This window comes from Uloborus diversus, chromosome 3 (assembly GCF_026930045.1).
Source record: "Uloborus diversus isolate 005 chromosome 3, Udiv.v.3.1, whole genome shotgun sequence".
NCBI lineage: Eukaryota > Metazoa > Arthropoda > Arachnida > Araneae > Uloboridae > Uloborus > Uloborus diversus.
This window is the reverse complement of record NC_072733.1, coordinates 168,815,517-168,959,695: the sequence shown is the minus strand read 5'-3', so window position 1 is coordinate 168,959,695 and position 144,179 is coordinate 168,815,517. Positions and strand designations below refer to the sequence as shown.

Below are 144,179 nucleotides of genomic sequence, written 5' to 3'. Positions count from 1 at the left end.
AAATCTTAAATTATCATTAAAAAATTTATCATAAAATATTGCTGTCGTACTTTGATTAATAAGTGAAAGAGCTAATTTAAACTTGCTTTGAATAAGGCTCAGAATTCATTAAATAAAAATAATGTCCCAAAGTTAATCTGTTTAATATTAGTTAATAAAGTTAATATAGTATGTAAATAGCCGGTTTTTATAGAGTCTTATTACCTAAAAATATTTAAGTATTTGAAAAAAAAACTAATGCAGTACTATAGTAATACGGGAATAAAGTAATAGTCGGTAATAATGTTTCGAAATTTTAATCTAACATTGTGTATGTAGTTCTCTATTTTACAGATATTTTTAAAATTGCTCTCAACACCAATAGAATGGTGTTTTTAGTAAGGTGCTGAGCTGTCTTTAGAAAAATGCAAATGTCAACTGCCTGACTAGATTACTGAATTTGAAGTCGTAGACGACTTGTCAAATATTCAATTCATCCAAAATATCTTGGTGGTTTAGAAAAATGCCAAATTGTTCAATCGCTTCTCCTTTTCAGTTAACCTGCTTTTTACTGTAATAATTGTTTTAAGTCATTACGGAATGCATTTTACAAGGTAACTATCTCCAAATAACTAAAATAAAAAATACTAAGACAAATTTGAGTTTAGAAAGCATTAAATAGCTAATAATTTTCTTAAATTATTGGGGGGACTCTGCCCCCTCAAAAATTTTTTTGAGGGGGCTCGGGCCCCCTCAGGCCCCGTGGAGTCGGCGCCACTGCACAGTTAACATCAGTGTTAGGAAAGCCATATTTGTTTCTTCTTAGAATGTGGAAGTCAAAAAAAAATGGACACATTTATTCCTTATATGTTGTAGATGGGCGCCCATATGCAAAACTAAGGGGGGGGGGGGGGGCTCAGATATTTTCCCCATGGTTTAGCAGGATTTTTTCCCTATGGAAAAAGATTTTAGTACATATTGAGAATGATTAAAATATGACATTTTTTATAACTTATTCATTAATGGCTGGAGAAGAAATGTTTTTACATTTTTGCAAAGAAAAAAGTACTAAAAGTAAGGAAGTTCTAATTTCTAGGGGGTGGGTGCTTCCTCCCCCCATAATGACAACCATGACGTTGTACATTGAAATGTACAATTGACGTTGTACATTGAAATGTACAATGCAATGTGAAGAGTATTTTAAACATCTCTCATGAGTGTTAGCCATTTAATTTCTAATATTTTTTAAGTATAGAAATATACAATTAGGCAGTAATGTATTCTTTGTTAAGGAAACTAGAGATCTAGTTAAATTTTCAAAAACACTGATAGAATTTATTCCAGCTAAGAATTCATCTTTAAATCTCACGAGTGTTACTTTTTACAGGTAACATTCATTAGAAGGGAGTAACTCTCATAATAAAAGATATCCAAAAAATGAGTACATCCATAGTTATTGTATTACCTTAACCTCATACCTTTATCAAAGATATATTTTTTCCCACGCACCTACACTATATCACCAAAAGTATTGGGACTGTTTCAAAAATTCACATTTTTATGGATTTCTCGAGAAATAAAAGACCAATTGCTCTAATTTTTTCCACATAAAAGGTATACTCTAAACTCTAACTGCCATTTTCCAACAAAAGTTAAGTCTACAATTCCTTTTAGGGATGAGCAACAAGTTGAAAAAACAAAAAAAAAAAGGTTTTTGATCATTTTTCATTGTAAATAGCTGGGAATAAGCTATAAATTTCAGGAATAAGTTAAAACCCTATCTAGAATTTATTTTTATATTTTTGTGAAAGTATCTCTTATACCCGCAGACATATAAGCATTTCTTTCAAAAATGCAGTTTTTTTTAAACGTTTTCGGCTCATATCACGCAGAGTTTTACGTCAAATGTTACTAAACTTTCAGAATATTTGACAGCATATTAGAGAAACTTAATAATGAAATTTGAAGTTAAAATATTGAAAATTTAGTGAAACATAGGAGTTTAAAGCGATTAATTTTTCAATGCCCATGCACGAAAGATAGCAATTTATAATTTTCATACTTGGAAGCCAAGATATATCCTACAACTCGTAAAAAATTCCACCTAGATATCTTTAAAATGTAAAAAGTTATCATCGATCTAATGAGCCGAATTTTAATGATCCTTGGTTAGAGGACGAATCATGAGGGCTTGTTGGCAAATAATCCGTTCTTATCATGAATCACTCTGCAACAATAACAGGAAAGTGTTTCCAGTTTGCGAACGACACCTTACCATTCGTCTCCTATCCAAGAATTATAGAAATTAGGCTCATTAGATCACAATAATTTTTTTAATTTTAAAGATATTGAGGTGGAATTTTTAGTTGTAGGTTATATCTGAGCTTTGGATTATGAAAGTTATAAATTGCTATCTTTCGCGCCTGCCTTGTGAAAAATTAATTGCTTTAAACGTTCATATTTCATTAAATTTTCAGTAATTTAACTTCAAATTTTATTATTATGTTTCTCTAATATGCTGTCAAATATTCTGAAAGTTTAGTAACGTTTGACGAAAAACTCTGCGTGACATGAGCCGAAAAAAATTCGCATTTTTGAAAGAAATGCTTATATCTCCATGGGTATGAGAGATACTTTCAAGAAAATATAAAAATGAATTTTTAATAGTTTTTTAACTTATTTCTGAAATGTATAGCTTATTCCCAGATATTTATAATGAAAAAAGATCAAAAACCTTTTTTTGTTTCCTCAATTTGTTGCTGGTCTCCTAAATGAATAGTAGAATTAATTTTTATTGCAAAATGACAGCTAGAGTATAACTTTTGTGTGAAAAAATTGCTGAGCAATTGGTCTTTTATTTCTCGAGAAATCCGTAAGAATGTGAATTTTTTTAAAGTGTTTCAATGCTTTTGGTCATATAGCATATAAATTCCCATTTATTAAAAATTGAAGAGTACACTGACACAAAGCTAATGTTTGCAAAAATGAAATTTGCATCCGTTGTTTAGAAAAAACTATCTTAAGATATGGTATTCAAATAACTACATATTTTATAGGAATTACCAGCCAAAACTCTACAAAAAAATTATTTCATGAGTCAATCTCATGAGTGTTACTATTGCTAAAATTCAGCATTTGTATTAATTAACTTTTTTTTTTACTCTGTAATATTTAATTTCAATATTGAAATTTTTTAGCTATTCACGGTAATTGCTATGAAAACATTTATTGTTTAATTTAATATGTTTTTATCACAAACTTTTCCGTTTATTTAGGAAACAAAAGCACCACAATGAGAAAAACAGTTGTACAAATACTTAAAGTTTCTTAAATAAATAAATATTTATACCATTTTGACTCAGTACTGAATATTTAATATAGTTTGATTAAAATTTGGGTACAGATGTGATATACCCCTCCATTTGGCGACATTCGATTTTTTTTGCACAAAATTAAAATATTTTTCTCGCCAATGAGGCGATAATTTTTTATGCATGGCATCCCTGGCCAAACTAACCTGTGTTTAGCAACCCGAAGGCAATCTTACAGATCTATTCAAACTTGTTTCCTTGGGTTGTTTGGGTTTCACGCAGGAGAGATACGTGGTGTTGTTTCGTGCAATATACCTTACAGGAATGCTTATTTTGTGTTTGTTTAAATTCAGTAGTTGTGTTTTGAAGTAAAAACATTAGAAAATGCCAGTTTCTTCAAACTTGAAGGTTAATTAAAAGTTAACTCCAACGTGGTGTGTATCTGTAACGTGCCATTGTCATATGATGTATTGTTTTAGACTGAGTGTGAATATTTATACCATATAAAAAGTTAAGTTCTTTATTTTAGAATTCAAAAAAAAACCTCTCACTTCCAAAATTCTTTGTTTTTACAAATCCTTGAGGGGTTCTTGTAGTTTTTAACTTTATTTTTACTGTATGTAAATTAATTTTACAGAAATAGTACGGTTATTTTGTTCTAAAAGTTAATTCTTATCGATGCCACGAATTATTTAGACATTCTATTAACGTGCCTCCTTTAGGTACTGAATTTTATGTTAACAATTGAAAGTTCTTTCGGTTGTACTCTTAAAAATGCTGAATTTTATTAATAAATCTGCACAATAATGGTGCATATTTCACACTTAAAACTGTGTCATCATTGTACACTGAACGGAAGGAGCCACCCTTGGGTGTCTCCATGAAAATATACATAACTGTGACCATACTCCGACTGTAATGTATATTAACAGTCGGAGGGATAACGGACCGAGCGGAGAGGTCCTGGCGAGCCAGAGGTCTCATAGTACTTTCGTAATGAGACCGAGGGCTCGTATCCCGGAGAAATGATGAAAAAAAAAAATTAATGCATTAATTTCGACTTGTAATTAATACAATAATTTATTTCATTGTATTTTAATATGTTTACAAAAAACCCCGGCCCTGTACATTTTTGAAGCATATATTTGTGATGTTTTTTGTTGTGGTTTTATGTTGTTTTTATATATATTGTGTTCTGAAGTGCTTTGATCATGTTTTTTTATCTGATTTTTTCCTGTTGGCGCTAAAAAAGCATCGCTAAGAACGATGTATGACATATGTCGTCATACATCGTTTTCTTGGCGACGCTTTCTTGGCGCCAACAGGAAAAAGTCGCCAAGGGTGGGATATATCACATCAGTTCCAAGATTTGTTGGATTATTTATTTTTAGAAAAGAAATTACAGAATGTGTTATAAAGGCAACACTTATGAGAAAAAACGGTGACTTGCCCAGAAATTTTTGAAATTTCTAAAATCTGAGCAAATTAACTCACAAATAATAATATTCTATAAATTCTAAGGAATTTATATCTAGGAAAGGTTTAATATTAACAACAAAATTTTTAAAATTGTGTCGAGCCTAATGTCACTCAAAAATGGAACACTAAAAGTATATTGACCTGTGAAATTTTGTAGTTACTGGACCTGTGACTTATTTTTTAAAATTTCTACCTGTCGTCACCGTTTCTACCTGGGTCAGTGAAATCCCATTGCAACAAACTTCAAGGGACCACAAATGTTGCTTGTTCTAATCGGAATTTCGTTGTGGATCGGAATTCAAGCACCCTAATAGAAATTTAATTGGGACTGAAAACTGTTTTTGTTGAAATGGATGTTTCGTTGTATTGGTATTCATTGTAAAGAAATTTCCAGAGGTGCCCACTGGAGGGGATTATGATGCAAGTGCACCATCAAAATTTTTGGGGAGGAGTTTTAAATTTTCTAATTTTATTTAAGTTTATTTATTGATTTATTTTAAATTTAAATTATTTATTTTATTTTATTCTGTTTATATTTTATTTCATTTATTTATTTAATATAGTACGCGTGTGTGTGTATGTCATTGGCGTAGCACAGAACTTTTCTAATCTCTCTCTCTATATATATATATATAAATGGATGTAGGTTTGTGGGTGTATGTGTGTGTATGTTCCTTTTACAAATCCAGTTTGTGTCGTATTTCCTTCAAAATTGGTGCAGGAGTAAATTGATGTTCAGGAATTCATATAGAGGGGTTTTTTGGAATTTTAAAAAGATACAAAGAGGTCTAAATTTACATTTTAAATCAAAAAGTTGCTCTTTTCTACACAAAGGAATTATGGAATGGTTATGAATTTGGTCAGAATGAAAAGTCTGTAAACAACTGCCCCAAATGAAGTTTCTTCAAAGATTAACTGCAATCGTTAAATTTGTGAACCTTGCTTCCAAGCAAATGAAAATGGTTAGCAACTTTTAACCAGCAAGAAATATTTTAAATACAATCAACACAAAAAATCTCTTGAACCATTTATGGTAATGTCGATTACCGACAAGCCTAGAGCATGGATGGCAAGAAAGCTGAATGAAAACGTCATGATGCTATTCGGCGTTGTCTTAAATTGCTTCCTCCGAGGCCACAGGGATGCATTCAGGGCACTTTGGTTAGCTTAACTTGCATTCTTCTTTTAAATAATAATATTTCAATTAAAAGTCTGTAAAAATAAGAGTTGCGTAATATTTTTGATCAGTATTTTCCAAATTAACAGCACAGAAAATACCAGATGTAAGCAAGATATTAATAATGTGTTTATTATCTATGTGCAACCTTCAAAAGTTTTAGAATGAAAATGAGGATACTTAACTATCATTAAAAAGACATCTGGTTCATTCTTGTAACAAAAAATTAGTGTTGTATGATCCTTATGCAAACCAATATGCAATGTGCATATGTTCTTTATACTTTTCTATGATTTACGTCGGGTCTTTACCTAATCCAATTCAATTAAGTTTAGCAGAAGTGGTTCCAGGTTATCAAAGAACAGGGGAAAAAATACCAACAAAGCAAATAAATTGCAAATAATCATAGCACAGCTGGAATTGATTTTTCAAGGAGAAAGGGGATGGTCATGACTTTCCTTACATGTATTTAAAATACCGTACTAGAATTGCCAATATGAGGTAAAATAAAAGGCTTTTGATATGCAAAACCACACGAAAGTTTAGCACAGCGGAAATTACATAGTTCTTGGGAGGGTTGGAGTTTTAAGTTTGAAAAAATACAAAGAAATATTGATTTGTATTTCAACTGTATATGAAACTGAATAAAATTGCTATAACACATTTTTTAATCGCTTTAAATTTTATATTTTCTTCACGCTCGAGCAATAATACACATTGTAAACAATAAAAAAATATAGGTAGTTTATAGCTACCACTAAGCATTTTAATCATCATTGAACAATGTAAGAAAAGAATAATCAGCAATGTAATAGAAGCAACTCTCTTAATAGAGAAGGTAAAAGTTGAAACGTTATGTATCTGTAAACACTAATTCCAATAGAGCTTTCTCAAAACCAGTGAGAGTTGCGTTCTCTATCATGATCAACAAGTCATAAGAGCAGTCGTTAAGGTATTTAATGTATTTAAGATCTATATGGACAACCTTATATTACTTGCTGAAGTTTGGGTACACTGAAAAGTATTTCTTCTTGCTGCTGTGTGGGGGATTAAGAACATTGCTTAGGAGCAAGTTTTGAGTTAATTTATATATTAAAAAATTTTGAATCATTTAACTTTTTAATTTTTTGACTACGGTTCAACCCGTGGAAATACATTTCCTTCGCTTTTAAGCTGTGAATAAAGGGAACAAAATGTGCAGTAAGCTTTTGTTAAATATTTAAAAAAAAAATCTATTATACAGTTGTATATATAAGTACAAACAAGATGTTTTCTTTTTTTTCAATTTCATGGCCAGTAATTTTTTTTTTAAGTTAACGCAGATAGCAACCAAAATGTACACGCCTACTCCTTTCTTTATAACGCAGTTCAACTGACGATTTTTAAGTAGTTCATTCTATAAATGAGTCCATCTACTTCAATTTTTAATGCTTTACATTTTTTAAAATAATAACTGTAAATATCTATGGGCAACTAATATTCAGTGGACTCATTCCCTCCCCTTATGACAATTGTGCCTCTAGAAATTAAAATTTCAATATTTTCAAAGAAGTACGCTAGAGCAACAAACTCAAAAGAGTGTGTTAACAACCTGCAACAGTGTGAGATATCATGAATAACATTAGTAGGTTTTAACAATCTGAAATCGAATTTAAATCTAGACAATTTCCAAATTGTTGCAAGACAGTGATATTACTGTCCAACTGTCCTTTTTTACCTACCTTTGACATAAATATAAGAAAATTAAAGGCAGTTGACTTGCCTCTTTTTATGCAAATTACACTTATCCAGTTTTACTCCATGGCATGCCACTAAATTGCCATAGAAATACTTTCCATTGCAATTTAGTAAGTTTGTAAAAGTATTTATATCAAGCAAACTTTTTCTGCAGAATGTGTTAGCATACAAACACTTACAAAATTACAAGATGAGTCTACCTAACACTTGATACCTTGATACAAAAACACGGTGAACTATCTGTTTAGCCTTTGGACCATTGAGGATGATTTTGAATTAATTTGAAAATATCCTGAGTCCCTAAAGACTTATTGGCATGTATTTGTGCATGATAAAAACCATTGACTTTTACTTTTTAGAAAGCTCACGACTTTTTCTAGGGAGACTGAAATTTTCTGAATAAAATGTATGTGTGGAGTACTATTGCATTTTTTGATGTCTTGGGGTAAGCAAACCCTTCAAAGGAAACACAACGCTTTTCTTATTCGAAGCATCTTACAAAAGGTTGTTTCACAAGATGTACAAAAGAGAATTATTTGTCATTGCATTAAGACAATTTATGCATCGCCCATCTAAAATTTAACTGCAGACAACGTGCCAGTTGACACGACAGAGCCCAGACAACAAGCCTCATGCTTTTTCGCTTTTAGTTGATGCAACTTTTACCACAAATGCTTGGTTTTCTGTGCTATTTAACTTCTTTTGAGCGTTTGAGCTTAGAGAGTGGTGTAAATAGAATTTTTTACACTCATTTAGATAGAATTTAGTGATTTAATAATCTAAATGATAAGTTGCATTGAAAAGCACCCGGGCAACACCGGGTACTAAGCTAGTAAAATAATAATAATAATAATTGAAAATAAATAAATAAATAAAAAATATTTTTTAAAAAATGAAAAAGCTAGCTAAAAAATAAAAAGATGGTTGAGGATTTTTTTTGAGGGGGGGGGGGAATGGACACCCCTGGAGATTTTTCTGTTTATTCCAACCTCAAACTTTGATCTCTACTCAAAAATAAAACAAGTTGCATTTAAGAAGAAAGAAATTTGACTTTTTCTTATGATAGTAACACTAATATATCCTAGGAGTTTAACGAGAATTGAAGACATCAACTATGACACCCTCATTTCATTTTGTCCAGCTTTTTTTTAATCCAACTTAAAGAATGTTTTAGCATTAATAAAATAAATTATTAACATAGAATCTTCATCACTGAGAAAAGAAAAACTACTAAATGAAAAGTGAAGACTGCAAAAATGCATATCACAACCCTTCTCAAATAAGTGAATTGGATGGATGCTAAGAGCTCAAACTATTGTTGCATGATTATTTGCTGATGTTGTTTGTTTTATTTTCAAACATATGACAATATTAAGTAATATTTCTGTTGAAAAGTTTATTTTCTAATTTTATGAAAATTTGATTTTTGTATTTTGTTTGCAATAGCTTTCTTAATACTACACTTTTCAATGTGTTTCAGATGAATTTGGGGTTAAGAAAAACGATTCAGAAGGCTTCGAGTCCCATTGCATCTACAGGAGCTGCCCCTCATTCTAATTCTACTCCACTCAAGGAGAGAAGTTTAGCTGTGTCCCCTGCAACTGTAGAAGTTGTTTCAGTTATAGATGAAAGAAAAAATGTGGCTGTATTTGAAATTGAAGAGTGCAAAAATACTGAAAGTATGCTGATCATATATAAAACTTTAAAACAGCAAATAGTGAACAATGAAGCAAAGTTAAGAAAACTGAAATCAATTGAGAATCACTATTCAAAGGTTAGGCAATACTTATATGTTTTTTCAGTAGAACTTTTACTAAACCGATTATAAGTGATTGAGATTGAATAAAAGAGGGAGTTAGAGAAACTTGAATTTGAAGGGGGAACTCTGGCTCCTTCCAAAATAAATTTAAAACCACCAATTTTTGTGAAAAAAGCTTTTATTTTAAACTTAAATTTATAAATTTGTCATAATATTAGACTTGGAACCCTCACAAAAAATTCCACATAGGCTCCTATTGGCTTAAACATGTGTGAACATTTTCAAAATAGCTACTAAGTGTGATGTTTTAAATTATGCTATTATTATTTTAAACAAAAAAAAAAAGATTAATAAGAGTCATAAAATTCAGAAAATGCAATGCAAGTTTAACAAGCCATATACAAATACAAATACAAAAGTGACGACCAGCAACAGGCTCTGGACCCAGCTAGACTGGTCCTAGTCAATTTACAATCCCCAGTAAAGATCAATGGCCCTCTTAAAACTGTCTACTCCCTTGCTCATTACCACCTCTTCCGGTAAGCTGTTCTAAGGTTCCTCTACCGTGCTAAAATAATAATTTTTCCTAATATCCATGTTAGCCTGAGATTTAAATAGCTTAAAACAATGACCCCTTGTCCTGTTTTCAGTGCTAAACTTCATCCCTGTAACATCTTTCATAAAAACAAATTTAAACAGCTGACACATGTCCCCTCGATCTCTTCTTTGCTCAAGACTACATTTTTAGCCTTCTAAGCCTGGAATCATAATCTAAGTGGGAGAGTCCACTTATTACCCTTGTAGCCTGCCTTCAAACCCTTTCCAATACATTAATGTCTTTCTTAAGATAAGGAGACCAAAACTGAACAGCATACTCCAAATGGGGTCTTACTAAACTTCTATATAAGGGCAGAAGAACTTCTTTCGATTTGTTTGAAATAGATCTTTTGATAAACCCAAGCATCTTATTGGCTTTGTTGCTAGCAATGCTGCACTGTTGGCTAAACTTTAAATCCTGACCTATTAAGACCCCCAGATCAGTAACTTTGTCTGCCTGACTAATGACTGAACCTTGCAAATAATAACTTGTACACTTATTTCCATGCCCTAAATGTAGCACTTGACATTTCCCAACATTAACAGCCCTACCCCATTTATCAACCTACTCCGTAATATGATCTAGATCCTCTTGCAGCTGATTTGCTTGTTCTTCATTTTCTACAGTCCCCATAACTTTGACATCATCAGCAAAACAATTCATGTTCCCAGAAATATTTTTGTGAATATCGTTCATGAAGACAATGAACAAAACAGGCCCTAACACTGATCCTTGAGGAACCCTGCTTAAGACCTCACTCCAATTAGAATAATTTTCCCTTACAACTACCCTTTGTTTCCTTCCGGTCAGAAAGTTTTTTACCCAAATGAAAGTTTTCCCTCCTATTCCTATATCAGCTAATTTGCTAAGTAGAGCAACATGCGGTACCTTATCGAAAGCTTTTTGAAAATCAATGTAAACAACATCTACAGGCTTCTTATTGTCCAAAGCCATGGTAATTTTGTCATAGAAATATAATAAATTAGTTGCACAAGATTTACCTTTCCTGAAACTGTACTGAAAACTAGTCAATAGATTATTAGTGTGTAGAAAATTTACTATCTTAATTTTTATCAATGTTTCAAAAATTTTGCAAACCACCGAAGTTAGACTCACAGGTCTATAATTTCCCGCACTCCCTTTAGACCCTTACTTGAAGAGCGGTGTAATGTTAGCCAGCTTCCAGTCCTCTGGCACTGACCCCGAGTTATAAGAAGCATTGAAAATATTTGCGATTACATCTGCTAATTCCTCCGCACATTCAACTAAAATTTTTGGATAAATATTATCTGGTCCTGGAGACTTAGTCTCTTTAATGTTTTTCAAATGAAGTAAAACGTCATCCCTGGAAAATACAAAGTCCTCAAGCTGTACTATAGCTTGTGTCTTGTTGGTGTCAACTGTTGAGATACAGTTATCGTTAAAAACACTCGAAAAAAAGTTATTAGGAACATTAGCAATATCACTATTGTCCTGAATTAAAATTCCGTTCTCATCAACCAGTGGCCCAATATGACAATTTCGAACTTTCCCCGAATTAGCGTATGCAAAAAACCTTTTGGGATTCCTGTTTATGTTATCTGGCAGTTTTTGCTCCAACTATCTTTTCTGAATCCGTACCAAATACTTAAATTTACGCCTTGCCTTACAATATTGGAGCCTATCTGCACTGTGACCTGTTTCTCTAAACCTATGAAAAGCAGCTTGCTTGTAATTTAGAGCGTCTTTAGTTTCCCTGGAGAACCACATTGGCCAAATTTTAGTGTTGACACCCTTTCTCATAAAGGAAACATAATCCTCAACCGTATTCGCTAGGTTTTCCTTAAACTCTGCCCACTGAAGATTCACATATAAAACAGTAAACTAGAGTCTATATTGTCATATTAATGGTTAACTTTGTTCTTTGACTGTTAACATAAATACATTGTAAATAAATAAATAAAATTGGCAGGATTTTAAAAACTAGAATTATTGACTGTTCCAACATTTACCGACTAAAATTCAAGGAAACTATCGTTAGTTAAATATGGTTCTGGGGAAAAGAATTTTAAATAATCAGGGTTATACTGTACTTTCCTTTGACTAAATATGAAATAATGTTGATATAACAAGGAAATTATTAAGTGTAACAATTTTACACAAAAGAAATCTTGAATTGAATTTTCTCTTTAACAAGTGAACATTACATGTACTTTTATTAAAAAATCACATGAAAGTTCTTTGACTTTTATTGAAAATTTTGAATGAAAAAAAAATAAAACACTTCCATGGCCTAGAAACAGTCTAGTTATGAGCCCAATGGAGAATCCTTGAGCCATTTAGATAAACAATTCAAGATATGTAAGATCACAAACAAGACTGGTCTGTTGGAAAGACTCCAACAGACCAACAGACATCCAAATTTAGCACCATGAGGATGAAATGCAAATCAAAAGCTAAAACTTGCAAAAATGTATGCAAAGACCTATCAGAATAGAAAAGCAAAGGGATGCACATTAAATGTGCCAATCAGGGCTCGAAAATTATATTGCCCGACATGCCCGGGGCATGTAAAAATTCAGATTGGGCGTGAATCTTTTACCCTTACATTCCCGGCTAGGCATGTAATGATATAAATTTTTAAATTGAGTATTGGTGTATTTGATGACGACTTATTATGTTCTATTTATTCTAGTATTTCTGTTTTATATTGAAATAATTCTTGTTTCAGATATAAAGCTGTTGAATTTTTTGTGTGATTAATGCTATACGACAAATTCAAATTTTTGGTTATTATACTATGAAACAACCGAGCATGTAAAATTTATATTCGGGCATGTAGTTTTTTGACAAACATAAACGGCAGGGCATGTAAAATTTTAAAGATTTTTCTTGCCCTGGTGCCAATATTTTTTAAGCAAAGTATTTCTTTAACATGACAAGATTTTATTGCAAATTTCAATTAATCTAATAATTTCATACCTCTGTAAAGTGACCAAATTCTAAAGAACAAAATTCGGGATGCTATATGCATAATTTTTAAAATTATTTTACAAATAAATTATATTGTATAATTATTGTTATTGTGATTGAAATGGTATGTAGGTCAGTATAGGGGAATCCAGTTACAACAAATACCAATACTACCAAGCACCCCTTTCAGCAAAACAAATTTTCAGTTTCAATTTAATGCTCAAATTCCATTACAACAAATAAAATTTTCAGTCTCTTGAAGTTGGTTGTAACAGTATTTCAGTGTTTATCTACCTATCTATCTATATATTGATACATTACAAATAATATATACATAATAAAATCTATATTTTAATTTTCAAACAATGATAAATAATGTTTTAAAATATAAATAGAATAAATCAAAACAGTTTTCATTTTTAAACAAAATCAGATTTTAATACCTTAATAACCTTTCTAAACTATTTTGACGAATTAGCCTTATATTTCTTCAAACTTCATTTTCTTTAATTTTGATCGTACAAAAGCCCGTCCAATTTTCAGCAAAATATGTTTTGCTGATTAACATACTAAGGGTCCACTTGTAGTCCAATGTTTTATAATTTTAAATACTCGCTCAGTTACAGCATCAGCATCACTAGTCGGTAACACTACTATTTTTTGGGACAAATGTTATTATTCAGGACCAAAAAATTAGCTGTATAATATCGGGACAGGGTTAAAAATTCCGACCAATGATGACCTTATTTAAAGTGGTTGTTAATGTATCAGATAATATAATACTGAACTTAGCAGAAAATGTTCCTTGATTTTTAAGGTTATTGTTTAAAATTTCCAGTGTAAGCCTGATGTCCTGGATCAGTTGACTCAACGCTGGAGAATTGCCTGTCAAGAAGCTTTAAGAGACTTACATAGCAAAATGCCTGAACCTAAGCAAGATTTCAACATAATGATGCGGCAGTTGCAAATTGAAAATGAATTAGTGAAATATGATGAAGAAAATGATGTTTTCTATGGGAATCCATAAATTTTGTTCTCGTCTCTTGAAGTTTTTAAGTGTATTAATTTTAATATGCCAACTCAAGTGCTTTACAAAATGCTTTTTCTTTTCTCTATTGTTTATACTTCCAAACACAAATAGTTTTTCTCCTATAAAAATATAATTTTATTTCTTTTTTTCACTCCAAAACAAAAACCCATTACAATGAGATTGGAAAGAAATATTAAAACATGTGTGTTTAATGAGGAGTTAAAAAATGGTTAGCTTTTTTTATTTTCCAAAAAAGTAATAAATTATTTTAAAAGTCTCTTTACTATTGTATTATTACATATTGGTGTTTATACCATGTTGCTTTCAAAGATAATTTTTTCAGTAGTACACGTTACCATGATTGCTTTTCTTATATTTTTACTAATAGAACAATAGATAGAAATAAAAGGTTTTCAAATGACACCACTTTACGTCTGGAAAAAAAGTGTAAAATACAAAAGGATCCTGCTCCAAAAATTCTGCTTACTTTCTTTCCTTAATGACAGGTGATTGAAGTTCAGAAGTTTAAGTCCCCTCCTGAGAGCATATCAAAGAAAAAAATACAAACGAGGTTTCGTTGAAAGTGTCCTTTCTACATGTGTATCTCTGAAATAGTAGTTTTCAATCCTCTAAAAACAATACTGTCTTAGCAAAAAAAAAAAAAATATTTCTTTGCTCAACATTTAAACAATCTTCAAAACGTTTCCTTTTATCTCATGCCCTGCTAATTTTTGTTCAATTTAAATTCTGTTTTTAAAAGTGTAGCTTCTGGGCAGAAATTTCAAGTGTGGTGCTCAAGCGCAGATCCAAAAGGGGTTTTTGATCCCCTTTGACAAGACCAAAAAAGCCAGTAATTGCCTTTTTAGGCTATTCAAAAAATTCCTACATTGGTAAAATAGCATTATTATGATACATAATTTTCAAACAATTTCTGGAAGGGAACCCCTTTCATTGCCTCGTCAAACATCGCTGAAAAAAGCCTAAAAAATGTGGTTTTAGGAGGGAGAGCTCCAGAATATACAGCCTTTTCTCCTAACATTATTAAAGATAGCTTAAAATTGCATTTTCAGAGCATCTATATCAAAACATTTTCTAGGTGAGCCACCCGAACACTCTCTTTTCCTGATGTTACCAAACAAATGATTGTACATTTTTAGGTCTTCAATTTAAAAAAAAATCCAATGGAAAGTACTCTTCCCTGATATAACTAAAAATTAAAATTTTAAAACTTTAATTCAAAAAAAAAAAAAAATGCAGAACCCATTGTCAGGGACCAAACTCTTCTCCTGATATCATCAACGTTACCCTAAAATGCGGTTTTAACACTTTAATTATAAAAAAAAAAACTTCAAGGGAAATTCACACATGCCCCCTCCTGGATATGCCTGAAACCAGGTGTGTATCCAAGTTCTGATTTGGGGATACCTCCCGTTTCCCTAAAACTCAATTATTTCTTTTTTGACCATAGAAAAGGACTAAAGCTCACCATATCAGTGGTGTATCTATGGGGCCTGGGCCCCCTTGAGCCATAGAGATGGGGACCCTCTCCTGCATCATTTCATGGAAGTACAGTAAAATCAATAAGATTAAAAATTCATTGTGGAACATTAATGATGAATGATCTTTAACGAAAGACAAGGTGCCTTTTTAAATTCTGTTATAACAATTTTTTTTTTTTTCAAATTAGCATTAGTTTTGAATTTGTTGCTTAAAATTACTAGAAAAATATTTTCAATAAACATAATCTATGCATTTATTAAAATGTATAAAACCACTTTAAAAGAAATTTTAAAATAATATTTAAAGCATTACAAAGATTTTAATATGATTAGAATATTAAAACAAGTACAAAAAGTAAAACTATTTGGGGCCCTATTCCAGGCAGGATCAAGAGGTAAAAAAAACTGGGTGTGTGTGGGTAGGGGGGATATGAATTTGGCAGCATTTTATTTTTTCTAAAGGTAAAAATAAGTAGATTGTTATAACCATCTAGTTTAGGAGGGCGTCTTTGCAATATCAAAGTATTAGCAATATGAACCTAGTAATTGTAAATTTTATATTCACTCAGAATAGGGGTTTTAACGTAGTTCTAAAAACTGTTTTACATGAGCTTGGTAATATTAGAGGGCAGAGAGATTTGAAGGCCTTCCCCCGGAAATGTTTTTTAATTGGAGATACAAAAAAAGTAATTTTAGCCGTCCTACAATGATGTTTAGGGGGAGAAAGCCCCTCAAGAACTTCTCTCCAAATTTTTTGAAATTGAAGCTTTAGTTTAGGACAATCTTTACTGATGTTGGTGAGGGGAAGTCCTTTAGAAAACTTTCGAAGTTGTAATTCTAAAAAAGTTTGAAGTTGTAGCTTTCTTATTCTATATCCCATTATCTTATTTAAAAAATGTTTTAAAATATTTCTTTTCCCAACGAGAGTTAAAATGCTGCCCTCTTCTTGAAAATAAAGGGATCATCTAGGACCAAGAGCTCTCTACCAACCCTCTTGGATACACCACTTGTGTGTAGAAATAATAAGATGCCCGGTCAGGGGTAAAAATTTTCCTATATATCCCACATTTTCAAAAAAAAAAAATAAATAAATATTAATAATAATAATCATAAGTGTCCTGTATTTCCTATGTTCCCATAGTTTGTCCTATAACTTAAAAAAAAAAAAACTTTAGGTTGCTTGACATACTTTCTCCCAAAGTTTGACAAAAGATAATTCAAGACTGCTTAAAAATGACTGTAAAAAAAAGGAAGTTGATATTTTTGACAGTACAGTATAACCTCAATTTAACGATTGTCCAGAGACTGGAAAAAGTTATTGTTCAATCAAGGATATCGTTAAGTCGAGGTGAATAAACATTTAAGTCCAAACCAGCGAAATGTATTATTAAATTGAAGGAATCATTAAATCTGGTAATGTTAAATCGAAGTTATAATGTATCTGTAAAAATTGGTTTAAAGGAAGCTTTAGTGATCTATATTTCATGACAAGCTCTCCAAACTATTGATGAAAATTATGAGATACTTTGACAGTGAATTGCCACTAGCAACTAAATGTGGGAAGAATTTATATGAAAAAAAACTGGTCCCTTTTAAATATTGAAATGTATGCAACTATGTCAAAGAAAAAAAAAGGATCAACTCTCTCAGATTCAAAATTTTATTTTTCAGCAATTGCAAAAGATTTTTAGATTACAATCCTAGATTTGCAGCAGAATTTACACTTGAAAACTAGGCTTTTCAAAAATTAAAAAAAAAAGTGCATATTCTTGTTAGAAAGGAACCTTCAAAGTTGTATTGACTTCTGAAAGATACATTGCGCCAAGTACTAACCAGGGCTGCAAAGTCGTGAAGTAGGAATCGACTCATTTCGGGGTGAAGGAGTCGAAGGGTTTAAAATTCTAACAGTCGTAGTGGAACATTTTCCCTCCCAGGATTCAAAGTTTAGCCAACAGTGCAGCATTGCTAGTAACAAAGCCAATAAGATGCTTGGGTTTATCAATAGATCTATTTCAAACAAATCTAAAGAAGTTCTTCTGCCCTTATATAGAAATTTGGTAAGACCTCATTTAGAGTATGTTGTTCAGTTTTGGTCTCCTTATCTTAAGAAAGACATTAATGTTTACCGGAAGAGGTGGTAATGAGCAAGGGAGTCGATAGTTTTAAGAGGGCCATTGATCTTCAATGGGGATTGTAAATTGACTAGGACCAGTCTAGCTGGGCCCAGAGCCTGTTGCTGGTCGTCACTTTTGTATTTGTATTTATAAAAATGCAGCCAGTAAGAAAAAAGTCTACCTTTTTCCCTTTAACACATTGCTTTGCTTATCAGCTTGCATGAGGGGGAAAATTTATTTACAATAGTGTTACTTAATGCACACAGTGTTGCAAAACAGCCTGAAAAGCAGCTTAACTTTTTACTGTGGCTGACAGCCTAAGATTTCATTCCTGGCTAAGCTTTGAAAGACTTAAAATTTTGGGAAAAATTGAAAAAATCGGCTTTAATTTTCTGGATGACTCAAATATTTGCGATTTTAGGACTAAAAGATGGTTAAAAGCAATGTGAACTGAAGTAAAGAGAAAAGAAATTGGGCCTATTACAGAAACAGTAGTTAAAACTGCTGTGATTTCATAAACAGCAATGAAAACGAAGCTAAGTAACAAACGAAGGGGATCATTTTGAAGTCTTGGTTGATGTGGACTGTACGGAAATGAAAGATTACTTAAATATTGAGGAAAATTTAACAACTTATGAATTTTATGAAGCAATTGTGCAAGTTGTTTGTTTAGAATCTGCTTGTGCAGATACTGATGAAAAATCTTTATCACCTCGAACTACTCAGCAAGTATTAGATTTTGCAAATATTTTTCTGCAGTCCCTGAAAAATTCCCAAAACTTGGCTAGGTCAAATTGTGTTTGAAACCTTAATGACGTTTTAAGATGGAATAAAAAAAAATGTAAGCAGTCAAAATTAACTTTCTTTTTCAAAGTATCTTAATAAAATTTATTCTCTTAACATATATTTTTTATGAAATACTAATAATTAATATTATCTCAACAATAAGTGTTATAGTCTATCTATTATGCACTATCCCTGAAAAAGAAAGTAAAAATTATTCTTGAGAATGCTGGGAAAGGAACTTCCAATAACTCAAACTACCGATTATCTACCTCGGGACTTCAAGTTATCAAGAATTGACTGTATATATTATGTGTATGTTTATTTTTTTCTAAATCATCGTTAAAAATCAACGAAAATTTCACAGCTATAAAAGTGTAACTTCTAAGTTGTAACACTGAGTGAATTAATTTTTCCCATGAACTAGAACTGCAACATCACTCTTCCACAAAAATCCAAATTAAATAAAACCCTTAACCATGCCCATAACTAGCCATTTAATCTACTTCTGAAAAACAACTATGAAAAGCCATTGATTCCCATATCTTTTTGCTATCCTTAGTCCTTGATCAAAATTTTAGATTAATTTTGTTTCCCAAAACGATGAACTCCTCATAAGATAAACACTGGAGAAAATGAATGATCATTTTAATTGGCATTGGCTTGAATCAACTAGACAGGGTTCGCACGGGGCATGGAAATCCTGGAAAAAGAAAAACAAATTTCTGACCTGGAAACGCGGTCGGACTGGCTTGGTCGGCTAGTTGGGGATCCCCGACTGGGCCAACGGCCGAGTGGGCCACTTCCAAGCCATTTTTTTATTGAACTTAATACATTTAAATTCAATCTTAACATTTTTTAAAGTGGCATAAAAATTTAAAAAAAAAAAACAAGCAATTCGTTTACTCTATGTGAAATAAGTGTTTGGAAACAGGTTTATTTTTTTTTACATCTTAAAGCAGGAACCAAAGTAAATAGCTGAAGTTCACAGGTGCGAATGCTTTCCTCTCATCAACTTTCTCTCTAGTTTTTAAAGCTCTGGGGGCCATGGGCCATGGCTCCCATATTGAGGAAATGGGAGGGGGGCAAAGAAATCGGGGTCCGACGCGGCCTGAAAAAGGGCCCGGGAAGAAAAAAGAGCATTAAAAACTTATATTTGTACATCTATTAACAAAGATTGAAAGGGCCTGCACCATTAGACAAAGCGGCCCTGGCTGTGCTATAAATGAGTGGGCCATGCTTTGGGGTGTTGATACATGAGCAGGTGCATGCACAGGGGGGGGGGGAGAAGGGACACCTGTTTCCAAGCCTGAAGAAGGTCCAAGATTTTTTTAATGAGGGGTGAAATTTATGCAGGGGCGTAGGGGTAAACAAGATACAGGGCCCGTAAAAGTCATTTGTGACGGGCCCCAAAGTTTCTGTGCACGCCCCTGGTATTCACTACTTGTGACAGATTCAACTAAATGCTGTCAGTTGGCAAGATATTTCATTGGTCTATTGTAAATTATAGCTATACGAGTAGTTTTATCAAAAATTTCGACTTAGAAGAGAGAGAGCTTTTGAACATAGGCGTATTTAGGACAGAGTTCCGGGGTGGAGGGGCAATTTTTCTTTTTTTGAGCAACATTAGTTGTAATCAGGCCTAGATTCATACTTAACAGGGTACCTAAGGTATTTCAGGTATGAGGTCCCTTTGTAGTCCTAAAGTCACCAACGATAGTCTAAAATCTACAAAATGAAGAATTAGATGCAAGAACCAGTTCAGTCCTAACTTTTTTTTAAAATCATTTCTGCGTGTGGAGAATATAGAAGTTCCAATTGGTGCAATAACGGGACACGAATGTAATATCAGACCTCTGCTTTCTAGTAAATAATATGAGAAAGATTTTAGCTTTTCTATCGGATACCGGTGTTATTTGTTGGTCTTGCCAAAAATGAGTGAGTCCGGACTAACCTGATTCTTGGTTCTTTCATCAAGGCCCTCAATTGTGTTTTTCAGATTGAAGTATCGAAAAATTGCCCAAATCTTCGAATCTTCGCCATTCCCTCAAAATCATTTAAGATAGCTTAAAATTTCACTTTTGGAAATTTTCGTGGGAGAGCTCATTAACCCTTTTATCTTCACTATAGCCTAAAATTGATTTCAGTTTCAGGAAAAAATGCCTAGATGAAACTCGTGTTTCACACAGATCAAAAAAGGGGCAGTGCGCTTTCAGATAAAAGGGTACGTTTTGAGAGAAGTTTTGTATAACACAAAAGGTGCTTCTTTTAATTTTTGGTTTTCTAGGTACATACAAAGTTCAGGTGTTTTCGATAGTAATTATTTTTAAAATATTGAAAAGCTTTTTGATGATTAGTTTTAAAGGTAATGCAGAAGGGTTGATCAAATGAATGGTCAAAGGTTAGCTTAAAAACGGAAGGGCACAGCACCCTCCTAAAAAATCTTGGGGGAAACCTGTCCCGTTTCCTTTTAATGTTTTCAAACATATTATAAGATTATGTTTTTTAAAATTTCAATGTCGAAAAAATTCCGAAGGAGATTTGCCGGATTCCCTATACTAACTAAATGTAGTTTAAAATTGGGTAGAGTATACTTGTTTTTAAATGCTTCCGAAGGAGATCACTGAGCCTCCTCCTCTCTCAAACATAACCAATGATAGTTTTGCGTTTTTTAATAGTTCAAAGTCAAAAGGTTTTCATAGAGAGCTGACGATGTTTCCCTATCCATTAATTTTACCAAGGGTAACCTAAAATTGCATTTCTAAAACTTCCCATTCCGGAGAATTTCTGGGAAGAGCCCTCAACATTCTGTTGTAAACAAAGATAGACTAAAATAGACTTCAATTTTGAAAGAAAAATAACTTAAAAAAACAAAATCGTGGGGGAACCCATTCTTTTCCCTCTCTTGAACATTACCAAAAATTGTAAAATTGCAATTTTCGACATCAACTTTGAAAATATTTGCTTGGCAGGGAACCAGAACCCTTTCTCCCGATTCTTTTCTCATTATGCCTATATAGAGCAACCAATTTCTAAACATTTCCGGGAGAATTTACCCAATTCCTCCCTTTCCTCGTGTCCTTCCTATGTTGTCTGTATATGAGCCTAAAGATGTGGTTTCTCAGACTTATAACCATTAGTATCTTTCTTTGATGGCACATAAAAAATGTGTCAGTGTTAGCTTTATTTTACGTTTCACAATTTTTCATGAGAAATCATTCGGAAATAATCCATTCTTATCATGAATAATTCTGCAACAATAAGAGAAAAATGCTGCTGGTGTGCGAATGACCACCCTAACCATTCGTTACATATCCAAGAATTATAGAAATTCGGCTCATTAGATTGCTGATAACTTTTTAAGATTTAAAGATATTGAGGTGGAATTTATGACTTGGAGGATCTATCTGAGCTTTGGATTATGAAAGTTATAAATTGCTATCTTTCCCGCATGCGCAGTGAAAAATTAATTGCTTTAAACGTTCATATTTCATCAAATTTTCAATATTTTAACTTCAAATGTTATGTTTCTCTAATATGCTGTCAAATATTCTGAAAGTTTTAGAACATTTGAAGGAAAACTGCATGATATGAGCCAAAAACCTTTAATAAAAAATTGTATTTTTGAAAGAAATGCTTATATCTGTGTGGGTATAAGATATACATTCACATAAATATAAAAATAAATTGTCGATAGTTTTTTGACGTATTTCTGAAATGTATAGTGTTACAAATCCTGTAAATAGTAATTATTGTAGGAACGTAACCTGTAAATAGTTTCCCGTAATGAATATACAACCCCTTTTCATATGGCTAAAGTATACGACCCCTATTTCCTTTTTGTTCATTGATAAAATTTGATAACGGTCTACTACTTTACAGAAGCGTGTGGAATATTTGAGAAATTTCTTTTCGGTGTCTATATAAGCCGTTAGCGATGGATAAACAGGGAGTTTCGATTGATATTTCGAACTGGAGAGCATTTTTGCTCTGTTTATTGCGAGGCATTTCGCTGTGTTGTTTTCGTATTTGGAAGTAAATACGTGTGTAAACGTTGAGTTTTACGGTGTTGTGTGATAGTTGCTTAATTGCTGATGAATAATTTAGCAGTTGTTGACGATCTTTCCTGTACATAGTGTAAATAAATTTCCTGTGCTTTTATCAAGAGCTGTGTCTTCATTTCAAGAAAGTGGAAGTCGCACCGAATCCGTTACCAATTTGGCGCCCAACGTGGGGCTTCTTCTGGACTTTCTTGGAGTAAGTGTGACTTTGGACATTTTCTCATAAAGACTGTTTGTATTTATAGACTTTGTTTTTATGGTGATTACTCGCGCAATGGATGACCAATTAAAAAAACAACTTCTGGAAGCAATTAATGCTGTGAAAAGCGACTTGACTGAAAGTTTGGCGGCTAATCAAGAACAATTAAAAAATGATATGGCGGCTAATCAAGAGCAATTAAAAAAACGATATGGCGGCTAATCAAGAACAATTAAAAAGTGATCTGACTGCAAGTATGTTGGCAAATCAAGACCAGTTAAAAAGCGATTTAACTGTGCTGAAAATGGACTTAACGTCTAACCAAGAAGAAATTAAAAACGACCTTATTTCGGTAAAGACTGTGATGGAAAATAAATTTAATGACATAGAGCATCGAGTTGATGCTATTGAAGAAAAATTTGATACCGTTGAAAGCCGATTCAACGCTGTAGAAAATAAATTTGAAGAAGAAGATAGAAGATTTCATCTACTTAAAGAAGAGATCTTTAAGGACGTAGAAAGGAGATTGGCGACCGCGGAAAGCAGTTCTGTACAGTTTGGCGCTCCCACATCGGTTGCTCGACCGTCCATTAAACTTGCCACATTTGATGGCAAAACTTCGTGGCAGGTTTACAAAACTCAATTCATGATAGTGGCGGAAGCGAACGGAGGGGGACTCTGCTACCAAGGCCTGCCATCTTGCAGCATCCCTGAGAGGTGACGCAGCGGACATTCTTCAGACCCTTCCGGACAGCCAGCGCCTGGATTTCGCCGCCCTCACAGCTGCGTTGGAGCTTCGCTTCGGTGAAAAGTGCCAGAAAGATTTCAGCCGACTCCAGTTGAAGTCCCGTTTCCAGAAAACTGGGGAAACCCCCCTGCAAGAGCTTGCGGCGGACATCGAGAGACTGTCTCATCTTGCTTTTTACGACTGCCCTGCGGATGTTCGAGACAACCTGGCACTCAACTACTACATCGATGGGGTTCGAGATCCGGAAATCCAGAAAGCTCTACGGATGGCGGATGTCAAAGACCTGAATTCTGCTGTTGTGTATGCGATGAGATACGAGGCCGCCCAAGAAGCAACCCGTGTGGATCGCCATCTAATCCGGACTCAGGAAGCTGATGAGTCTGATTCCAGGTCGTCCCATCTCGCTGAACTTGAGAGGACAACTCGGTGACTTGACAAGACATCTGAGCAGCATAACAGCCCAAAAGAAACAAGAGCAGAAGTGCTGGAAATGCGGTAGTGAAGGACACCTGCGAAGGAGTTGTCCGGCTCGCCAAGCTACGCGAGGGAAGGAAATCACCACCACTAGAGCTCTGCAGATTTCCTCTTCTAGTAGTGGCTGTGATGGACTTTTCATTTACGCACATGTAAATGGGAACCCCTGCAGAATGATTGTCGACACTGGAGCCAATGTGACAATCATTAGGACAGATGTCGCTCGTGAATTTGGATTGAAACTGCTGTGGACATCGCCACGCGTAAGTCTCCAGACTGTGACAGGTGACAAGATCGAGATTGACGGTAAAGTGGACTTGGAAATAGTGTTTGGGATGCCACCTCCCATCATACGGCATTCGTCCGCTATATCACGGACCCCTTCATTCTCGGATTGGACTTTTTGAAGAAATATGACTTCACTCTCGACTTCAAGACTAATGAGCTGCACTCGATGAGAGAAGACGTAGCCGTTTTCCCTGCAGAAAGTGATGTAAAATCCGCTCATCAAATAATAGCCCAAAAAGATTTATCGATTCCCTCAAGGTCAGAATCATTAATACCTGGCTCCCTTGAAGAAAGCAATAGTTTTCGATTTGAACTCATTGAATACCCTAACCTAAGCATAGCCTAAAAGGAGTGCTGGTAGCATCTACGCTTGTGGACCTTTCTAAGGATGCAATTCTTGTGAGAGTCGCCAACGTGAGTGAAAGGCCAAGGAATATCCGAAAAGGTGAAGTGTTGGCAACTTGTACTCCAGTAAACTGCATCATTAGAAGAATCAATTCCCCCGAGACTGTGTCTTCGAGTCCTTGACATCGAAGTTAATTGGGAGTGCGCCGTTATCGAAAGATCAAAGAACTGCTGCGGAACAATTGGTGGATGACTTCAAGCATCTGTTTTCATCTACATCGGAGGATGTTGGCCGTACGAATTTAACGCAGCATAGGATTTATACTGGAGAACACCCCCCTATTAAACAGCATCCAAGACGACTACCGTTCGCCAAGAAGGAAGAGGTTGAGACCCTCCTGAAAGAGATGAAGGAGAATGATGTAATCGAACCGTCTTCCAGTCCTTGGGCCTCTCCCATCGTCTTAGTCCGAAAGAAAGATGGCTCCACCAGATTTTGTGTCGATTACCGACGCCTGAATGAAATCACCAAGAAAGACAGTTACCCTCTTCCACGGATAGACGACACCTTGGACACTCTTTCCGGACACAAGTGGTTTTCGACCCTGGACTTGAAGAGCGGCTACTGGCAGGTTGAGATACACCCTGATGACCGAGAGAAGACAGCGTTTACAACTGGACAAGGCTTATGGCAGTTTAAAGTGATGCCCTTCGGCCTCTTCAATGCACCAGCTACGTTTGAGCGTCTTATGGAGACAGTGTTAAGAGACTTTCCTACGAATCCTGTCTGGTCTACTTAGACGATATCATCATCGTGGGACGCAGTTTCGAAGAACATCTGGCAAATCTTAGGAAGGTGCTGCAGAAGCTTAAGGAAGCCAATCTGAAGTTAAGCCCGTCCAAATGTAATTTGTTCCGCCGGGAAGTGAACTACCTTGGTCACATCATCTCTTCTGAGGTGTACAAACCGATCCAGAAAAGGTTTCTTGCAGTCAAGAGTTGGAGTCGTCCCGAAGACATCCATCAGCTGCGAAGTTTCCTGGGGCTCTGCACGTACTACAGGAAGTTTGTAAGGGTTTTTCCAACATTGCACGACCTTTGCATAAGCTGACGGAGAGCAAGCAAAAGTTTGAATGGTCCAAAGAATGCGAAGATGCATTTCTACGACTGAAGGGAGGACTTTACATCAACGCCTATCCTCGCCTATCTCACCAGCCTGAAAAATCCTTCATCCTGGACACTGATGCGAGCAACGAGGGCATCGGAGCTGTTTTATCCCAAGAAATTGACGGAAATGAACATGTCATCGCTTACTGGAGCAAATGCTTATCAAGTCGGAGCGAAATTACTGCGTCACCAGAAAGGAGTTACTGGCCATAGTGAAAAGCTGTAGAACACTTCCATCATTATCTCTACGGCCGAAAATTTCTGCTTCGACAGATCATGCATCGTTAACTTGGCTTTTGAACTTCAAGAACCCAGAAGGCCAGATAGCCAGGTGGGATACAGCGGCTCCAGGAATATGACATGGAGATCAAGCACCGAAAAGGGTTGTCTCACGGTAATGCAGACGCTTTATCAAGGAGACCCTGTCCTGAGAACTGCAATTATTGTTCCCGAATCGAGAAACAGTATGGAACGACTAGCCCTACTGCCTATCAGGTGACAGTGACTCCAACTTCATCAGAACCTGATCCATGGAGTGATGACCAAGTTCGAAAAGATCAACTTGAAGACCCCGACATAAAACCAATTTTGGAGTTCATGGAAAGTGACAGTCGACGCCCTAGCTGGCAGGACGTTTCCATCTTCAGTCCTGCAACAAAAAGATACTGGGCTTTATGGAACTCGCTCCATTTACGGAACGGCGTGCTACACCGAAAATGGGAATCTGACGACTGCAAAACATCTAGGTGGCAGTTACTACTTCCCCGATCAAGGATTTCAGCTGTTCTGAAAGAAATACATAGTAGTGCGACTGGAGGACATTTTGGTGTCTTGAAAACCCCTCAATAAAGTTCGGGAGCGCTTCTTCTGGAGCAAGGCGAAGGATGACGTGGAGAAGTGGTGCCATTCTTGTGACGCCTGTGCTGCTCGTAAAGGACCGAAGAAGAGAAGCAGAGGGAAGCTACATCTGTACAACGTTGGAGCTCCTTTCGAACGAATTGGGATCGACATCCTGGTCCTCTACCAAGAACTGCTGATGGGAACAAATACATTCTTGTTTCCATCGACTTACTTCACCAAATTGGCCGGAAGCATATCCCATTCCAGATCAAGAAGCTACCACCGTAGCAGAGACTCTAGTCCAACATTGGATCTCGAGATACGGAACACCTTTGCAGATTCATTCCGATCAAGGGAGGAATTTCATCTCTGCTGTGTTTAAGGGCCTATGTCAAATTTTCGGAATTGAGAAAACTAGGACAACACCACTACACCCACAATCGGAACGGCATGGTGGAGAGATTTAACCACACAATCTGAATAATCTCTCACTTATGGTCTCCAGAAATCAACAGGATTGGGACAAGAGGCTACCTTTGTTCCTGCTGGCCTACCGCAGTGCTGTCCACAAGACTACCGGATTTGCCCCATCTCAGATGCTTTTCGGACGAGAGCTTCGGCTACCTTGTGATCTCGTCTTCTCGGTCGTCCTCCGGATGCGCCTTCATCGCCTGAGGAGTACATCCAGGATCTCCAGGCCCGGTTGGAAGACGTTCATAACTTCGCACGAGAGCGAATCAACATTGCGGCGGAGAAGATGAAGACCCGATACGACACAAGGTCTACTGGACATGAATTCAACGAAGGCGACAAGGTTTGGTTATGGAATCCCATCCGACGGAAAGGTCTTTCACCCAAATTGCAGTCGCATTGGGATGGGACCCTACAAAGTCCTTAACCGACTGAATGACGTCGTAGTGAGGATCCAAAAATCACCTAATGCAAAACCTAGGGTTGTACATTATGATCGGTTAGCCCCATACTATGGCCATAGTTCATGAGTATTACGTAAACAACCATGGTTGATAACATAAAAGTTGTAGATAATTTTTTTGCTTTTAATGTTTAGTAATATTTCTTGTTATTATTGTGTTTCTATGCATTATTGGTTATTATTTAATGTGTGTATTTGTGAACATGTGATAGAAGTTTGGCACCCCTTTCTGGGGATTGTACTGCCCGGGACGTGCAGTTCTTAGGAAGGGGCAAAGTTACAAATCCTGTAAATAGTAATTATTGTAGGAACGTAACCTGTAAATAGTTTCCCGTAATGAATATACAACCCCCTTTTCATATGGCTAAAGTATACGACCCCTATTTCCTTTTTGTTCATTGATAAAATTTGATAACGGTCTACTACTTTACAGAAGCGTGTGGAATATTTGAGAAATTTCTTTCGGTGTCTATATAAGCCGTTAGCGATGGATAAACAGGGAGTTTCGATTGATATTTCGAACTGAGAGCATTTTTGCTCTGTTTATTGCGAGGCATTTCGCTGTGTTGTTTTCGTATTTGGAAGTAAATACGTGTGTAAACGTTGAGTTTACGGTGTTGTGTGATAGTTGCTTAATTGCTGATGAATAATTTAGGCAGTTGTTGACGATCTTTCCTGTACATAGTGTAAATAAAATTCCTGTGCTTTTATCAAGAGCTGTGTCTTCATTTCAAGAAAGTGGAAGTCGCACCGAATCCGTTACAATAGCTTATTCCCACTATTTATAATGAAAAATGATTAACCCTTTTTCTGATTCCTCAATTTGTTGCTGGTCCTCTAAATGAATAGTAGACTTAATCTTTATTGGAAAATGACAGCTGGTGTATACCTTTTATGAGAAAAAAACTGTGTGGTCTTTTCTCGAGAAATCCGTAAAAATATGAATTTTTGAGTGTCCCAATACTTTTCTGCTGTGTGCAGGTAAAGGGCAGTAACTGCAAATTTTTCATTTTTGTCATCTATTTTACATTATCTTTATTGTACAGGCTCGTTTATTTGGTTTATGCTGAAAAAAAGGCGCGAAAAACACGTGTAATTCCAACCTTTCCCCATAGTTAGTATTGAATCCAAAACGCGTTTCTTCAAATATCTCGAAAACTCATTTCTGCAGATACTGCCGTTTACCTGCACATGGCAGTTTTGGTTATATAGTGTAGATAGGCACTAGGTTACATCAGGTAAAAGTATCTAGCTTTCTTATCTCTTTCAGTTTTATCTGCCCCCTGCCCCTCAGTCACTAAAGAGCGTTGTTCCCACACATCTTCACGAATTAACTTTATCTTGTCCCACCCCTTTCAACTTTTTCATTTTGACATTAAACTACTCAGTTATGAAAGCTTTCATTCTTTACCCCCATTTCTGCTTAACCTGCAATTGGCATCCCATGCTGACTTCAGTGAACAAGTTTACTTCAAAATTCTGCATCATTGTAATCATTTGCTCTGTTTTGAAAAGATTTCGAAAGCAGTCATGAGCACAAAAAATTCTAATTTTAGTGTTTCAGAATAAAAATCGATCTGCAAAGAACCATGGATAGCTGCACTCAGAAGGAAAGTACATGCTTTCACACATATTTTCATGAAAACATGCACTTGTGCAAGATTGGGAAACCTCATTAAACCGCCAACCTCGACTTCCGACAATTTTTGGCCCATCACTAAGGTTGGCGGTTTAACAAGGTTCGACTGTAATTATTAGACCATTTAAACATCAGTATATTGTATTTATTACATTTTACTTAATTGCTACGATAAAGATAAATAGTTTTTGCAGTATTCACTGATTTTTTTTTTTCAATCATAAGTAAGTGTTTTGATGAGGAAGTGGCATTCGTGTAAAAGTTTTGCTAATGCATTTTTTCTGAAAATTGGAAGTTTGGTGTCAAATTGTACATGTAACAATTTCATGGAATTCTTTATGAAGTCATATATTCTTAATAAAAGTCATGGAATTTTTTTATTTGAATAGAGTATGAAGCCTAACTTGAATGTAACTGAATTGAAATTGTTGAGAGGGCATGAAAAAATGAGGAGTGTTCAAATCCTCCACATCAGAATATGAAAACTAAGAAAGGCTAAATATATTGTTAAACCAGTGGAGTACATGGCACAGGTGACACCTGGGGCAGTAATTGTGCCATTCCCCCCCCCACTCCCTACAAAAGCAAAAGAAAAAAAAATTTAATGTTTTCTATGTAAACATGAAATTCATACTATTTTCAGAAGCAACCATATTACTTGTATCATAACGTAACGGAATTTTAATTAGGCTAATGTGCTAATGTCACCCCCAGAAGGATATCAGCCGGTGCAATTCCCCCCCCCCCCCCCCCCGTAGTTATGCTACTCTGTTCAATAGATAAAAATTTTTCCCAGCACAAGAACTCCCCCTCGGGGTAATGCAACTGCATGTGATAACGTAAGTTTGAAATATTGGGAGAAAGTTTCTGAATTTAAGTATTTATGTTTTACAAAAAACTTGTAAGTCACCCCCCAAAACGGAGGAACCCCCGGGGTGGCCTCCCTCCAGTAGCGACGCCACTGGTTAAACACAATATTATTCATGTTCAAGAGGGATAGTCACATAGCAAACAAAAAAAGGACAGTCTTATACACATGAATGCAATTGGATTTTGTGTAAAAGATTGAGGCTGAAGTTTAAAAGTGTAAAAAGCCAAAATTAGTAGATTTTACACCTAACCTGTAAAAATTTGCTAGTATGTCATGGTTGAAAATTTTACTTTTCCAACATACAAAATAATTTAACTAAAAAAAAAAACTAAAAATGTTGAAAATTTTAAACAAGTGAATCCAAGAAAAATCTAGTGGAGAGGCAAATTCGAGTAAAAGCGAGAAAAGTCATGCCTGCTTTCTTTTTTTTAGGGGGATGAGAAGGTAGCAGCGAATAGTCATTATTTCAAGAAGAATAACAAACTGTGATGCATACAGTCCGTTTCAGAAGTTTAAACACTATACATATTTTCACATCATGAATAAAACTGGGTTTTATTTTCTGTGAAAATGCATCAAATGAAATATCTACTAATTAAGTATTTGAATGCTATTGATAAGGTGGAAAAAACATAGTGGGGGTTTAATCATAAAAAATCTGTTGTCTCATAAATACAGACACAAATCTGCATTTGTGCAAATTTACTGAAATCTGAAAGTGATATTTTAAGTCAAGCAACGTGTTATGATGATGTGTGAAAGAGATATATTTTAACAATTAAAGCTTTCTTTCTTCAGTTTTCGAAATGCCATAAGTTTCTCAATTAATGTTTAGTGAAACAGGGTTCATACCCTTTAGGCAGAAAAAAATTCAAGCACTTTTCAAGTACTTTTCAAGGTAAAAAATTTTGTTTTCAAGGCAATATCATAAATTTGTACTAAAAATATTGTATGCAGATTTCATTTACTACAAACACATGGAAATAAGGCAATAATACAAAAAAGTATAGGAAAACAAAATTGCTTTTTCTACAACGAGAGACACTTTGATGAAAGATCTACTGTGTTGAAAGTTTTTCTGAAAATGTTTGAAAAGTTTGGTCATAAAGAGAAGCAGATACCAAGAGGTTTAATTTTGAGGTTTTTCAAAGCTTGCAACAGTCAGAGGTTTGTATATTTTCTATAATCAGCAAATTAAAAAAACCTTTCATAACTGCTTTTAACTTTTATGGGAAGAAACTAAAATACCCAAGTTCAATGGCATTGCCAGAGAGGAGTTTTTGAAGTCACTCCCCCCCCCCCGGTTTCAACATTTATTTCCAATATCTATACAGTGGTTTATTACAATATAAGGGCGTTTAGGACAAAAACACTACCCAGAAAGTTATTTCAGTTTGTACTATTAAGTTCTAAAAATATTAGGTTTGCAAATCATTTATAGGTATGCAAATCAATTATTCGTATGTATTTATTAGCTGTTCAGCCAATAAGGCATTTCAACTGTCCTCGAGTAAGTTTAAAAATTAGGAAGTAAGAAAAGTTTATGAAGTCCGCAGTCCAGTCTCTACACCTCAAAATATACAAAAGCAGCTTAAGCAGTGATAAATACTTTGAATGCAAACTTGAGTCTATTCAGCTTTCATTGATTAACTTGCAATAGAGAATAAATATGCAAGTTCAGATTTATAGAGCCATATTTCGAAATTGAAAAGATTCACAAGAAGTTGACATATATTATGACAAAAATAGCTTTATTTTGGGAAAAAATGGGTTATTGTTGAAATTAGAATTTAAATTTAGAAAGCCAATAATATTCAGGTTCATTACCTGAAAGTTTCAAAGAGCAAAATGGGGCGAGGGGGGGGGGATCATTTTTAAAACTAAGACCCCTATTACTTGAATATACATATGTACAACAATAACTTTTGCTATGCATACAATTCATAAAACAGTTTATTAAGTCAAAATATTCTGCATAGAAATACCATGCCCAGTGCCTGTTGATAACCAGCAACAGGCACTGGGCCTAGCTAGGCTGGTACTGGTCAATTTATTATATCCAAATGAAGATGAATGACCCTCCTTAAGCTATCTACCCCTTTGCTGATTAAAGCCTCTTTCAGTAAGCTCCAAGTACCCACAATCTTAATAAAGTAGTAATTTTGAACATTTGAGGAAAAGGGGAAAATTGGAGATATAGGGAGGTAAAAGCATAAAAACGAACACTACTGGATTTCAAGTGAATAATCATAACACAACCACCCCTGTTATACACCTTATTTATTTTAGCAGACATAAAAAAATGATGTACTTATAAATAAAATTATATAAATCAACTTTATATTTAAAATACAAACTTAAGTTAACTTGTTAGGTGCTCAACTGCTGAAATTAAAATTTTTTTTTTAAAAATCTGTTATGACCAAAATTTAGGTAAAGATAATGATTCAAAATTGCAAAAATAAATAAGCAAATAATTAAACAAGACCAAGGTAATAAATTCTTTAACTCTTTAGTTCTTAAAATAAAAAATAAAACAAGCTAATCTGATGTAGCAGTGTCAAAATAACTACTAATTGCCAAAAATATAAAAATATTTACAAAATGCAAAAGGATTGAAATCTCAAACAAGGGAAGCAAATTTTCGCGAATTAAGTTTAATGTTGTCATGTTTCCCATAAAATAAACTTATATTTTACCGAAATTAAACATAAAATATGCTAATCTATGGTAGCAAATATGAAAATAACATCCTATTAGTGAATATATTTAAATATTTGCAAGATGCAAAAAGATTGAAATTTCAAACACGAGAAGCAAATTTTCGCAAAGTCTGAGTTTGTTCGACGTGGCATGTTTCCCATGAAATAAATTTATTTGTTTTTTATTAAAATTAAACAAAAAATATACTAATCTAAGGTAGCATATGCGAAACTAACATTTGATTAGCCAAAATATTTAAATATTTGCAAGATGCAAAAAGATTGAAATTTCAAACACAAGAGCAATTTTCCGCGAAACCCGAGTAAGTTCAATGTTGTCATGGTTTCCAAATTAATTTCTTTGTTGATTAATGAAATCAAACAAAAATAAACTAATCTAAGGTACCATATGTCAAAATATCTTTCGGTTGTAAAAAACATCAAAATGTTTACAGGATGCAAAAGGATTGAAATCCCAAACACGGAAGCAATTTTTCGCGATGTTGCATACTGAACACATGTTCAGAAAATTGCATTGGTGAAATACTTTTTTAAAACTTCTAAGCACAATTCGTTGATTTTTGAGAGAATTTAAGCACTAAGAAACTTTTTCAAGGTTTTCAAGCACTTTTCAAGGTTTTTCAAGGGCGTACGAACCCTGTGAAAAGTGCATTGCATGGCAAATGAAAGCTAAATGCTTGAGTATAACTGATATTGCAGAGCATTTGAATAGATCTAAGAGAAGCATTTATAGAATTCCTGCAAGTAAAAATAAAATGCAAAGGAAAAAATTGAGCTAAAAAGTATCTTTCAACAAACAAACAAGATGACAGACGTTTACTTCAAATGGCATCTCGCGAGGATCTCTCTTTGTGCAATATAAAGTAATGTCTGGACTCCAAGTTTCAAAAGACACGATCCACTGAATAATTAGAAATTGTCTTCATCTTATTTTGAAAAAGATGGTTAGGAAACCAACTTTGAAAGATCATCATAAAATCAAATTATTAGAATGGGCAAAGATTTGCGAAGATATGTCATTCGGAAGGAAGTGGCTTTCTGTCATATTTTCTGATGAGAACAAGGGGAATTTAGATGGCCCAGACGGGTGGACTTATTATTGGCATGATTTGCAAAAAGAGCCAAGAACATTTTTCAGCAGACAACAAGGTGAAAAATCTGTGATGATGTCGGGCTCATTTGGGTTCAATGGTCAAACATCATTAACAATTTTAAGTGTAAAATAAACATCAAGAAACTATCAGGAAACATTGAAAATCAATTATATGCCATTTTGTAACATCATAGGAGGACCATACTACTGCATATTTCAGCATGATAGTTCCATGCATACATCAAATTCCACAAAAGCATGGCTCGATCAACAAAACTTTCATGTTATACACTGGTCTGCTTTAAGTCCTAATTTAAATCCAACTGAAAATGTTTTGGGAGTTTTAAGCTGGGGGTTAATGCAAATTTGAATCAGTATATCTCTGCCGAGGAACTGAAAACTGCCATAAAGAGAGAATGGTACAATATTGATAATAAAATGCCACAAAAACTTGTTGAATTGATGGAAAAAGTTTATATTCTTATTTCATGCAATGGAAGCATGATTATGCATTAAAATTATAATTATTGAACATATTTCAACAGTTTTTCTAATAGTGGCTAAACTTATAAGACATGAAATTTCTATGATGTTGAATACTTTTAATTTTTTGTGCAAAAAACAAATGCGATTTCTTTTTATATTCATTTTGTTTTTTGTGCTTATAAAAAGTAAATGATGAAGCATTTAATAACCAGTTTTTAGTTTTTAAATGAACTTTTTGTAAAGTAACTTAACTTTTGAGATGGACTGTAGTATTCAGTTATTATTTGGAGTTCTGAGTAAAGAGAACTGATTTTATGAACAATTTTCTTTTGTTTTCTATAGTGTAGTCACAAAATATCATCGATTTGAGCTTTGCAGAATGAATTTGCTGCAACAAAAATATGTTTAAAAGATCAAATGGTTAACAAATAAGATGTACAAACCAAGTAATTTAAAAACTTTTAATGAAATCACAGAAAAATACTGCATTACAAATATGATTAACTTTAACAGGGTAATAAATTTTTAGTACAAGAAAATCCAAGGTTTTTCAAAACTTGGAACATTTCAAAGAAGATCTTGCTTTTTGCCTGTGTATGTAACACATCTGATATTAAGGGGAATGTGGAGTAAAGTGAAATGATAAAATACTTTAAGTTTGCAGCGCCACCTATACAGCAATATTTTAATATGTTTTAAACACAGTTGATTCCATTGAAAAAATAAATAGCTCTAAAGATCAAGGAAAATAATAACACAAGTATTTCAAAAATTTGATACACAATTTGTAATTAACATTTCAAGTATTGATTGAGAGTAACTGATGTTCAGTCTTGTACTTATTTAGATAATATTAAGCACGATTTGATTCAAAATGTTCAATACAATTTGTTAAAAGTGAATGGGGCAAAGTGAAATATTCCATTTCATTCACGATCCGTTTATGAAATCACTTACGTATTCATTCATTAATCAAATCATTTGTATACCTTCATTATTTTATTTACATTTTTTTTCAGTTATTAATTCACTATCTCATAATCTTTTTTATTATATGTTAACTTATTTGTTTATTGTTTTATTATTTGTTAAATTTATTCGCTCATTCAATTAGTTACTCATTCATATTTGATCAAAAGTATTTTCAATAATCAAACAGAATATAATTCTGCCAAAAATTAAAAATAATGTTTCAATGCAAGTTCTATCAGAACATATTGTTCTTTTTTTATGCATTGTATTTTTCAAAACAAATTTTCAATTTGTTATTTCTGAAAAAGGTTAAGTTAACTTTGAATTTGCCACCACATTCCCCTACTACTTGTTAACAAGAAGCAATTTTAGCAATTTTTAAACAAAATAAGAATATAACAGATTATTTTAAATCCAACATTTAAAAAAAAAAAAGTAGATATAAAATTTACCTTCCAAAAACAACAATATATTTTTACTTTAAAATTAAAGATGTAAAAAATTAACTTATCGAGCATTTCAAACTGAAAACAATTGCATATTTTTGTGGTGTAACAGATTTAAATCTTGTTAAACCAATGGTTTTATAATTCAATATGGCACTATCAAAGTACCAACAATACAATACAACAGAATTTCAGCAATTTATTATTTGAAATTAAAGAAATGAAACAATAAATAACCTTATGTTAGGTGAATATATTTACATCACAAGGCACAGTCTAAGTAGTTATCAAAGAAAACAGTATCACACACTCCTATAAAAAAATTCATGTATCAAATTTTAAATATATTACATTTAAATAGAGCACAAAAAGCCATGTCTAATAACAAAATTATTCAACATAAAACAATTTCAACTAAACTCAAAAAAATTAACATCAAATGAAACAAAAGATTTGGCAACATACTGGACTTAATTTATAATTCACACAATAAGGCTTGAAGAAAAACAATATTTTAGAAATTAAGACAAAAGGATTGTTATCTATAGCAAAGAGGTACAATAGAAAAACCTAAGTATATATTTTTCAAGCAGTACCATTAACTACTGAAGATTCATTTAAGACAGAAAGTTCAACTTTGTTAGGAGGGGCATTATTAGACCTAGGATGATCACGCGGAGGTTTAGCAGAATGTGGGCTACCATTTTTTAAACTGCTGTCTTCACCATTTGTACAAGGAGTTGAAGTATTTTTAAAACTATTTACTGATCTCTCAGAAGACGTTAATGTAGATTGCTCAGAGAAGCCAGAACTTCTATAATGATCATCATTAACATTTGTATCTCCATGGTAACGATTTTTCTTCTTCTTTCTTCGTCTACGATTTTTTGAACCTTCAACTGATGAAATACTCTCTGAAAATTTACAGAAAAGAATTAAGATTTATTTCACAGCAGCATAACTCACAAAAATGCCAGAAAAGTACAATTGAACTTTGTTAAACAGCCACATGTAGTGAAAGTCAAGGGTGGTGGTTTAACAAAGCTAACCTTCACCAATTCTTCTTTAAATGAATATTTTAAGGAAAATGCATTTGAAAGCATGTACAGTGAAGCAGTTTACACGTTTCTCTCTTATACATTTTTTAAATTGGTTCCTGCAGAGATTTTGATGTAATATCATATAAGAGTAGGCTTTTTGTGTAGATTACACACCGCAAAATATCATTTTAATAATAAACTATATTTTAAAGCTATATACCTCCTTTGAATTTGACCAATATAGCGTCAAAATGAATTACATCCTAATGCTCTGTACTTTGAGGAAACTTATTGGAAATTATTATTATTAAAACTTTGCTTTCATATTAATTCTTACATATAGAAAAAATAAGTAATAAAAGCATTTTATATCTAGTAAAAAAAAATTCTCCACTTAGCCTATAACTTTGACTCAAAATGTAAAATTTATCTATGATAGAGAACAAAGGTTACGCATAAAAAACTAAGTATAAATGTAGCTTGCGATGGCCCATAAAGTCACACCTCGAAACAAAAGAAGTTGCTAAACAAATTTTAATGGCTTTTTGAGCCCTCAAACTGTAACCACGTTGGTTATTTTAAAAAAAAAACGTTTGGCTTGCGAGTTCAGCTATTTGATTTCTCTTCATTTTTGGTCTTTGTGTTATATTGTGGCGTAATATTTCTGGTTTCTAATCCGACTCTAATAAATCCATCCCTCTTGGTAAGACAACAAACTATAGCTGAAGCTTCTTTTTCTTATTTTACCTATTATCTCACTGCTTTAGTATGACATGTGAGGTTTTAAACACCATACAACTCAGTAGGTACTCTATTAAGCACCATTTCTTTCAAAGTTTTATCTGAAATTCTTTTTGAAAGAGGGAACCAAGTTTTCCCACTTCTGCTTATCAATGAGCTCATGGTAGTCTATAAGCTTTAAAATTGAAATCAGGAATTAAATTTTCAATGACCAGTCAAGTTTATTGAACTGGTCATCGTAATCTGTCGCAAAACAAGTTCTCTGATGACGGTCATCTGCAATCCCTGGTGATATATTTTTTATTCTCAAAGTAACCAGTGTGCTACAACAGTATTGCTGATGATCGAAACATCATTAGAGAAGTTTGTTTCCATCGAAGTAGGATGGCAAGTTTGAAGAATTTGATTGGATAGCAAAAATTTACAATTCCAGATCTCAATTTCGATACTGAGAGACTACCACGAGTTCTCTGATAGGTGGGAGCGGGAAAACTCGAATCCTCCCCTTAAAAAAAGAATTTCAGACAAAAATATTAAAGAAATGGTGCTTCATGGCATACCTACTGAATTATATGATTTCCAAAACCTCATGTAACCTAACCTAAACTAGTCAGACATGCGCAAAAGTAGACCAAGAAGCGACCACCACACTTTGTTGTCTAACCAAGAGAGATAGATTTCTTAGAGCTAGATTCAGATTAGAATCCAGAAATCTTATCCTGCTATATATCACTAAAGCCAAATACTGTCAGGAGTTAAGATAATAGTGCAACTCACCAGTCAAACTATGTTCTATGTATGAAATGTGGTTTGTTTGAGGGCTCAAAAATCATTAAAATTTATTTAACAACTTCTTTTGTTTTGAGGTGTGACTAACGTGGGTTGTTGCAAGCTACATATTTATTTTAAAACTTATATACTTAACATACGTTCTGTATCACATGTAAATTTTACATTTTGGGCCAAAGTTATACGCTAAGTGGAAAATACTTTTTTTGTTCTCCTATGCAAAAAATGCATTTATTACTTACTTTTTCGGTATCTCAGTAAGGATTAATTAATCAGAGAGCAAAGTTTTGCAAATAATAACTTCTGATACTTTTTATCAAAGTACGGAGCCTTACAATGTTTGGCAATTTTGACACTATAGTGGTTAAATTCAAAGTATGTGTGGAACTTGAAAATACAGTTTATTATTAAAATGATCTTACGCGGTGCGTAATCTATACAAAAAGCAGACTCTTAAGTGATATAACATCAAATTTATATTTTGGATGAAATTATTGTAACTTTTTCCAGTTTTTATGCAATAATGGTCAAATTCAAGGTGCAAGCGGCACCTCAAGATATTTTTGCTGTCAAAATCCTTTTGCGTGACCAAATACCTCTACCAAAGACAACTTTTCTGCAACATTACTTAGCGGTTATCAGATTTTGATTTTTTCACTCCACCCTACTAATACATATTAACATATACCTATTACACATTTTTTTCATTTCTATGTTTTTTTCATATAGTCCTTTCAAAAAAATATAAACTTTATTTCACTGTATTTTAATTTCTGAATTAACTTTGAATAATAATAACTTGCTGGCTTGTGGTTTAGTTTTGCTTCTTAAACTTGAAAATTAGATTTTTTTTGTGCATGCTTAAGATTGTTTTGACATCTTTCTAGCACAAAGTCAAAGAACACAATTTTACAGAATTCTCGGGGTTCATACACTTGTGGTTTAAAAAAATTCTCTGACTTTTAAAGGTTTTTTACTTTTTTTTACAAAAAAAAGGAAGTATTGTATACACGAAAAAATTTTCACTCAAAATTCAGCCTTAATTTCCATTTTGCTCACCCCCAAATTAATGTTGAGTTTTTTTCAACTCGACCACACGTGGATTAGTGCCTAAGAACGTATAAACACCCGAAATATCCATTTTGACATTGCCCGAGTTAATTACACAAACTTTTCTCATGACGTCCGTATGTATGTGCATGTGTATGTTGCATAACTCAAGAATGGTATGTCCTAGAAAGTTGAAATTTGGTACATAGACTCCTAGTGGGGTCAAGTTGCTCATCTCTCCTTTTGGTTGCATTCGGGTGTTTCTAAAGTGGTCTTTCACCCGCTTTTGTGGGGAAATCATTGTTAATTTTGATGCATACACAAGTGGTGTTATAATTTGGCAGACACTTGGCGATATATCGCAAGTTTTTTGGTCGCCAAGTTTTGTTGCTAATTTGGCAACAAATTTGGCGATTTTTTTAAAATATTTTTTTTAAAATTTGGTTTCAATTTGGCCACTGGAGACGATATTTAGAGAGTAAACAATTGAATCACATTAAAATTTCTAATAATAGGAAAAGGACATTAAAATTGGAGTAAAAGGCAGTCATGTGATGCACACATCAGGACGTTTTTCAACCTGACCACGCGCGGATAAGTGCCTAAGAACGTATTGACACTCGAAATATTTATGCAATGCTCAGGTTAAGAATTCCGAGAGATATTTTGGAAACATAGCGGCATATTAGGGCAATGGCAAACCTCCTTCATAACTAAATGGCATTCCCCAGAACGAGAGCCATTCAAAATGGGATCAAAAACTCTGAGCAGCCTCTAAAAATTTCTATGGAACAGGTTGTTGCATAAAGCCCCCCCCCCCCCAGTGGGCACCACTGCTTACCTAGTGGCTAATGTAGGTGCAGTTATGACAAGAATAGTGGCAGGTTATTGTTAGGTATTCATGACTTTTTTCTGGAAATGGTTGTTTGCATGGTGGCTTAAAGTAGTAATACTATCCTACTGCGCAGTATCCATTGGAAATCAATGGCGATCCGCGGACAACAAAGAGACAGTTTTAATGAGGGAATCTGTATATCACTTTTATATGGGATACATAAAAATATTAGAATAAAATTTAGATTGGTTCAAAAGAATAGAATATTTTATTTTATGCAAAAATATTACATTACAATTATAAAGTAAATGGTAGTTAGTATTCAATAGCATCCCCTTTAGCTTTATTAACAGCATATAATCGATCTGGCATACTATATAAATGGTGTTTGCAAATATTTTGATCAATATTAGCCCAAATATACTTTGTGGAAACTACTAACTCAGTTTTACTCGAAAGAGGATTTTCTCCGAGTTTTTCTTCATCATATGCCGTACGTTTGCAATGAGATTAATGTCTAATGAGTTCAGTGACCAAGGAAATAACTTGATGTAGCATTGGCAGAACCAATTCTTAGTGAACACAGAGGTATGTGGTCATGCTAAATTGTGTTCAAAGATGAATCATCTTCAAATAAATTTTCTGACAATGGAATTATGAAACATTGTAATACAGTCAAACCTCCCAATAGCGGACACCATCAGGACCAAAGTTTTTGTCCGTTAATAGAGAGTGCCCGCTATTGGGGAGTCTGAATTTACGATGGCATTTTAATTTGTATTTTAAACCTATACATACAGTGTATAGTTCTAAATTAAATTAATGAGTATTGCTTATATAAGTGAACTTAACTAATAAGTAAATAATTTGCTGAATCTTTTGGGAAAATAAAATAGGAAGGCATTTGTGTAAATTGTTTCCTCTAGCAGAACAAAACCAGTCAAGCACAATGAAATCAATGTCGTTGATTTTCAGCACCTTTTTTGTTTTAGATTGTGGCAAAATGTAGCGCAATCGGCTACTTTTCACTTAATCTTCTCACTAAATTCAGGAATACCACACACACGATAAGATAAAAGAGGAAACACGCAGCAAAAAGAATACTGATTTTAAATAAAATCTTTTGCATTTAATAAATGATGCAATCAGTTATGAATGGGTGGTAATTAAAGGAGAAATAATGTGAAAAATTCTAATATTTTGAACCATTTGGATAAATATTCTAATATTTTGACTTTTCAAAATATTTTTTTTTATTAATCTCTTCAAATACATAAATTTTATGGAAATAAATAAGTTTCATAAACTATTAGTCCTTAATAAAATTCATTTGCATTAAAAGTCATTACATTACAATCAAATTTTGAATCTGTACAAAAAAAAATAGTCGTCCCTCGCTACTTCGCTCTTTGACTATCATCGCGATTTTCCCCTCTTCAAATTTATTCATTAGCTTTTATAATTGTCTCAGTTTTAGCTCTTCCGTTAAAAAATAAATAAATAAAAGAAATAATTTAAAAAAAAAAACATTGATTTCAAATAAGGCAAGTTCTTAGTAGTCAGTTGAGGAGGAGGAGAGTGGATTTATAAAGATGCTGCAGAAAAAGCCAAGTATTGCTATCTGCTTTCAATAGTTAAAGACTTACTGGGAAGTGTATATATCACTATTATTGAAAGAAGATAAATGTATTTGTAATATCTTCAACTTCTTGCTTTTCAAACAGTAAGCATTACTTTCAATAGGGAAATAAAGCAGTTGCCAGGCGGGGGAAATTATGTCACTCATTTGCACTTATTTCATCATCAAACATGTTGCACTATTTTAAGATTAGAGATAGCATGTAAGAATTCTCTGAGTATGCACACACACATAGTTCAATTCACTTTACTAACACTATGATATTTAGAATAAAGTATAAAAAGGTATTATTTTTAGATATTTTGTGTTATACATTGGATAATATGAGTGTAATGGTGGTTAAAGAATATTATTTCATGTCTATAAGGCTCTACTTGTTTAAAAAAAAAAAAAAAGAAGAAAAAACCACGGTTATAAATTAGTTTTCTATGCATTAATTAGGGAAGCATTCACTTTATAAATAAAGAAATCTATTTTGGGGAAATTTACCTATCACCGTAAAAGCTGGAACGGATTGACTGTAATCAATGAGGTTTACTGTATTCTAATATTTTGAACATGAGCTGTATGTATAACATGAGTCGAAAATAATTATTTACATAAATTTATTAATCACTAAGCATTAGAATGGCATAGTAGATGAAAATAAGCGAGTGTTAAAGCCCCCCATCCAGGGCTAAAACGGGGAAGATTTTTTTTTATAACTTTCTTGCTTGAAAAGATTAAAGAGAAACGGTATAGTTACTGACCCTTTATCTAAACTAAACTGAGATAATAAAAATTGCTACTCAGATGAGTAATGTATAGATTTTAATAAATGAAATTAAGAACATAACACTATTTTTAAAAAATGGTAATGATATTGTATATAAACAGAAGTACAGTGAAATATCTTTAACATCAAAACACTTAACATTGAAAATGGGTTAAGACAAAGCGATGTAGCTGTCTGGATTGCAAAAAATACACATCTTTTACCCTGGAGCTTTCTAACTGGAAAAATCATTTCAGACCCCTCAATTTAGTGTTAAATGTTTTTCACTGTACTTATTACAATCTTTTACCTTGATCCATGCTAGCAATACTGGAGACTTCATGGCTATCTAAAACGGATTCATCTTCATCAGTTACTCGACGCCTGTCATTTCTACCTCTTTGTCGAGGAGGTAAATCTGAATTCTTGTCATCTCGATCTAACACATCACGACGATGACCTAAAAAGATTTTAGTTTCATTTAAAGTTACATAAAATAAGCATAAGAGAAAAATATACCAAAAATAAGGCCTTACGAAGTGATTTTACATTTGATGTTGCCCATATTTTTTTTTTGATACACCAGAATTTTTAATGAATATTAGAAAAGTAACAACATAGGATTTGCATGCCAATTTGCAAAGTTTATGATCTTAGAAAGTTTTGTTAAAAAAAAAAAAGAAAAATAAAAGAAATGTAAAAACAATAGAATGATTGGGTCAAATGCTAGGACAGGGTGGCGACAGGAACTGGAAAAAAAAAGTTCCCCGACTTTTCCCTGATTTCGTTCACTAAATTTCCCTGATTTACGTTACCAATAATAATGGTTTCCGTTCTTCGCCCTACTTGAAAAGCATTGCATATTAAATAAAATGCAGTGTTTAGCACAGTTTAAGCTATAAATTAAAAATATATTTTGAAAAGATGCTCCTTTTTTTGGTAAAAATAGTATATTAAATTATCGACAGAGAAATATCGTAATAAATCTAAAATACTTTGCTTCCAGAACCAGTTAACATTAAGAATTCTAAGAAATTATTAAAACCACTCTTAAAGACATATCTAATCATGATAAAACTAAGAAATTTAAATGGAAATAATACTGAATTGAATTTATAAGCAGTATAATAGTTGCTGCAAGAATAACAAATGACAGAGTTAAAGTATAGAAGCAAGGTAGTTTTACTTACGTAAAAAATACTGCCGTGTGCAGGTAAACGGCAGAAATACGTTTTCGAGATATTTGAAGAAATGTGGTGGACTCAGTACTAACAATAGGAAAATGTTGGAATTAGATGGTTTTTTTTGTCAAACTTTTTCAGCGGAAACCAAATAAGCGAGTAGGCGTAATAAGGATAACGTACAACAGATGATAAAAATGCAAGAAAAATGAAAAATGTGCAGTTACTGCCCTTTACTTACACAGGGCAGAGTAGACATTTATGTAAAACAAATTGAAATCTTTCAACAAAATAATAATAATATTTACTTTCTTACATACAATACTCAATTTCAAATGATTTCATTAGTTGTCGAAAAAAATCTTAGATAACTTTAGTAACAAACAACATTGAAAATCAAAAACAATTATTAATTTCGAAATGTATATGCATATGGTTTTAAAATAAAAGAGTTTCAAAATCTGAAGAAAAAAAAACCCTTTGTGTAATCTGAAGTGACAGCGAATAATACCATGGGAAAAAAATAAATTTGATTTTCAGTAAAATTCAATTTTAGCAATTAAATTAAAAACGCCAAATGATAACTTTTAAGACATTTTCAGTATTAATTTAAAAAATAAAGATTTTTTTTTCTTGAAATCGTGATAACAGTATGCTAATTGCTTCAAGACAATGAGTAAAGGCAAGGGAGCAAAGTCATTAATGACGGCTTCTTTGCCTGTAGGGTTGTTTATTTTACGTAGCTTGGAATGCTTGGAAGGAAAATTCAAGTAAGGTAAAATAAACAACTTTACAGACACAGAAGCAATCTTAGGAAGCTCATAAAAAGATTGAATACTTTGACCTTGAGGAAAAAAGATGCACAAATATGCGGTACTGTATAATCGCAACTCACTAATTTTACTTTTTTAAAACAAATAATTGGCGGAAAATTCGTAGGGAATCTAAGTACGTCATTTTACAAGGAAAAAAAAAATTTTTTTTCTTCATTTTATCACTTTTCCCTGAATTTGTTATTTTTTCAAAATTCCCTGATATTTCCCTGATTTTTCCCTGAGTGATAAAGCTCCCTGACTTTTCCCTGATCTCCCCTGATCTGTCGCCACCCTGTAGGATTCATATGAATTTTTGAAATTAAGCAGATGCTTTTTAGGGGAAAAAATAAACATCAGTATCTTATATATTGTATACAATATACAGTGCATACATGTTTTTGAAAGTCAAAACAAACGGGTTTCTCTAGACTTTTTATGGAACCTCAAAGAAGTTTTGATGGCTCACCCTGACATCTTACTGACTATTACATAAGACATTAATTTTGATCATTCATGAATTGGATTATTATTCCAATCTGATAAACTGGGGGGGGGGGGGGGACTTTGTCAATACATAAAAGCACAGGATGAAAAATTAAAATATTCAATTAGTCATGAGGAAAATATTACTCCACTTGAATGGTTCAATAAAACTCATGTTATTCGTTTTAAAAGTATATACTTTTACATCCGTAATTGTGAATTTTTGTATCATGAACAATTTTAAGAGAAACTAAATTATGAATAAAAGATTTAGACGTTTTTGTACATAAAATTTTTAATTCACCTGTATTATTAGAAAATCTATTGTCAGAACCACTCCATCTTCGATTGGAATTCATTCCGCCACCTCGACCTCTACCACGAGGGAGAGTATTCCTTCCACGTCCACCTTCAGTATCAGAATAGTTTCTATCAAACCCACCTCTCCTTATAACAGGATAGCTTGGAACAGAACCTACTTGATTCCGAAGTTGTTGGTCAATTTCTAGTTTCTCTTGCCGTAACTTTTCTACTTCCTAAAAAACAAATTATTTACATTAATAATTTACAAATAATCAAATCATTAATGTGTCTAAATAGTTTATAAATGTTAAAACAAATTATTAATTGTATTTTGAATACTTTTTCTTTTTCATCAAAAACCATATTTTATCATCATTAAATTGCCTTCAAAACAAGCAGTGTAAAAAAAGAGCTTAGCCAAATTTCCATTTCAAACAAGCACAGAAATGTGGCTCAAAAAATTTCCCCGTATATTGTAAATGGTACTGAGTCATTCGCTACTTTATAAGATAGAACTTTAATTCTGATTTGAGGAGAAACATGATAGTTACACACATGTGAGCCACAGTCCTAGAAGAAATTCTTTTAGCAGTTTGAGCAACAAATAAACCCAAAAATAGTCTGCAAGGTAAATCAGCATTAGATTACTCATAACACTTACAGGGGTCTGTCCAGGATTTTTCAGGGTCCGTTTTTTGTGAAAAACCAAATAATTTAGTGAAAAATGAATTAATTTTGTGAAAAATCAAATAATTTCAAAAAAAAAAAAAAATCTTGTTAAAACAAAATTTTACAATTTAGAGATGGCACAAACTGTCTCATTTAAACTTAAAGTTGAGAGTTTCCCTATTCTATGTTAAGAATATCATTCTGGGGTGTTTTTCTAGTATTTGGCAGGAGAGGGGGGGGGGCACATCGCTCTCTCCAGAATCAATATTTATCTACCATTCTACATTATGTTAAATTATACTAGAAATATTTCTATACGGTACTTAAAATAATTGTAACAAAAAAAAATAAATAAATAAAATTATGACAAGGATGTTCAGCATTTAACTTTTTGACCCAAGACACTCTTAAAAAGCACAGAATTTCGTTTTAAACTTTCATATTCCATGATTTTAACAAGAATAAAAAGAGATTTTATTTGTTTACCTCTTAACAAAGTGTTCTAAACATCAAAAATTCGAAAAATCGGATTTCCATAGCAGATGCAAAGAGATTGCAATTCTCAAAGTGAAGGCATCAAAAGTATAAAAACGACTTGTAAAAGAAATATTTTTGATAAAATTATTTTTAAATTGCATTTTAGAGTTCTATGATAAACATATCATTAATATCTGCAGACACAGTTGAAGCAAAAAAAAAAAAAAAAAAAAAAAAAAAAAAAAAAAAAACAACCATCGATTCAGCATTTTAATTTTTGACTCATACAAGAAAATGCAATTTTGCTTTAAAAACTTGAAATGAGCGTTCTAACAAAAATAAAGAGACTTTTCATTTATTTGCATCGTAATAAAGCAAAATTAGCTTGAAAAAAGAACAAAATATGATTCTCATATCGGATGTTAAAAGATTGCATTTTTCAAAATGTAGACATCTAAAGAAAAAAAACTGTAAGTAAAAGAGCTTATTTAAAGTTAGTCATCTTTGTTAGCATCGAAAAATCAAACCCATATAATTTTCTCCCAAAATAACTGTTAAAGCAAATATTGACAAGCTGGTAAAATAATGAAAATATTTTCTAATCAAGTCATTATAAAGTTTAAACGCCAGACGCTAAGTGGTGATAATTTTTGAAGTTGGTAACCCGATCATATTTTTCCCCACCCTTACTATCCCTTTGCAATTCTAAGTTCATTTCACTATCCCTTAGCAATTCTAAGTTCATTTCACTATCCCTTTGCAGTTCTAAGTTCATTTCGCTGACATATATTATTATTATAATTGTTTATTAAATCATGAACAAGGAGAAAAGTGCTTACTAACACCTTTTCAGAAAAGTTTACAACAACACCAAAAGTGCTTACCAACGCCTTTTCAGTAAAGTTTACAAAACTGCTGCTAATTAACTGTGATAAAACAAACAAAATTATTTAAAACCAAACTTATTTTCAGTTGTTAATTTCTTTCCAAGATACAAACAACAAGCATTATATTTATTTGGCAGTAGCAGTTATTTAATGCTTGCAGGAGCATCACAAGAGTACCGATTTTTTTTCTTTGCTAAATTAGCAGATTTTGTATAAGCTGATCCCTCTAATTTGACTTAAAAGGTTCCAAAAATTATCAGTTTTATACACAAAAATATGTATTATTTTGCTTACAGATTTGCTCTTTCAATAAACAATTTGTGAAAGATCCGTTCTTGTTTATTAGAATTTTGTGAAGGGTCCATTTCGGTTGATCGGGATTTTGTGAAAGGTCCGTTTTGGTTGATCAGATTTTTGTGAAGGGTCCGTTAACAGACCCAAATATCCTCTGGCCAGACCCCTGACTTATTATCATAAATCATTACTAACCAGGAGACCACATGATCAAGGAAATTCGAAAAAATTCCAAATTGGAAGCATTTGGACGAGCATGGTAAAATATATTTATGACACAAAAATTATGTGCCCTCTTGGGCCTGTTATCAAAATACGAGATCCTAAAATCTGTCGAAAATTTAAGTAAAGTCGCCAAATTTAGCGAGCACTGTTCAGAAATGGAATGTACGATGCAAATTCAACATCTGCATCTGACTAGACATCTATCTCATGTCCATTTTTGGTCTTTACCAAAGTGCGTGAAAGATGTTTTAAGTAAATACTTTACTCGGGGGTGACTACTGAGGAAGGGAGGGGAAGAGTCGTGGTACAAGACTGCTCCATTAAAATTTTTATGGAGTTGTTTTTAAGGATATTTTTCTCTTGTTAGGGGGTGGCTTTTTTTTGTGGGGCCTTTCAGTTATTGGTGTGGGGGGCACTATCGCTCTTGGAGGAAATCGGCACCCCTGATTTAATTGTGTGTCTCAAAGTTATGATCCAGTATCAAGCTCATCAAGTCGAAAGTTTTTCCAGAGAAACGACAGCTTTAAAACAAGATTAAATTTAAGTTTTATCTTATTATTGGTGATGAAAGCAGGCCGACCAGTTGAGAGGGTCAGGAGGTGGCAGTTGACTCTCCTGATATTCAAAGAAAAAGTATTTACATGTACTTGCAAAAGTGTAGTATGGTTGGGGAGGAGGACGCGGGGGGGGGAACGCCCTCACCTGAAATATATTTTTTTATTGCAAAAACAATGCAAATATAGTGTAAATTGATTTCCAACCACCTTTCTCCCCCCCTCTCTCTCTTGGCGAGTCCCCTAAACCCTAAGGTGAGTTTCAACATACATTTTTTTCAAACTATAGCAATGTGTATGTAGGTGTGATTTTTGTTGTTTTTCGGTATAATAAGCATTTGCCGCGAGGAGGTAAAGTGTGATGTCTGCAAATTTATATATATATATATATATATATATATATATATATATATATATATATGTATTGCATTGCTTTTTTGCCATCTTCTGTGCACCAGCTTCAGTGTACAAGCTTGCTTATTTTGTTTCCGCTGAAAGTTAAGCTAAAAAAGAAAGTTATATTCTAACGTTTATCTTTACGGAATCCGAAAAGCTTTTCTTCAAATCTCACAAATTCATTTTAGTACAGTAAAATTAGGTCAAAAAATGGCCAAACCCAAACATCCAAAAAAAAAAGGTGAAACCTGTTGCAAATTACTTCTTACCCTTCCATCAAGAAGGGGTAAAAAGTCCCAGCACTTTGCGCATCGGGTTTTGGGGGAAAGGGGGGTGGGGATGAAAAAAATCCTCTTTTTAAATAAAAAATAATTTCTATTACTTAAAAAAATGCTCAAAAGTCGCAGAAACCACTCTATAACAGTAAAATAATAAACTCTCATAGAAAAAAATGCTAATTAAAAGGGGTGCATAGGCGGGGGGGCTGGGGGGTGTCCATGGCACAGATTGCGTCATTGGAATTTTTAAGGCAGTTTTTTCATTTTTTCAAGGGGTATTTCTTTCTTTTTTGAGGGCTTTTACTCTGGATGGGTACTCCGTCACACTTCAGGGGTGCACCATCACTTTGGGAGGGGGGGGGGGGACCATGAATTTGCATTTTAAAATCAACGATTGCAGTGAAGTTCATGAAAAAATTTCACCGATTTATAACTTTTCCGAAGTACAAAATACCACACAATGATATAGTAATGTCAGAAGGGTAATTCTAAAAGATCTAAGCAAGCTCAGTAACCAATTTAGTTGTGACTGGAGTTATTAAACTGTTTAGAGCGCTGGCGTGACATCCAAAACAAAATCCCTGTGCAGCATAAAAAATAGTACAAATTGACTGCAGTTTACCTCCTTCTTCTTAATTAATTTATTTCAACTTTTCTTTAATCTTTTGCTATTACCGTAAGGGGGGATAAAGCGAAATTGCCAACAGTGAGACGGGCAATGCTGCAATTCTGCACATTCCAAGTCGGTGGGGGTTCCCGTTTGCAAACACCTAGCCGCCTCTATTTTACACAGCCGGTTATGTGAATTATGCTAAACATGCGAACATATACTTGCAACACTATCTGAAACTTTCGAGTACATTATGCAATTCTTTAAAAAATTGATAAATATGTCACATCAGCTACCCAACGATCCTACGCAGTGACAAATTTAGGTGGTCCAGAACCTGTAGTGATTCAACAATGGAAGAAGTCTTGATGATAGCAATGAGCAATACCACAGTAGAATGCTAAATACTGCTCTTCCCTCTCTTACGGGTATTGACTCAAGTTGGTAGTGGTGTTGCTCGCTGATACTGGTCATGTCGCTGATAATAAGGTGAGTTGTGATGTGGCCTTTAACGTTGCGGTAATAACATAAAAGGATATTGAAGGCAAAAAATTAAGTTGCATTTCTTTGTAAAAGAGGTATGGAGTTATGTCTCTAGCTTCTGTTACGAGTGTAGTTACTATCTGTAGACATGTGTAAGCCCAAACCATCTTTTACACCGAATAGTATGAACAGTAAAAAAGATAGAACAACAAATTGCTAAAAACTTCTAGTACAAGTTGTGCGCTGATCCTCCATCAGTATTCGATGAATCTGGTTTCAGAAGTAAAGAAAACCTGTATGGTTAAGTGTTATTATCCCCCCCCCCTAAAGCAAAATATCCATCCACGCCACCATCACAAAATAAACAGTTGGTGTCATATATGTTATAGATGGAAGATACCTTCTCAATCATGTTTTTTCTTTTTTTATGGTAATTATCTGCAATTCTCAAGGAAATATGCCAGCAATGCAATGTATATGTCACTTGTAAGTATGGGGAAAGCTAGTGCCATATTTGATGGGTACAAAGAAGGAGAAAGCACCACAGAAATATCTGCGTCCTATTACAACAGCCAAGCCTTCTGCTCTAGAAGACTTTCTTCGCCTCATATCTTGTGCTTGCTCAGAGGGATTATTGGAAAAATGAATGTTTGATAAGTCTGAAAGTGGACTGAAGTGCTGAACTATATGTGCAAACTGTGTTAGACATAGACATAGCTGCAACAATAACGATTTTGCCGAGGATCTAGATTTCAAAAGAGATCTTGATAACGAAAACTTTGTTACAAGCTTTGAAAACTCCAATTCTGATGGAGCTTTTATCTCAATCTGATGATGCATTTGAGGCCATGCATGTTATAACGTTAACTAAAAATTCTGCTTTTAAGTACTGTAAAAAAAGCAATATAATAAAAGGGGAAAAAACCAGTTCAGCATAATTTTTCTGACCATTTAATCAAATGTGCCATCAGAGGGGGGGGGGGGGATAATCTTTAAGTATATTATTTAGTTTTGGGAGGTGAGCTACTGTTCTTGTGAGGTGGACAGTCCTGTAATTTACGTGAACTAATACTTCTACTTGAAAATGAAAGGAGAGAAGGGGGATTGGTGTATTATTTTTTTCGAAGGGGGGGGGATTGGCGTAACATTTTTTTTCGGGGGGATGATGTAGCTTTGGGAGGAGGGGCACCATCGTACTTGGAAGATGGACACACTTGATTACTAACTTTAACTTTGCATAAAATAATATTTCCACTTGAAATGCATGGAGGGGGGAACGGGGGTACTGCTTTGTTTTACGGGGATAGGGGGGCTCTAGGTGGGTTGTGTCATCCTTCTTGGGGTAAACGCCTTTGTTTTCATGCTTTTAAATTTAGTATGATATAATATTCCCTCTTGAAATTTACTCTAAAAATTCCGAAAAAATACTCAAAACAGCAATTTTTAGATGTCCCCCATTCCAAAACCCCACGCACAATGGGGTGGGACTTTTTACCTGTTCTTATTGGGAGGGTAATGAACAATTTGCACCAGGTTTAGCTTTTTTTTTGGATGTTTGGGTCCGACCCCTATTTTTACTGTACTATTTCTGCAGATTCTGCGGTTTAACTTCCCATGGCCGAATTGACCCTTTCCCCACTAAAAATTTGAAGAGACGGGCTGAATAAAAGTATATTTTTGCATTTTAAGTAGATTTTACTTTAATACTTAAATTGTTAGTTACAACATTATTGATGTACTACGTTTTAAATATTTCTTATTATAGTTCTTATTATGAGTATTTCTCTTAGTTTCTGTGAAAAGTAAATTTGTATACTTAAAACGATATAAATTTAGAAAAAATCCTCTAATTAAGACATTTTAATTTGCAGATTAATGTTAAATACAAATAAGATATATGGTGAAACCTGTGCCTAACGATACTGTCCATAAGGATAACCTGTCTATAACAATATTTTTTTTTAGCCCCAGCAAAATGTCAGCATGAATAATCAATCTGTCTATAAGGATAACCTATCTATTACGATATTTTTTTTTTGGTCCTAACAATATTGTTGTAGACAGGTTTTACTATATAATAAAATTAAAACAAAAGAAGCCTGTTGAAAGGGGAAAAAATATATTACTGACTCAGGCAAATATGATACTGAACAAAATAATGATTATAAGATAGAAAATTGCGGCACCAGGAACATTTCATCAATTTAAGTCTGGTAGATATTGCAACAGTCTAACTCCTCCGAAAAACAAAATTGCAATGGTGTTTCAAACGGAGGTGGCCAAGTTTGTAATAACCCAGACTTGCAATAGGCAAATTGTATCATGTCCGAGTCTTGTGGTGCACTAATCTGGAAATGAATAAGCGATTGTAGTTTCATTGAAACAAAATGCGTAAAAGTTATTCCAGTGTTTTTCAAAATAAGTAAATAACATGCAATACGTTGCGCATTTACGTTATACCCACTTTTACCTGTAGTGATAGGTTTCGTTCAAACGACAGGGGTTGTTATAACAAATGTCGACTATATTAATAGTTTTTAAGAATAAAATATATGTTTCCCTCTATGCATGATGTAATTTCCGATAGCGATAATTTTTACTTACTATCCGATGTTTTCACTTTAGAATTTTTTTTCCCACTTTAAATTAAAAATTAAATATTTTTTCACACAGTCCTCAGACAATAAAACTTCAGGTATTGATTATCACTTAAAAAAAAGAACTGATACCATAATCCAGGACCATTTTAGTTCAGCACCAAAGACTATCCATTTTAGTATCTATATACTGTATGAGCTCAAATTACCCTGTTTTTTTGTATTTATTCATATTAACTCTTCCAGATTGTTTAGAAATACTTGCAGCATATTTCATTAATAATTCACTTGACACATTTAAAATACAGTAATATTCTGAAATGTTTTATTATCACGAATGAAATTCTAAAATTTATGTTTATTTTCATTGTAAAGTTGACGTTCCTCTGAACATAGCTATCTACTTTTGACTTCATAAGCTTGATGGTGATTCTTTAGTTTAACCCACAGAAGTAAGGTATCAATGCAAAACATCTTTCACTTGATTTGCAGATAACTCAAAATGGAAATGATTGCAAGATGCAGATGATGAAATAGCAGTGTTTTAAATTTCTTGCCAAGTTTTTAAATTTGGCGACTTTTCTTGAGATTTCAGCAGACTTTAACACCCCATATCTTGAAAACCAGGGGATGAAGGCACACAGTTCACGGGTCAAAAAAATGTCTAAATATGCTCTTTCAAATGCGACCATTTTGAACTTTTTTCATGATTACTGAAGTCGTGTGGTTCCCTGGTAAGAATGCTTGAAAATCAAGTGCTAAATTTAAAAACTAAAAGTAAAATGTTCCCTAAAAACTTTCAAATAAAATGGAGAACTGAGGTACGGGTTCAGTAACTTTACTTACAAAATGGTGAAAAATAGTTAAGTCATCTAAAATTCCTTTAGCAGCTATGGCGTTATAGATTTTTGGTTTATCACACGTGCTGAAATCTGTGAAAAATGCTTAAAATATGGAATGCTGTATTTTTCAGTCTAAGCTACTTTAAAATTTCTTTGAATACTTTTCTGGAATGAGGTGGAGAACAATTAAAATTATAAAAGTCCTCTTATCAGCTATGCATTGCATGCACTAATTTTTCTAGTAAACTAGTCAAACATAGCTAGCTGTTTGAACTTGAAAAAAATTTCCTGGTTATGGTTTGCTTATTATTTCATGCATATATAAAATTGATTTTTTATGACATGTCTCAACTGTTCAAATCTTTTGCTGTTCAACAGAAACATATTTTGGAAAATTGTAAAAATCAAAATGCTTTCAAAATGCAGAACTACGAAAGTGCATGTCTAGACGTTGAGAAAAAACTTTCTGAAACGAGGATTAAAATAAGAAAATAATTATGTTTCAATCTGAAATAGTTTTTTTTTCATGAACTTTCATTTCCAGTACAAGATTTTATAAACAACCTACATATTCTATACATTATTTGAAAATAATATAGCACTTGTATACCAGCAACTGCATAAATGCTTTATAAAATGCAAAGTAATCCTACCTTTAAATGAGCCAAATGATATTCTAGAAGAATTTTGGCGTTGCTTATGCTCTCTACAGTGCCAACAAAAACAAAGGGAACCTGTGAACAAAGGGAGAACTATCATGCTTAATGTAGAAGAAACTCAAAAGAATTTCTTTAAATTTTTTTTAAAAATAATTACTTCTTCTCTTGGTGTTTGATTATCACTGTCGCCTTCAATTTTAACCCTAACAACTCCAGACTTATCCACCATTTCTTGAATAATTCTTCCATTTTTGCCAATTACCTTACCTAAAAGGATAAAAATAATTTCAAAATCATTTAGTTTTTAGTCATTTCTTACATTACATAGAACACGTTACATTCTTTATTCCACTTTAGAAGATTAGTGTATAATCATGACAAAGTAATAAAAATTAATAATAATGTACAGATAATACATAGCTACTGAGCTCTGCTAATGAAAATAGTTGCTGCAGTAGCCAGTTATATGAAAAATATTATCCCAAAGTCACTAATTCAGAAAATAGTTTATGCAACAGTCAACCAAAAATTTAAATAATTGTATGATAATTACATAATTCTTGAATTAATAGATACAGACATATCTTGGCAGCATGGCATGCAAGCGGGACCACTCTGTCAAACAAAGTCTGTTCGATTCACATGACTCCCAAAAAAGTTATCATAAGTGTTTTTGCATTGAACTTAGTTAAAACAAAAATACAAATTATACACATAATAGACATAGTAGTGTTCCCGCTAGGACATTTTTTAAGGGGGCAGCACCCTACCCTTTTTCCAGGGGTCTGTCCAGGATTTTTCACAGGGTCCATTTTTTGAAAAAAAATCAAATAATTTTTTGAAAAATGAATAAATTTTGTGAAAAATCAAATAATTTCGCATTTTTTTTTTTTGTTAAAATGAAATTTTTAAATTTAGAGATGGCACAAACTGCATCATTTAAACTTTAAGTTGAGTGTTTTCCTCTTCTATGTTGAGAATAGCATTCTGGGGTGTTTTTCTATTTGGTGGTGGGGGGGGGGGAGGGAGACGGCGGCATCGCTTTCTCAAGTATCAATAATTATCAACCATTCTACATTATGGTAAATTATACTAGAAATATTTCTGTACAGTATTTAAAATAATCGTAATAAAAAAAAAATCAGACAAGGGTTCAGCATTTAACTTTTTGACACAAGACACTCTTAATAAGCACAGAATTTCGTTTAAAACTTACAAATTCCGTGATTTTAACAAAAATAAAGAGAGATTTTATTTGTTTACCTCTTAACAAAGAGTACTAAACATCAAAAATTCGAAAAATAGTATTCCCATAGCGGATGCAAAGAGATTGCACTCTCAAATTGAAGGCATCAAAAGAATTAAAACGGCTTGTAAAAGAAATATTTTTGATAAAATTATTTGAAAATGGCATTTTAGAGTCCTATGATAAACATATTAATATCTGGATACAGTTGAAACAAAAAAAAAATAAATAAATAAATAAACCATCGATTCAGAATTTTAATTTTTGACTCATAAAAGAAAATGGAATTTTGCTTTAAAACTTGAAATGCGAGTTCTAACCAAAATAAAGAGACTTTTCATTTATTTGCATCCTAATAAAGCGAAAGTAGCTTGAAAAAAGAACAAAATTTTATTCTCACATCAGATGTTAAAAGATTGCATTTTTTTCTTTTTTCAAAATGCAGACATCTAAAGAAAAAAACGGTAAGTAAAAGTTTATTTATAGTTAATCATCCTTCTTAGCATCGCGAAAAATCAAACCCATATAATTTTCTCCCAAAATAACAATTAAAGATCGCACCGCACCCTAAAAATGCAAATATTGACAAGCTGGTAAAATGATGAGAATATTTTCTAATCAAGTTATTATAAAGGGTTAAGGTCGCGATAATTTTGAAGTTGGTAACCCTATCTGAAGCAATCATATTTTTTCCCCACCCTTACTATCCCTTTGCAGTTCTAAGTTCATTTCGCTGATATATATTATTATTACTGTTCATTAAATCATGAGCAGGGAGAAAAGTGCTTACCAACTCTTTTTCAGAAACGTTTACAACACCTGTGATAAAACAAACAAAATTATTTAAAACCAAACTTATTTTTTTCCAAGAAACAAACAACAAGCATTATATTTATTTGGCAGTAGCAATTATTTATCTCTTGCAGGAGCATCACAAGAGTGTCGTTTTTTTTCTTTGCAAAATTAGCAAATTTTGTATAAGTTGATCCCTCTAATTTGACTTTAAAAAAGGTTCCAAAAATTATCGGTTTTATACACAGAAATATGCGTTATTTTGCCTTCAGATTTGCTCTTTCAATAAACAATTTGTGAAAGATCCGTTCTTGTTTATCAGAATTTTGTGAAAGATCCATTCTTGTTTATCAGAATTTTGTGAAAGGTCCGTTTTTGTTGATCGGATTTTTGTGAAGGGTCCGTTAAACGAACCCCAATATCCTCTGGCCAGACCAGATCCCTGTTTTTAGTCTGTAAAATGAGCCCTGCCCTTTTCGAAAATAACAAATTGTTCCCTATGTTTTAAAAAGATACCTCGAACATTGTTAGGACCCCCCCCCCCCCCCGACCCAAATATTGGGGCAATTACATCTGTCCATCGATCAGCCACAAAAATGTCCATGTATTGTAACTGTCCCCAGAATTTCACCTTGAAAATGGCCTTAAAAATAAAAGGAGAAGCAAACATCTAGGCAAAAAGAATGGATGAGATTCTCAGAATTCAGACAGGCTTATCAGTTGGGTACAAAACATGTTTTTCCTTCTTCCGGGGGGGGGGCTTAAAAGGGTGTGGCAAGAGGTCTGGTTGTCCCTAAAGGGGGGGAGGGAGAGATTGTTTCATTCAAGCCTTGTCCTTCTGAAAATCAACAATGATAGAGGGGCCGGGGGCTGAATACATTTTAATATTTTCTGCTGTTAAATCACGGGATGCTTATTCCAAGGAAAGTAGAACGGGTACTTATTGGAAAAAGTCTGAGCGCAAATGCAAACAACACATGCCTTCTGCTAAAAGGAAATTGAAAGCTTTGTTAAAAGCATGGAATGCAACAGCAAGTTTTGGTAGTGGCCAACAATTTAGAATTCCATGTTCTACAAATGATGTTATCTTAGTAAAATTATTCAACCTCCTAAACTAATGAAAATATGACTGCTCTCTGTTGAAAATTTCCAAAACAATAACTAGGTATGCATACATTTTAAAATATTTTTAATTTTCCTTTAATCAATTATATGTGATTCAAATTTCTTGTAAAATGTATTTTTCTTTCAAGCAAATAGTTTTCCATATGAACACACATCTTTCTATCACTCTAGTTAGTTCTACAATGATTTTGAATAGGGAAAACTACTTTGGTTCAAAGTAACCCAAAAGCATGGGTAACATTGGCCTAAATAAAAAATAATTAAAAATGGTAACAATACTTAGAAACAAAACAATCACTATTCAAAAACTAAATTAAGAGAATTTAGATGAGTAGATTAAGTTTCCACAGTTTGGAAATATGAGTAGTTATAAAATGATCGAGAAAAGAGTGAGAAGAGTTTCAAAATGAAAATGTGGGCCAAAGTAGCCCGCGTTTACGGTAACCGTAACATTACCTTACAAAAAAAAAAAACCTTACCAAAAAAAAAAGTTTATTTACAGAATGTATGGCTAATGCAATGTTGAAACTGTGCACATTTAATTAGCAATTTTACAGTACAATTAATTTTTGTTCATGGAAAACGCAATCATATGTGTGATTAGTCTGGTCCTTTGTCAGTACAATTATATTGGTAATGATGCAAATTTCATCTTCTTTGATTTACCTCTAAACATTATTCAAATGTGATAAAATTTTGTTCCACTTATTTTCTAATGTATTGAAATCAAATGAGAGGGTAAGACCCAAAAAATATTCACCTTCGAAATTTTGCACCACCCTAATATACATATTTATGAAATTTAAACAATTTTCATAAAAACTTTTTATTTATATTGCAAACAAAAGCTTAAATTAAAAGAAAAGTATAAATTATGAATGCATTTTTAGCAACATTTTCCCTAGACGCCTATGTAAGAATCCCTTCTCTGCAATATTGCGTTCCATTTACAGCTGAAATTTGTTAGATTAAATATGATTTAAGATATATTCACTATCTCTGACCAGATGTCAGTTTTCAAAAGTGCAGACCCAGCTTTGGAGGGTTCATACAGGGCTCAACTTAAAATTCAAAGTAGAGTTTTTAAGGAGTTTTGCAAGAGTTCATTTTACTTTTTAAGAACTAGTTTTTTAGAAGCCTTTTTAAAAACATGCTTCAGAAAAAATGTGCACAACTCTTAAGTTATTAATTTTTGTTTTCATACAATACATTGAGTAAAAAATACATTTACTGTTTCTTGAACTTAAGCCAACTCTGAATCAAATTAAAATACAAGGGGGGGGGGGGTGACTACTGAAATACAGTAGACCCTCGTTTTACGTAGGGGTTACGTTCCACAGAAATGCCGTGTAAATTAAGACTTATTAATCTTAAAATTGGGGTTAGGTTCCATAGATGAAAACAAAAATACTTCATTCTAGTGATAGATAAATATATATACTAAGTTCAATGTGTACTTATTCGGAAACATATGCACAATGTACGTAAAGAAAACATGAATTAACTTGGTGTTTATAAAAATGAGAGGGTTATGATTTTCTTTTGGTAGTCATTAATTATTTTTCTCTGTTTCTCTGTAGTTCTTTGTGGGCCATTAAAGCTTCCATGATCACTCACGTCATTTTCATGACGGGATCTTACTTCACTAACAAATCGTAAAGATCATTTGTCATTGTCAAAGAATTACAAATTTTTCAGCAAGAAAGCTTTTGATTGTGAGTCATCAGTGTCAGTATCCTCGTTGGTTTCGTTCTCCTTTGTCACTTCTAAGAGCTCTTCTACCAGTGAGCTCTGAATTGTGTGAGTTTAATAACTTTACTTCTGGAAAGAGCTCTGGAACCAATGGCCGAAGCTCATTTATTATTACTTCTAACTGCAGTTTATTACATGTTATCTGCAATCTTAGAAGTTTGGATTTTGAAAGATTGGAAAATTTTGTATATATGCAATGCTTCATCTGCGTAAAATCAAAATTTGTCCGCGTAAAATAAAATAAAGGTGTCAAAACTTTAACAGCGTTCGTATAATCAAATCTGCTTAAAATAAACCCATATAAAAAGTGCCTACTGTACATTTTATCTTGAAAACAAATAAAATATTTAGTGAGACTGATTGAAAATTAGTATTTTCTCAAAAACAATTAATAGTTGATTGAAAAGCCAATAAAAAAATGACAAACTCTTTGATCACCACAAGGATCTGATCCCAAATATAGCTCAATTATTGCTGATTTAATGTAGTAGCAGATCACCTCTCTAGCATTGTACACAACATTTGATACAATTTTTTTTTTAATATGCTGGCACACCAGGAATTGTTTGCTAGTGGGCATTTTCAAAGACAACAATGAGACACTTCTGTTTCATACTTGCTGAATTTATTGCTGTAGTAAGATCTGAATGCCAATGCTGAGTTGTATGTTTAAGAATGCACCGCTGTTTCTTGCAGGTACAGTGGAGGGCCACAAATCTGCCGACCTAAAATCTGCCAACATTTGAAATCTACACAATTTTTTTTTTCCAATTTTTTCCTTTTTTTGCGTTACCAATTTATTTCTCATTTTTATCTTATTTTTGTCTGCAATAATCCAAATCGAGATTATGTGTCCAAACAACTGTTTCTACACAGAATTTGCAGATACTACATTCTGTTTAATTATTATGCATATATGCATGTCGAGCTATGTAATCAAATAAAAATATATTAAATTTTAAAAATTTTGTATTTTTGCTTACTATGCTTTATATTGTGTACTACTAAAGAAATAATAAAAAAATATCGTAAACTGAAAGCAGATGTGAAAGATTGCTGCAGAGTTACAGCAAAGTGCTGATATTTCGCTTAACACGAGGCATCAAAGAAACACAAAAATAAGCCAAAAATACGAACGATTCAGCATGTAAGAGCCAAATGTGGACGATTTTGAACATTTCAATTGAAAACAAATAACTTAATATTGAAAATAAATATCAAGCACTTTCAAACTAATGCTGTTTGTTAGGTTTTGTTTTTTTATGGTGGAGGTTGCATCAAGAACAATTATTACTTTTAGATTTAAAAGTTTTTTTAAAAATAGCTGATGTAATTAGTTAGCATACATATGTTTTTTGAATGATTATAAACTGTTCAGTTTTCCTATGAAGTAATTCATAAACATTTTGAAGTTTTTATTGTTTTATTTCTTCAATTTTAAGGTAGAACTTAAAGTTAGATTTTTTATGTCCTGAAATCCGCACAACCACTTCTCCCAAACTGTGCAGATTTTTGATCCTCTACTGTAGTTGAAATCTCTATTACAACATATCTACTTTATCTGTCTGCACTAACATAAGATTCCACAATGGAATCATCATGCCTCCTAGCTCTCTAAGTAATGTCCATGTCACATTTACTAAGCATGCTGACTTTTTACTAAACTGATGATTTACAAATTTGAAAATATCTGTCTCATTTGCCTTGTTATTTACATCAGAATTCTGAGGAATTAAAAGTTAAGATGGAACTGATTTAGTTATCTATGTTTGTGTATCTTATTTCTTGCTGGTATAGCTGTTTTTCTTGTCATTGAATTTTAATCCCAAGAGTTTGTACTTTCATTCCTTAAGGAAAAGAAAAGCCTTCTTTGTTCTGCTATAGGTTTTCCACATTAACAGGCATACATAACATATTTTAAAATGTTAAAACAGCTAGTTCATTTTCCAGTTGTTTCATTTATTTATAGAGTATTCGAAAAAGATTTTGGATTAAGGGCTCTTCATTTTGTAGTTATTAAGGTTTATAATCCTTTCACAGGTGTTTCATTAAATTATCAATAGAACATCAGCTTTTTCATAACATGGCTGCTCTTGTGAAAGAACTTGTAATAAAGGCTCATTTATTAAGTTGCATGGAGATCTTCCACAATATGATACACAATACATTTCAAAAAAACAAATTGTGAAAAGCTTAGAGCCATTTGTTTTTTAATCATCACTGGGTACGTTAGATACAGTCGAACTCAATTATAGTGAGCCCTGTTTTAACAAGAACTCCGATTTAGTGAGCAAATCATAAAGATTTGGTTGGCACAATGTTAAATCCATGGGAACAAAACTCGCTTTTAACAAGCAAGCCCTGCTTAAAGCAAGCTATATTCTTGTAATTCATAAAATATCTGTTGATTTCCTCCTCAGAAAAGATTACTCTATTTTTGGAAAAATTCTAGTAACATTTTGAATTTAGCCAAAAGTTAGGGAAAAAACATGAATCATGAGAACAAGTGATGATACAGTCCTCTTTTTCAAATTCGTGGAGTAGAGAATCATTTAAAAATTATATATTTGTTGAAGAAAATGTTATCATTAATGAGATATACTTCCAATCATACTGTAGCCGAAAGTCAAGAGAGAGAAAAAAAAATAAAAGCGACCATCGTAACGATAAATGTGAAGAATTTGAAGTAAAATAGCCCTTGACATACTTGGCTTCTAAAGTGCAGAAAAACTTCAAACTGTTTGGAAGCCACGGATGCAAATGACGATGTTTTTCGAACCTCACATTTCTCGAAAGCAATAACAAGAAAAATACAATAAGACAGTTTAAATTAAATAAGCAACTTCTTTGGTACTGTACAGAAATATAAAGATAACAAAGCAAGCATGTATAAAGGTTGATGACTTTTTATTTTACAAATCCGTTTTTTACAAGCACTCGGTTATAAGGAACAAATATCGCAGTCCCTTCGGTCTCGTTATAAGCAAGTTCGACTGCACTAAGACTAAAATATTTGAATATAGTCTGATTTCTATAGTGTATTAAAACCAAAACTATTTCTTAAATTTAAGTTAGTGTTTCCAAATCAGAATCTAAACTAGAAAATGAAAATAAAATAACGCACTGAGGATAGTTTCTAAATCTAAATCAAAACTAGAAATAAACGAAACAAAAGGTTTTAAGAAAAAAAATTAACATGAAAAGCAGGAGATTTACTTAGAGTGAAACCCATAAATTTAAATAAACAAGAAATGTACTAATATTAATCAGAGTGTTGCACATGGTTTAAGCAATTTTAACATTGGTGGTAATTGCCAAAAAGTGAGATTTAAAAGCACCACAACAGTATAATTTCTTAATACTTAATGTTTAATACAATGTTAAATAATGTTAAACTTAAATGATCCATAATACACTTCTTATAGGCAATAGAATGTCATGAAATATTTGTTAATAAAAAACATGACACATTTAACTATGAAAAATGCATATTTTTGTCATTTTTGGCTGCAAAGCCAAAGTTTCAATCAATGTTCTTATGGAACCCCAAAATTTGTTATGAAAATGAAAATATTTGGTGCGGAAACTTTTTAAGGGTAATGGAACATTTTTGAACTGGGGACAAAGGGATCAGGTTCTTTTTTTTTTTTTTGGGGGGGGGGGGACAGGGTGATACCTTCTATTGTACAGATTTCCAAAATTTATAAACATCAATTATTAAATGGTTTAAAGTTAGTTGTTGGCTTGGCTCAAATATATCCCACCACAAAGTTGTGTTACAAACCATTTAACGAAGTAGGTGAAAAATACTCACCAACAAGAAAACGTGGAACCTGAACCAATTCTTCTGAGTATTCTAGCATGCTTCTAGCTTTTCTGACAGCTTCTTCAGTCTTCAAAAAGAATACTGGTAAGTCAAATGGCGTTATAATTTATTTTTTATGTTACATATTTGAAACAATAAGCAGATTTGACACTGGAAAAACCCGATATATTTACTACAAAATGATTGATTTTTCTTTTGAAAAAAAAGGCAATAAAACTTTTGAAGGTGATGCTACATATAGAACTAAAAAAAAAGATGCATTTGCAAAATATATGATGAATTACACTATTTTTCTAGAAGTAATTGAACATTTAAAAAAGTTGTTTGCAAAAGAGCACTTTTAAATCAGTGATAAATGTTCAAAATAAGACTTACGTTAGCAAGAATTATCAGAAAAAGTGTATGCAGTTCTGAGAATTTCAGACATCTGCTTTTGGTGAGGGGGGGGGGCTCAACAAAAAATAGTGAGTTTTAATTTTGCAGATCAAAGTAACTTTAGGACGTTTTGATAATCTATCTGAGCATTTGGATCCGATATAGGATTAACAGTTTGGAGAAATACATCTAAAGAATGATAAAAATTATTTTATTTCCAACTGTGAAACATGAACGAAACTTCAAGTCTCAGAGTGCATATCAGCAGCAGTTGTAACACTTAAAACAATTAATCATCTCAAAATAAATGCTGATACAGTAGAACCTTGTGTATTTGGATCAAATTCGTAGCCCTTAAATTTTTTTTTAATGTTTGAATAGATAATTTTCAATTATGATAGAAAAAAGGTAACAGTGAGGAACACTTAACATTTGCTTTTGATTAAATGCACAGCTACAGCATAGCTTGCATGGTAAATTGTGGTAATCTAACAAACCCAACTGCACTGAAATATAATCATAAAGTGTTTGGATGATCGTTCTGTATTCAAGCGTCATATGAGTTTGAACCAAAAGACAGTGGATCAATTCTTTGTTAAGAAATAATGTGAAAAATGGTTTTAATACTTTTTGATGTCTTGTAAGCAATTCTATATAACTTTGTCACAAAATATGACACAAAATATGTCACAAAATATTCTTGTTATAATGATTGGTAAGTCGAATATTTCAAGGATTTGTTTTGCTTATTCTCATGCTACTCAAATTATTCAGATTTTCAATCATCTGGATTACTTTTTGTCCCAATTAGTTCAGATAAAGAAAGTTCCACTGTTTATTGAAAATAAATTTACAACCACAATGAACAGCTGAAATTATTTTAATAAAGGAACCTACTGCTCTTAAAGAAGTTTTGGCAAACTCACAATCATATGAAAGTATTTAAAATCCTACCAAAACCCCCTACTTAAATTACATGGAGCAAATATACAATTATTCACAGTAACAAGTAAAATGCATTCTTTAGATTAGAGGTGCAAGATCAATGACAAAACATTGATGTTTGAAATCATAACATTGATGGCATTGCTACAACAATGTCTTAAAACATTGGGTTTTTTAAAATACTGGTCCTTAATTACATTGAAGGGGGTTGTAGCTGTTTTATGTGACATCCCTTCAATTTGTTTCATCATAAAAATGAATAATTCTTGGAAAATATTTAATCTATAAATATTAATCCATGCTTCTAGCTGCGATTCTCGAACTTTTTTGGCTTGCGGCACTCATCAAAGAAGTAGAATTTTTTCACGATACCCTAGTCTACCTCTATTATATACATCTTAAAATTCCCTCCAGGGTTTGGAAGCCTTATTGAAACAAATATATTACCAATACAGCAACAAGGCTGACTTTACTAGAGAATGAAACTGGTGTTTTGTCTCTGCAATAGACCTTTTGTATAGCAGCAGATATAAAGTCTAAAGTCTAATTTTTGTTTCTCTTGCTATAACATGCCACAATCAGTCTTGGAAAAAGCGGTTATGATCTTTTGGCCTCAATCATGCAAATAACAAGGCCCATGGGGCACAAACTCGCAATCTTTGATGTAACACGATAAAAAAATTCCTTAAAGTTAGGTCCAGAGAGCGTGGTGGCCACAGAAGAAGGTGATTGTTGTCATCAGAATCTCATCAAACTCAATGACTAGGAAGCTCATTATTGAGGAAATGGAGAACATCTATTAGGTAATGGGAGGTGCTCCATCTTGTCAGAAAATGAAGGATCACTGGTTGTGACAAGTTACAGCGAGTGCCTGACACATTAGTCTTAAGACTTGGTATCTGCTGCATTATGAAAGGTGTATATATAGAACATTAGGGAAACAAAATTTAAACAGTTTCTTTCTCCAGTAAAGTCAACGTTGGTGATGCATTGGTAATAAGTTTAGTTAGTAAGCCTTCTAAGCACTGGAGGGAACTGCCACAAAACCCGGACACTTTGCAGCACCCTTCGATAAACTTGTTGCTCCCAGTTTGAGAGCCCCGGCTCTAAGGGGTTCTTTATGATGAAGACATTTTTTTTTTCAAGTCAAAAAACAAGGGAATTATTATTGTAACAAAATTTGATTTTTATAAATTTTAAATTAACCTTGAACTTCAATAAAGGTACTACACTTTCTAACCAAACCTCTATCCCACTAATGCAACTAAATGTTGCGGTATCCGGACGTAATCTCGACAACCAAAATACGGACAAGCCAGAATCCCAAAAAGTCAGGATCCTGATGGGGTCGAAATCCCGACAAACCAAAATCCTGATTATACAATATCCAGGGCTGCGGAGTCGGGTCGGTTTGTGGTGAAGGAGCCCGAGTCGGGAGAGGAAGGTTTTAAATTTCAAAAGTCGGAGTAAGTCATATTCCCTCAAAAGTCGGAGTAAGTCATTTTACCTCAAAGTCTGCAACTCTGCCAGTGGTGGCAGAGTTGATGGCTCTAAAATTCCCGGGGTCGGAGCCGTAGTCGGTCATTTTTCCTCTGACTCCACAGCCCTGCCAATATCCCAACAAGGTCAAAATTCCGACACAGGCGCAATCCCAAAACAGTATGAAAGCTACTTGTGAAGTTTGTATAGCAGTGCACGTTGATCCCACTCCACATTAGACAAGTTTTACCCGAGATAATAGCCTTATCTCTGATTCATAATTTTGCACTTTTTAATATACCCTGTTTCTTAAATCCCAATTTAAAAGTTTTTTTACGTTGTTATGTTTCTGTGTTCTTTCTCCCGTTGTAATGTATCTCAGCGCCAAATTTCCTTGAAACATAGTGAATAGTTTTTCAGTTTTCGCAGATTTTATTGTTTGTGACTAAAATTTTGGACATCAGTGTAGTACAGTAGCTCCTTGTTATACTGCCGATTTGGATATATCGTTCTTTTCTTCTGCCTCTCGAACTATTAAAGTCTAAAATAAGAAAAAAACCTTTGCTTTAAGTTTGAAACCATTTCTGAAAACATATGGTATTGCTCAGAAAAGGTCTCTTCTTTATTTTGTCAATGAATGAAAGGAAGCTATTCTTCTGAATTCACTGGAAAAGCAGCAGCAATTCCTGTCATCCAAATATACATACCTGCACAGTATATTTCAGTTTAAGAGTCTGTAAACTACTTGACATCTTTTGTATTGATACATTGCCTTTACAATGAGCGAGAGACATCCAGCAGGTGTCATACTTGCCAATGTAGAAGAGGACATACGCCCTTCTTTTAGTACAGAAAAGATTTGTGCTTGGTTGCGCAAACCGGGATTTGCATCAAAGAAAAAGAATGATCTGGATCTGGATGGGCAAAAGAGTTTTCTGTAAACAATGTGGTTACTTTTACTTTTCACATCCTTCCTACAGCAAGTTAAATGGATTAGAAAGACTATAGGGAATAAGAGGGTGTTGGAGTGCTCACTCTTATCTCGCGGTAGCTCAGATTCAGAAAGAGCGTCTTCATTCGCCATTTGATGTTTTTAACATTCTGACGGTGAAAATTTACTTAAATTTCAATCTTTTTTAAATTTTAATAGGTGTGATAGTGCATTCGTGAACTACATCGAAACCATTAGAAAATCATGTCAAAAAGAACGAATGCTAATTTACTTGTGTATTAATAACTACAGTAAGCTCTCTGTTTACCAACGCTCTATTTAATGACATTCTCCATTTAACGACTTTTTCACGGTCCCAGATGGTCCAGTATAGAGATAAAAGCATTCTATTTAAGGACACTTTCTACTTAAGGACGATTTTTTGTGGTCCCTTGAAAGTTGTTAAACAGAGAGCCTACTTTATTTTAATGACCTCCGTTATATCGCGCTTTTTTTGTCCCCCGAAAAGCGCGATATAACGAGAGGCTACAGTAATATGTAAACTTTTTTTTAACTAGAAGTTCCTTCAAGAACTAAACGAGCCTACTTTCCCGTATACCAATATGATCTTACTAGTATCTGCTTAACATTCTCAAAATTAGGAAAAATTGCAACTTTGCAAACGCAACTTTTTAGGATTTCAGCTTGATTTCTAGAAATAAAATATACCTTGCTCATCTGAAGAAGTTTTAAAAATAAATAAACAAACAAATAAAGTAGTAGCACTTTTTCTGCATTTTTTCCATTAAAAGATCTTTAATAACTTTCAAAAAGAAAAATAATAATGAAAAGTAATAAGCTCATTAAAGTAAATACATTATATGTCAAATAAAGAATTGTTTTTTTTCACCTGTTGCCAAAATATAATTAAAAAACCTAATAAATGTACTTTTAAAATAAATAAAAAACAAAATTTCAACTTAAATAATTTTTGTTATTAAAAAAGCAAAAAGAAAAAAAATGCTTCAAAGTAAAATCCATGGCTGCAGAGTCGGAGTCGATCTCATTTTGGGGTAAAAGAATCAGATTCGGAAGTCGAATATTTTGAATTCAAAGACTCAGAGTCGGAATCGTCTTTTCCCCTTAAAGTCTGCAACTCTGCCAAATTTTTGCAGAGTCGGACTTATTTTGTAATAAAGAAGTCGTAGTCAGCGTCAAAGACTAAATTTCCAAGAGTCAAAGTCAGTCTTTTCCCCTCCGTGTCTGAATTTTTGCCAAAGCTACGGAGTCAGGGTCCGACTAATATTTGGGTACAAAAGTCGGATTCGGAGTTCGACAGTCCTAAAATTCTAGGAGTTGGAGTGGGGAGTTGGTTGTCAAGAGCGATTTCCAACAAAATTTGTTTGAAGTAAATCTGCCTTTAAGTTCGGGATCTATATCTTGAGTTTCAGTTTTGTCATAGGTGACAATGTTAAGGGATTTGAAATGTTCAAAATTGAACAGAAAATTGTTCCAATCAAAAAGATATTTTTTATATACATGATCTTCTTCAAAAACTTTTTCCTACAAAGACAAAGCTATAGTTTGAAGCAAGATTGCCTTTAAGTTCGGGATTTATAGAGTTTCCCATTAGGTGGTTAATGCTAAGTGTTTTTGAACTGTTCAAAACTGAATGAAAAATTGTTCAAACCAAAAAATGAACTACAGAAATGAGGTGTCCTTGCGGAGATCTTTCAAAGAACAAAATTGTTCGAATCGGGACTATTCACTGAAAAGTTATTACGGGGGGCTGGGGGGGGGGGGGGTTGACAGACTGACAGACATTTTCCCCCATCTCAATTCCTTTCTTTCCACTTTAAAATTTTTTGATATCTGTTCAATTATTTTATGTATTTTTTACTTTTTTTTTTGTTTTCATCGACATCTTAAAGATGCATTAAGCCATCTTTCACGCTTTTTTCTTCTTTCTCTGGCTTTTACTGGGAAAGCAGGCTAAAAACTGATTGTATGGCGAGGATCAGGCACCTATCAAAGGCGGCTAGTACTTAGTTAAAACTAGTATTTTATTAAGCTAAATTGAGTGTTTGTATTTAGATTTTGTCTGTATATTGGCCTTGTTTAGGATTTTGAGCATGCCGGATTCTAACTTGTCGGGATTTTGACTATGTCGGGATTCTGGCTTGTCGGGATTTTGGACAGTCGGGATATCATCTGTTGGGGTTCTGGCTTGTCGGGATTTAGGCTGTCAGGATTTTGACCCAGACCCAAATGTTACAGTCTGTACACCAGCTGCTTTGGTTAGAGATTTAGAGAACACTTAGTAGATGTTTATTTATGAATGAGACACTAATGTGCCATGATTATTTGAATAGAATTTGACATTATGTTTTTTCATTGATGTTATAGAAATCAACTTTTTCGTTGGTTTAAAGAAGAATCAAGGTACTTTTTCCCAGCTCTTCCACCTTTTAAAATAAAGCCTCATGTTGTACCATCTGCTGGCTGGGATCGGAGCATGACGGCAATGTACGTTGAGGTGCTTTTGTACCACCTTTAATGTGTCAGTCTGACAGACTGTGAATGGCCTCAACCTCAACCCAAAAAAAAAAAACATAAACATCGAAATAACATCAAATGCAAAATATCATTGTTGAGCAAAACATTCTTTTATAAATTCAGGTAGAAAACATTAACAATGATGTTGAAACCTTACTTCACTCGATTTTAGAAATTTTTTTTTGTCCAATTTAGCTAAAATCTTTGATGAATTTATGCCCAAAAAGTCCTAATATGTTGCTGCAGCTCATGGAATTGAGCACAGTATTGAAACACTTAATTACTCATTAAATTGTACTTTTCGTTTATTAAATTACAATTTTATGTTAATGTTGAAAGATGTTTTTTTTTATTAACTGCATAATATTTTAAAGCATACATTCACTTTAACAACATTAATTTCTAGGAAATAACTAATTAATAATTTTGGAGAACTTACATCACCATAAATTTTAAAAGTGCATGTTTCTTCTTCTAAATCAATTCCTGTTATTCCTTCAAGTTTTCTAGCATGTTGGATGTTTGCACCATGAGCACCTATTGCTAGACCCATCAAATCTTCACGTACCTGAAATTCTTCAACATGACCAGAACTAGAATGTAGTTTTGTGTTCTGAAAAAAGACAACTATTTGTTATTGGCAGTAAAAGGACATCTTTCATGAGTTTTTCAATAAGAGCAACTATAAATGTTCTGCATTGCAATCTAAATGTGTCTTTGTAGTTCTTGTAAATGTTTATATCTATTTTTGTTTCTGCAAGATATTTTCTAATTGCGAAGACAATCTTGATACTTTGACCACAATTAAAATTTAAAAAAAAAGAAAGAAAATCTTTAAGAAAACTTTTAGTTAAGATAAAAATAATATGAAAAAAAAATACATCCATTCTTTGTAGACCATTGAGAAATTCTTTGAAAGGTAATTCTTTGTAAGGATGCAAAGAGATAAGGAGACTGCAGTTTCTGATGAGACAAAACTGCAGTCTCTAGATAACCAGGCTATCAGTATATTACATGTAGTTATGCCTTAACCCTGGCTTAGAGGTGGTAACTTACTGCTTAATAACCAAGCATTGCCTTCAATTTACGAGTTGAATCACACCATATCTGCAGCGTCTTGCTAGCGAGATAAATTTACTTTATCTACCAGTTCATTGGCACTCGCACCTTCAATATGTTGACATCTGCCTCCAGCATGGTTATTCCCTATTCCAGACTGATGAGTCCATAACAAGGACAAAACAGCAGTCTCTGGATAGAACAATCAGGTTGTTGGTATATTGAATGCTACTTGATTGCATCAAAATAAAATTTCTAACTGTTTAAAAATTTCCACTTTGTACTTCACATTACAACAATATGTCTATCATTTATAAAATTGCAAAGCATATTACATTGCAAGAGTAATTTCAACAACTTCAAAAATATCTTCCTAACAGCAGTTCCAGGTTACTCATGCAATGAGCTGTGTACAATATTGTTTTTTTTTTTTTTGGGGGGGGGGGAATAAACAGCAAAAAGCTAATTTCATAGCCTTGCCAGGTAAGTGCAACACTGAGCCTTTCACTTCTTATCTTTTGAAAGTCAAACACAATAACTAAATAATTTGAAGTAATGTTAAGTTAACTGACATGGTTCTAAGTTACCCTGAATGCCTATACTAAAAGTGTTTTGACAGGGGTCTGTCCAGGATTTTTCACAGGGTCCTTTTTTTGTGAAAAGTTAAATAATTTTGTGAAAAATGAATTAATTTTGTGAAAAATCAAATAAATTCGCAAAAAAAAAAAAAAATGTTAAAACGAAATTTTAGAATTTAGAGATGGCACAAACTGCATCAATTAAACTTAAAGTTGAGTGTTTTTCTCTTCTATGTTGAGAAAATCATTCAGAGGCGTTTCTCTGATATTTGGCGGGGGGGGGGGGGGGCATCGCTCTCTCAAGTATCAATATTTATCTACCATTCTACATTATGTTAAATTATACTAGAAATATTTCTGTGCAGTATTTAAAATAATTGTAACAAAAAATAAATAAATAAAATAAAATTCAGAATAGGGTTCAGTATTTAACTTTTTGACCCAAGACACTCTTAAAAAGCACAGAATTTCGTTTAAAAACTTACAAATTCCGTGATTTTTACAAAAATAAAAAGATATTTTAATTGTTTACCTCTTAATAAAGCGTAATAATCATCAAAAATTCGAAAAATCGGATTCCCATAGCGGATGCAAAGAGATCGCAATTCTCAAAGTGAAGGCACCAAAAGTATAAAAACGGCTTGTAAAAGATATATTTTTGATAAAACTATTTTAAAATTGTATTTTAGAGTCCTACGATAAACATTTCATTAATATTTGTGGACAGTTGACGCAAAAAAAAAAAAAAAATAAATAAATAAATAAATAAATAAAATAAACCATCTATTCAGCATTTTAATTTTTGACTCATAACAGAAAATGGAATTTTGCTTTAAAAACTTGAAAAGAGAGTTCTAACAGAAATAAAGAGAGTTTTTATTTATTTGCATCCTAATAAAGCGAAGCTAGCTTGAAAAAAGAACAAAATATGATTCTCATATCGGATGTTAAAAGATTGCATTTTTCAAAATGTAGACATCTAAAGAAAAAAAAAAGGTAATTAAAAGAGTTTATTTAAAGTTAATCATCCTTGTTAGCATCGAAAAATCAAAACCCATATAATTTTCTCCAAAAATAACAATTAAACATCGCACCGCACCGTAAAAAACGCAAATATTGACAAGCTGGTAAAATGATGAGAATATTTTCTAATCATGTCATTATAAAGGTTCAACGCCAGACGCTAAGTGGTGATAATTTTGAAGTTGGTAACCCTATCTGAAGCAATCATATTTTTTTTCCCCATCCCATATCCCCCCATATCCTCCCTTTTTCCTATCCCTTTGCAGTTCTAAGTTCATTTCGCAGATATATATTATTATTGTTTATTAAATCATGAGCGGAGAGAAAAGTGCTTACCAATGCCTTTTAAGAAAAGTTTACAACAACATCGCTGCTAATTAGATGTGATAAAACAAACAACCATTATATTTATTAGGCAGTAGCAATTATTTATCCCTTGCAAAAGCATCGCAAGAGCGCGGATTTTTTTTTTTTTTTTTCAAAATTAGCCGATTTTGTATAAGCCGATCCCTCTAATTTGACTTACCAAAAAGGTTCCAAAAGTTATCGGTTTATACACAGAAATATGCGTTATTTTTGCTTTCAGATTTGCTCTTTCAATAAACAATTTTTTGAAAGATCCGATCTTGTTTATCAGAATTTTGTGAAGGGTCCGTTTTGTTTGATCAGGATTTTGTGAAAGGTCCGTTTTGGTTGATCGGATTTTTGTGAAGGGTCCGTTAACGGACCCAAATATCCTCTGGCCAGACCCCTGTTTGAGATATACTTTTTACACAAACGCCATTTTAAAATGTAGAAAATATAACTGGATTCTTACTTCTAACTGTCTTGCTGCTTCTTCAGTCCTGCTTAGAAGTAAAACTTTTTGGCGTAGATTGCGAAAATGCATTTCACACAGCATTGTGGCACGCTTTTTTGCAGTATCAGATTTGGACTAAAAAAAATAAAAGTCAATGATTATTTATGTATGATTAAAATATATGCATACATAATATTAACAGTACCTTTTCAATTTTAATTAGTTTAACTGAATTTGAAAAGTTTTTATTTCTTTTACACCAGCTTGTAGTGAAACAAGTCACCATGGAGGTAAAATGGGTCAGGATGGAAAATAGTGCCAATTTGTTACTTTTAATACATTTTAAATATAGAAAATGGTCTAGTTACGGCTCAGTTAAACAAAACGTTCAAATTTTTAAAGTAATATTTCATGTTCATAGTAAACTTGTCTTCTACAACAACTTCTCTCTTTTCTATGGGGTCAATGTCCCCCCAACCCCTTTTTTCTTCAAAAAAATGTAGAAGTTCCTATTCTAGAGTTACAGTAAAACTTCTTTAGAGTGACCACAATTTGTTCCAAAAAAAGTGGTCAATAATGGAGGTCACTTTTAGCGGCTGTTTCTCGAGCATGTAAGAAAAATAACACCAACAGAAATCATTTATGTTCTGCTTAAATGAAACAAAGACCATTATGATAAGAATAGATTCAAACAGAAAAGGTTTTTTTTTTTATTTTTAATTTTTAACATAAAATATACTTTTTTACAATTTTTTTTTTCCTATTTAGAAACTAATCTGCTTTAGGGCTTTCTGAAGTAGCTTTTCTTTAATATATTAGTTTCTATCCATGAAAAAAAATAATTAGTGTCATTTTCATTAGTGCAATTCGAGTATGGATTTTGACCACCTCAAATGACTTGGGTATGCACCGCCTGATTCCATTGGTAAGCAACCTATTCCCACAAAAGGGAACAAAGAAGGAATCTGTTTCAAACCCATAGAAGAACAGATTCTATTCCTTTATTCTGGGGTTTTCTCCATTTTTATAAGCATCTGATGAGTGTAAAAAAAAAAGAAAAAAAAAAAAAAGATTGCTTCTCTTTCATTATCTCTTTTTTGGTTTTCTTTAACCCATAGCTCCTTCAGTTGTTGGTACTGAGTTTTATAATTTGCCTGTTGTAGCAAAAGGTTTCGAAGGTTGCTCCTACAGAATTTTAACATCAAATAGGTAGAGGATGGGGGGGAGGGGAGGGAGGACAGTGCCTTTGAAAACTGGTCATCAATAGAAGAAGTCACTCATAGAAGTTTCACTGTAATTATGAGTTTCACATCTCTGTCACCACCAATCAACAACTGTGATTTGATCCGAGACATTGTTTCATTGATTTTTTTCTCCTTTGTACTTAATTATCACCTATTTTCCAGCTATAAGTTCCAAGTTGATCTTGATAGCAAGAGTATTGAATCCTTCAGTAATTTATTTATTAATTTTATTTAATGTAGAAAATTTTTTTTTTGGCATTGCATAAACATGTAGTGAAGCATTCTTTTACATTAAATTCATTGCATTCAGTGCCTTTTTTAATGATTGTAAATGAACAAACCTTTCTATTACTTTAGCTAGCTAGTAATGGAAATGTCTTTGTCCTGACTAGAGAGTTCATATTAACTTTATATATATTGTACATTTTCAAGCAGTTTTTTTTATTTTTTGTTTATTAAAGAAAGAAGTAATATTTGTTAGTTAAACACAGCTGAAAGTGATTTTACTCAACTGCTCAACTAATATTTTAAAATTTCAATTCAGTTCGTGTCCTTAAGTGTAACTCATGAGTGTTACCCCAAGGAATTAAAAGTTTTTTATGAGCAAAATATTTCTTTATCATAGTTAGCAACAGTGTTAGGGAAGCAATATCTGTTTCTTCTTAGAATGTGTAAGTCTAAAAATGGATATACAGTAAAACCTCAATAAGTAAACTAGATAAGTGGTTACTCCAATTAAGTCGTCAAACAACTTAAACAGAGTGAAACTTCTATGAGTCCTTTGGTCTCGACAAGGTCTCATTCACAGTAATGCAAAATGATCCTTTACTGGTCCTCCGATTTAATTTTACCCCGATTAACTAGTTACTAAAAATTGTTTTCTATTTTTTTTTCCTAATCACATTTTAGAAAGTAGCAAAGCACTTAGTTGAAATGCTGTGTCATAGTAATTTTTGCATGAAATCTCACTCTTCACTTCTGGTCATTTCAACGCATACTTCCTTTGCCTAGTGTCGAGAATATGAATCAAACTCCACCCAGCAAAACAGACAAAATCCAATACCTGCCGAAAGTTTGTCAGTATTTAACATATGTTCAAAGTACAACAGAAACAGAATTTAAAGCTTAAAGTATGTTAGAAGAGAGTTATTTTCAGTAAGCAACAACTTCATCAGTCAACACTGATGGATTTTTTTAATGTACCCTAAGTACATTGAAATAAGCTGTTATTTATATTATGTAATGGTAAGTACAGGGTTCATACACTTATGGCTAAAAAAAAATTCCCTGATTTTTCCAGGTTGTTTTTTAGAAAATTCCAGGTTACTCCCTTCAATCAAAATTAAGTTTAAATAACAATATTTTCAAAATAAGTAAAACTGTTTAAAGTAGCAACACATAAGAACTGAAACTTTGACCCTTAAATTAAAAAAAAATCTTGAGACTTTTTTCTCCCAAAATTTAAGTTTTTTTTTTTAAAAACGTTTTGGTTCAAAATTGTTTTTAATCGTTTACTACATGTAGAAAACAAAGTACATTCAACTTATTTTAGCATTTTCTTCAATGCAACGTGTCATCTGTAGCATTGGAGTTCTGTAGGTCTGTTCTAATTGTTGCTTTACAATACTTCTCTTTATTTTCTTATTAGCACATATATAACACAAGGCATACTGAGCAAAATATGAAGCTATTTTTCAGTATAAGATTAACTTATTTCATCGATCAGCATACCATATAATGCATAATAACAAAAATCAACATCCGTCCATCATAGGCCAATACCAATAATCATCAGATTTCTTTTCTTTCGCATATTAAAGGATGCCTTATTCATTAAATTTTGAAATATTTCTTTTCTAGAAAATCATTTTCAAAAATTCATAATTTTTTGCACATTTTATGTTTTTTTCAATAAATTTACTTTAAGATAAACATCTAATTCTGTTTTTTGGAAATTTACATCTACTTATATCTTGCAAATGACCAAATTATGGCGACTAAGTGAAAAATTTAAGATAATAAGTAGAATTTTGAATTTGTAGCAAAAAGTAGTCATAAATAATTAATAATCCTAAGACAAAATAGTAAGTTGCACATAATGTATAGTATGTAGCATAGTAAGTAGCACATAAGCATCTAAATCAATTAGAGGTAAACAAATGTTCTGAAGAAAATTTTGGATTTTTCCAGAAAATAATTATGAATGATCCACCCAAAAAAGGCATATTTTGCATTGTTCTCAATAGTTTGCATTGCAATAAACATCCAATGCCGTTTTCGGAAACCTAGGCACTTAAAAAGTTTTGTGTACTTCCATCTTGGGAATGACCAAATATGGCGGCTATGCCAAAGATTAAGAAATAATTTTTTGAATTTGAAACATGAAAACAATTTAAAAACAATAAATATTCATGAAACTACAATTCAGTTGAAAAGTTATTTAGCACATTTGCATTCAAGGCAATGAGGATAAAATTAAGTTTTAAGAACAAAATTAATTTCTCAAAAAATTTACACATTTAAAAATTACAAAAAAAAAAAAAAAAACAATTTGCAGCACATTTCGCTTTATTTTCATTAGTTAGCAGTTCAAGAAAACGTCCAATTCTGCTTTGTTTTTGGAAACTTAGGCATTTAAGCATCGTGTCTACTTCTATCTTGTGAATGACCAAAGATGGTGATTATGTTTCACACGTTGCTGAAAAGATATTTCGATCAAAAAATGGTTTTCCCCGATCGACTCTCTCATCTTCAGGCTTGTGCTTCAGAAACAGTAAATTGTTTTCTCCCCTGTTGAGTTTGTGCACAATTCCTGTTCACCTGAGGAATTTTTTTCCTGGGAGCTATTGAGGACCGAAAATCGCGACTACAGAAGTGTTTTCTTTTTGGGTCGCCACTTTTTTCTAGCCTCATTTTGCCTCAAAATTTTAAAATTTTTTCAGGAAACATCGATAAAAATGAAGATTATATCTCATGGTACAAATTTCCCGGGGGGGGAAAATTGGAAAAAAAAAATTGAGGTCAAAATTGAAAAACTTCCCGACTTTTCCAACCATCTCATTTTCCCTGACACTTCCAGGTTTTCCCAGAGCATACGAACAGGGTTGGCCGAATTGGACCCAATTGGGTTGGACCCAATGGGTTTTTTGAAAAAACCTATTATTTAGCCCACTTTTGGGTTTTTTTAAAAATTTTCTGAGAAGTTTATAAAAAAATTAATTTAAATACTTTCACAATTTAAACTTTTTTTTTATTTGTTCTTCACCACAGACAATGGACATAAAAAATGAGTTTTGAACTTTAATAGTATTTCTTAACACTTAACAGCATAAAAAAATACTTCAAAGATTTTAAATAAATATATTTCACTTTTTTCTTTAACTGGACAATAAATAACTCAAAATTATCTTGTTTAAGTCCTGTCTCTCATCTGATTTTCTCAATATTTGTAGACTGTACAGAGGAAACTACTCTAACTAAAAGGCTTTCATGTGAATTATTTTCTGCAAATCAACACGTCACAAATCTCAAATAAACAAGGTATATTTTTTAGAAATTAGCAGGTTTTACAAACGGTCGGACAGAAAACAGAATAGGATGTATGGCATTTTCATTATCTTACGAAAAAGTTGAATATTACTCTGTACACAGAAATAGAAAAACAGGACACATAAAATTCAAAGAAATGTCTTGATTAAGCTGGAATTCAGTAAAAAGGGATTTAAACTACTTGAGGTTCTACAGTAGTTTTGCATAACAAAATGAAATACAATAAAGTAAAATGCAAAAAAAGAAAAAAAATGTAGTAATTAAAAACGAACAAACGAACATTAGATTTTATCACTTGAGAAGTAACTTTTTCCTTAACTGTTGGCAATCATGGAAACTAAAAAATCTGAAACTTCCCCATTCTTGGGTTTCGTTGTCTTTTATACTTTTCTTCAAAAAACTCTGAATTTTCCAGCTTTTTTTACCTTAAGACAATTTTTGTGCTTTGTCCCTATACTTACGCTACAATATGCTACAAGTACCCCCCACATTTTCCCCAAAAAAAGACAAACAAAAACACATTTCTTTTAAAAAACCCAGCTTTACTTGGGTTTTATTTAAAAAACCCAAAAAACCTGGGTCCATGGGCTTTTATAAAAAAACTCGGGTTTTTGCCAACCCTGCATATAAACCCTGAAGTAAGAGAAAATAAAAACATGGTAACTATAGCCAGTGTTTTCACTCCTTTTTTATTCTTCTCGAATAATTTAGACATTGATTTCATAAGCTATTAGTTTTCTCTCTGAATTTTACTGCTATTCATGAAAGTATTTGTAAAACATTTTTTTTCTTCCTTAATTTCCCATTCTACATAAATAGTCACTCCGTATTAGTAGTCAAAATTTTTGGTCCCTCAAGTGATGACTTAACAAGGTTTTACTGCATTTATTTCTTGTATGTTGTATATTGAAATGTACAATTCAATGTGAAGAGTATTTTTATCATCTATCATGAGTGTTACCCATTTATTTTGTAGTATTTTTTTTTAAGTATAGAAATTTACAATTAGGTAGTAATGTATTTTTTGTTAAGGAAATAAGAACACCTAATAAAATTTTCAAAAACGCCGATAGAATTTATTCCAGAGAAGAATTATTCTACAAATCTCATGAGTGCTACTTGGAACTAGTGACTGCAATACCAGTATTTCGAGCAATTTTTCAATTTTGAAATACTGGTATTTGCTGAGGTTAAAAATACCGGGTATTTTCGGTATCAGCTAAAAATAATAAATGGTTTTCATTAAATAATTTTCAGTTTAACTTATTAAATATCTATTTAAAATTTTTATGTACAATGCTTTTTTCATGATACAGAACCAAAAACCAAAATCAATCTATTAATGTAAAAATTCGGCTTCAAAATCACAAACTAATAGAAGTGGCAGAATGATATCAAAATGATATTTTCATTGCTAGATGGTGAGATAAATCGCATTTTTGTACTAGCTTATTTTGGCATATTTGTAAATTACATTTTTGTAAATTACATTTGTAATTATACATTCATAGAACCAAAATCAATCTATTAATGTAAAATTTGGCTTCAAAATCACGAACTAATTGAATATCATTAAAAACAAGTAGTGGAATGGTTGTAAAATGATATTTTCAGCATTAGATGGTGAGATAATCACATTTTTGTGCACCATGTTTTAATTTTTTTCTATTTCCCTGATCACTCACTTTCCCCAAATTTAATTTGTAGTGTAATTTCGAATGTATTTGTTCTGTGAATAATTTACTGCAACCATCAACTGAAGTAATACTTAATATATTATTTTAAATATTTGTCTCAACTGCACTGAATTTTGGCAAAAACTTTTTTTTTTTGTTAGTAAAACAAATGGTGATTTGTTGTCACCGGTATTGGTTTCTTGTCATGTCTCTCTTTATACTTGGCAAGATAACATTTAGACATTATATAGTGCCTTGAAAATTTGCATCAAGGACAAGCATAATCATTTGAAACATATTTTCAGATATTTACATAATTGTAATTGTACAGAATTTTGAAAAGAATGCGAAAACAAGTAAGAGAAACAAGATTAAATTTAGTTCAATTTTATCGTAAATTTCAAACCAAATGGCAAATAATAAAAATCAAACACAAATCTTTTCCTGCTCAAGAGAAAATTATGTTAATATTGGAAAAGTATATAATATAATAAAATAATCTAAAAAATATAATAGTAACAATAATGCAGCCAATACAAAAAAAAACTCACACACACATACACGCAAAAGGATGTTTTCGAAAATAACACGCAAGAGACCGAATTATTTGAAGATGAAGGGATTTCTAGACAATTAGAGGAGGTGTATTGTGCATTGTTAACAGTACCACCGACTTGTGTGAATTCAGAAAGAGTATTTTTAACTGTTGGAAAGTTGGAGCACATTGATAACTTAAAGGAAATTCAATTGCTGCATTACGTTTTTTACTATTATTGGTTTTTTATTGTGGACAATTGCTCCTTCATTTTACATGTGTTCACAGTACGTTTTCATAAATAATACAATTTTTGTACAAAATTATGAAATCTAGCAATGAAACAATATCCTTTCAAGCATTTTTTTAAGAAGTTTCAAATACCGGCATTCCTGGTATCACATTTTGAAAATACCGAATACCAGGTATTGCAATCCCTACTTGGAAACAGGTAACATTCATGAGAAGGGAGTAACACTCATGATAAAGGAGACCCAAATCATAGTTATAGATATTGTATTACCTTTAACTCATACCTTTTTTAAAAGAGATATTTTTTCACACACACACACATATATATATATATATAATTCAAATTTCTTGAAAATTTAAGAGTGAGCAACTAACACAAATATAACTAGTGCAAAAATGAAAATTGCGTGCATTGTTCAGGAAAAAACTCTAATTCTTAAGATATAGTCTTCAAATAACTACATATTTGAGGATTTACAGCCAAAACTCTACAATAAATTATTTCATGAGTCCATCTCTCATGTGTTTTACTGTAGCTAAAATTCAGCATTTGTAACAATAAACAAACTTGTTCTTTAATCATTCATAATTGGTTTCAATTTTGAAATTTTTTAGCTATTCATGGTAATTGCACTGAAAACATTTAATTCTTAATTTAATATGTTTTATTGTAAACTTTACTCTTTATTTAGGAAACAAAGTAACACTCATTAAGAAAACAGTTATACAGATATTTAAAATTTCTTAAATATCTATTCTGACTTATTACTGAGCATTTAAGACAGATTACTTATTTTTAGAAAAGAAATTACAGAATGTTGTATAAAGGTAACACTTATGAGAAAAAAATGACTTGCCAAGAAGCTTTTAGAATTTCTAAAATCTAAGCAAATTAATTAACAAATAATCACCTAGTTTGAAAGCTATAAATTGTAAGGAATTTATGCCTAAGAAAGTTTTAATGTTTATTATCAACAAAAAATATTAAATTGTGTTAAACCTAATGAGTCAATGCATTTGAAAATCGCCCAATTCATTCTTTAATTACTAATTTAGATATTATTCATTCATCTATTCCTTCATTCATAATTCTATTTATTCAAAGAAATATATGTTTAATCCAGTGGTCGGAAGTAACACGCTAGAAGTAGCGATGCTACTAGAGTAGCTAGATTTTTTTAGTAGTTAGTAGTGTAATACACTATTTATTTTAAAAAGTAGAGTAGTAAGTAGTGCAATCCAAAAAAAAAGAAGGTTTTAGCAGTTTCTGGAAACAAATTTTAAATAAAGATTTTAAAAACAAGAAACAAATTTCAAACGAATCTGAATGGTGCAAATCTTACAGGAGTACATATCAGCGGATGCAATAAGAAATAAGACTCTTATTATCTGATTGAATATAGCCTGTTTTAGAAAGAAAAGAATCGAGATATAGTAGCAGCTGTTAGTTTTCTGGCAGCTGTGTAATTTCAAATTGCACATTGAAGTAAGTTAAGCATTCTTAGTTATGTTTTATTTTTAAGATAGCTTATTTATAAATATTTACTAATGAATAAAAGTACCATTTGGAATATTTTACAGATTTTTAATTTTTGCTTATTTTTTGGGATTTGGTGTTATGTTAACACAATAAATATCAGTTATTACAGTCATGACTATTTTTTTATACATACTCACATTAAAAGTGTTGAGATTTTAATTTGTTTCCGATGTTTTCTCATGCAAATGCGGGGGATGAATTCGCAATGACGTTTTCTTGCCAATTCGTCAGTGTGACGTCACACGGATTTTGCTGCAGCATTATCATTTCTTTTCTTATAAAAGCTTGTGTCTTTAGTTAAAATGGTGAGCTGACCATTTAAGTAACATGTTTGGACATGAAGTTCATATTGAACATGATTCTAACATTTGAATTTACGAATAAAACTAAATGCTTTTAAATTTCTGCCAAGTTTCATTTTTCCACTGCGTAAATCTCAACCGAGACCCATGTGATAACAGGCCAGACAACTCCCCCCCCCCCCCCCCCCCCCCCCGCTTCGTTACGCCACCAGTCGTCGATCTATGAACTTGGCGCGAAACTTTGAAAGCAGTGCAGTCTACCAGTTAAACAATAGTGCTTCTTGCTCTGGTTGAAATAGATGAAATAGGAAATATGTAACTTCGGCTGCACATTTTTGAATACAATACTGCTGGATTTATCTCATCCTTTCCACATACCAGAATGTAGAGGCAATTAAAAAATATATATATAATATAGGTGTCTGCTGAGTGCAAGTGAGTCAGCGATTTCCGCTTCCGAACAAACTGCATGTGAAGAAAAAAGCAGGGCGCCTCATGAAATAAATTTTAAAGTTCGGAGGTAAGTACTTTTCTCAGATAAACAAATTTACATCTTATGCAGTTAAGATTACTTAAGTTTTCCTCCATTACACAAACAATTATCAGTTTCACTTCTGGTATCTTTGTCTGTAATTTGTAATTTCAGTATACTGCTTTAATATTTGAAACGGTTAACTTGCAACTTTTTATTTCTTTATTTTTTCAACTTTGTACACGCATTTATTCGAAATGGATTTTCCAAGTTGACAATATACATATGTCAAAATTTTCTGCAAATATACTTGTTGCTATCAGAAGCAACGTAACTTGGTGTTGATATTCAGTTAATATGTAAACAAGTTTATTGAAACAGGCTTTTAACTGAACTAATCTTATATTTTCCGTTTCGATTAAATTGTTTCATACACTAGCATGTGTTATTTTGATCAAAAAACATTCCTTGATGGGCTTCCGTAGTTCTGAGATAGAAGATTAGATTTGAATGCCGGAGGTCGTGGGTTCGATACTCAAACATTTCCCCCCCAACTACGCCCCTGCAATGTTATTCAAACAAGCTGGTTCTGTGCGTAAATTAAAAAATATATATATATGGTTTTTTTTCACTGTTGTCTTTAAGTTTTATGATATTTATGCACACATTGTGGTTAAGTTAACTGTATTCATAATTTCTGGGCTTGCGAAAAATTAATTTTGAGCAGTGGACACACAACGTGTTTTTGCCAAATGCTCTGTGCTTGTTTGTTTAAGCTTAAAAAGGGCAAAATGTTTTGAATTACATATTTTTTGAACTCCTTGGGTTTTCTGTTAATAAGCTTTCAGGAACTCTGAAACTGTAACATAAATTGAATTAAGGGGCTGTCTATAAAGTATTATGCAAACTTTTGAACAAATCCCCCCCCCCCTCCTCGTTACATGTAACGCTGTTCAACATGAGCATATTGTTATAAACAACGCGTGATGTCACACTTTTTGTTATCCCCTCCCTTCCCCCTGTCACAAAACTGTTACATTGATTTCCTAAAAGAAACTCAGCAAAATGTTGATCTAAATTTAACATATATGAGGTTTTAAGTATTAAAGAAAGTTGCTAAAATGGTCATTCTATGAAAAGTTTTTTGAAAAAGGTTACTTTGTCATCAATTAATGCTTTTTAAAATAATTTTTCAAAAGCCTAAAATGATGAACTATGAAAGCCCCCCCTCCCACACAAGAATCATTAGCAGCAGAAAAAGCTAAAAATGGAAAAGTAGCCAAATTCCAAAAAAAAAAGGCTGTTTAGATATTGAATACTTTTTTTTGATGTACAACATACAATATTCATGATGTTGTATTATTCATTCTTTAATTAACGTTTTTTAAGTTGAATTCCTGTGTAATTTTTCGAGAGTACCCACCGAAGGGGGGGGGGGTCGGAATCATAGTCTCATAGTTATGATAGCTTTTCAACGGCTATAGTTATAAATAACTGCCATTGAAATTTTAAGGGAGATAGAGATGTTTTGGGTTTTTTTTTTTTTTTTTTGAAGTTTTCATAACTGAAGGGGGTAGGGCACCGTCTACTTTGGGGGATGGCAACCAAGCATTCACGTCTTTTTAAAAGCATAAATTTGCTCAGTTAAGTTAACATTAATAATCTGGTATTATGTACATCAATTTGATGTTATGTCTTTGAAACATATTGCAGTCATGTTTCCCGTTTTCTTAAGTAAAAATGTTTATTTATTTTTTAAAATTTCATTTAATTCTTATTCAAATACAATAGTAATATTATTTTTGTTTTGATGTAATTGTAAAATGAAAGTTCATTTATTTATTTGAATACTTCTTAAGACTTAATGTTTCAATACAATATACGAGTAGTTAAAATGCGATTAGTTAAAAAACGATTTCTAATGAAAAATAAAACTGTGTTTATCACTTTGTTTTAACATGATTGTAAAATAAAATCGTGTTTAGTTATTTGAATACTTTGTAAGACTTATAAATGTTTTTATGTCAAATACTATGAATTAAGCTCAGTGTATTTTTTAATGTATGATTATCGGTTCCTTTTTATGTTTTCAAATGAAAAAGTAGAACTTGTAATGCTACTAAAATAACAGAAGTCAATAATAAATAAACCAAATAGGTTTATTTAACCAAAACATTAATCGAAGTGCTCACTTCCAATTATCATTGTGGATCGGCAAACGATGACGTCATTTGCTAGTTGGATGGCCTTCCTATCTCGAAGGCCTCGTCTCAACAAGGTCATCGGCCAAGACAAGAATTTGAAAATTAAATTGACCCACTCGATTGTTCTAGTTTATAATAATAAGCATTGTTTAAAATTATTATTGTTTATATGAAATGATTTAAAATTTAATTTCAAGAAAAAATATTACTAACGTACTGTTTAAAATATTTAATTAAACTTTTAGTAGAACTTTTAAATAGAGAAAAAAATACATGAAAAGAATAGGATCAGCTAAGCTTAACTGCAGTATTGTGGCAATTAATTGGGAAATGCATTCTGTTCAAAAAAAAAAAATCAGTTTTATTCAAGTTTTTCATGAATACATTTGAATCTAATAATCAATATGACATCCTCGAGACTTAAGAACATCACAGACACGTTTTGGCATAGAATGTACTAGAGTGGCACATATAGTTTTAATTTCAACGTCATTATACTGTATGTCAAAAACAGACGAAATTAGTTTTTCCATCGTAGTACTGTCAAATTTATGAAGACGTTTCTTAACGATAGTCCACAAATTTTCAATCGGATTTAAATCCTGGGAGTTTCCAGGCTAACCCAGTACAGTAAGTTTGTTTTTAGAGCAGAAACTTAAAATTTGCTTCAATGTGTGACATCGCGCCGTCTTATTGAAAAACATAATCTCTGTTCGGCCAAAGTTCAGACATGGTTGGAAGCACATTTTGGGTCCATATCGATTCCTAGCTGGCACTGTTCATCATTCCTTCTATGGGAACAAGGGATTATGTCCCTGAAACGCAGAAACCCCAAAACATCTTTTTGGGTGGATACTTGGGTGCCTGATTAATGCGGTGCGGACGAAAAGGTTCTCCTCTGATCCTTCTTATGAACATGAACCTAAATCCCTGAACCACAGAAAATAAAACCTTTTCCCAGTTCTCTTCAGTCCATGTTTTATATTTCTGTGCCCATTCTAACCTTTTTTTTCTTCATACGAGGCGTGAGAAGCTGCTTCTTGTATGGTCGACATGCTCTCTGCTCACGTTCTAAAACCCTGTATCTCACTGTTGAAGGTGCAATGTCTACACCAGCTGTCACCATGGACTTGGAGAGATCAAAACTAGTTAATCAAGGATTCATAACACTCATTTGATGTAAATTTTTGTCGTCACGAGCCTAAATTGATCTTTTTCTGCTTATTTTAAAATACTGTTGTTTCCAACATTTCCCTGTTGTCTTAAACCGCAGCCATATACTCCCGACAATTGATTTACTCACTCCACATATTTTGCCTATTTCCTCTAGCGTTTTAGAAGTGTGTTCTCTAAGTGCAATCACTTTAGCACGTGTTTCAGGGCTGATATCCATGACTCTAATTCCTCCCACAGCAAGTGAGCAACTAACACTGCCAACTTCTAGCCACTTGGTGGAAGAATTTATATCTCTGCAACTTACCTGATGCGTACAAACAATCACAAGTTTGAAAATAAGTGCCATTTGAACTTTGAGCTGAATTTGAGTGCTTATTCATTCGCTTACATGTGATAAAGTGAAAAAAATAAAATTTCCCAGTTAATTGTCACAATACTGTATAACCCATTTTACTCTACCCCCCCCCCCCCCACAACAATGAGAAAATGAAATATTTAATGTTTTTCTTATTTGATTGGCATGAGATATTCTTCAATGTTAGAAAAAACTTAAATTTTAGACTTTCATTCAATGCAGATCAAGATGTTCAGAAGTTTGAAAATCATGTGTTTGGAACATAAATTCATTAAATAAATAAATAAATAAATAATTAATTAAAAATGTTGTTAGTATGTTGAATAACAATAAAACAAATATTGGTTGTAAAGTCGGTTTCGACGTTAGTTACAATAAGTTACATATCAACATCAAGGGATCCATTTCACCCTAACTGACCTTACACATATGGGTTGTCTTTTGGCTTTTTTTTAAAGTCTTGAGCATACTGAAAATGAGTCTCTATTATAGCATTGAAATATCTATACAAATGAGCTTTATTCACACTTCTTTGTTTTAATCATGCTTTAGTATGAAGTATCCTTGATCATTTTTCATTGACTAAACACAATGGTTTTTAAATTTTAAACATGCCCTTTATTGAGGGAAGTCAATTGTCCCGTAACTTTTAACAATTAATGTTTTTACCTATAAGTGTTGTGTTCTTAGTGGGTCAAATTTGTATTGAGTATACACCCTTTGCACCTCCCAGGAAAAAATTGAAATGACAGGCCTGAGTAAAAGCAACAAATTTGTTCAAAAGATGTTACACAATTTAAAAATTGCAATGTTAATTTAATTAGACGCAATATAGTGAAGTTCAATATTTTTTAACACTGTTGCTGCCACTGGCGCATGAACATTGCGCTACCTGGTATGGTGGGAACACTCTAGGTGCCGATCGACAACGTGCTTTATTTTTAGTGCAGCTTGGGAGGTTGAACAAAGAGGTTTTTGAGGCATGTTAGTGAAGCAATATCTTTAAATTTCAGGCATAAGTTTTAAAATTTCAGTTTTGCTTTTTTATGTCCATTTAAAAAAATGGCGGACATTCCTTTGGCTTCTAGGGTTGAATACAGTCAAGTCCCAACTTACGCGATGGATGCGTTCCAAGACATTTTGCGTAAGTCGAAATTTCACAATGTGGAAAAGGGTATGTGTAAAAACTTTTATAAACGTACCCAATTATTTTAGACACTTGTAAACGATCCCTCAACTGTTTAAAAACTATTTTGTAACTATATATTACTGTTTCTTACATAAAGAACTGAATGTTTACTAATACTAAAAAAAAAAGTTTTATTCAACGTTAAATATTGCTACAATGCACAAAATCAATGATCAATTGGAAAGAAAGACATAAAAGTAACCAGTATAAGGTGCGTGCAGTACACAGTAAGAAAAGCTAATGCACTATTGTTGTACTGTACAGTAATGATATTTGCAACTTAAAAATGTAAAGCTACGTAATCAAACCTTTAATCTAATATATTTTTAAACAGTTGCTTCACTAAATTTTTTATAACGTATGGCAACACACCTCTTCCTCGTTTCTTTAACTTACAATACAAGAGCAGCTTCCATTTCCATAATTTTTTGCATTTTACTAAAATATTACTCGGTAAACTTTTATGGGTTCCCTTTTCTTGACTTTTACTTGTATGTATGGAATATGGAAGATTCATTCATACCTAATTGTCGTGCTACCTTCAACGCATTTTTTTTCGAGTTTTAGCATCTAGAAGATTTAGCTTTCCTTTAATTATCAAAAACTTTTCTTTTTTCTTTCTATCTTCAAACTTTATATGAAACAGCGCTCTTAGTTGTCTTATATTTCATCAACTTTCTCATTTAGAATGAAAAAAATAAAATGAAAAATAAGGAGTAGTTATTTGTATAAGCGATGTTTAGACTAGTACGGTGCGGGAACTTCCGCTTTCAGTGATGCGAGAGGGATGAAGGTCTATATTCATGGGGAAAAAAATGTAGCCAATTACAAAGTCAATACTTACACATCACGATTCCTCACCGAAAAATATCGTTCCGGGTGAGGAATTCGCGTTAGGCCTAAAACTCTTTACTGGTGAAAAAATCGCGTTATAGCCATTTTGCGTAAGTCGGATCGCATTGTAGCGGGAGTCGACTGTATATCAATTTTCAGGAACTTCAGGTTCATTTTTGTGTTTTTAACTTTAAGTATACATATGTAGTTAAAACCTCAGAAAACAAGACTTTACTTTCATTCAATTGCTTTTGAATTTAATTGCATTTGAAAATAAGAAAAAGTATTTCAAAAAGTTTATTAATCAGTTTGAAGAAAAAAAAAGAAGTAATAACATGTCTGCAATAGGCATGACTAGTTCCAGTGAACTTTATAAGTGATATTGTTAAAAATTAAGGAAACTGGGGTTAGCTGAACAAGATTCTGGTTTACTCCTTTTTTGGTCTTTTTAAATCTTCATTTTATAAAATTTCATGTCTTTTCTCGCTAATTTTAATTGTTAGATTATTTTTTTCTTCTTCTCTATTTTATTTACAGCATCTATACGCAGAAATGTGCAATCTTTTTGTACTCTGAACAGGATTTGAAATTTTTGCCTTTTAAGTTTTCATGCTTTTACTCAAGGTTTTTTGTTTTGTTTTTTTAATTGAAAAAATTCCTCTTTCAACATCAGCCTGACTACAAAAGAGTATTAGTAATTTTACATACACACTGAGAAAAGAAAAGGCAAATTACATGAAAAATAGCAAAATTAGGGAAAATATTGAAAAAAATACAAAAAAATCAGAAAATTGTGAATCCGTTGAGGACTTCTGTGTCTGAGCTCATTCATGCTTTTGCGACATGAAGCACAAAGTGCAAAGCAATGATGAAAGGAAAACTAAGCTTGGAGTAAAATGTTACTTCTTAAAGAAGATTAACTAGTCCTTCTGCTGATTTTATAGTACTAATTGAAAGTCTTCAAAAAATTTTGCAATCAAATGCCAACTGCCACAGATGTTATAAGGAACAAGAACACCCTTTTTCCATAACCTTCTCTTCACCTTTCCTAATAGCAGAAGGTGGAATTCACACAGCTAAATCAAGTCACAGTCAGGTCTGCTATTTCTCTCTCAAAACATAAAGGGTGTACATAGTGTATTTTTTACAAGAATCCACTAAAAAATCAAAGACATTTATAGGGGCGCTGAGCTGAGAAAAATGAAATTCAATGAGTTTTCGATGACTGGAAATGATTTCTTCTCGAAAATCAAATTATTCTGTTAAAGTAATTATGAAATACAGTAAACTCTCAATTATCGGCGGTCAGATTACTCGCGAGTCTTTTCACAATGTTTTTAAAAACTTATGATTGTGTTTTGTTTGCTTTTAGATTTTACATTTTTATACTCAATGTTAGTACATAAATGCAATGTAGCAACATTTTTATTTATAATTTAAATGTATGTGTGAGTGTTATTAATATTTTTTAGCTACTGTCTACAGTTACCTATGTTTCGGATTATCTGCTGTTTTCACTTATCCACCGTTACTGTGCCACCTTATTCCGCGGATAATCGGGAGTTTACTGTACAAGTAGTAAATTGCCTCTTATCAGAGTTTCTAAAAATAGACAAGTGAAAAATCTTACCGTAATTTTTAGGCAATTTTTTTCAGAATCAAAACGACAAAGAGCCGCACCAATCGCCTTCTTAAATTCTTTATGAACAGATTCATTCTTTGCACTAAATGAAAAACAAGAGTGAGAAAATTATTACTATTCCTTTTCCTTCTTTTTTTTTCTTTCTTTTTTTAACATATGAACTTTCCAGTAGTTAATACCTTTGGGCATGCAAAATCTTTTTTAAACATATTTTTAAGGACTGATATCACAAATGATGTATACAATTGAATCTTTGGAAGTTTAGAAGTTAGTTTAAAAGTATATAAAAGAATAGATTTATTAGTACTCTATAGAACGAGGCTAGCTCAAAACTTGTAATGCTGTGATTAAGATTTGAGTATTCCTCACAAGGCTACAAGGTTAGGTTTGTCCCAATTTCAACTATAGCTCACAACACTATTATACAGTAGCAAGTCAAAAATCCACACAGCTCGACACCAGACGTTATGCAGATTTTGGAGATATAAAATAATAATCTTTTTTTTATTACTAAAGCAATATAGTAATGCCAACAAAATAAAGAAAGCACATAATATAAACACAATTTTCACTTCTGTTACTGAATTCATGGCAAAAAAAAAAAAAAAAAAAAACTGAATAATTAAAATTTACATTGAAAACTAAATCAAAACAGAAAATATTTCTGAAATTTTCAGAGTATTTAATTATTTGTAACCTGATTTATAATTTTAGTTAACTTTAAGGGTTTTCTTTTCATTTTTATAAATTATAGAAATTGAGTTTTAACTCAACTGTTTCTTTAGAGATGCTAGATATTTGTATCTTAAAGTTAAAAACATAAATCAGGGTTCCTTTATCAATCCATAGATCCTGGTGCTAGATAGTGTAAAGAGCCCTAGTGACAGATATTACAAAAGAAATATAATCTTGTAAAAATGAAAGCTTTCAAGGCCGGTGTCAATTATGTTGTAAAATTCAGGGCTGTTGTGCCTTAGTCAGAGTGTTGTTACCCGAAAAGTTTCGACTGCATCAGCAGCAGTCATCTTAGACAGATTATCCTGAGATACCTTTAGCCAATCAGAAACAGCGACGGACGTCCAGCAGCTAATTCCCAACCAGAATGAAGAGAGCTCTAGTTTCAGCCAACCAGAAACAAGGATGAACGTTCAACATTCAAACCTGGCCCAAAACGAAGGGAGAACTAGCTCTTCTCACATAAATATGAACAACACTTCGATATCTGCATCATATGCTTAGAAGTCACTTCCCTGGAAGCATCGACCATGTTAACACTGAAGATGACAACCGCAGATGCGGTCGAAACATTTAGGGTAACAACACTCAGACCACGGCACAACAGCCTGAAATCTTACAACATTATTAAATATAATCTTATTTAAAAAACTTTTAGTTTCTTTTATTGTTCCAAAATATCAGTACCAAATGAAAAATTATCATATAAGCTTTGTGCTACAATACGATTAAGGTGAAAAAACAACGTAAATAAAGCACAAATATTCGAGAAAAAATTTTCTCGAATATTTGTGCTTTATTTACGTTGTTTTTTCACCTTAATCATATCAGTACCAACTTGTGTCTTTGTATAGTTTTGCACATTCATTTACATATTTTTTCTTAAAATTCAGTTTAGCATAACAAAATTACATCTCTGTAACATAAGGTTCTCACTAATATTCTTTCCAATAAAATGCTCTTATATTTATGTCGATTTTCCAATACCTGTGGAACTATTCTGTGGCAATAACATATTGAAAAGTTGATATTTTTCAGCAAGTATTTTTCTCAAAGCTTGCAGGCATGGTACAGTATATTTATGCCCTCAATTCAAATCAATGGTACCTTTTCCATTCAAACATTTTTTATTTTTCCGGTTTTTCATTACACGGTGGCGACAAGAACTGTGAAAAAGAGTTCCCTGATTAAGATCACCAAATTTCCCTGATTTACGTTACCAATGATAATGGTTTTCTTTCTTTACTCTACTTGAAATCCATTGTATGTTTGTATAAAATGCAGTATTTTAAACGTTTTAAGTTGTGTAAAGTTGTTGAACTAAAGATATATTTTAAAAAGATGCTACTTTTTTAATAAAATGATTAAAAAAACATATCAAGTCAATTTTTTGGGGGGAAAAAAACTAGAAAACAGTATATTAAATTTTTCTACAATGGAAAGATTATAGAAAATTAAAAAAAAAAAAATACTTTACTTCCAGAAACCACTTAGCTTAAGAATTTTAAGAAACTATTAAAATTACTCTTAAAAATATATGTGTATTTATGATAGAACTAAAAAGTAACTGAAATTATTTTGAACTAAGTTTTCAAACAGTATAATAATTGTTGCAAGAATAACAAGTAATAGTGAAAGAAGAGAAGTAATGTAGTTATTCTTATATAACTAATTCACATATTTATGCAAAAGAGATGAAACCATTTGACATCCATTCATAGGGAGCTTTTCTCTAATCAAGAACATAGGTTTTAATGAATGAATACAGAATTTTAACAATAAAAAAATAAAGATATTTACTTAAGTGCACAAGTTAACTCTATTTCAAATGATTTCAGTACATAACGAAAAAAAAAGCTTAGATTGCTTTTGTAACAAACAACTTTGAAATGCAAGAAAAAAAAGAAAAAAAAAAGCAATTAGTTAATTTCAAAATATATAAAAGAAGAATACAACTTGGTTATAAAATTAAAGAATCACTTAAGTCTGAAGAAAAAAAACCTTTATAATGGCAACAAATAGTATAACGGCAAAAAACAAAGTTTTTTTTTAATTGAAAGTTCAATTTTAGCAATTAAATTAAAAACGAGAAGAAGTAATAACTTTTAAGCTTTTATAGTATTAATTCAAAAACCAAAGATTTCTTCTAGAAATCATGATTGCAGTACGCTAATTACTTCGAGACAATGGAATAAAGGCAAAGGAGCTAAGGCATTAATGAAGGCTTCCTCTTTGCCTGTATGGTTGTATATTTTAAGTAGCATTGAAAGCGTAAAAGGAAATTTCAAGCTAGGTAAAATAAACAACCTAACAGATACAGAAGCATCTTAGGAAGTTCATCCTGTGGTTAAGAAGTAAGATTCAATACTTAGACGTTGAAGAAAAAAAAAAGCACAAATATGTGGCAGTGTATAATTGCACCTCATTAATTTTACTCTTTTTTTTTTTTTTTTTGAACAGATAATTGGCGGAAAATGCGTAGGAAATTAGAGTACTTAATTTTGTAAAAACAAAAAATTTTTTTTCTTTAGAAAATAAATTTTCCCTGATTTTTTGTTATTTTTTTCAAAATTTTCTGATTTTTCCCTGATTTTTCCCTGATTGATAAAGTTCCCTGACTTTTCCCTGATTTCAGTGATCTGTCGCCACCCTGCATTAAAAATTTCAATATATTTCTAGCAAAAAAAAAAGCCAGTACATTTCCAGTATCAGTAGTCTTGCCATATGTTTCAAGCTTTATGCAACACAAGATTATGTTATTCTTGTTTTAGCCTCCTTTCTATCGTATACGAGATTTCATTGTGCATGATACATAAACACAACAAAATCAACAATTCTACAAAGACACAAATATGCTAAATAATAATAAAGCTGTAAATACATTCTACACATACTTACTATTCTCTAAGGTCTTCTGGTACTTCAAGCTCAAAAACTTTAAATGTATTTTTAGTAATTGGAGGGCTGTAAAAAAGTAAAAAAATAAGTTAGGCACTATTTTTTATTTACATTTACTGCACTAAAAATTAATTGCATACCTGCAAGCTTTATCAAGGAGGGAAAAAAGATCAACTTCTATTCACAACCATAACAGACTGAGTTTTTTTAAACAAACTGGAGGATATGAGGAGATAACATTTCCGGGCTTATTGGCCGTGGTCTAATTGGAGTAGAAATTCCAGACGTTTCGGCTTGCTTTGCTGCAGCCATCATCAGTGGTTTGAGTTTTGGTGAGACAAGAGTTTGAGTTTGGTGTCTCACCAAAACTCAAACCTCTGATGATGGCTGCATCAAAGCAAGGCAAAATGTCTGGAATTTGTACTTTAATTAGACCAGGGCCAATAAGCCCAGAATTGTTATCTCCTCATATTGACGCCGGCCGTGAAAGCCTTAAACAGCATTAAACTGGAGGATATTTAAACCAGCAGAAGACTTTTTCATAATTAAAAAAATAATAATTAAAATAAGAGCATATTTATTGAAAAAGAAACGTTACCACAAATTACATACTTGGGGGCAAGTATAATGTGTAGTTAACAAGTATATTAACAAGTACTGTAAACAAAGGTACTTAACTTGTTTTAAAGAAATAAAACAAGTTTTACTTGAATTAATATTCCTGAATGGTTTTCCACCTGGTAGAAAAGTACTGGAAAGTTTTACTACTGTTCTGGCCCCAATACACCTCTGCTGATATTCTATATTCATAGCTTTTGCTCATTCGTGTGCTTTGTAGGAAAAAGGCATATATCTGACAATGGGATGCAAGGGTCAATCAGAGTGTATTGCAGGAATGTATTATTGGAATAATAAAAGAGAAATCGTTGTGTTGTACCCATGCCACCTTGGTTGCGAACAGGTTAATTGAAACTCATTTGAAAAATTAGTCCATGAGTTTTTCAAAAATTTTCAATACTTTTGCAGTTTAGTATACTTGTTTGATTTTAGATAATGCTTTTAATGAAGTACAAATAATCAATTGATTCATGAACTAAAATCAAGGAAAACTAAGAAAAAATTACATTTATAAAATTTGTCAAATTTACAAATTTAACATTCAAATTCCCAAAAATAAATGAAGACATGTTAGAAATTTTTAGTTAAACAAAAATACTTATCTTTTCTTTCTATTAAATTTCAAACTGCACCCCTAGTGAAAAGTTAGGAGTGCAAAATAACAACTTTCTAGAGAATATTTTACAGTAAAACCATTTTTTACAAACTTAGTTTTCATTAGACATATTTTTTAAAGATTTATTTTGTTTCTTTTGCTCAATTTATGTGCACATGTTTAAATTGTTTCTTTACGTGAACTTCTAGTTGCAGCAATATTAATTTAATGAGTTATTTTTCCATTTTGTACAACTATGCACATTGTACACCTTAACACTAGAAAGACAGCGTTTCCCGTATACCTAGAAAGACTAGCAGCAGTCATTTTGACCACCATACTTAAAATATTAAAAATTTCTTCTTTTTGGGATTTTTAATTATAGAAAAGATTTGTTTCAATACGTCAGAAAGTAATTTAACATTTTAATCATAATATAGTCTGCAGATCAGACTCAGGCAGTTTTATTTAAATTTTATGTTCGATCAAGTGAAATACACTTGCTTTACATAATTGGTATTGAGAAAGAGTAAATTTCTACAAAAAAGATGAACTTTCCTTATCATGTAATAACTTACAAGTATTTTCCACCATGCATGTGATTGTTTTCAAAATTACCTAAACTTTGTACATTACTATCTCTTTCAGTATTTAGAAAAACTCAACGTTATCACTTTGCCTGTATATGAGCCATAAACATTTTTAATTCGCAACCAGAACAAATGTTCGCAGATTTATTGCTGCATTGTTTCATTCGATACTGTTTTAATCCATTTGATACTGTGTTACTTTTTCTGAGGTAGTGACTTTATTATATGTAGCAAAATTGATCAGTGGAGGTAACTTGAAGAAATAGGAGAAAATGGAGAGTTCTAAAGAGTTACGGCCTCGGACCCTTTTTCTTTTACAGGGTGGCGCCAGGAACTGTGAAAAAAAGTTCCCTGACTTTTCCCTGATTTACGTTACCGAAGATAATGGTTTTCTTTCTTTGCTCTACTTGAAATCCACTGTATGTTTGTATAAAATGCAGTATTTTAAACGTTTTACGTTGTGTGAAGTTGCTGAACTTAAGATATATTTTTAAAAAATGCTACTTTTTTAATAAAATGGTTGAAAAAAAAAACGTATCAAGTCAATTTTGGGGGGGGGGGGGGGAACTACAAAACAGTATATTAAAAATTTCTATATGGAAAGATTATAGAAAAATTAAAAAAAAAACTTTACTTCCAGAAGCCACTTAGCATAAGAATTTTACGAAGCTATTAAAATTACTCTTAAAAACATATATGTATTTATGATAGATCTAAAAAGTAATTGAAATTATTTTGAACTAAGTTTTCAAACAGTATAACAATTGTTGCAAGAATAACAAGTAATAGCGAAAGAATAGAAGTAATGTAATTATTCTTATGTAACTAATTGACAGATTTATGCAAAACAGATTAAACCATTTGACATCCATTCATAGGGAGCTTTTCTCTAATCAAGAACATAGGTTTTAATGAATGAATACAGCATTTTAACAATTAAAATAAAATATATTTACTTAAGTACACAAGTGAACTCTATTTCAAATGATTTCAGTATGCAACGAAACAAAATCTTAGATTGCCTTTGTAACAAACAACTTTGAAATGCAAGGAAAAAAAAGAAAAAAAGCAATTAGTTAATTTCAAAATATATAAAAGAAGAACACAAGTTGGTTATAAAATTAAAGAATCACTTAAGTCTGAAGAAAAGAAAACCTTTATAATCTGCGGTGACAACAAATAGTATAACGGCAAAAAACAAAGTTTATTTTATTGAAAGTTCAATTTTGGCAATTAAATTGTAAACGCGAAGAAGTAATAACTTTTAAGCTTTTACAGTATTAATTCAAAAACCAAAGATTTCTTCTCAAAATCGTGATCACAGTACGCTAATTACTTCGAGACAATGGAATAAAGGCAAAGGAGCTAAGGTATTAATGAAGGCTTCCTCTTTGCCTGTACGGTTGTATATTTTAAGTAGCATTGAAAGCGTAAAAGGAAATTTCAAGCTAGGTAAAATAAACAACCTAACAGATACAGAAGCATCTTAGGAAGTTCATCCTGTGGTTAAGAAGTAAGATTCAATACTTAGACGTTGAAGAAAAAAAAAGCACAAATATGTGGCAGCGTATAATCGCACCTCATTAATTTTACTTTTTTTTTTTGAACAGATAATTGGCGGAAAATGCGTGGGGAATTAGAGTACTTAATTTTGTAAAGCAAAAAAGAATTTTTTTTCTTCATAAAATCTATTTTCCTCGATTTTTTGTTATTTTTTCAAAATTCCCTGATATTTCCCCAACTTTTCCCTGATTAATAAAGTTCCCTGACTTTTCCCTGATCTCCCTGATGTCGCCACCCTGTTTTACTGTTTTCTTTATCTTGCGCATCAGTTTTTATTAGCAAGGTTTCTTCTGATTCTGAAGAGCAGTCTTTTTATGCAAATTTAGGTTCCAAAAAATGTTTGCAACAATCTGAATAAATCATGTTATTTTCATCGCTAGGAATATATTCCTATTCATATAAGTCAGACTGTTCATCCAAACCAGAATATGTTTTAGATAAATCTGCAACAGTTTCAGGAATTCTTGTACTGATAAGCTTGTCAATGAATGCTATGTTCAAGTGCTATTGCTAAAAGTTGTTCTAATAAGTTTTGCTTACCAATGATTCTTCGCAACATCCTGATTCCCAAAGAGAAATATGTGACTAATCACTTTAATATCATCGAAGGAAATAAACGTCAATGCTTCAAGCATGTGCAACTGTTTTGGTGCCAAAAAGAATTCCAGCATAATTTTTTTGGAATCCAAATGTTTTTATCTACTTCTTTTCAGACTCAAAATTATTTTACGTGTCTCAGCCCCTCACTTTTTAAATTTCTTTGTCAACATTTCCCCCTGTGCAGTTAGCAGAAAAATGAAATCATGTGACCAGTATGTGTTTCACATTTTCCTAACAGATCAAAGAATTAAACCTGACCAGCAGGTGCTAATCTAGTCCAAAAGAATACTACTTCCCATAACAACTAAGAAAAAGCCATAGTACTTATACCAGATAAGGGGGAAAAGAAGAAAACAGATTCATAAATGAAGGTTCATTGAGCAGTCAAACTAGGTAATACCATAACTTCACACTATAAATATTGTAAGTAGATTTCATTTAATCCAAACTTTTGAATAACAAGAAGTAATATAAAGTATAGGGAAAAAAAATTGCATTTTTTACAAGAGAATCTTCGATAAAATACCTACTGCATTGCAGTTTCTCTTAAAAAGTAACAAAAGCTTGGTCATAGGAAGAAGCAGATCACATGGGTCTGTTTTTTCCATTTAAAGTAATCATTTCAAGAATCAACAAGCTTAAATTTAAAAAAAAACTATGATTTGGAAAGGTTAAGAGGGCTTAGTACTTCACAGGAGGAAATCAAAATACAAAGTTCAGTGGCGAAGCCAAGAGGAAGGTTTTGGGGTCTCCCCCTCCCCAGAGCCCTTGGATTTACCAATAAATTTCCAATCCTAATGCGGTAGTTTATTTGCATGTACGAGATGCTATGACCAAAAACCAAACACAGGAGGTAATTTCTAGCTGCACAACAGCCCAAGTTCAAATATTAAAAGTTTGTTGAATCAGTTATTAGTATGCTAAGCATCCAAATCATTTGTTCATATGTATGTATTAGTTGTTCTACCACCAAGGTATTGTAATTGTCCTTAAGTAAATTTAAAAGTTACTAAGGAAGAAATTACTGTATGGAAGTTGCCACACTCAACAATACTTAAATGCTGCTTAAGTGATAAATACACTGAATGTAAAGTTCAGCCTGCTTTTACGGAGTAGTTAAATGTAGTGAATAAATGTGCAAGTTCAGATTCATAGAACCATATTTTCAAATAGAAAATACTCCTAAGAATCCAAAATGTATACATATATTTCGGAAACAAATGCATATTTCAAATATTTGTGTTAGAATTTAAATTTAGAACTTTTTTCAAATTTTTAAAAATGAGAAACATATGATTCTCAAAAGGATCTCATTTTTCAAAAGAAGGAAAAAAAACGGCCCACAAAATAATTTAAGAATTGTATTAACAGGTTCACATGTGTATTGCCAAAAAGTAGGACGTGATGGGAGGGGGGGGGGAACAGTGGTTATATTTGGATTCAGGGGGTCATTTTTCATAAGAATCAGCAAGAGTGGTGTCAAAGGCATTTTGAAGGGTTTTTTTTTTTGTGCAGGGTAATAAGCTAATAATCATTAAAATCAAGCTTGAAAAAATAAACAAGTACCAAACAAAAACAAAAAGCAATTAATTTTTTAATTATTAAAAATAAAATAATCTAATCTGGGCTAGAACATGTCAAAATAGCTTTGAATTTCCAAAGATATTAAAATATTTACAAGATGCAAAAGGATTGAAATATCAAACACCAGAACCGAATTTTTGCAAAGAATGTACTTGGCAAGTTTTCCAAAAATAAATTTATTATTTACTAAAATTAAGCATAAAATGTGCTAATCTAAGGTAGCACATGTGAAAATAACATCTGATTGCCTGAAATGTTAAAATATTTATAAGATGCAAAAAGATTAAAATCTCAAACATGATAAGCAATTTCCACAAAGTTCGAGTAAGTACAATGTTGCCATAGTCCCAAAATAAATTAGTTTATTATGCATTGAAATTAAACATTAAATAAGCTAATTTAAGGTAGATATGTCAAAATAACTTCTGACAGACAAAAATATCAAAACACTTACAGAGTGCGATAAGATTAAAATCTCAAAAACAGGAAGCCCTTTTTTTTTTTTTTTTTTGCGATATTGCATATTGAACAATGAACACATGTTTAGAAAATTGCACTGAGGACATATTCTTGAAAAATATTTAAGCACAACCCAATGAGTTTCTAAAGAATTCAAGCACTAAGATAAGTTTTCAAGAACTTGAAAATGAACTTTTCTTTAAGCACTTTTTAAGGTTTTTCAAGAGCGTACGAGCCTTGCAAAGAGCAGTTTTAAGGTTTAGGCTAACAAATGACTTAAATCAATGATTTAATAATAATAAAAAAAAAAACATCTGATTTAAATCTCTGATAGATTATTTAAGATTATAATGCATACTGGAAAATAATGCCTGCCTTCTGGTTAAGAGGTTGTTGGCAATATTATAATCATGTTTGTACAAATCATTGAAAATGTCATAATACTTCTTGGATTGTATTCTGAGCAAGATTAAATTTTCAAAAGTCACACCAACATAAAATATTTATTCATAATTCAAACAACAAAGCAGATTCTCACGATACTAACTTTGTATTTTTTGTTCTGAGTCGATCACTTGGTACAATTTCTGTACATGTTGTTTCCCATCCAACATATTCGACAACATGAAAGCCTCCTTTTGTCATGTTGACAATCGCTTTCCACCATCCACAAGCTTCTTGTTCATTTGTACGAGAAAACACCTACAGCATGTTCATTTTTAAATATTGGAAAAACATTGAAAATCAAGTGAAATTAGTTAATATTAATCTAAACACTCCATTAAATTATTTAAGTACAATAAATACTTTAGGAATACACGCTAAAAAATATTAAATCATCGTAATTTAAATTTTTTAAAAATAATTGACACATAAAACACCGCAAATGTAAAATACTTTGAAACTTGTTCACACAAAGACAGGGCATCCAGAGTCAAGGTGCGTCATTTGTCAGTTTTGTCACATGGCCTCCCGCCCACCAGAAAAATTATAAAATGTATAATATTCCAATTCTGAGAAGAGCTCCCACAAGAACTGGGCCCCTAGTTTCCGAGTAGGTTGACATGGCCTCTGGTCAGTCCTAGACAATCATGTTATACAGCAGCGGTTGGCAACCTAAGTGAGTTGACGATGTACTTTACAAAACCAGCAAACAGCAGGATGGATTTCATGAGGGGGAGGGGGGAATGACACATACACTGTAAATTTGTACCGTTGTCTCGCATACATGGTTGAGTTCAGACTGGGCATAACTTCAAATGAAAGGATAACCCTTATTAAAACTGACTCAGATGCTGCTTAAATACTTTCAATTGCAAAAATGATGTATTGTGAAAACTTAACTTGCATCAAAATAATTTCGGACATGACTATGTTGTTTGTTTTATAATTGATAAAATGCTTTTATAGTTCACCTCGGCATTTTGGCTCTCAGTGGGTGAGTGAAAAATAAATTTGCTGGAAAAGGGGAGGGCAGTAAACCACACTTCCACAATGTGCCGAGGAGTTTACAGTTAAAAATTGCTCATTGTTAACAAACAAGGATGCTTTATGAAAAAAACATGTTTTGGCAACATTTGGTTATAGTAACCTTTGCTTTTGTTTCCAAACTATCTTGAAGTAGGCTCATACAAGGAAGAATGCCAACAATCCTGAGGTAAGTTACAATTGCTTTTCAAAAGACTGAAACTAATTTGCAATGTCAATATGTACTTTAAGCTCACACCGAGAACATAATGAGACAGCTGACTTGAGAGAATGATCTTTATGTGTGCGTTTTACGATTTTTTAAATAAAATGTGTAAAATCCTCTTCAAAACAATGTGTTCTGACTTGAATATTTTTTAGGCGTTTGTAGCAAGGTATATTAGAAAATCCATAGCGAATTTTGAGTTGTTTCTTTATTTCAAGAATAAAAAACAGAATTTTTGTTTCATATTAAAAATTTTGATACTTGTAGAGATTATAAAAAGTTTTGAAAGTTCTTCAATGTAAATTTTGACTTAAAAGTTAACACATTTTTTTTCTTCAAAAGTAACGTTTGAACCCAAAACGTCGCTTCGCTGCAATCGACTTGAAAATGGAGTTGAGATCAGCGAGTTGCCGACCGCTGTTATATGGCATCAGTGTTATTATTTTTGATAGGACACTCTGGAAAAAACCATTGCAAATCTTTTTTTTTTTTTAAAGAGCCAAAACTTTATCACAAATGAAGTTGCAATGAATTAAGTTGATGACAGAATAATGGCAATTCAATCAATGGTGAGTTTGATGGCTCAAATATGGAATTGGAAGACACAGTTAATGGTGATGAAGGCACATGCCGTATTTTAATCTTTTGATTCTCTTCACATCTTCACAGTCTGGATTGTACTGAAATTAAATTATTTTTGATCAAGGGTCTGACAATGCATGACAATATGCTAGAGTATGCTAGTTTTTTTTTTTTTTTCAGTGTTGAGTAAAAAGAATTTAAGTGCAATCAGGAAAATGTACCAATTATTGAGTAGTTTGGCAAAAAATAATGGAAGTTTTGTCTTGCAAATATGTCGCATCCTCCAGCGTTGAATATTGTTTTTTTTTACTAAATTCTTCAATTTGAAAAGAGTATTTACAGTAAAACTTTTTTTAATGGCCATCCTTTCAAATATGGACACTCTTAAGCGGACAATTTTTAATTCCGTAACAGTAAGATTCGGTCACGGACACCAATTTGGGAGTCATTTAAATTAATATATCCTTTTTTGTGGACAAATAGCTTTAGGAATTAAAAAAAAAAAAAAACAGAACAATAAAGTTATTAAAAATTAGAATGTTTATGCTACAATTATAAAGTTGATGAAGCCGAACCTGCTTTATAGGGCTCTGCAGGATAAAACTTTCTGTTAATGGACAAAAAGCTGCTATTGTGAGAAATTTTCCAAAGACATTTAACTATTTTTTCTTTAGAGCCAGCATGAATGGCATGAAATTAAAAATGTTATCTTGTTAAAAAACAGTCAGACTGTAGTGCTTTAAATGGATAAAAAGCTTTTAGTTAACTGATGTTCAAATTAAAAATCTGAACAAAAAGAAGGGAACCAGCATTATGTTAAATTGAATTGTGACTTAGGATAAAATGTTTTCTGGAGAAATAGGTATGTTGTTTTCTTTATACACCAATGTGGCTTCCCATTCCAAACATATTTGTTTAAATAATATAAAGACCATCTTGATAGCAAACACACTATCAAAATATCAATCATGGATGCTGAAATAAAGTCTTAAAATTTATCTGATAGCTAGATTTAAAGCTTTTGATCAATAAAACGAAATACGCTAAATCTAGTAACAAATTAAAATAAGAAACAACAGGGTATAACTGCACAAAATTGCAGATTACTGAAAAAATATGTAATTAGGAGTTCCAAGGAACCCTTTTTCGATGCAAAATAAATGAGCTTATAGTGAAAAGATAACCAATAAATTAATCCTGATAAGTCATGTTTTGTCAAGTAAAGGGCAATAACCAAATTTTTCAGTTTTCATTTTTTTTTTCCTTTTTGTCAACTATTCTGCATTAGTTTTACTGTACAAGCTTGTTTCTGCTGGAAAAAAAAGCACAAATGAAGTATAATTCCAACATTTTCCTATTGTTAACATTGAAACCAAAACACATTTTTTTTTCTTCAAATATCTCGAAAACTGATTTATGCAGATATAGCAGTTAACCTGCTCACGGCAGTACAGTTCACAAAACGAGTTCCTGTTATCTCGCTAAAAGCAATGTAACTCTAGCACAAAAGGACATCCCATGATTTTAACAAGCCACTACTATAAAAACAAATGAGAAGCAAATCCATGTTTCAAAACAAAACTCACTGCAGAGTAAGTAACACGAGTCAGGCTCTCTAAAAGCAAAACAAATCAAGATTAACTCCAGATCGGAACTGCCACTCAGGTTGATTGGTAATTTTTATATTTATGCTGTTACAGACACACAACGTAATAATGTTACACAATCCCCCTTTATAGAGTTAAGAGGTCTCAACACTGAAACAAACGAACTTAGCATTATTTTAAATTATTTTCTAGGGTGCTTCAGACAAAATGCTACTCAACAAAACAGTTTTACATCACACACTTAGTAATCCTGTGTATAGAAGCTCCATTTCCAAGCACTTCCCCCGGCAAACATCAAGGTCAACCCTGAGTGGCAAAATGAAAACACAAGTAAGTTTTGTGATTCCAAAAAATATTTAACATGTTTTAACAATTCAACTATCATCTGAAAGTTGTACTGCAAAATGTGTTAGTCATTTAAAGTAAGATTTTGCAGGATAAGATGGAATTGGTTCTATAACAGGGCTCAAGCACAATACTCAGTGTCTAATTAGATACTTCATTCAAAACTGGCCAATTAATTATGAGACTAAAATTTACTATTTATATAAGACATGAAAAGTACCAAAATATCATTTATTTGTTTTAAAAGTAAGATTTTGAAAAACAAAGAGTTTACCTCCACTTCTTGATTTTCAGCATAATCTTTTTTATCTTCTTCTTTTAATGCTGGAGGTAATCTAACTCGTCGAAAGGGAAACTTTGTTTGTGGCTGCCAGCTAAAAATTTAAACACATAAGGGTCATTCTCCAGAAAATGTAACTTTTAAAGACAAATATTTTTCAATTTCAAAACCTTTTGCTTTCTTTTTTTTCATTCTTACATGAAAGTGTTACCTACTAGAAGTAACCATAAACAATGGTTCAGCTAAGTTCCAATTATATTACTCATAAATAAAAAATATAATAAAAATGCTTTGTTCACAGAATTTAAAAAAAAAAAAAAATTAAAAAAACTTTAAATGTTTAAAAATTGGGGCCAATTTAATATCAAAGTTAGCTATTTTGTTGATTGTGCAAATAATGAGCTATTTTAATGGTTAGTGGGAATCTAATATTAAGCTCTCTTAGTTAAAGTACGGTTTAATTTTTAGTCATCCTTTTAGTTCAAATGTGTATTAAAAAGTAGTATTTAGTAAATTTGAGACTATACTGGTACTTTATAATTTTGGTAAAATGCCTAATATTGATGTATTTCCCATCCATCATTTATTTTCAGCTCAGAAATAATAACACTGATAAGGTCTGTCACTGAGGTGAGGAATTTTCCATTAACTTTTAAGCGCCAAAATTCCTAATTGAGAATATCAATTTAAAAAAATCGTAAAAAATAAAGTTTTGCTTGTGAGGACTTAACTTTTTTTTATATTTATTGGAAAAAAATAAACCTGAAGTATTGAAAGAGAAACTACTTCTAATTTGCAATTACTGTTTTCTACAAAAATTTACAAAAATGTGCTTTTTTACCGATTTTCACGCATACAGATTGAAAGATTTATAAATTTTTTAAAAAATGCTTTAACTGTTTTGATATTCTAGAGTAACAATAAATAAAGATCCTTTTGATGACAAAACATGACCGATAATAATTTCCAACAAAAATGTAGATTCCATAAGCAAACAAACTTTGTTGTTCCCAATCCGAAACATTGGCGTAATCCGCAATACAAAACTGGGCAATTTACGCTGCTGCATAAGTTATATTATATGATTAGTGAAAGCCTCAGAATTGAAAACAGCCACTACAAGGTTGTCAACCTTGGAGAAACAAGTTGAGGAGCATCTGAGGGGATTTTGAGGAGCATTTTGAAATTTTGCATAAAATTCAATAAAAAAACTAAAACTACTTTTCTAAAATTGTTTTTGAGCTTTGATAATCATTTTAGGCATGAGCATAAAAATCATAAACAGCTTTAAGCACTATGTCATGCTTAAAAACGCCAAGTCAAGAAATGTGGAGCAATATAACTTTTTTGCTGAGCTGCGGAGTTTCTCTATTTTTGCAGAGCAACTTCGCAAGATGCGGAGCAGTTTGCAACCCTGCCTCTATTGATGCATCTAAAAGCAGGTGGGTGACATTTCGACCTTTTACTGTTCCCCTTTCTGCCCCTTCCCTGTCTCCAGTTTTAGGGTGGGAATGATATCGAAAAATCGCTTTGTATGTAGAAATGAAGATGTTTACAGCTCTTCTCTAGTACCCCACTTAGCCTTCAATCTATAAGCAATAGGGAGGGGGCAAAATCCCTCAATGAATACAAGTTCAGTGTGCAATATTTTTCTCTTTTTTTCAGAACATATATGTGTTTATTTATATTTTAGATCGTTAGTAACGGTCAATGTTGCACATTTAATTATATTAGAGTTCATATTTGCAAAATTACAAAAAGTTTACAAAAATAAAGAAAGTTTTAAGACAATTCCATAGCAACGAATATTCCGTTACAACGAAAAAAAATTCCGGTCCCTTGAAGTTCATTGTAACGGGATTTCACTGTAGATACAAATTAGAAGTGTATTTTCATATAATTTAGTTTCAGCCAGTTCTTTGATAGTTAAATATAGTTTTGGCCAGTTTAAACTAGTGTGCCTTGAATGATTACTCGAATCACCTTGAATGATTTAACTGGCACTAATCTTAGGATATAGGATTTGGATAGTGTTGGTGGACTTTTTGGCTTCCCTAACCTTTGCGACAACCATGTTTTGCTCCAGGAACGTTTGGTTTTCAGACATTTAGAAGTTAGTTTTGCCTTGTAAATGGGTTTCCTCCCGTAATATTTTTACCAAATGAAATATTTATCTGAGAATAAAATGTCTTGTTTGTAAAAAAAAATAAAATGAGTTGTTATGGAAATTATTTTAAGTTTCTTTTCTGAAGTTGCTTACTATTTATGGTTCCTAACAGAGAAAATTGAAACTGTAGCATATTTTTATTGTTCATACACAGAAATCATAAAAAAAAGCAGAAAAAATGTGAAACTCAAAGACAATAAATATTGCTCAATGCTAATACTTAAAATTAATTCAAATTATTCATATTGTAGTGTGTGGTATAAGTAAATAACATCAACTGAGTGTTTTTCATACTGTTTCTAGGAAAACTCAAGAAATTAGTATCTTTTCACGAGTTTTGTAGAATATGAAAAGTTGATTTAAATGTTATTAAACCACCATTTCTAAATTTTATTTAATTAGAAATACAATGTCGTCTTTCGAACTCAAAAAGTTGACAAAATTGAAACATTCAATTTTATGCAAATTTGCAGTTACCCAGTGGTAACATTCAGCTGTGTGTGTGTGTGTGTGTGACAATATAATTTTTATTTTTTCCTTATTTCTTCAAAAAAAAATTTCTTTTAAGTACACGTGATAATTATTGGAAGTGAATTGTTTATTTTTTTAAGAAATTGTCTGTATTTGTGCAATGAAAAACTATAAATGAATTATTTTAGCAAGAATACTCACTTCAAGCCTATTAGCACAGTAAAATTCAATTATTTATTGTTAACTGTTCGTTTTGGCATTTTTCAACTCTTATTTTCGTAAAAGTTGTACATAGCAGAAATAAATTGAAATTCTTCTTTTCTGATGATTTTTATTTCTGGATTTGATTGTTATTTATGAGCTTATAAAAGGAAAATTTGTTCATTGAAATCTTAATGCTTTATACCGAATAGAGTATAAAAGGCTGCGTAAAAGGATAGTGAAATTTCAATTACAGTCGAGTCTCAGAAATCCGAGTCTCGAAAGTTCGAGGTTTATCTTAATCCAAGGTGTTTCATTCATATTTTTAATTTAATTTTTTAGTCGCTCAAAAAATATTTTCATTAAAATCTGAAAATAGAAAATTTTTCTTCTTTAAAACTAATTAACTTTCAACAGAAAATAAGAAACAGACATTGAGAAGTTTGTTTCAAAAACTCAGAGACACGAAATATTCGATTAAAAGATATGTATTACGACTACAATTGATGTATTCAAAGATGCCTTGGAGATAATAACGTGATACGCAAAATTGACATTGATTTTTGATAAAAACGTGTTAACATCCTTTTTGGAGTATCTGATTGCAATAAAAAGTAAGTACACACCTAGACGCCACATGAGTTTCAAAAAGGAAATTTTTCACAACTAACCGTTTTTGTGTTATGCAAGATACATCTCGTACATTCGCACTCTGATAGATACAGAAAACTCGACGAAATGGTATCGGTGCAGTCAAAATGCATGTTTTGGTTGCTTAAAATTGCGCACATAAATACGCTCTGATATCATGAAAAACTAAAATCATAATTCCTTTAGACGCAATTAAAACGTAAGTTTATGTTGAAATTTGAGTAAAATTTCCGTGAAGAAAATATTTCTTTTTCTTTGCACAAGGAAGTAAAACGTGTCCCTCTTATGTTGTCCGAATAGTGTCAAATTTTCAATCTGGAAGAATTTCCAGATAATACGAGTTTTCAGTAATCCAAGGTGACATGAGCCCCAATTAACTCGGATTTTCGAGATTGTACTGTATGTAAAAAAAGGACTTGGTATCTTTCGTATTGCAGTATTAAATTTTTAATTTTGCAATTAAAATGAAAGAGTCAATAAAAAACATAACCACAAGAGTCCAAACTTTAAAGCTCAGAGAGCACCATTTATTTATGATACCTTAGTTCTTTTCACTGAATTATAACCTTTTTTCTTTGAGGTCTCTATAACTCTGAACATAGTAGAAAAGAGGTGAACAATATTTAACAATATTTGTACTTCCTTTTCATGTCTCAGAATGATTTATGTTAGTTATTTTTGAATTTATATATTCCTTAGCCAAAATGTTAAAGCAGATAAGTGAAAACCAAGAACAGAGAGAAACCCAGAAGCCCATGCTAAATGTTTTTGTAGAAATTCTTTTTTGTTCAAAATAATTTTTCGTAACTTCAGAGATGGAAATTGCATTTCTTGTCAAAACCGCGATAACGATTCACACTTTGTCACCAAATGGATTTGGTTCAGCCAGACGGTCAAAATTATTCTCCCATCGTCTGGACGAAAGTTGAAGCTGCGCTTGCCTGGAGAGGAAAATCACCGCTGCTGTCGTCACTGTTTTCAGGGCACTCTAGCTTAAACCAGTGGCATGGATAAAATGAGTGTTGTCCGGTTGAAACTACAATCCTTTTGAAAAAACTATGCAGCCCAGCTTTAACATTTTCCGAAAACTCAATGGAAAGAAATTTGACACAATTAAAAGGAAGAAACATTACAATTCATATCTACTTTGCTAATAATTGTATAGGAATTATGAAACATTAAGAAATATATTTTTCTTCCAAAAGAATTAATTCAAGCTAAGAGGAAATTAACTAAAAATGCTTTGATTTTTTTTCCCCAAATATTTCTTAAATTAATCCTTTTCAAGCGAACATTTTCGTAATAGAAGCATAATAGAAGTTCAAACTTAACTCACTCATTTTCAAATGCTACAGAGACTCCATCATCATGAATATCAACCATAAAGGCCTGAAAAAATTAAAATTGGAGTTGTAATAGTAAAACAGTTATACAATAAGCTTTAAGTAAAATATAACAAAATAAACATGAAGTTATTTTGAATCAGATGCTAAAGTACCAGCACAGCGATTACAACAGTTCAAACGTCAAACTTGAAACATCCAAATTTTAATAAGTTTCAGCATTTCATTTTTAGTATCAACTTTAACTTCATTAGGGTGAGCTGGAAGTAATTGACCAGTGTTAGTATTGACTAATTTAGTGGAAGTTTCTACTAGTTCTATTTAGTTTTCCTGATAAAATCATAGAAAAGATATAGAAAATTTTTTTATGTATCAATAAATATATTAGAATTAACAATAATTAATCCTTTCCCTCTTTTATTTACCACAATTCAAATTATTTTCTATAATAGTTATTGACCACTTATGTGTTCAGTAAATGATCAGTGTCATCCAGTAATTGACCACTTTTCCCACACACTAAAAATCAAAGTCCATACTATTAAAAGATAACCATTTCTAAGAATGTAGGTACAATTAGACATGTCCATCTAAAGCTCACTTCTTAGTACAGTGCAATTAGATATAAACCTCAACATCCAAAGTAAAAGTTTTTCGTCAACCCCAAATTGTTGTATACTGTCTACATATTGTTTGGTAAAAAGTTACACCGTTTTCAGGGTAGAGTTTTGAGGGAGGGGGGGAAGAAGTTGGTAAATTAGTAGTTTTTATCAGTTTTTTTGGAAATATTTAAAAAACTATGGCGTTTATCGCAAAAAGTGCAATATACAAAATAATCTACACTAAATTACGAACAAAATGGTGTTAAGCATTATTTTGTTAATGAACGGTTCCAGAGTTACGGCGGATGTAAAAGCAGAAAATTTTCACATTTTTAAGATTTTTTTGGAAACTGAAATTCTAACTACTACATAAACAGAAATAATTAAACAATTTTATTAAAAAGTAATATTGTATAGTTGTATTCTAGTCTAAAAGAAACTAAGAGGCACCACATGGGGTTAGAAACGTAGAAATACTGAGAACGGGAACCGGTTTTCTGCAATTTGCGTGAACTGTGATAAAGCACTTGAAGTTAGACTTGAGCTTTAAAAGTTAGACTTAGCTTTAAAAAAGATTGAGAACAAAACATTCAGAGATACACTTGAAAAGAAAGTTAGCTGTTCAGTCTCTAGCCTCTATTACCAAGTCTATGACAATTAACAACACCACTGCATGCGTGAACCGTAATACCAGGGGTGTTTTTGATCCGAAATTTCAGAAATTTCCGAAAATTTTGGGTGGACAACACATTTTAAAACTGAAAAATTATTTAAAAAAAAACTTTTAAAATAATTTTTAGCAATGATTTAAATGATTTTTGTATGCATATTTGAAGAGTTTTTACTGGGGAGGGGGAAAGGTCGAGCTTCCTCATAGTTTCAGAAAATTTCACATTGCCTTCAGAAAATTTTGCTTGAGTCCACATGCCTAATACTCTCATATCGGATGGTGTGCACTGTAAGAAAATATAAGAGACATTAAGAAATACTTTCGAATCCGCTTAAGTAAATAGCCATTTTGCCACGAAAAAATATTCTAATAAGCGGGATCTTCCAAAAACCGGGATAAAAATAACACATTACTTTGGTTTGGTACATTGAAAATGTATTATATTAAACGGGATATTCTAATAAGCGGGCTCGACTGTATTTTAATTTGAATTATGTGCATATCCTCCATCCTTGTTCGACGAATCTGGCTTGATAAGGATGGGGAGCAAATCTTCAGTGGTGTCTGTTTTGGTTCCAGATTCAAATCAATCATCAGTCACCCCAGATTTAGAAAAAGTGTCCTACATCATTGATGAAGAGCACCTTCTTCATCATGTTTTCTGACGTTTCCCAGCTACCTTCAGACAGATTTGCAATCAATACATAACTTACGTAATTGCTCATTATAGGCCAGCAACTTGTTTTTGATGAATACGAGCAAAGAACCACAAAAGATGAATGTACAATTCTACCACTAACATTGAAGTCAAAGTTGAAGACTCAATCGATGTAACTGTCAACCAAAGTGAATTTCTAGCTAACACTAAGAACAAAATGGGCCTTATTTCTCTCCTGACAATGTACTTGCAAAGAGACGGTTGCAATGTTCATCAAGCATCAGGTGATGCTGACTTATTAATAGTTTTAACAGCGATTGATAAAGCTAAGGATGGAGTTGAAGCTTGTGTGATCGATGATGACATGGACTTAATATTCTTGTTGAATGTTCACACAGCATCAGAAAACAAATTGAAAATGGTGGTACCAAAGAAAGGCAATCAGCAGGAGAAGGTATGCACTGTTTCGGACATTCGGCGAAGCATTGGAGATATGAAGGGTGTACTCTTTGCAATATACGCCTTCACAGGATGTGTCAATGTACCATCTTTCTACAAGAAGGGAAACATTTCTCCGTATAGGAAAGTGTAAGCCAACAACGCTCTTCGTACGAAGCATCTAAGTCTTTAACGATCCCAAAGCTGACCCCAGTGCAGTGGCTGACGCAGGAAAGTATTTCTTTCTTGCGATGTTTGGAGCAAATAATACTGAAGATCTAGATAACTTCTGCTACCAGTGTTACTTGCAGGCTATTGCAAAGCAACCCATACATTCATTAAAGTAAGACAAAACAACGTTAGAAGAAGCACAAGAGAAAAAGAATTTACCTCCAGTGGGGGTGGAAGAAGATTGGTGAATACCTGAGACCAATAATAACAATGCGTTCTCCAGCTCCCTGGGAATTACTTTCCCTCATAGTGCGTGTTTACAAAGCCGAATGCTTCTGTAACTGGGAGTGCAGAAGTAGTGGTCTAAACTGCTCAAACATGTTCAGTAATTGCTCAGGTCTAGGAAGTAATAACAGGGTCACTAATATTATAGACGAAGATCTAGAAAAGGGAGTTGTATGCTTGAAGAGGACTGAATACTGGTGAATAATTTACATCACAATATGTCGCATTCGACGTTCTAAATTTTTTTTAAATATTAGTACTGAACTCAGTTTACGAACGTCAAAAATATACAACAATAAAATGTGGTTGCAATATACAGGCAAAAATGCCATTTTCTAAAGAAAAAACTTCAAAAGCTGCACTTATAAAAATGTTATCATTAAAAATAATATAACTATAAATCATAATTGTTATGAATTTTTATAATTTAAAAAATCATCTATGTTTAAAGTATATTCATTTTTATCGTGGCATTGTCTAGAGAAAGTTTGTTTCTAGACAATGCCACGCACATTTATATAGCCACGGTACATGAATGCTTATTTCCGTTTAAAGTAGAGCCCCTTGAGTAGGTGGTTAGGTTGTCGTTCCTTCAAGGGCTTATCACAAACATACCACCGGCCCTATAGATCGCAATTTGCTTTTACAAAACACTCCTCATACAAAAAATTAGTTTCCCGAGTGATAATGAATATTTTTTCCGAAAAATCTAAAAAAAAAATACGAAAAATTTCTATTTTTCACCTGCCATAACTCTGCAACCGTTCACTTAACAAAAAAATGTTTAGGATCATTTTGTTTGAAATTTAGTGTAGATTATTTTGTATATTGCACTTTTCATGCTAAACACCATAGTTTTCTAAATATTTCGAAAAAACTGATAAAAACTACTAATTTACCAACTTCTTCTCCCCCCCCCCCGAAACCCGACGCTGAAAACAGTATAACTTTTTACCAAACAATATGTGAACTGTATAGAACAATTTGGAGATGGAGGGAAACTTTTACTTTGGATGTTGAGGTTAGCCCTTTTTTTGGTCTATTTGCACCGTACTATTCTGGTCAGGCGAGTGGGCAGAGCTTCAGTAATGGGGGTACCACTATAAACCAATGGAAGAGGTAGCACGGCCATAGTGAATGTATGAAAATATGAAAAATAACTTAAAATAATTGGATGTATGAAATTGGTAACATCTGAAGTTTTTTAAATGCATCTTAAATGTAGAGAGAGGACTTGTTTTTCTGGTTTAAGAGGGTGTCGGGAGATATTAGGGTCTGGTGGGGTAAAGTGGTCATAAAATTGTAGGTTTTCAACTTAGAGGTGGATAAAAAATACAATAAATTCTTTAAACACATTAACTTTTTTGTTGATATTTTACATTGCATTATTAAAGAGCACGGTACATTGAATTTTAGGGGGGGGGTTGAATTTACGTAGTTTTATAACACTTTCATTTCCCTATGTATTTATAACCACTTTACCCCATGGGGTGGGGGAAAGTGGTCATAGTTAAACATAGATGCAAAACCGTTACAAATAACCCTAATATTTATATATTTCTGTTATTTTTATAGTTACAAGTATATGCATGAGTATATGTGGGTATACACGAGTATATATGTGTCATGTAAACATGAGTAAACGCGTTCATATATAAGTAGATACATGTATACATCAGATGCATGCACGTGCCTACTCAGGTATATACGCGTATACACAAGTATATAAGCATGCACACGTGATTACCTACAGGAGTGTCTACACAAGTATATACATGTCATGTCTATATACGAGTATATACGCGTATAAACGAAAATCAGATGCGTGTATGCACTTGTATCTAGAGTATATACGTGCGTTACATGAGTATATATGTGTATAGTAGATGAATATACGCACATATGTATGACATACATAGGGGAAAGTGGGGTAAAGTCGGGACCCTAAGGTTTGCAGGCTTCCAGAAATCACAGTTTTTAGCATAAAGGAACAAAATTTTGTTAAAGTATACACTGCTTATCTATTAATGCAACCACAGTTTCAAAACCATAAGTGTTTTTTTTTTAATTTTTATTAATTTTTTTGTAAAAAAAGTAATTTTACCCAGTTTTGCCCCACTAGTGGGGTAAAACTGAGTAGACATGTTATTGCTATAGGAAAATAAACTTTTTTAAATGTTTTCGCAAAATTCTAGTTTTATTTAGTGACATATGTTAACTATTGTCGTAACATACTAGAATAAGTATAAAAGAATCATATTGATGAGTTGACAGTAAATTTAAATGTCTTTACTTTTAATGTTTTGCTGCAATATAAGGCCTATTGACACCAGTCGCAAGTAAAATAGTTCTCTTCTCTTCGACCCCAGAGCAGCTTTCATGAAGCCCATGACGACATTGGATGCATTGGATCCATCCCTTGGAGTTGCAATAAAGCTCATTGCAGTAAACGCATGCAGAATTATCCTTCTCTTCACTGGACTCAACCCTCATTTGCTACTCTGGGTTTTTTTCTTAGACACTTATTTTCTGTCTGTTCCTTTTTGGCATCTTAATAATGTTGCCTTTTCTTTGGTTTGTTTATCTTTCTTTCGGGTTTTTTCTTCCGTCCATCTTTGGTCATCTTTCCATCATTTTTCTTTTTCTTTTCTTCTAATGTTGCCTGAAGATGAAGCTTGTATGGGGAGCCAGTCAAAATGAGTTTTTCCTTTTCTCTTGTCCTCTTTCGGCTGCATCTTGCTCTCACTGTATGGGATTAGTACACGATTTTGCCCAGCACATACAGCTTTCATTAAAAATGCCGTCATATGACTATACAGAATGCTACAAACAATTACTTAGAATGATAATGAATGTAATTAAATGTTGTACAAAGAGAGCTATATGCCTTTACTGTTGCAGAAACAGGATTGTAGTATAATCGGTCGAGTTTTGTTCAAAAATTTTAAGCAAAAACCACTCAAACAGAATTTTTTTTACAGGAACTAAAGAAGCGAGTCTTGTGCATTCTAATTTAATGACCACTGCTTTTTCATTAAGGTGGAAGGTAAATCCTCTCTTGTTCACATGATCGCAGCGCTTACAAGGGCTAGAAGGGGGTACCCGGTTTGCTCCTGCCGGTTTTACCCCACTTTCCCCTACATACATATACAGGTATACACGAGTTAATTCGTGGATACATCCAGTGTCTTTTTGTATGTGTCTACTCATACGTAATACGAGTATTATACGTACGTTTACGTGTAAACACGAGCATATACCTGTATAGATGTATATGCGTACATTTAAGTGTGTATACTAGGGTGGATCCAAAAAAACGATATTTTGAATTTTAATTTGGAATACCTGCTAAAAGCTGTGCATGTGTAAGTACAAGACACATGTAAAATATTATTAACTTTGAGGGTCCTACCAAGGCTTGAATTCCTCCGAAAATAGAAAAAAAAAGGTCAATTTTCCAAAATTTTTATGAAAATACTAGTGTTTAAAATTTTTGTTATGATACGGTTAAAATGTTTCCTTTGAACACTCTTTTCATGCATCTTCTCAATTATTTACAGTCTTTGCACCATTTAGTTCGTACATAAGCCGTTAAGTTTTGCGAAATTAACCAAAAACTGACTTTATAAAGCTTTTTTTCACATTGCAATATTTTTTCTTTTAAAGTCCAGTTTTCTTTTTTGCAACGCCTGTACAGAATGCAGTTTTAAACAGAAGTGAAGTTAAACTTTATTACATTAACAGCCCAGCATCCACTAAAAACAGGTGACTGCATTTCGAGTTCCATTCTACCTTTTCCATCTGCCGAGCCACATGTATTAAGTATAAAATTTTCGCTCATTTTACATTAGAAGTAAACTATCAAAATGATTTAGTTGTATTAACTAAAAAAACATAGAAGTGCATTGATTACAAAGAATGTATATTTACTCACACACAGTCGCTCTGACATATAAGCATCAATGTTTCACAAAATGAGGGACTTGAAAAGTATCAGTTAGTTAAAGTCACAGAAAATAATCAGTTCGTCACATCCATTCATGAAACCTCTTTGAAATCATTTGATTCAAACGATGACATGATACTTTGAGATTTGATTTTTGCTCTTATGAAGCCATCTCTTGCCGATTGACTAATCACAAAGAAGCTTCTGTCACCATATTAGCACAGCATTCCACCACCTGAGTGTGACAGGAGAACTAAACGAACGCAAAACTGGCGTTGGTGTTTTCAATCTATTGTTGAAGACTTTCATTAGATATGCCAACTAAAATAGGAGAAAGGTGGCAGTTATTTCACATTCTTGCCAGTTGATAACATCAGAGTAGTCTGATGCATTAAAGTTAATCCTTAAATTATAGAATTCTCTCATTTCTTCATGAACAAAAGCCACTTGCCTGGCCTTTAAAATTTTCGCAAAGCCAGTTCTCTAATGTACTTCGTTCAACAATGATCACTGTTAATAGAATATTTACCGGGTGGCAAAAATAGGCATTTCGTTGAATGACAGGATCAATAATTTTTTCAGATTTTCACTTGCATAACGAGATGCCGTAATAACACTGATGAGGAACAACAAAGTTTTGTTTCAATTCCAGAAGGAGAAAAATTTGCAACAGCTATACTCCCGCCAACAGAGCCATCAACATTTTTTGGTGTTGATGTCACTTCAAAAGTGGAACAAATGAGGCTTTCTCTGCCAACGTTATCAAGAGTGTGCTAACAGTACGGCATTTCTGACAGATGTGCGATGTGTTGCAGCAATTGCTTCAGAAACATTACAGGATTTTGGTACTGTGTCAAATAATTATCGCTCTAAAGTCGCTGATAGGAATAAAATTCGAAGACAGCAACAGAGGTGTCACAGGTGTCACAGACAAAGTACGTGCTTCTCTTCAAAATCTGCAAACTAGAAGTGAAAGGGTTTGAAAAGTACATTTTTCGATTGCCGAAAAGATAAAACTATGACAAAAATAAAAGGTTGGAGATAAGATACCATAGAATGTGATTTTTGTACTAAAATTTGTTTAAGCCGTAAATATCTTTTAGCTTTTGGCTGTGATGGCGTGGCCACGAATACCAGAAAAAAGAACGGTGCAAGTGCAGCCATAGAGAATAAAATTGGACCTTAGGTCTAATTGGACTAAAATTATCCCATGGTTAATCTGCAAAATGCGTACGAGCAGCCTTTGCGTCACCTGTTGACATTACTTGATGGTGAAGCTGCTGGTCCATGTGAATTTTCGCAGGACCAATAGGTAAATTGCAAGACAGGTGCGACAATTTACCACTGGTCCAGTTTGAAGCAATTACGCTCCTTGTCGTAGGTGCTGGGCTGTTAATATAATAAAGTATAATTTCATTTTCATTTAAAACTGCATTCTGCACAGTCATTGCAAAAAAAAAAAAAAAAATGGGCTTTAAAAGAAAAAATATTGCAATGTGCTAAAAGGCTTGAAAAAAGTAAGTTTTTGGAAATTTCATGAAATTTTACGAACTTGTGTGCGAACCTAATACTGCAAAGAATGTAAATAATTTTGAAGATACATGAAAAGCGTGTTAAAAGGAAACATTTTAATGGTATTAGAACAAAAATTTTGAACCTTATTATTTTCATTAAAATTTTGGAAAATTGACCTTTTTTCCTATTTTTGGAGAAATTCAAGCCTTGGTAGAACCCTCAAGGTGTTGTTCAAATTTGATAATATTTTACATGTGTAATGTTCTTACACATGCACAGCTTTTGGTGGGTATTCCAAATTAAGATTCGAAATTTCATTTTTTTCGATCCACCCTAGTGTACACCAGTACATATATGTATACACGAGTATATACGCTAATATGCATGTATGCTTACAAAGTGAATTCAAGCTCTTGCGCAAAAATCTAAGGGGGTGTGAGAGGGGAGGATAAGAAGTAAAGAATCCTAAGGAACTTATGGTCGCTGACGTACTACATGCACACAAAGCCAAAAACTAATAGATACAAAACAGGTCACAAATTTTTTACACAAAGATGATTTTACCCAACATTTGAGTTTTTAAGAAATATTTTAGCAGTTGTTAAAAGTTACGGCCTGTAGCAGCTCTAATACATGCATCACAACAAAGGCGCAGCAACTGATGAAAGTCTTTCAAAGTGTCTCGTTTTTGCAACAGAGAGTGCTTTGTGATTGCGATACATGTAATCGAGCTGCATGCCGTGAATTTCATCAATCACTTTTGAACTATCTTAAGACCTCAAATGTTGTGTAAAATTGTTATTGTATAATAAATTTGAGACCTCTTTTGCATCCATCATTTTCTGGCTTTGCATGCATGTAGCACATCAGCATTGTATTTGTGATCATACTTTCATTATGATTCTTGCTTCTTATCCTCCCCTATAACACCTTTTAATAACTTGCCTAAGAGTTTAAAATTCACCCTATATACATGTGGGTCATTCTCTAGAAATGTGGAATTTTCCAATCCATGTTCGCTTCAACCTCATAAATCTTTAATTTTTTTTTTTTTTTTTAATTCTATTTGTCACCATCTACCAAACAAAATAACATGGATTTAACAGTGATAGACAATACCTATTTTTGTTGAGACTCAAAAGATATACTAAAAAGTCATTACCATCCACTGTCCCTCGACTCAATGTTTGTCTTTTGTGATCTAACTATACTACAAGTAAAACTAAAAAATGCCTTGAAAAAATTTCTTCATAATTGCCTCACACAATACAACTCAAAACAAAATTTATTTTTTGTTTGATTGCAATTTTGAAATTTTAGTGAATCAGTTTTAATGTCCCTGACATTTTGCATCATTACCATCCAACAGTTTTTACACTCTTTCATAATCACTTGGTGGTACTATTAATCCAAACAGTATTCAGTTTCAGTAGTAGCCCCACCTTAAATTTGTTTGAAAAGGATCATTGAAACTATTGAACAATGGAACTCCTGTTCTTTAGATTCCGTAAACAATAATTCAAACAATACCAAATGTAACAAATATGTGGTCCGTAACATGTTCATAAATGTGCATTTCTTTAGTAAATAATTACTTTTTAAAAAAAATTTTCGCCTTTTTAATAATTATTTTGCTGCTCAAATGTATTATAAACTGAGACATAGTAAAAAAATTTCATTAGGTATAATTAGTTATTACTTTCACAGAAAATTTGGAGATAGTTTAAGCAAAAATTTCTGTCTTTTGAGAGTAGAGACTGTAACATGCTATATATCTTTCTAAATTTTTAAGAATTCAAAACAAATCTAACCTTTTTTAATGCTATGACATTACACATACAGGGATCGTGCTAAGGCTTTCGAATCGTTCGCCAGTAAATTCGCCAAACTTTTAAAGTGTTAGCCAAATTTCAAAAGTTTTAGTCAAAGATTAACTTTTACTCATTTTAAATATATTTTTGTCTGCAGAAATATTTAATCAGAAAGTGAAGTATAACTTAATTTTTTGACAATTTTTTGAGGATAAGGGCAGGGGTATATCCAGGAATTTTTGTCCATTTTTAGGAATTTGGTGAGAAAAAAAATGCAAATTAGGTACATTTTCCAAATCATTTGTAATTTTTCAAAGGAAAAAATGGCTAAAAACAACTTCAAGTGATATTTATCATTCTTCAATAAAGTTAAGAGTAGAAATAAAAGCTTTTTAACGAAGTAAAGACTGCATTCCTATCTTATTCCAATGTTTCAGACATCGAACACAATGAAACAAACGCGCCATTCAACAAGGCATCCGCCAACACTTTCTACTCGGTAGCCACGCTGCGCACTTGATATCCAATCAGCGAGAGGCGCAAGTACAGTGACGCAAACATGCGAGAAGCAAACGTCATCCTTCCTCCGATCTGATGGACGGTAATGCTCCGATCCGATGCTAACGCGCACCTCAATGTGCTCTGAGTTGTTCCGAGGATAAAACAACTTTCAGTGATTGCTAGTCTGGGAGTTTTGTGAAAGATTCGTTTTTAAGGGTCGGAATTTTGTGACGGGTCCGTTTTCAGGGGTCCAAATTTTGTGAACGGACTTCATTTTTATCTAGATCGACTTCTGAAGGGAGATTTTTTTTTTTCCTCTGTGTATATTTTAGAGAATTTTCTGTTTGCCAATAAATTCGCATTTTGTTCGCCGATTTTACGATTTTATCATATTTGGCGCATTGGCGAATGCTTAACACGGTCCCAGACATAGGACCATAAATTTACAAAAAGTTTAACTTTAATATTTGTACTAATCATGAGTAGGAGGCTAAAAAACACTTATAAAGTGTAGAGTTCGTAACAGCTAAATACTGTGAAATGTCCTTTCTTACTTAAATTCAGTTTTTCCTTTCCACAAATATTAATTTTTATGCTTGATTTTCTGATTCATGAAAGAAGCATGCTTTGGCGACATTCAGCATCAAACACTCGCTAAAGCGTAATTCAAACAGCGTCCGCACATCACGTTTGCCACGTAAAGCGGACAGAATAAATTCCGAAAAGAGAGAAGCATTCATACTTTGCGGACGCGAAATAGGCACATGTCAGTCTCTTGCCCAATAGAGAGAGCACCCTCATCTCATGGAGACCAATGAAATGGGACGCTCAGCTCTACAGACGTCAGATATCTGGCTTCTCATCCCGTCGAAGGGTCCCGTACAATATGGCTTGCTGTCATGGCAACGCCGGCCGAAAACTGGTTTTAGGGAGAAAAGTATACTGCGGTGACGGTTGTGCGGACGCAGTGTGAATGTTGCATAAGCAGGTCGCTGGACTCGAAGTTGAAAAGCTTGTGTTTACAAACTAAGTTGGAAAATTAGAGTGATTGATCTCTTCAACTTTTAAAATTGTCGTTGAATTTAAACCATTTGCAAGTGTACGTTTGACTTTTTTTTTGAATCTGCTGCATTATTGATTTCCACTTTCCAAAAACATTTTAGTTCTTTATACTTCTTTCACATAATAATTCATCTCATTTTTTCACATTAATGTTAATTTGGAGTGTGTTAGTCCAATCAGGTTAAACAATAAAGGTGCAAATAGTTAGACCTTCATTTCTCCCTAACATGTACCTAAGAATTGCACAAGTGTTTTTAGTTATGGACGAAAGATGTTTATGAGCTAGGGTCATTCCCATGTCAGTTCAACCACACCCCAACACCCACCATCTCAGATTCCAATGAAACTTTGTATACTTCTACTTTTCATAATCCTAAGTAACCTCCTAAAGTACTTCTTCTCTATTAAAAATAGTTTTTATTTTTTTGCCCTTCAAAGTTTTGCGATTTTGCGTTAGTTGTCATTTACAGTTAGTTCTCTGAGAATGAACAGCAGCTGTTTGCAAAAAAAATTATTTCTCAATAACTAAAGATAAAAAAATTTTGGAAATTTTCATATTATATATTAAGATTTCAAGTATTTCAGAAAAAAATATGTAAAAAATATAAATTTATATCCAGCAATTGAAAAAAAATTAACAAACTGAAAAATTTTAAATATTTTCAATAAAAAAATGATAGTCAAAATTTTAAAATTTTGGCATGGTCTAAATTAAAATAATTTATATATTTTTTTAATGATCATTAATATGTGTGCTAACATATAAAATGAAAATCTTTAGGGGACTTTGAGGGATTCTGCCCCCCCCCCCTGCCTCCTATTTTGATAAATAAAAAAAAGTTGATCACAATATTACAAACTAAGTTATTAATTGCATCAAAGAAAATTTAAATATTGAAATACATTGGTGTTTGAACTTAAATGTAAACATTTAAATACTCAAGATTTTTTTAAATTGTAAATAATTAATTAAATTAATTAATAATAAACAATAAAAATAAAATATCGTGAAATTCGAAATTTTCCGACAACAATTTATGCATACTAAAAATTATTGTTAAACTTAGGGCAACATAGAAATTAAAACTTTTCATCTAATTCTAATTTATAATTAGGCAGTTTATACAAAGTATTCAGAGGTCTGGCCAGAGGATATTTGGGTCCGTTAACGGACCCTTCACAAAAATCCGATCAACCAAAACGGACCTTTCACAAAATCCCGATCAAACAAAACGGACCCTTAACAAAATTCTGATAAACAAGATCGGATCTTTCACCAGTTATTTATTGAAAGAGCAAATCTGAAAGCAAAATAAGGCATATTTCCATGCATAAAACCGATAATTTTTGGAACCTCTTTTGAAGTCAAATTAGAGGGATCAACTTATTCAAAATCTGCTAATTTTGCAAAAAAAAAAAAAATCGGCACTCACTCTTGCGATGTTCCTGCAAGCGATAAATAATTGCTACTGCTAAATAAATATAATGCCTGTTTGTTTCTTAGAAAGAAATTAAGCTGGTTGAGAATAAGTTTGGTTTTAAATAATTTTGTTTGTTTTATCACAGCTAATTAGCAGCGGTGTTGTTGTAAACTTTTCTGAAAAGGGGTTGGTAAGCACTTTTCTCCCCCCCCCCCCCCGCTCATGATTTAATAAAACAATAATAATATATATCAGCAAAATGAACCTAGAACTGCAAAAGGATAGTAAGGGTGGAGAAAAAAATATGATCGCTTTAGATAAGGTTACCAACTTCAAAATTATCACCACTTAGCATCTGTCTCGCTTCTCATAATTTCACCAGCTTGTCAATATTTGCGTTTTTACGGTGAGGTGCGATTTTTAACTGTTATTTTGGGAGAAAATTATATGGGTTTGATTTTTCGATGCTAACAAGGATGATTAACTTTAAATAAACTCTTTTAATTACCGTTTTTTTTTTCTTTAGATGTCTACATTTTGAAACATGCAATCTTTTAACATCCGATATGAGAATCATATTTTGTTCTTTTTTCAAGCTAACTTCGCTTTATTATGATGCAAATAAATAAAAAGTCTCTTTATTTTCGTTAAAACTCTCATTTCAAGTTTTTAAAGCAAAATTCCATTTTCTTTTATGAGTCAAAAATTTAAATGCTGAATCGATGGTTTAATCTGTTTTTTTTTTTTTTTTTTTGCTTCAACTGTGTCCACAGAAATGATATGTTTATCATAGTAATCTAAACTGCAATTTTAAAATTTTATCAAAAATATTTCTTGTACAAGCCGTTTTAATATTTTTGATGCCTTCACTTTGAGAATTGCAATCTCTTTGCATCCGCTATGGGAATCCAATTTTTCAAATTTTCGATGTTTAGTATGCTTTGTTAAGAGGTAAACAAATAAAATCACTTTTTATTTTTGTTAAAATCATGGAAATTATAAGTTTTAAACGAAATTCTGTGCTTTTTAAGAGTGTCTTGGATCAAAAAGTTAAATGCTGAACCCCCTTGTCTGATTTTTTTTTTTTTTTTGTTACAATTATTTTAAGTACTGTACAGAAATATTTCTAGCATAATTTAACACAATGTAGAATGGTAGATAAATATTGGTACTTGAAAGAGCGATGCCGCCCCCCCCCCCAGCCAATTACTAGAAAAACACTCCAGAATGATATTCTCGATATAGCAGAGGAAAACACTCAACTTAAAGTTTAAATGACGCAGTTTGTGCCATCTCTCAATTCTAAAATTTCATTTTGACAAAAAAAATTTTCTTTTTTTTGCGAAATTATTTGATTTTTCACAAAATTAATTCATTTTTCACAAAATTATTTCATTTTTCACAAAAAGCGGACCCTGTGAAAAATCCTGGACAGACCCATGGTATTAAAAATCCTATAAATACCAGCTCGGAGCTTTTTAACTTGATTCATTAATCTAATGCAATATCAAACTGAAACTTGGATTTGGTTTAACATAGCAATTTATTGGGTATGAGTTTAAAATGGTTACCACTGCCCAAAATTTTTATAATTAAGGATTGGCAACAATCTCATTTGACCCTAAAAGTGTGTGTTATCTTGAGTGTTTCTATGATCATAAATGGATCCTAATAACCTGACATTTGTAGAAATGACAGGTATTTTTATTTTACACTTCAGTAGTAATTTTTTCAGATGTTTTGTTTTCTTTTTAATATATTTGCCTGTCACCTCCCTAATTTTATGGTTGCTTTACTAGCTCCCAAAAAGGAATAGCTAATATTAGATGACAGCTGATCAGCAAGCTGTATGGTTTACATTTATAGTTAGTTGTTTATATTATGACTGTGAGATTGGTAACTACTTTTTATTTAAAATACGCTTTCTTTTTCTTGAAACCTCTTTCAACTGCTGCATTCGTTTTATCAAGGGCAGTATGTTCTTTTAAGCCACTTTTTATTTTCTATAAATGATTTATAAACATTATATATATATATATATATATTCCAGTTTAAATACAGTGAAACTTCAGTAACTGGACACACTGATAATCCAGGTAACTCGACATTTATTTTTCTTATGGTCTGCCCAATGCTAACTTGAATGGTTGAAAAGCTTTCTAGCTTGACACACATTTTGCTAGAACCCCTATAAGTCAACATCGAATTGCTATTCGAGTTCAATTCATTCTTTCATATTGACCTTTTCTCAAAATTTTAGAAAAGCTCTGTCAGAGAATTCTATCTTTTATTCAGGGGAGTCAGCAACCACTCTGTGCTGTTAGTGCAATACTGATAGGGTAGGATAAAATGTACCCCATGGGAGGCCTATAGAGAAAGAAGGCACCATTACTTGTTTTCTAAACAAATGTGAGCAGGACTTGTTTTTTAACAATTATGTATTTATTCCTCACAAGATATTCAAATCTATTATTGATTTTAGTATTATGTTTTTTCAAAGAAAGAAAACAAAAATAGAAAATTTATTTACTGGAATTAATTTTCATAATGTGAATGTTAAGCATTAATAAGCATAAGTGATACAGACAGAAAATTTTTAGGAATTAAAATTTTGGAACCCCAGTAAGTTGAGGAAAAGTTATGAGTTATGTCATTAAGCTTGGGGGGGGGGGAATCTGGACAAAAAAAATTTCCATGCAAATAATAATTTGTTTTGAATCCATTGAATACGAGAGGTGCATAAATACTAATTTATTTCTTCATTTGCTATGAGGGGAGGGGGACAGGTAATTTACTTTATTTTGAACATATTATTACTAAACCATCAGGCCATTAATTTTTAAGGGGTGTTAAATGTAATTTCAAGAAATTAAAAGGATGAATTTGTCATTTTACAGCAGTAAAACTATAATGGAAAAACAGTTCCACGATAGCAATTTTTCTCAAACGTAAAGGGGGAGGGGGGCAGATCCTGAAAGTACTAGTAACTGTATGATTATGAATTGGTGTTAAGACTTTACTGTTGTTTTAACTTGTCTGGACTAAAATGCAGTAATCCGTATGCAGATATTGTCTGCAACTTTTGAATTTCATGATATCTTATTTTCAGAATATTTATATTTTAAACAATTTTTGAACTATTTCAAATAAAAAAAATAGCTTGAATATTAAATTTGTATGTTTGAGTTCAATATTTAACACACTTTATATTTAAATTTTTTAAATAATTGCTGGGAACGCTTGTTTCAAAGACATGGAAAAACTTTTCTCTATGATGCTTTCGTTGTTTCTAGAGGGGAGGGGACAAAATCCCTAAAAGACCCATAACTTTTTTCACAGGAAAAGTTAGGGCACATACTCATGATCATTTTTTCTTTAAACCCTGATGTTAAAAATTTTAAATTTCAAACAATGGTTTTTTTGACCAAAAAAAAAAAAAAATCAAAATGTTTAACTTTCTGATTTTAAAAAAATTCTTTGTATTAACTAAGATTATTATAATATTTTTTATAAAATTATTCAAAGTCTTAACATTTTTCATGAAAATTTTCAAAAAGATAATATTATTAAAGCTTGACAAGAAGAGAAGGCACGTGGACTAGAAGCGGAAATGGGACACTTCATTTTAAAATAGGTAGTGTGAGTGAGAGCGCACAAGCGGAGTAGGGGTTACTTGGCGAAGATGCGTTGATATTTCGCAGTTGCGAATTCACACATTTGGAGAATTGGGGAGGGGGGATTTTTAAAATGTTTAATTTATTTATTTAAATTTATTTGTTGATTTATTTTTAATGTAAACTATTTCATTTACTATTTTATTTTAATTTATTTAATTTTAACGTAATTTTATTTATTTAATTATTTTGTGTGTATGTGTGTGTGTTATTGGTGTAGCATGGAACGTTTCTAACAAAACAATAAAAATAATAATTTAAAATAAATAAATAAGTAGAGCAAAGGGGATAAGAAAAATTAGGGGGGGGGGTCATATGGTATAGCAAAAGTTTTTAATACTCATACAGAATTCCTGGTAAAAATAGGATTGAAAATGCGCAAAGTAGCACTGAAATAAGTTTTAGAAGGCTGTAAACCTGCGAGTTCTCTTTCGCGCGTGTGCACTTGCTCTCAATTTGATATAAATAAATTTCAAAAACTTGAAAGCCCCCTTTGGTATGACCAAACAACAGGCTGCAGTGTGTGCAAGTGGGAGAAAAGGTTGGAGGTGCAATATTTCAATGCAAGTTTTAGTGGGGTTTCCAATATTTTCTATGTCTAGAGCCCCGTGAAGTATTATTAATATTTTATATTATCTTCCTCGAACTTATTTTTTCTTAAGTCCTTTCAATGAAGTGTGATTAGATTGTGCTTTACCCAAAATGCTTAAAAAGTGCTCAATTTCCTTAAACAAAAGAATCTCCTTAATGCCATCATAGTAAGTTTGAAAAATATTTTCCGAGTAGTTTATGATTAGCAGAAGGTGGCATCTTCAAAAGACAAAGAGCCTGAAGAAGTTTCTATTCCATTCTCGAATTCTGCAACAAACCTTTTCCAGATTATGTAATGTTAGGCTTCATTTTTAGTGCAAACAGTGAAACATGGTCCCATTTTATTCTAGTTAAATTGTTGTGAATGCCCCCAAATACCGCTTTAAATCAGGTGCTTTTTAGAAGCTTAGTCCCCGTTCCCCTCATGTTATTTTTTTAAATTAATTTCATTTATAATTAACCCCTCCACCCCCCCTCCAATCTAGTGCTCAGTAAAGTGTATTGAGGAAAAATAAATAGCATTTTCAACGATTTTACAACCACCATAAATAATCCATACTGCTGGTTTTGAAGTTATTTAAAAAAAAATACTGAAATTTGTTTTCATAACGTTGTTTCCAATAGTTTTAAAATATAATTTAGCTTTTGCAGAAACAAGAAATGAGAGAGATGTATTTATTTTCATTTTTACGTTTTGATACTGTTTTCAGGTCCGTCATTTGGAAGATCAGGGGGTCATTTCAACCCCTTCCCTGGATTTTAAAATACAAAGTAACCATGCATTATGTTGCTTTTTTAACTATAAAAATTGAGTATATACCCTTTGCCTCCCCCCCCCCCCCAACACTTCGAAATGACGAGGCTGACTGCGTTGTCACTACCTAAGCCCCAAACTTAAACCAAGCTTTTAAACTGAAGTGAAACTTTCTTAAAATAAGAACTGTAAAGTAATGTAGTTAGGGGCATGCACCGCCACCGGAGAGAAGGGAGGGGGGACATCTGCCGGCCCGGGATCAAGCTTGAAGGAGCCCGAGATTTCTAAAATAAGGGGTGAAATTTTGTGGGGACGTATGGGTAAACAATTTAGAGGGGTCCCGTAAAAGACATTTGTGACGGGCCCCGAAATTTCCGTGCACGCCACTGAATGTAGTCCAACAAAATAATGTGCAATGAAACACATAATTAGCAATGATATTTAAAAACTCTTAAGTGGTAGCAAAATTTAAATTACTTATATTATTTCACAGGTGCATTCATTCCATATGCAACTGCTCACTATTTATGCTAATATCTCTCCAATATACAATGGCGAAAACATTGATTCTAAAAATTAGGGAGTGCAGAACAATCGTACAGTAATTACGCTCTGAGCATAACAAATTTTTATGAAAAGCTCGCTGAATTGTGAAAGTTAAGATTCAGAGTAATATTACTGCTACAAATAATCTGAATAAAGTAGAACAGTCTGCTTCACTTGCATCAATTACATGATTTGCGCTGTTGTAAATTCGCCAGTTTTTTTTTTTTCTATTTAAGCAACTGCCCTCCCCCCCCCCCCTTAATGGGTTCTTCTTGTCACTCTGCCTCGAGGAGCTTGTCAGGTGATGAAACTAAACGGTTTTTTTCAGAACAAAATGTCTTTAAAAAGAAAAACGTTGCATTCTAGAGAAAGGATCGTTGTTAATAATGTGAGAAGATTTTTTGAAAAAGAAGCAAAGTCTGGCGAACTTTTAATTTCAATTCATAAAGTGCAACATAGAATATCTGCCGCAACTGGAGTTTCAGTTCGGACTATCCAATGTATAAAAAAAGAATCGCTTTCGAATGACCTGTTGTTATCTCCTGGAAAACATCGCCCTCAACCTGTTGATAGGAAAGCGTTTTTGGATAGTTTTGACTTATGTGTTGTGAGGAGCACGATAAATGAATTTTATAAATCAAAAAAGATGCCTACAATACGATTAGTAATTGCCAATTTTAAGAGATAAAATTAATTTCCCCTGGAAGAGGGAAACGCTAAGAAAAATCTTACACAAAATTGGATTTCGATGGAAAAAATGTCAGAACAGGAGAAAAGTGCTGATTGAACGACCTGACATCATTTCATGGCGATGCAGATACTTACGAGAAATAAAAAAGCATTATCAAAATCAATGGAATATTGTGTTTATTGATGAAACTTGGATTGACAATACTCTCGTTTTCCAAATGCTGGCAAGACGGAAAAATTGGAGCTACTGTCAAAGATGGAGCAGGAAGTCGATTGATAGTAGTGCATGCAGGATCTAAAGAAGGGTTTATACCCAATGCAGGTTTGGTCTTCAAAGCAGGGTGTGCCATGGATGATTACCATGGGCAAATGAATTCCGAAAATTTCGAAAAATACATTCGAGAAAATTTTTTACCAAACATCGCCCCTAACTCTGTAATAGTAATGGACAATGCTTCGTACCATACGAAGGTTGTAGACCCTGTACCATCGAAATATGCAACAAAATATGTGATGCGTCAGTATTTAGACGAACACTCAATCCCATATGACAGCAATTTGAGAAAACCGGAAATTTTTGAAATAATTTAAGCAAATGCTTCACCGACAAAACAATATCGCATGGATGAACTTATAAAACAGCATGGACACTCGGTTCTACGATTGCTCCCTTATCATTGTGATTTGAACCCGATCGAGTTAGCCTGGGCAGCTGTCAAGCGCTTTGTAAGGAATAGAAACGTTGAAGCTGAGTTAAGTCTCAAAACTCTAGAAGAACATACAACCCCAGTAGCAGAAACTTTCTAGCCAGTCTGCGACACTACTTCCGGTAGTTGAAAATAATCTGCAGCATTATTATTAGTTTTATTTTAAGTTTTAATAAACTACACAAGTCCTTTGTGAAGGCCAAGACTTGGACAATTTTCCAACTGGCCAGTGGCCACTAGACCCGAAAAACTTAGTGGCCACCACTGTCGCTAAATTTTAAAGCAATAAGGGGGGGGGGGGGAGGAAGCAGCTTTCACTACTTTCATAAAAATAAATAGAACTCTACACACTATGAAAACCAATTCTTCAAGACATATTAATTTTAATATGGAAAATTTGCATTGAAATGGGTTTTTAAATTTTTTAAATTAGTAAATGAGAAGTTGGCAGGAAATTGCATTTTAGATGAAATATTTAGCTTATAGCAAAGCCTTCAAATCAATGAGGATCAAATACAACTGTGCAGATAATAATTCGCATTTTTCAAAAAAATATTTTATGAAAAGAAAAAAAAACATGATTTATTGAACACTTTATGTTATCTTCAATAGTTTGTGTTGAGGTAAACATCCAATTCTGTTTTTGGAAACTTAGGTAAGTATTAGTATCCTTTATTTCTATCTTGAGAATGGCCAAACATGGTGTCTACGCGAAAAATTCATGGTTATAAATAGATATTTGAATTTGTTGCATAAAAGTAGCAATAAATTCAAAATCATTAAAAAACTACTATTTATGTGAAATAGTCAGTTTTTAGCACATTAGCCTGTAAAGCAATGAAGATAAGATAATATTCTGAAGATAAAATTTTGCAATTTTAAAGACTATAATTAAGAATTATCCAAAAAAAAAAAAAAAAAAAGACACATTTTGCTTAATTTTCAGCAGTTTGCATTGCAATAAACATCTAATTCGGTTTTTGAAAACGAAGGCACTTCATGAGTCTTACGTACCAACATCTTGGCGGCCAAACATGGCGACTACGCTAAAAATTAAGATATTAATTTCTGAATTTGTTGCAAAAAATATTTTCAAAATAAAAATCCTCATGAGACTAAACTTTAGTAAAAAAAGTTTTGGCGCTTTTGCGTCCAAAGCAATGAGGATAAGGTGAAATTTTCACATAAAATTTTTCACTTCTCAAGAAAATTATTTTAAAAAATAAAAATTAAAAAACGATTTGCTGTAGATTTTAAGTTATTTTCATTTCTTGGCAGAAAGATAATACATCCAATTCATCTTTGTTTTTGAAAACTTTTGCACTTTTCTACTTCGATTTTGTGAATGACCAAATAGGACGACTATGTTTTTAGTTGAAATGCTGAAGCATCCATCGCTCAAAAAGCGATCTCCAAACGATCTTTTTAAAGTTGTATTTCTTTTTTTTTTTCTTTTATTTATTTATTTTTTTTTTCCCCTTCCTTTCGTTTTGTTCTTTGGTAAAATTATCTGCAGGCCGCCGAAAAATCTGCGACGCACGTCTCGCGTCTCGCAGTTTCTGCTACCGGGCATACAACGCACGCAATTCAAAGTGTTTCCAGTGACGACTGGGAAAAATACTGCAGCCACATTGAAAAATTGGAGACGAAATATTGGGAATCGTAGAAAATGTAGTTGAAACTCTAAATTTCACCGTTGAATCAGAGAGGAACAGATACAGCTTCCGAAACAGGCTCAATGGATTGGGAATGAGACATTTTCAGCAATTTATCCTGTTAAATATTTCATGTTTTCGCAATTCCATCCACATCTTTTAAATTTTTTTGCAATAGCTTTATTGTTTTCACATCTTAGTTTGATGATCCATTCTGTTTCGGAAATTTACATTTTTTTTTTCATTTTGAAAAAAGGCTTCAAAGATCCCCCCCCCCCTTTTTTTTGCATTCTTGTCATCAATTCTCAATAACAGGTTTCAAGATTTAAAACAAAACACTTATACAAGTTCACGATTGAAGACCTGTGCTTATTTTCTGCTTTATTTTAAGGAGGGATTGGAAGAATTGCAATCCTCCAGAGCCCTTGTTTTTTTTTTCCTTGACATATTATCCATTCCAGTATAAACGAGGAATTTTCTATCAATGTATCGGAAATCAACCGTTTATAAGTTGCACATGTGCTTTCTTACTAATATATCAATATTTTGTAATCTAAGTAGAAAATTTTTAAGATCGGAACAATTTTCATGAATGTTTTTAAAAAATGACTACATAAGTTTAATTGCACATTCATAAGATTGGAAGGAGTGGAACAATTGTTTTTGTAAATCACTGGAAGGGATTTAGAGAAGCACAATCTGTAGAACGAAACAGTTTTTCATTGTAATTCAATGTCACAAGCTTCATACAGCAGTATCCTCTAAAATTTTTAGGAATTTACCAACAGGTGTTCTTAAAATGCATTCTTCCTATAATTTATTTTTTTTTCTTTGATATTCATAATGTTTGAATGTTGCTGATCTTGTTTAATTAATTAATGCTACCCCCATGATTCTCGCTACCATATATTTTGTACTTCCAATAATACTTTTTCTCTCGCCCTTTTTATTTATTCATTTGTTTTGTTCTTAAGAATTATTATTTAGTTGATTAAACATCATTATTATAACCCTTGTTTTGATTTCTTATTCAACAAAACGCAAAATAATGTACCTATTAACGTTCTATTTTTTATTTATAAGTATTTAATTCACATTTTTTGTAAATGTGGGTGTGGAAAGGAGGGTGGGGCTCACCTTGAGACACTTTTCCTCCTTTTTTTTCTAATTTTGTTATACATTAGTCCGTCATTGTCAAACCCACTATGCAACTTATAAAAATTTCAGGAGAAGGTTATAAGACATGTTTGTACAAAAAAAAAAAACTCTTATCTGCTTAATCAGTGGAATCAAAGTACTAGTGTATTTGAAAATTAGAACGTTTTAAAATCTATGTGGGGAAAATAGAGCTGTCCCAAGGTGTACCTTTTCCCAAAGGAAGCCTCTTTTTCCTACCATCCTTTTTTTATATTTTAAATATGCTGACCTTCTTGGGAGGCCACTGTCTAAACTACGAATACGAACGTCTTAATCATCTTGGCATACGATTCGATTAGGCTAAAATGATAGTATTTATGTAAAAATGTATTGCGACCCTTTTTTCTTCTTTTTTTTTTGTTTAAAATAGAATTAGTTTTGTTAAATGTATGGTTATTTTACTGTTTGGTGAAATAAAATTAAACTACGGACGTATTTTTGAATACGAAAAGCAGTATAAAGATTAAAAGTACAGGTCACACGTTGGGGCACCCCGAACCAAAATGTTCGGAAGGAGGAAATGAAAATTCAAATTTTACTGCAGGGGCATATCCATCCAAGGTATTTGTGACATAGGGGTGTCCGTAACAAAACTTGTTAAAAGGTTAAAATTTTTATATATATTAAAAAAGCACATTCCAAAAGACACACATGTCATATTTTTTTCTTCATTTACTTCATATTAATCATGTAACCGCAATCAAAACATCAAAAATACAACTTTTAACGTTACGGATTCTACATTGAGTTTTTCTTCAATAGTGACTTGAACCGAATTTCAAGCCAAAACTGGTACCTGGGACAAATAAAGTAAAGGATTATCTCTACTACATATAATAATTTTAATGAAAAAGTGCATTCGTTAAAAAATTATAAGTTGTGAAAATGGTGATTGTAGAGTCCGTAACAATAATTAGAAGAAAAGTTTTGTTAAAATTTTCATTTATGCATTTTATAGCACTAAACTGAATGTTTTCTAACTTCACCTATGGTGTTACAATATTCTAAAATAAGTTTCATGATTATTTAAATTCGGTATTTTTAATTAATTTTCTAAATTTGGTTACGGACTCTACAAAACGTTATGGACTCTACATTTGGCAACCGTTTCAACACAGCTCTTTCTTTACCAAAATCTTTGAACAGCCTGCACAAGAAAAAAAATAATAAGTAGCCCTTTAAAGGAAATTACAACTTATACTTTAAAAAAAACTTTCACTTTCAGAAGAGTTTTGACTGAACAAGTAAGTGTATAGGGGTAGTCAGAGCACATTGGTCTGGCTCTCTACTTTTCTTTTTTTTTTTTATCTCATCATAAATTTCAATTCATAGTTTTATTTTCTACCATGAGTTAAATATTTCTCACCACCCCCAGAAAATTTTCAATTCATTACCTTTTTCCCCATTAATACTTTAAGAGAACTTTGTGAAGTGATCCAACCTGCCACAGTCCCGGGTCCCCACATTACAAAACCAACTTCTATTACAATTTTAATGTTAAATATTATCCAACATTTGTACCAAACAAATGTTTTATGATTAGAATCAAAAACCAAAGTTTAAAGATCAATATAATTAAAATTAACTAACATCTGTTACTTTTTCAACAATCGGCACAATTTGTGTTTTTAGCAACTTCACTATTGCTAATACTGGAGTATTGCTTTTTTAATTGTTCTAAAAGTTTTTGTGTGTTTTCTAAAAGTGAAGCAACATACCTCAGGTACTTGGTCTAAAAAAAGTTGTCCTGATTTTTTCCCTACAACAAAAAATAAACTGCTAATACTTAAGAACTAAAAAAACTTATTTTAGGAGAGGAATTCAATTTATTGCTTTATTCTTCACGAAAACCATTTAAAAAAATAAAGTTGCTTAGTTATGAGAGTTAATCAATTAAAAGCAGCACTGCCAAAATAACAGTTTCTGAAATTTTTTCAAAATAACTGTACAATATGATTTCATTATAGGAATTGTAGAGCTATAGGCGCTACTTTTTGTTAGTCGTAAATAAAAAAAAAAGATATTAAAATTATGAAGGCCAGTCTAACGAGTCCCAATTTACCCTATTATCTTATGGGATGTTGACTGATCAGGTGATCCCGAATTTCAGTATATTTCCAGTGTGACATTTGAAAAATTTCCAGTATAAAATACGAGTATATATTGTACAAAAAAATTAGAAAAAAATCACTTTCATGTTAAAATAAAGGAACAAAGTAAGGCATGTTAGATGCCATTTAGTACATTAATATTAGGGCCATTAAACAAAAATATAAGATCTTTCGTGCCATACATGACCGAGACTGATCATACATTTAATTAATTAAATGCAATTATTTACACCGGAAATGAACAAAATTTTGCTGCTTAAAAATATATGTGATTCCTGAAGCAAAAAATGTTGCCTTTTTAAATTGAATTAACAGAAAATTTAACTTAACTTTAAAAATGCAATTTAAAAAGTATTGGCTTAAAAACATCTTCTTCCTAACATGTCCCTCCCCCCCCTCCCCCCCCCCCAAAAAAAGTTATCCAGAAATTTCGAGTTACCGAAAATGGTCCGGTATTGATCACTTCAGATAACCAAAATTCTACTATAAAAGTTGAATTGTTAGTGAAAATTGCATTAAAATCTATTTTTTCTAATATCAAATTCAAGACTGAACCCAGGTAGCATCAACTCATAGGATTTTGCTCGGCCGATCATCGACTCCCTCCTAAACTCATCGCGTAATGCCACGCTGATATCGTTGCGATCAGAATCCGAGAACGGTTTTCGATGAGCTGTTTTTTATCGGAAAACTATATCCTTACGATCAAATTTCCCGATGAAAATTTGCCGAGCTGCATTTCATCGGAAAAAGAGATCGTAACGATCAAATTTTCCGATGAAAATTTGCCTAGCTACATTTCATCGGAAAAAGAGATCGTAACGATCAAATTTTCCGATGAAAGTTTGCCTAGCTACATTTCATCGGAAAAAAGAGATCGTAACGATCAAATTTTCCGATGAAAATTTGCCGAGCTGCATTTCATCGGAAAAAGAGATCATAACAATCAAATTTTCCGATGAAAATTTGCCGAGCGAAATTTCATCCGAAAAAGAGATCGTAACGTTCAAATTTTCCGATGAAAAATTTGCCGAGCTGCATTTCATCCGGAAAAAGAGATCGTAACGATCAAATTTTTCCGATGAAAATTTACCAAGCGAAATTTCATCGGAAAAAGAGATCGTAACGATCAAATTTTCCGATGAAAATTTGCCGAGTTTACATTTCATCTTAAAAAAAGTAGGTCGTTTAAATTTTCCGATAAAAGTTTTCCCAATCTTAAATTTTTGGAAATCTCCCAACTGTTAAAATACGATAAGTTTTATTATTCGAATATCCGACTATTGATCAAACGTAAGGCTGTATGGATCAACATTCAGGGTGTGAGAATCGGAGGAAAAATGACTGAGACTTTGACTCCGAATCCGACTCCTGGATTTTGGAAGGGTTTACTCCGATTTGCTGCAAAATCAATTCAACTTTAACTCCACGATTCCAACCCCGATTACCTCACTGGAATTTGCGAACAAAATGAGACTCCGACTCTTGAATGATTTCTCTCCTATCTCCAAAACAATTCCATTCTGTTCAATTTGACTCCCAAAATTACCGACTCCGACTCTTCACTAGCTGGCGCCACAAGTATATTCACTGAATAAAATTCTCACTTTCCGTTCAGAAATCTGGTCATGGCCTTACCCCCCGATAGATGGGCGCCACAAATGATTTTCGATGTAATACATTATTTTCCTCCTTGGAGAGAGCATTGCTTGTCAAGTGGTTAGCGTATGAATCTCGTATTCCAAAGGTCTAGGGTTCGATTCCCCGGCTAAAGCGACTTAGGTTGAGCTAATGATTCAAGTTAATCAAAAGTTGTTAAATTAGAAATTAACTAAACAGTTATTAAAAGAAATTAAAGTATATTGAATAATTGTCCCAAATGACGCTCATCCGAAAATACCCCTTCAGGAAGTTTTAAAGATGGCGGAAGTGTCACGTGATCATCCAAGATGGCGGACCCATCTTCCCACTGTTAATTTTTTTTTCCTCCTGCTTGTCCCTATATCGCGGTTGTTATTACTTCTCATCGTATTTTCATCCTAAATTCATCGCCTCGGAACAGCACTGCTCGTATATTGGTCCAAATCTCATCGTATTTTCATCCAAAATTCATCGCCTCGGAAAAGCACTGCTCGTATATTGCTCCAAATCTCATCGGTATAGGGAGCAAAATTCATCGGATACCGATGATCGGATTCTACTATTGCCGATGAGACATATTGGAGCAATTTCCGATGAAAACTCATCGGAATCCGATCATCGGCCGATCATCGACCGATCAAAGTTTGATCGGATTTCGATGAACGGCCGATGATCGGCCGATGAGTTGATGCTACTCGGGAAGAAATCAACATATCACTTGGTCTGTTCCAACAAGAGGCCACATTCAATCTGCCCCCCCCTTACCCCTAGAGCTTGGGTGCACCTCCCCTAAATATCCCAAAACCCCCCCCCTCCCTCATAATATCAAAAACCTCTCCCCAAAAATGAGAAAAATAACCCTCAAAACACCCCCTAAAAAAACTTCAATGGTACAGCCTGTGGCATGCCCCCCCCCCCCCCTCAGGTGGGCACCTTTCACATACATGATGAAGAAATAGTCATAACAGTTGATTCTATCATTGTAACTATTGAACAATGAGGTAGTATTGTTGTTGTTTACACTCTATAAACAATAATTCAAACAATACTCGAACGAGACAAATATGTAGAGTCCGTAACATGTTCATAATCGTGCAGTTCTTCAGTAAATAATTCCGTAAAAAATATTTTTTACCTTTTTAAAAAATATTTTGGTGCTTAAATGTATTATAGATAAACTGAGACTTAGTGGAAAACCTTCATTAGGTAAGAGTAATTATTACTTTCACAGAAAATTTGAAGATTTAAGCAAAAATTTCCATGTCTTTTTAGTGTAGAGTCCGTAACATGCTATATATTTTCCTATATCTTTAGAAATTCAACACAAATCTAAACTTTTTTCAATGTTATGACATAACTACACATAGGACAAATCATTTACAAAAAGTTTAATTTTACTATTTGCACTAATCATGAGTAGGAGACTAAAACATCCTTATGAAGTGTAGAGTCCGTAACAGCCAAATACCTTGGAATGCCCCTGCATGTTAAAAGAAAACATGCACACATCCTACATCTGAGAAGATATAAGTATGAGAGGAAAAAATGCAATTCTCTGTACTGGTATCTTCCACTTTGCTAAATCTTTTGACAAAATGTGTCAAATAAGGACTTTTTGTGAGGCCTCAGTGAACTCCCATCGGTACCTCTCTGTTCACAGGCTTATAATTTCCTGTTTAATTCATGCAAACATAAACTGTTTTCTGTTAAATTATATATTTACTCAGAATCATTAAAATATAATGCCACAAAATTCCTCTTAATTTTAGTTTTTAAGGTATTATGATGCCAAACAAAATTTACTATAAAAAGTACTGAAATACACCAGATACAATTTACTTCATGGTAATTTAAAAATAACGAGAATATTTAAAGTTTGATTATTTGTTATCAGAAAAAAAAGTTCGAAATGCTGTGTTAAGATTGCTTTTTCAAAAGTTTAATCTGCATGCTAAGGATCAAAAAGGAGAAATCATTATTACAATGCTCAAATATAAATTTTCCTACATTTAGTACTTGGTAACACTAAATTTAATTACTAAGCACACAGTAAAAACACATAATCAATCGATCGATTACAAGTTAATTTACAAACTGCATAAAAATTCACAATCGACAAACTCCATTTTTTTTCGGAAAAAATGAGCGAGAGAAGAAAGGCGATAAGAAGCCAAAGTAATTCTGATTTTCAGTCATTTGCTATCTACGCCAAATCGCCGTAATCGACTCGTCCAGCCACTACGTCACGCGCGCCTTCTCTTCGTGGTTTAGCTATAGTTGCTGAGAAACATTTTTCCCCCCCATTAACAACAGCTCAGTGTCTTTGAAAATGACAAAAAAATGCAAAATCGAAAAATTTCAGAAGTCTATAAAATTAAAATACATTGAGATTGAAACAAAAGAAACTAAGGGGTTGCTTTTAACCACAAAATTAGGAAGTATACCAAGTTTCATCAAAATCTAGATGATAGGTGTTGAAATCCCATTTTTGTGGTTGATTTGACAAATTTTAAACTATTTCAAATAAAATAGAAGTTTAAATATATTTTATTTATATTTCAGTTCCATATTCAACACATTGTATATTTGAATTTTTGTCATAATTGTTGACAATTCTGTTTTTAAAAACACAGAAGAGATTGTATGATGTTCTACGCTTTTTTTCCAGAATGGGGGGGGGGGGGGGGCAGAATCCCTTAAAGTCCCCTAATGTTTTTCATTGGATAAGTTAGAGTACATATTCATGATCATTTTTTAAAAAAATCATAATTTTTAAAACTGACCCTTTTGTTGAAATTCAGATTTTTGCCAACATCTTTTTTTGAAAAAAAAAATTCAAAATTTTCAATTTTTTAGCGGTCTAATTTTTTAAAAAAATGTTGTGAAAACTAAGATTATTAAAATATTTTTTATCAACATGTTCAAAGTCTTTCTATTTTGTGTAAAAATTTTCAAAAAATTATAGCATTAGTTACCAAGAAATAATTTTTTTCATAACCAACAACATCTCAGTTTGAGTGTCTCGAAAATGACAAAAAATGTAAAACTGCCAAATTTCAAAAGGCTGTAAAATCAAAACGCATTGATACTGAAAGAAAAAAAATTAGGGAGTTGCTTGTAACCATAAAGGGATGAAGTAATATCAAGTTTGATCAAATTCCGAGACGGTGGGTGTTAAAATCCCATTTATGTGGTTGATTTGACGTGGATTGACCCGCTAGTAAGTTTATCATTTAGACACTTGCCAGAGAAAAAGCAAAATATAAAGAGCAAAATAGCAACAAAAAATGCAACATGTATTTTGGTGTGTTACAAGAAGTGGAGTTCCTAGCACAGATATCACACAGGTCGGTAACTCATAATGTTACTGTTCCCCTCCCCCCCCCCACAAAAATAATTATAAATGTTTTATGTAAATATGAAATTTATATAACTCTCAGAAACAACTCAGTTCTATTTTTGGGGCAAAACAAAAGTTTGGAAGACAAACATACACTGCAAATCTATTTTATGCAAAATTTGTCTTACACTCTTTTTTTGTTCCATTTGTTAGATTAAATATAATTTAAGATTTATTGGGGGACATTTTCAGAATTAAAGTACAGTGAAACCTGTGTAAGTTGACCACTTGCGGTGCAGTACTTTGGTAGTCAACTTAGACAGGTGGTCAACTTATAAAGGGGGTAATGATTTTTTTTTTTTTTTTGGAATTCTTGCACCATGACACCTTTTGTAATTCTTGCAATTGACACCTACTCTTTCTGTTTAACTCACTTTTATTGTTTAGCATTACTTTGAAACAATAATTTAAGATGTTATTCAAATATTTTTAGAGATTATTTTCCCAGAATGCCGTATAATGTGTCGTGCAAATTTAAAATTTCAGCAAATTGATCAAAAAAAAAAAAGCCTTATTGTTTATGAGAAGTTACTCATTTTATATTAATAGTTCCTGAAAATTTATAGCTAATCAAAAATAACAAATTTTTCTCTTAACAACAGAAGAAAAACAAGTTTGGGGAATAAAAGGGTTCTTAGTAACTTTCCCATGTGGTTAAACTCAAAAGCAGGTTTAGTTATGCTGCTGTTTCATTTAGTTGGTAAAATGCTGGTCTGGCATCAGAAATATTCTTGGAAAGCTTAAAATAATAATAATTAAAAAAATAATAATAATTTGCTAAATAAAATTTTAAAAAATAAACCAAGTGGTCAACTTACAAAGGGTTTTTTACAATACTCCAATCCAAACTTGGTGTTCATTAGTGGTCAAGATAGACAGGTGGTCAAGATAGAGAGGTGGTCAAGTTACAGAGGTTTTCCTTCATTATATAAGATAGGACTAATTCCGTTCCTGAGAAAAGCGGTCAACATAGACAGGTGGTCAACTTACAAAGGTGGTCAACTTTACAGGTTTTACTGTATTTATATTTTTTATAAACTATGAAATCCTGAGTATCACCTGGTGTAGCCCCTCTCTCATGCAACTGATAAATGCAAGAATATGTGAGCTTTTGAATGGAATGCATGAGTTGGCGATCATTTACCTACATCATTTTGCATTGAAAAAACAGACTCATTGTAATCTCAAAACTTCCATATTTTTCACTAACTTGCACTTTTGGCACTGCTTACAATCAATTTCTTTCTCGTACAGAAATCTGTTAATTCGTATCTCGTATGAAAAACAATTTTTCTACCTTGTGTATATTAAGTAAAACTTAAACAAGCTAGTTTTAAAAAAAATGTATATTGTGATCCATCACAATGTAAGGTAGGCAATGCATCACAATGTAAAAATTCCTACATCGCCCAGACCTACTTAGGCAGTTCGACTCATTTTTGTAAATTCTCCAAAGCAGTATCTTTAAAATATATTTGAATTTTTCAGAATATCCCCATTATTCTATTTCTATATGAACGCTGCCATTAACAAAATAAATAAAAATTCCCAAAAACAGGAAGCAATTTTAAATAGCGAATTGTTTGACATTGAATGAACCTAAAGAATCATAACAATAATACTAGTTCTCTTGTATTATTTCAACTTAGTAGACCTGAAGAAATTGCAACATCTTGAAAACTTCTCGAATTTGAGATTTGGATTCAATTATTTCAACACCAATGTGTCATTTCATTCCGATTGATTTCCTAGCAGTCAAGTAAAGTTTATGCATTCACCATGCTTTTTAATTCTTATTCTAAACTGTACAATACCAAAGAAAATATTTTGAAAATAAAATGCGGCGACACAACACAAACCCTGTTAAATAATTATTTACACAAAAACTTTATATATAATTACTTCGGCTTTTTATTTTTTTTTTCCCTACAGGTCAGAAAATAAATATTTTGATGAAATGTATTCCTTTCCATCTTCTTCACAGCATGGCACAGAGTTCAGTCATAATGAATGAAAGCATGTGCCAGCCAAAACAAAAAGCTAAAATTAACACATCTTAAATTAACATTTTCGTAAGTGTCATTTTTACGGCATGTATATAAGTACATAAACATTAAATAGAATGAAATTTCACTCTACGTTTTAAGTACACGGCAGAAAAAAAGTGATAGTGAATACTATTCGTATTGCATGTTATATCTGTGCAATGTTAAAAGAACAAAACAATAAACAATGCTTGATGGACAACAAAATTTAAACACCATGTGAATGAAAACATAACCAAAACGCAATTGATATATTGTCCCGCATGCTCGTTGAAATACGTTTTCAAGCGTAAATAACAGAACAAATGCAAAAGATGTTGGTGTTCTAACGAAAGAAAAAAATACAAGAAGCATATTCTGCGTTCACATTAAAAATACCTTATAATATGCTCCATTCTCGCCGCATACTTCGATTGCTAAATCCTCCATCTTGGTAAAAAAAATAATCGTAGCTTGGACCCATTTCACTTCAAATCATTTACAAAGTTTCGGATTAGAAAGCGCGTAAGTGTATAGACTGCCTAGAAAGAGTAGTGTGTCGATCGACGGGGAAAAAGTGAGGTCAGATCTGAGGAAAAACCAGATGGCGCTGCGCTCGAAGAGTACGTTATGTTCCTCAATCAGACTCGTTTTAAATCAGCGATTGCATGCTCATTTCGCAGTTTAAAAGCCTCGTTTTTTGGATTGAACTTTTTTCTGCGCAAAAGACAAATTCTGTAATAAGTGCTATTTGTTACATGGGGTGTTCATTTATTTTTTGAAGAACATAAAATTACCTTATGCTAATTTATCTTCAATGAAAATAGACTATAAGGGGCCATTCATTAAATACGTAAGGGTGCCGAGGGGGAAGGGGGTTGGAAAAGTCTCTACGTATCTTTGGGGGGGGGGGGTCAAACTCATTCTTACGTAATATTTTCCAAGTCGGTATTTCACATTAGAAATTGCGCGGTCAACAAGTGATTTGGCAGAGATTATGTTCCATTTGCGTATGGAAGGTAAGGGTGCGTTCAGAGTAACGGCACGAGGCGACCAAGTGTCCCAGCCATGACGTCATAAAAATCATATGGGGCAGAGCCCGAGCAGTTGTGCTCTGGACAGCGCTTGGGCCATTTGGGTGAAAACAACATGGTGGACAACGAAGGGAAATAATGTTATGTTGATAGCGCTGCAATTACTAGAAGATAATAGCGATTCTGAAGAAAGCTTATCGACTGAGGATGAAATTGTAATTATACATGGATCAAGGAGAAGAACTGACGTCCCCAGAGTTCAGGGCTACTGCGAGAAAATTTCCTGAAATGCTGAATACAGACTTCAGATGTCACTTTCGAATCGGTCGCGAAAGAGTTGGGAAGAATGGTACAATGAACTTACTGGTGGATTAGAAAATATGTAACACTGATCATGTCACATTTCATCACAGTGATTGATGGTTTTACATATATTTGGACTTCATGGAACTTTTTTCTAGGTCTTAGAACTTAACTCAAAATATTTTTTAGCGGATTCAAGAACACATTTTTCTATGTTTCTTGGTTATTTTTAATTATTTTTTTTTATGTTCATTGAACTTTTTTTCGTGCAGTTTAGCCTAAAGTACGTACTGCAATGAGATTTCGCATAGTTTTTCCCTGTAAGGGATAAGTAGGTCCCCTCCTAAGGGTGATTATTTTATAATGAAAAGCAACTCTGACGAAGAAATGTTTAGGATGAAATACAAAATAATTGTGACGACCTAGAAGAAGAACTGATTAACCAGCCACAAAAGCTGGTTACTATGTATTTGTGAAACTTGCATTAAAAAAAACTATAAAGGAGTATGTAGCTCTAATTTTGACAGTGATGCAAATGAAAAAAATACTGCAAAATTTGAAAAAATAATGACTTTTAATTGGCTTGATGCAGATGAAGTGATAAACGATTCAGTCAACTTTTAAAAAATGCTACCATTCAGTGTTTCCATTTTTTTTTAAAACCTATAATTGCTAAGTTTCCAAAATTCATCTCAATTTCAATCAAATACCTATGTAATGTTCATCCAACATTACCTTATATATAACAGTACAATATATAGCTACAGGCTTTCAATAAATTTTACAGATGCAATTGTTTTGTTTTATAATTTTCCCATCAGTAGGTACCTCATGAAATAATTTAAGAAAAAGTTTCATACGAAAGGTAAAATCTTCTTAGATAAGCTTATTTTACTCAAACTGGCCAGTCGAGGGCTTTGGTTTTAACATAGGGTAGACGGACCAGTGAATGAAGACTTAAACGAATTTTATTTTTAAAAAATCCACAGCATTGTTAAAAATTGTCATACAGTGAAATCCCTTTACAACGAATACCACTACAATTTAATACCGTTTCAACAAAATACATTTTCAGTCCTCATTTAATTGACATTACATTACTAGAATTCAATAAAAACAAAATTCCCATTACAACGAATATTATTCTGGCTCCTTTAAAGTTTAATGTAACAAGATTTCACTGTATTAGCTACATGACAGAAAAATCATATCAAATGATGTATTTATTTTGAAAAAAACGTAGTGCAGTGAAATTCCGTTACAACAAATGTCACTACAATGAAATACTCATTTCAACAAAATACGTTTGCAGTCCTTTTTCTAGAATTCCATTACAACGAAATTCCCGTTCCACGAATATTATTTAGGGCCCTTTAAAGTTCAATGTAACGGAATTGCACTGTATCAGCCACCATGACAATAAAATCACATCAAATGGTGTTTTTTTTTTTTTTTTTTTAGAAAAATGAGAATTTTTATGGTTCTGCATCAAGGTTTTTTTTTTTTGGGGGGGGGGGGTGAAATGAAAAAAAAAATGTTCAGACCAGAAAATGAACACCTCAACCAGTGGACAAACACAGCATTGTTTTGTCATTTTCCTTCTGGAGATGGGTATAAGAAAGTTACTACTGCCAATTTACTTTAAAAATTTTAAAACCTTATTTTTTTACAAAACGTCTGAGGTGTTTATTCACTGGTTGATCTTCCCTACACAAAGTAGCCATATTCTATGATTCAAGTAGCAGTAACTATATTTGAATATTTTTCTGCAATTAAAACTCTCATTGTTTTCAGGCATACTCATAAATATTAAATTTTAACTACATGATATTGGCAGAATTAAGAGTCGAAATTGGTTCGAGTACTGAGTATATACCAAGTATTCAGTGCTGCACTAATGTGTACTATCATCTCACTTATCTTTTACAATGTTTCGCAGCAAATAAAAATAAAAGAAGTTTTGATAAAAAATGGATATTTGACTTGCATGCCATGCAGTTGTGTAGTGAGTGAAATTTTTTAATAGAGG

General features: G+C 32.4%; 2 protein-coding genes across 6 annotated transcripts in view; one reads left to right on the top strand and one right to left on the bottom strand.

Annotated features, from left to right (window-relative positions):
• The window catches only part of LOC129219237 (uncharacterized), a 16,707-nt gene extending 2,417 nt beyond the window's left edge, over positions 1–14,290 (top strand). For 3 of the 4 annotated variants that reach the window (XM_054853560.1, XM_054853561.1, XM_054853559.1), the window contains exons 2-3: positions 9,164–9,457; positions 13,831–14,290. In XM_054853560.1, the coding sequence (XP_054709535.1) occupies positions 9,164–9,457; positions 13,831–14,019 (483 nt within the window). In that variant the 3' untranslated portion in view covers positions 14,020–14,290. The remainder of the gene's footprint in view (positions 1–9,163; positions 9,458–13,830) is intronic. The other variant, XM_054853562.1, reaches the window with a different exon arrangement.
• A 20,443-nt stretch (positions 14,291–34,733) lies between these two features.
• On the bottom strand, positions 34,734–141,271 carry LOC129219268 (fragile X messenger ribonucleoprotein 1 homolog). Of its 2 annotated transcripts, none has more exons than XM_054853598.1 (14): positions 141,213–141,271; positions 108,737–108,789; positions 103,905–104,004; positions 99,951–100,105; positions 93,395–93,460; positions 89,750–89,843; positions 72,810–72,926; positions 69,772–69,945; positions 63,035–63,113; positions 54,463–54,572; positions 54,300–54,398; positions 45,336–45,567; positions 42,863–43,012; positions 34,734–36,618 (listed from the first exon to the last, which is right to left on the bottom strand). In XM_054853598.1, exons 1-14 carry the CDS (start codon positions 141,261–141,263, stop codon positions 36,290–36,292), a joined length of 1,809 nt encoding a protein of 602 aa, XP_054709573.1. In that variant the 5' UTR covers positions 141,264–141,271; the 3' UTR covers positions 34,734–36,289. The 2 variants fall into 2 exon arrangements, with proteins under 2 accessions (XP_054709573.1, XP_054709574.1); XM_054853599.1 differs by having other exon boundaries at positions 54,300–54,380.
• Positions 141,272–144,179: the final 2,908 nt, after the last annotated feature.

Bases quoted from the DNA above. Each gene is read 5' to 3' on its own strand.
- LOC129219268 (XM_054853598.1), bottom strand. From the start codon at position 141,263: ATGGAGGATTTAGCAATCGAAGTATGCGGCGAGAATGGAGCATATTAT. The intron at 54,573-63,034 runs GTGAGTATTTTT...TTATCCTTTTAG, and splicing joins GGTTCCACGTTTTCTTGTTG to GTAAGGTAATTGGCAAAAAT. The intron at 45,568-54,299 runs GTAGGATTACTT...TTTGTTTTTTAG, and splicing joins ATCATTTGGCTCATTTAAAG to GAAGTAGAAAAGTTACGGCA.